This window comes from Trachurus trachurus (assembly GCF_905171665.1).
Source record: "Trachurus trachurus genome assembly, chromosome: 14".
Classification (NCBI taxonomy): Eukaryota; Metazoa; Chordata; class Actinopteri; order Carangiformes; family Carangidae; genus Trachurus; species Trachurus trachurus.
The window spans coordinates 15,254,890-15,390,533 of record NC_139903.1 but is presented as its reverse complement, the minus strand read 5'-3'; the positions used below and the strand labels follow the sequence as shown (position 1 = coordinate 15,390,533).

General features: G+C 42.7%; 2 protein-coding genes across 2 annotated transcripts; both read left to right on the top strand.

Annotated features, from left to right (window-relative positions):
• Positions 1 to 17,076: 17,076 nt before the first annotated feature.
• dlg4a (discs, large homolog 4a) lies at positions 17,077 to 85,113 on the top strand (the record flags this gene model as incomplete). The annotated part of the gene is made up of 21 exons (XM_083987239.1): positions 17,077 to 17,106; positions 54,938 to 55,099; positions 62,348 to 62,404; positions 71,612 to 71,662; positions 71,882 to 72,006; positions 73,514 to 73,683; positions 73,849 to 73,985; positions 75,557 to 75,701; positions 76,178 to 76,313; positions 76,459 to 76,615; positions 76,739 to 76,841; positions 77,993 to 78,107; positions 81,740 to 81,916; positions 82,213 to 82,255; positions 82,344 to 82,374; positions 82,906 to 82,953; positions 83,042 to 83,143; positions 83,334 to 83,506; positions 83,803 to 83,915; positions 84,031 to 84,122; positions 85,007 to 85,113. The coding sequence occupies 21 exons, from the start codon at positions 17,077 to 17,079 to the stop codon at positions 85,111 to 85,113; spliced, it is 2,274 nt and encodes a 757-aa protein (XP_083843365.1).
• A 10,942-nt stretch (positions 85,114 to 96,055) lies between these two features.
• LOC310997173 (ephrin type-B receptor 4a-like) lies at positions 96,056 to 131,706 on the top strand. The gene is made up of 17 exons (XM_083986834.1): positions 96,056 to 97,073; positions 115,335 to 115,405; positions 117,571 to 117,852; positions 118,415 to 118,805; positions 120,919 to 121,071; positions 122,806 to 123,141; positions 123,236 to 123,360; positions 123,875 to 124,040; positions 124,704 to 124,800; positions 126,158 to 126,222; positions 126,409 to 126,522; positions 126,932 to 127,179; positions 127,297 to 127,512; positions 127,929 to 128,078; positions 128,413 to 128,606; positions 129,039 to 129,197; positions 129,475 to 131,706. Exons 1-17 carry the CDS (start codon positions 96,992 to 96,994, stop codon positions 129,581 to 129,583), a joined length of 2,958 nt encoding a protein of 985 aa, XP_083842960.1. The 5' UTR covers positions 96,056 to 96,991; the 3' UTR covers positions 129,584 to 131,706.
• Positions 131,707 to 135,644: the final 3,938 nt, after the last annotated feature.

Sequence of the window (135,644 nt, the reverse complement as noted above, 5' to 3'; positions counted from 1 at the left end):
CTCATTTATTTATTTTTTAACGTCCCGAGCTGACCTCGAGTTAGCGAGCGGGGGAAAAAAATCGGTGTCGGTTCAGCTGGCCAATCATATTAGGTAAAGTGATTCCTGTTTTCTCTTGTTGTTGTTGGTTTATTTTCCTGTTTTTTATTTTTCGTTTTTTTTTTTTTTTTTTTTTTTTTTCATGATCCAGCGCCTTGAGATATACCCAGGCTGCCAGAGAATAAAGCAGTAATGGGTCATGTGGGATCCCCCCGCACCCACCGCCTTAATGCCCCCTCCCTGTCTAGACAGTGACAGGTGTGCGTGTGTGTGCGCACACGCGTGTCTGAAGTTCAGATCAGAATAATGAAGCACGCGGAGGGTAGAGTCTATCAGATACTTTCAATAAAATATTCATGTGTGTGATTGGTGTGTGTGTGCTGTGCGGGGCAGAGGATGTTCAGTGGCGGCAGCTCTGCATCTTCACCACACACTGACAAAGAGGTCAACTAAGGTTACGCTCGATCGGCTCGCCTGATAAAAAAAAAAAAAAAAAAAAAAAGTCCGAGCCTCGCGAGCTCGTGCACATAATAAAACCTGCGTGGAAACAACAATACCCCCTGCACTCTTGAACTTTGCTTCCACGGCCACACTCCGACGAGCTCTACGGGGGAGACAGAGGTGCAGCCTGCTTCAGACAAACCGCCATCTCTCAGGCATGAGGGTAGAGCTCCGTACGGAGACTGTTGTGTGAGCACCGTGGTGGTGAGCACCCAGGGCACTCGGTTGACTGTGCGCGCCATCTGCAGGACTGCGATGTGGATTAATACGGCGGGTTCAACGGAGGACACCCTTCCGTCACTGCTTTGACCTACATTAACCAAGAACACCGTAGGAACACCGCCGCCGGCCTTAATGCGCTGCTTTTGCCAATCCCGGCACCGAGGCACGTTTTTAAAACGCGTTTAATATTAATTGAAAGTCAGAATTGAGTCATATTAGGATCCTAAAGTGATCGTCCTGCACAGATCTGGGGCCGTGCACGCGTTCCCCGGTACACTTTGTTTCAGATACTTCCCTTGATTAACACGGCTCAGCCGGCAACACGTGCAGGGCGGATTCAGCGGGGATAATATTTTGTTTTAGTGGTGCCACTGAGTGCTGTGCATGCTGAACTGGATTTACCTTTATCATAGCCTACTGCAGCAACCTTGAGAATACATCTAATTAAAAAAAAAAAAAAAACCTCTGCCTTTTCCTGTTTGTTTTGGAACAAATACAAAAGCATGGGAAAATCACTGGATACAATGACATCCACTTTAGTTTCAAAAAACCTGTTACTGCCCTTGCTTATTATTATTATTATAAATAATTTATTTATTAAAACTGCAATTAAATGATAATACGTATAAAATACAAATTACAATTATACATCCATCTTTCACAAGTGCACCACATTAATGAGAAATAAAAAATGCAATAACACAAAAATAAAGATATGCTCTAAAAATAAAGTGAATAAATATATAATCATAAGGCTGAATTTCTTTGATGGAGATGATGAAGACAATGGTTCTCTGATGAAGAAGAGTCAATCAGACGTGAGAGACGACAGCTCTGAGATGAGACACATTATTACCAGCACTGGGTCAAAGCTTCTGTACGACGTATTCAGGAGATATTGACAATAAACTAGGACAGAATAAAGCTTGAACACTCTCCCTGAGGTGTCCCTGATACACATGAGGATACAGTCACATACATACGGAAGACATTAAGATCAGGAATATGGTGTTATGTGTAGTCCAAAAGTAAATAATCCATGCAATTGAAAGGGTGCCTTGTTTAAAAAAAATAGACTTTTTTTTCTACATTGAATTCAAATTGAATCAGTTCTTAGCTTGACCTTGTGCAAGCCATGACACTGCAGTCCGTTCAGGAGGGCGTCTTTTGTGATTAGTCCTTCACATGAAAACTGAAGCGCAGTCACCACTTAAATATTCTCTGTGGTAAAACAGCAACATGCTGTACCTGTCATGTCATGTCTTGTCTCCTCCACCTTCAATACAATCTACAGGGTGCAATATTATGACTTGGTGGACATCTATTCAGCATGTGCTCCCCAATGTTCAAATAGAAGTCCCCTAATTAAAAAAACAAAAAAAAACAAGCCTATACTGGTCAGCAGGTGTCTTGTATTTCAAAGTCATATTCGGTGAGATGATAATGCCTGTTTTATTATGAGTTGCTTTGCCAAATCTGAGGACACGCAGGACAACATTTCACTAAGGCTGGTTCAACGGTTTGCGAGCAGTAATTTAGCTGGCTTAAAATTGGGACATGACAAGTTATTGTCTATGATTTCTGTCTAACTGGAAATACGTCATTACAGCTTCCTTATTGGCTAAAAATATTATTGTACTGGTCCTGTCCTTGTGCTTCGAGTTGTGTTTTAATATTCCATAAAGTGAATGACCCACAGGCTACTCATTTCACAGGCAGGCCATACAATTCATTATACAGTAGGTTAGATGACAACTGACATCTAGGGCAGGTGGAATTAGTTTTCATCTAATTTTCAGTGCAATTAAAATGTTATTTCCGTTTAAAAAAATGTTCCCTCCAAAGCCCAGCTGTGTTTTTAAGCCCACGTGGTAGAAATCTGGTGATGTGTGCGAAGAAGCGTTCAGGTTTTTTCTCAGGATTGTTCTATTTATACTTTTAGCTACTCGTGATTGTTTTACGCTGATTGTTTGGTAACAGGTTTAATTTCGCAACATTATAGATATGATGAAATAACACCAACATTACATAAGTCAGAGAGAGTATGCAAATTTGTTCTCCCAGGTGAGTCGTGACCTCGCGTCAACCCGCTCTGACAAAGCCAAGCGAAGACTTTCCTTCTTCACCTGTGTGTGGACGTGCCATGCGTCTCCCATGCAAACTGTGCATTAAGAGGCCACTGTGCTCGACTCGTTGGACCGGTCCGTCCAGCGTCACCACAACTTTACCGCTTATGATATCATTGTTTTGCACTATCGAAAAGTCAGCTGAGGACACGTTTGTTTTTATTTCACTGCATGAAGGTTCTTGGTAACCGAGATGGAGGCACGGCCCATCTGTGAATTCCATTGCACCATCCATGCATGAATAAAGCGAGACACGCCTAGACGCAAAGTTGGCGCTTGTCACTCAAGTGGTATGGTTCTTCGAAAATATTCACAAGTGCAAGCATGTTACTACGCGGCCCAAAATTAATTGTTACTGTAAACCAATAAAATGCCTACTTCCTCTTCTGTACCCTGACTGACAGCGTGTACACACCCTGTACTAGAACCTGACAGGGAAACATCACGTGTTACGAGCAGCCGGTTGCTACAACACTGCCATCTTTCTAGATCCTCATACTTAACATATTTGGAGCTTTAAACAGAACAGCAGCAATAGACAACATCTTTGTCTTGTTTCCCTTGTAATGTTTCATGTATTTAGGAGATAAAATGAATGGCCGTTAAATTAAAAACCGCTAACAAGCTACCCCCAAGCTTGCAAACATTTTGTAATGCACAGTAAGTTTCCGATGCAGAGAGCTACTCGCCTCTCATCTTCAAAACTGGCTGCAGGCAGATCGTTGACAAGTACAGACAATAACACTGCTTTGTTAGTTATTATTCTCTCTTTTTGGTTTTTTGGTCTTTGGTCTTAATTTGTCAATTATTGTGGCCAAAAATAACTTTTTTTGTGTGGCTGTGCAGTATGTCAGTGACAACATTAGTATTACATGTTTCACTGAAACTCACAAGAAATGATCACAGACGAGCCAGACGTGACAGAAAATAAGACTTTTCACATACTGACAAATGTGTTGTTTTTTTTCCTTTCAGGTTGGGTCTTATCTCTGTTTCTACCTAGGTGTTGTTAGACTGTGTAGAAACTGTAAAAAAAAAAAAAAAAAAAAAAAAAACCTGTACGTATTCTATTCAGGTCGTCTTGTGTATGTGAGGTGAGACAAATGCTGTAGCTCCTGTTCTTCACAGAATAGCACCAACTGTTCCATGAGTCATGCACCGTTTCAGGTTAGAGATTTCATTGGAAAACAAAATCAAACAAAGGAAAAAAAAGAGGAATTCAAAATGAGTGGCTCGTTCAACAGGTTTAACTCTTTACCGTTTTGATTTACCTTCTCATACATGACTACCACTTGAACGTCAACTCTGTTCGGAAAGTATTCAGACCCTTTCAGTATTTGATTTAAAAAAAAAAAAAATGTATTTAACTCGGTGTGTAAATTCAGCCAACAATGACCGTGAAAAATACATTTCAGAAAATTTTGCTCATTTATTAAAAAGGGAAAACTGAAATATCACAGTGACGTAAGTTTTCAAACCCTTCACTATGACAGTTGAGGTTTAGCTCAGTGCCCTCCGGTTTCTCTCGGACATCTTTTAAAGTATATTTTTTGGCTTTTTCGCCTTTTTATTTGACAGTACATAGTGAGATAGACAGGAAAGGGGGAGGCAGAGATAGGGGGAATGACATGCAGGAAAGGTCTGCCCGGCACGGGATTCGAACCGGGGACGCCTGCGTTGAGGACTGCAGCCTCTACATGGGGCGGCCGCCTTAACCACTGCACCACGCACCGCCCCTCTCGGACATCTTTAAGATGTTTCAGCACCTTGGTTGGAGGCCACTAATGGTAAATCCAACTGTCTGGACATGATATTGAGAGGCACACACCTGTCTCACCTGTCTATACAGGGTCTTACAGCTACGCCAATCAGCAAAGACCGAACCATGAGGTAGGAGACTGAGAGCAGACTGAGAGCTCAGAGACAGGATTGTGGAAGTACAGCATCTGGGGGAAGGCTACGAAACAATTTATGGTGCTTTAAAGTTTCCCAGGAGCTCGGTGGTCTCCCTAATCCCTAAGGCGAAGGAGTTTGGAACAACCAGGGCTCCTACAAGCCACTCAAACCGGATGAGAGAAACTTCCAGAAGGACAACCGTCGCTGCAGCACTGATCTGGGCTCCATGGCAGAGTGGCGAGATGGAAGCCCTCCTCGGTGAGAGACACATGAAAGCTGCTTGGAGTTTGCTAAAAAAGCACCTAAAGGACTCCCAGATTGTGAGAAACAAGATTCTCTGGTCTGATGAATCCAAGATTGAACTGTTTGGCCTCAATCCTAAGCATCATATCTGGAGGAAACCAGGCACCGCTCCACTCTGTGAATGTCCTTGAGCGGCCCAGCCAGATCCCTGACTTGAAACCAATCCAGCATCTCTGGAGAGACCTGAAAGTGGCCGTCCACCGACAGTCCCCATCCAACCTGACAGAGCTTGAGAGGATCTGTAGAGAGGAATGGCAGAAAATCCCCAAATCCAGGCATCATACCCAAGAAGACTAATCACTTCCAAAAGGTGTTTCAACTAAGTACTGAGTAAAAGGGTTGGATACTTATGTTAATGTGATATATTAGGTTTTGCTTTTTTAAATAAATTTGGCAAAAAAAAATAATCGCTAGACATTACGAGGTGAGAAAATGAGGAAAACAAATTTTAAGGATATTAGTATAAAATGTGAAAATAAGTGAGGGGGTCTGAATACTTTTTGAATACACCGTGCATAAATTGCGCAATGTCTGATTGTGAAGCAAGACATCAAGTATTCTGTATGACCGCATTTATATTTGGATAGAAGTGAAGTGATGAGTGATAGAGTCCGGGGGAATATACATGGAGAAGAGTCAAAGGACAGTAATTCACACCTAAAGCAGAGGCATGTATCAGTAGTTACGCTAAAAGCAAATGTTCAAAATGTTGTATCTTATCTCATATGTTCTATGAATATATGAATCCATCCCACTGGAAAATATTGCAGATGAAGCGCAGAGATATCTTACGACTGAACCTGTGATAATGTCAAACGGGGACAGCGATGACGACGAGAGTCAAACCAGAAACATCGGCTTGTACTTGTCCCTTTTAGAGAGACAGTGGAGGAACCATAAATGAGTTATCACAATGCTGTCTTTTTGGGAACACGGTCCAAGCAGTATAAATGATTAATAGACTTCTTCACTTGTCTTTCAGCTCACAAGGGCCCCCGTCTATGTCAGCCTTGTAGCTGAGACAAAAAAAAAAACGTGCCACCAGTCTCCACAGATTCCTCCTCAACTCTCTGCCTTGTGATTCATTCTTCGTCTCACTTTTGTTCGCCACAAGCGCCAAAATACTGTGTTAGTTAGTGATTAGATGGTGATGACTTTAACCCCTCTATTATGCTGAAGATTTTCTCTCCCCTGATTATTTGTGAAATACATTTTGTTGTGACACTATCTTAAATTGCCTGGAGGCAGAGCACATTCCCTCTACTTTTATTTACCTGGAACAAAACAACCTCATGTTTAGTCCTGTAAAAAAAAGGCTTATTGTGCTTCATTTGTATTCATTCACAGCTGGAAATGATATGTCTTGTCCATATTAATGTTTACCAGTTGTTCCTGAGACTGTAGAAAGTCTGAAGTGCAAAGACCATAACACTATGTGCGCGAGATTTTCCACGGGGGACGCCGTTAGAGCCACCGTCTTCAGCTTTTCTATCAATATGTAAATCATGCCAGTAAGTGGAAAGCCATAAGCCCCTCTGACCATGTCGGTCTCGCAACAGCCCTCTTAGGGCTTTTCATGGATGACCTGATGATGACGACAAGTGCCCCCGGTGCAAGGCTGAAGTTGGCTCCCTCGAAGGCCAGAACGGCCTTGGGAAGATCATCAGCTCAACACGGCTGTTTTTTTCAAGAGAGCAAATTCCAGGTGTTGGCGGGAAAAAAAAAGTGTCTCAGCAATTTTGCTTCTCCCGAGGAGGCAAGGACATTCATCCTTCAATAACTACTCTTGTCAGAAGCTCGGCCAAGACCTGTCAAAGCCGTGGCAGGTGGTAGTCGGCACGAGAAAGGAGCGTCAGAGCAATTCAAAGCTCAGACTTCGACATCTTCCCATTTGTCCCGCTGTTAACTGCTAGGGGCTTCGAGAGGAAGACTGTTTTCGATTTCTGCGCAAACTCCCACCACAAGAGCTGACCGCAATTGTTTCTCATTTGCATCTTGAAATTATTTGTCCGCCTCATTCATGGTGAACAATGGTGATGCCTCCTGGACGATGGATAAACAAGATAGGAATATAAACCGCGCACCAGCACATCTTTCACCAGTGTTGCTTTTAATTTTGGTATTCATACATCAGCTAGCCTCAGTGTTTGTAAAGCTTTGGTTCTGTGGATGTAATATGAGTTTCTTTTTCCAGTAAGTGTATTATTAGACGTGCCTCCCTCCCCTTTCCGCAGAAACAGTTCAGGCCCTAATCCCTGTCAGTCATTTTGAGAGCTAAATACCTTAAAGTGTTACCTATAGCCTGAGGCAGAGTCACAGTGGCATGTGACGCAACAGCAGGTGGTGAACAAGTAAACAGACCCTCTGTAGTTAAAAGCAACAATACTGACTGCTTCTCCACACATTCGCCGAGGCTGTAGTGTAGTAGTATGTGAGTAGCTTCGCTGTTGTTCCCTTCTTCTTTTTTTAATTTACTGATATTCTTTCAATTGTTTTGTATTTTTTTTATGACTTCCAGACAAGGCAGCCACAAGGCTTTCTCTAACAACTACGATCCTGTTCACTGCCGGCAGCACCCATCTGTCATACATCAGCAGGAAATGATGTACACACACACACACACACACCAAACTAAACCCAGAACATCCCAAACCCAGTGGACTCACTGAGGAGACGACTGGGTAAAGTGGGTTTATTGATCCAGGGCCACGGGTTGACAGGGTTTGGTTCGATCAGGACGTTTTCAGAGCCGACACTTTGACTTGTTACAGTTGGAAAAGTAGAGGTGACATTATTAAGTGTCCCATAAGTCATGACAGGAAGATCAATTATGGACAGAACAAGGACCCTGAAACTGAAGTAGGTGAAATCAGCCATCATTCATTTTATCATTTGCACCCACTGAGGATTTTTTTTCTGTGAGGATTATTAATCATTGAGACCAATGTCTGCCTGTACATGTAGTATTGTATCTCAATATGAAAAACAGAAAAAAAGAAAAAGAAAAAAAATTGTAGTAAGAAATGTAGTACACAACGTGACCAGGAGATGGTGTTCAACTCCATGTAATAAGATCAGAGTTTCTGTTTCAGCCATGGCTCGCTGTTAGGTAACATCTTAAAGAGCCTTTTATCTGTTACTTTGAGTGTCAAGTCTGAGAATATTTCAATGAGTTTTATGTTTAATAACTTCAAACATCGTAATATTTCTATTATTTAGCGGAAAGTAAACTCAACAGGATCAACTGAATAAATGCAAAAGCAGTTCAGACACTAAAACACTCCTTTTATTCCACCCAACACCACAAGACTAAAAAGTGTATATAAATAAATCAGATTTAAAATTAAATATTTTTACATTAGAGGACTTGTTCATCTTTTAGATGTAGGCCTCTGGAGTAAAATCTGTAAGTCTTTGCTGTACTGTAGAAAAACTGTGGGCAGTAAAATTAGTTCTATTCATGGTCATCCTGAGCTTTTATTAAATGTTTTTCAAAGAAACCGGAAAAAAGTCTGATATTATTTCATGTATTTATTTTTATTACGGCACTATGGTCAACCTCTGTGTTTTCAACTGTGATCTGTAAGTAAAGTTGGATTGGATGACAGATGACTGTAGTGAAACTATGTATGTTGGATGGGCCACTCGTCATTAACCAGTGAGACTTTATGTTTGGCTGGGAACTGAGAGAGGCACATGATTGGTCAGGTGAATTCTGTTAGCATGACGCTGGCCGGCCGCCTTGGAGAAAGTGTCCGTCTTCCAGTCGACACTGTGGAAAAAGTACGAGGCCCTTGTAGCTGGGGTGTATCCTCTGGGAACATGATCTGATTCACACATATTTAATAAAAATAAGGACACGTCTGACCTTTTATTTAACCTTCTGTTAAATGTATGCTCTGTATGCAAAATACCATAACATAAATGCTGAGTGCATTTTACCACTCACATCAAGCTCACCTTTTGTGGGTATAATTAATGCTTTCCAGCTGCCTGCACCAACTTCAATGCATACATTTCCCCCCACAAGGTTATATAATCAGCTAAATCGCTAAATGTAGTGTATTTTCTTATTAACATGCAAACATTAAAGGCTTTAGAAGTGAACAAACAAACTCGACTCCTAGCACCAGCTCTGTTTCTCATGCTGAAGTACTAGGAGGATGAATGTGAGCTCCATCACTACATGCTGCAGTGGACAAGTGAATGCATTAGCAGCCTTGGAATTCCCTTGCTGCTTATTAATTAGCAAGCAGTGGGTTGGTGGGAATAATCAGCAAGGAAAGGTTACTGCAATTTAGAGAGCCAGGATAGTGCTAGATAGGGGAGTAGTATGTGTGTGTGTGTGTGTGTGTGTGTGTTTTTGCTTTATCAGTGCGCAAAATGCCATCTCACCTGGCTGTCAGCTAAACAGGCAGCATGCACTGACAACTGGAGGTGAGGGTGAGCTGGCTAATTATACAGTAGTGCAGTGGAGAGGTAGTTAAATGTGCAGTCTGTTTACTGAGCTGTCTCTCTGGCTGGAAACAGTGAACATCTGTATAATTGTTTTTTTTGGTCTGCTTTCTGTGTAGATATTAAGTATTTGACACAAAGATGTAATCGGCAAAAAAAAAAGTAAACTTCATTGATCCTCTCAGCGATTGTCAGCTTTACTTTTCCCGTGTATCGGCGTCGGTGTGGGCGTGTGAATAACGCCCACAACACGACACTTTGCCAGAGCTCTCTCTCTGTTGCAGTCTGGATTACTTCCACCACCCAGGGAGGGTTTGAGTTTCAGTCTCTCTCCGCCTGGTGGTATCGCGGTGCAGTCTGGCTTCACAGCAGCCTTTTAGACAGTCACACAACTTCTCTGTCTGTCTGTGCAGAGGGGAACATTATGGGGTAGCTAGCTATTTTCCATTGTATAACACGTCGCCAGAGTCAAAGCAGTGAATCCACAGCTGAGTAAATGCAACAAAAGGCGAGATGAGGTTCAGGATGCCACTCATGCCTGCCCCGCAGCAGAAGCACTACTAGCCACAATGACGAGGACTCACTCCTTCTCCTGTTGAGTGACTTAGTCAGACTCTGAACAAATGGAAAAGACGGCGTTTCATAAACCCACCTCGACACGTCTCAGCGCTGTTTTATGAGAACATGCCCTCAGAGATGTGAAGGGACGTTAATGGCCCTCTTTTTCTTTTGTAAGTACCACAACGCAATTCAAAAGAATTGAAGTATTCACGACTGACTCATCACTAATGTGCGTATGAGGCATGCTGGGACATGTAGGCAGAACAAAAGCTAGTTACACTGTCTCTTATTAGACTTAAAAGACCAATGGCACAGTTGGTGTGCTATCCACAGCAGCTATAGTTTCTTTTAATCATCAACTTTAAGGGCCCTGAAAACTCATTTTCTCATTTAGCTTCTTTTTATGACCGACAGGGAACCTATACTGAAAAAACGTACGACATGAATACAGACATTTTAAATGTATGGTCAAATGGTAAGTCAGGATATAGATGCTTTGACTTATCGTGTTGTATTTTGGTACTTTTAGTCATTGATGTTGTTTAGTTCTGTGTTTTATATGTGTTCTTGTTTTCATTTCATGTTTTTAGTGTCGATGCAAAATGTTTTATTCATTGTGCTGCTGCTGTTTAATCTTGTAAAAGAGATTTTTATTCTCACTCAGTCTTTTTTCTGGGTTAAATAAAATTTAAAATAAAAAAAATTGGTGTTTTTGTCTGAGATCTTCTCTGTGAGGAGCAGAGCGGCTTTGGTTCAGTTGGAAGACGGTGACATCTTTGTGCTTCAATCATGATCGTGCAACGTTTGAATCATAATGCGAGGACAGTTGTTGGTGTTTTTGTTGATGTTGCCAGGCCACCACCAGTCAGAGCTGATCTCCACTCACAAAGCCCCGATAAACGAGATTAGGTGAGTTTTAGAGCGTTAAAGGTACATTGTGTAGGAATTACTCCCATCTAGCGTTGCGGTTGTATATCGCAAGCAACTCGATCGTATTTTTCATGCTGCATTCACGCGAAATTGGGCAGACGGCAGACAGACGACAGCCGCTGCAGGTAACGGCATGAACAAGCCTCTATGTAAACAAGTGGTCCGTCAGCACGAGGCAAAACAATACACGTGACAATATGTTGTCATGGCGATGTCGTATTGTTTACCTGACCCACGTTTTACCAGCTTTCTCTCGACTTCTGTGACTAAAATGACAACTGGTTTGTTACCGACGGCCGTCTGTCCGACTGCACATGAATGCAGCATCAGTGTAACGCTCCATTCCCCCTCACTGCGTTACCGCGGTGACTTTTCACAGACGCCACCTCCACCTGAGCCGACAGCTCCGGTGTCTCCGCTGAGTTTCCGTGGTTTCCTACCGTCACACTGCCACTGAACGTAAAAACATGGCGACACATGTCAGCCAGCACCGAGCTTACCCGCTCGATGTATGAATGATATGAACGGCAAATTCAGAGCTTACCGGAACACTTCAGTTTGTTGATGGGGGTGATTACTGATTAATGAAAAACATACTTTTGAATGAAATAATCTATTTTCCTGAATAGATAACAGGAGAAGTTACACAATGTCCCTTTAAACTCTTAATAAACATGCTTATTTAGTTACATGTAATAAAGACTCTAAAGATTATTTTCACTGTGTACCTTCAACCACTAATGTTCTCCAAATTCACCCTCCAAATATTATTTAATATTTTCCAGCAGCAGAGGAAATGAGGGAACAGTTTGTTAAAAGACCTGTGAGCAAAGAGCGGATAGTTTAATCCACATCTTTTAAATTGTTGTGAGTGGCTAATTATACACTTAGGCTCCACTTCTCACCTCTGATGAAGCTTAGCAGGTGTACAGCTCCACTGCTGTAAGCATCCAGCAGCCCCAAAAGGCATGCCTACACACACACACACACACACACACACACACACACACACACACACACAATCTGGTGAGATATTTTCCTTCGTATCCCTCGGAAAACAAATGTTACTTGCACCAGCCAAATCAGTGAACATCTGCCTTGGGACACGTAAAAAATCCCACAAACCAAAGTGCAGCCTGTTTCCTGAGGAGCTCGCACATGGTACATCGCACTCATCACCTGCGCTGAGGATAGTTTACTTCAGGGAAGGCGCAGTAGCATCCACGCCGCAAAAGCTGAGAGCCGGCAGGCCGCGCTGTAGCAGTCGCCAAAATCCTCTCTTCACAATGATGCCCCTGAAACGACACCCAAAAAAGTGACACTTCCTAAAGCGAGTGCGTGCGCCGACACCTGTGGGTGTCTCTTGTCCTTGACAACTCAGAAAATGGTCTCTCAGGTTTTGTGCCAGCTGAGTATTTTTGGACCAGGAAGAGGTAGTTTCTGCCACAGAGAAGCCAATGAGATGTCAATAATATTTTCAATATGCACTGAAATAAAAACACTGACGGTTCTTTGCACTGCGTTTTATCGTCGATGTGTAACGAGATGTTGTAGAGAGCACCTTCAGACGTTCTTAATCAAAACGTCTTGTACTTCTGAGTTGAAATAATCTGTATCACTTCCTGTCTTATTAAAAGGTTATCACAGCCGTTACATAAATAATACAGTAATTTGAATTCAGCAGCTCAAATGAGAAACTGTGCCATTAGCTTCTGCTAAAGATAAATCTGGCTACTTTTCAGTCGGCAGCCCCATGATCTGCATGTTCTGCTCGGGTTTACCCTGCTTAGATGACCAGCCCTTGTCCTTGGCCTACTTTTTGGTCAGAGGCACATCATAGATCCCGAAGACCAGAGTGTTTAAGCACAGCAGCACAGGAGGATGGAGACAGCATATTTATGGGTGAGTTGCTTTTCAAGTCTTAGACAGGATTATTATAACGGTGGTTTGTGAATGTACATCAGTGGAAATGCTCTCAGTGTTCAAGCTTGTCCACAGGGAGAGAGGTTTTTTTCTTCTTCTCTTTGCTACTTCTAGCATGATATATTTTTAACAGCATGTGCATGTGTAAGTGTGTGCGCGCCTGGGTGCATGTGTGGGTGTTGTAGCGACGATGAAAGGTTTTTCTGCTTAAGATGTACAGTTTTACCCCATTTACATAATTATCATCAATACCGTGCTGTTATCCTGTAAGTCATTGTTGCAGCAATTAAAGCTCACACTGTTAATCACATGCATCTGCATCTTAACTTTGAAGGTGTGAGAATAGTGAAGTTCTGGTTAAGGAAATGTGAGCGCAGAGCTGGCTGCTCACTCGAGAGCAGAATTACATAATGGTGTATACAGGTCAGCCATATTAGGATGATCTAGTGAGAGAAAGTGTGTGTGTGTACATATACAGCCCATAACTCAAACTATCCCTGACACACATTAACTCCTGTATTCACCACTTCCACTATAAAATGTACATAAACAGCTGCCATATAGACGCTGGCACACACACTTACATTAATTACTAACTCATTCTCATGTACGTGATTTGCTCCCAGTTTCCCGCTAAAATATTTACGCGGACATAACATGAAACACACAGGAAACATTTCCTGCTTCATATGCAGACAACTGAATTCAGTTTTGGTTTCTGAATGTGAGAGATTTTCCAGTTCAGCAGTGGAAGAAGAGGAAGCTGCCAAAACTGTCAAAATAAGTCAGGAGCGGGTACATCAAGTGCTACTGTACAAATGGAAAAAAAAACAAAAGAAAACCCCCCCCCCCCCAGAAACTTCAAGTCGTCATGTGATGAGTGGATACGCTTAATTATCTGTGACATTTTACAGCTATTTTTGTAAACTCAGCTCTGCTTGCACCTTGTCAAGGCTGGTGCAGAGCAACGGAGCACAGGTGCATGAACAGTTCATCTATTCTGCGAGTTGATTGACTAGCTTGTTGAAATTTCGCGACAATTATTAGAGATGGTTTCACAATTCTCCAAAATAATATGCCCGTACTGTATGTGCATTCAGACAGTTTTTGCTGGCAAACGGAGGAGAACATGACGGGATCTCCTAATGTGTTTTCAGTGTGAGTGATGTGGGACAAAGTCGTCGTCGTGCCCAAAAATACACTCCAAACCCAAACTCAGGCTGCTAAACACTTATGTTAGCTCGAGATGCACTAATCAAGTGAGCATGCTCTTGTATTCAGTGTGAAATTCCCTCCTTGTCTCACGTTCCCTCGTCTGTAGCTCAGCAACTTCACACTGTCGGGGGGGGGGGGGGGACACTATGACACCTGAAGTGTAGAAGATACCCACTTGTTCTGATGAACGCTAATAATAGGCTGCTGAAGATTCACGTAGGGCTGAAATTAACTTTGGGAATAAAAAACGTCTTTGCAGCAAATGTGGGAAATGGATTTTGCCGTCAATCATCCATAGCCTGGATCTCAATTTCTTTGATTTAACACATTTCTTGTTGTTTTAATTGAAGTTCAGACACAGTGAAATAAATCAGAAGACCTCAGGCTCTCTCTATATATACATAAGGGATTTTAAAATCTGATAATAATATAACCGGCAGATGGAAATGTTTTTTGCGTAGTTTGATACGGATCCCATTTTTTGTTTTTAATAATTGTTACTGAGACACATAAGTTTGACATTTTACAGTTCTTTTTACAGTAGGTAAATGCTGCCCATGAAATAAAGCCTACACACTATTTATGAGTGTGGTATAACTGCATTATAACTCATTATAAGTATGGTTATAATGCGTTATAGAGATAGGCGTCAAATACAGTGTTACCATGAGGGTTTCTTTGTTTCAAAGTGCAAATAATTAACATTTTAAATGCTAACTTCCTGTAAGAGAAATATCATCTGTCCCATTATTATTCTGTCAATAATTGAAAACAGACAAAAGTTATCTCTCATAAAATCAATGTTCTCAGAAAAAAAAAACATAAAATATAATACTTGGTTGCAGTCCTTTAGTCTTTAAATGTATAATAAATACAGTTGTCAGAGGGCATCAAAGGCTAGTGGGAGTTATTAAATGTTATATGGTGTGAAATATTGCTTTAACTACCTCTGTGAGAATCTCTGCTGGATATCTCATTAAAGTAATGTCACATTAAGCTGCTGCCTCGCTTGTAACAAGTTAGGTTGGTAATTTATCAGCTCAATATGGCTCAAAAGATGATGATCAGGCGCCAGAAAAACTAGATAACTAAACTAACAGAGTAGCTAACAAAGGTGGACAATCTTGCCTTTAATTACAGGGCTTGACATCTGCAAAACCCTGAGTGTGGCCATCTGTGGACTGTGTTTGTTGTTTCGCGCTTTACATTTCGATCAAAAGCCCTGACTCTTCGGCCCGGGGGGGAATAAGTGTGTGTTCATCATTGAGAATTGCTTTATTGCTGCACCATTGCTCCGGCGTTGTGGGGACCAAGAAAGTGGGGATGAGGTGGGGCGAGGGGTGGATTTGTACAATTATAGCACCGATGATGCAAAAGACACTGAGGCACGTATTCCCCCTCTCATAGTCCCCGAGTGGTACGGTCCACAGTCTTAAAGGCAGAGTGTACAACTGAGATGAGTGCATATATTTTTACACCGTTTTATTAAAGCTGCACAAAAAAGTTGAACTGGATGATGAACGGCACCGGAAGTCAGAACAACTGGAAATATTCCTGTAATTTCAGAAATCCTCTGTGGTGAATCATGGGTGTTAATATTGAGGTAATAAATCCATGAGATAATTCCTGGTGATTACTTATTTAAATCCGAACGTCCTTCATGGTTCTCTGCCCTGTGTTGAAACGACACACATGGACACACACTTAAACTCGCCCACACACACGCACGCACACACACAGATTTGACACACAAGTGTGTAAATCCAATGCAGAGTTCCTCGCTCAGTCCTCAGCACTACAACGGCGACCATATGACAACAACAAGCCTCCCTATTGCCATGGCAACAACTGCACCATTGCTAAGGCAACAGCTGCAGAGTGCTACAACAAGCAGAAAAAAAAAGAAGCTCCACGCATTTTCAGTCTCATTGCTTCATCCGGTTAATGTAGACTCCTTTTTTTTTTTTTTTTTCTTAATTTTATTTCTTTTTCCCCGTCTTGGTCGTCTTTGAGTCGCGTTTGCTGAGCGTCGTGTTTCCTTTCTCTGTGATGCATATGTAATTCACACTCTCCTCCTCAACACATTTTCTTTCGGTCTAATTCCTTCTGTCTTTGCACACACACACACACACACACACACACACACACACACACACACACACACACACACACACACACACACACACACACACACACACACACACACACACACACACACACACACACACACACACACACAGACACACACACACACTCACCCACTCTCTCCTTTTCTCTCTCCTTGACTGTCCCCTCCCTCACTTCTTCCTCTCCATCCTCTGCTGTTTCACTGTCTTATTCTCTGTTTCTCTTTTTTCCCTTTCCATCCACAGTGTGGACCCCCCCTCTTTTTTTTTTTTTTTTTAATTCCCACCACCTCTGTTTTCCATCACCATCTTTCCCCTTCCTCCATTTCCTTTCATTTTCACTCCATCATTTCTCTCTCTTTTCCGTTCTGTTTCGTTATTGCCTCGGAAAGAAGAAAAAAACACACACAGATATAATCTCACCTCTCCTTTTCTCTGCTCTTTCTCTCTCATACTAAAATCCGAGACCACCCTCTCTCTCCTCTTCTCTTCTCTCCTATCCTCTCCTCTCCTCTCTCTTTTCTTTGCTCACTCTCTCTATTTCCCTGTGGCCCTCCCCCTCCCTTTTCATGTTTCCCCCTCCCTCCATCCTCGCTTTCCCTCGCTGGTTCAGTTAGTCAAAGAAGAGATTCACGGAAGGAGAGAAAAGGGGGGAAAGGCAGGACGAGAGTGAGAGCGCAGGAGTGGGGCAGGCTGGGGAGAGGGGTGTGGGGTCTCAGCCCTCTGTCGTGGGGGGTTGGGGGGGTTGAGATACACCCCAATATTTTGTTCTAAGTACCATGGACTGCCTCTGCATTGTGACAACAAAGGTAAGCCTATCTGTTGTTCATTACTCCGGCTCAGTGTGTGTGTGTGTGTGTGAGAGAGAGGAAGAGTGAGAGGTGCCACAACTGGATCTGAACACAGAGTAGAAGGAAGGAAGCACTGGTCTCTCTGCTTCCTCCTGAATCTTGTAAAGTGTACCATCTACATGACAAATTTCCGTCACGTTGAGAGCTTTGACATCTTCTTGGGATTTTGTGTATTTCTTTAAAAAAAAAAAAAAAAAGCTTGGGGTGAGCCGGGCTACCTGAGTGCTGTAGGGATGGAGCACTCTTTGATATCTCCCTCTCTGGATGACCCTCTCTCCCACTCTCTCTGCAGCTTCCACTCTGTGTCATGCTTTGTGAGTGTATAAACAGGGGCTGGCTGACCTGCGTGGATGTAGTAGGACCGGTGCTGAGGTTGCCTGTGTAGGGCTTTGTGTCATGCCGGAGCTGCAGAATATGTCAGTGAGAGACCATGGGAGGGCACTTATCTTCATCCCCCCACCCCCCTCCCCGCTCCCCGCTGCATGCTCATCCCCCCTCGTATATTTCCGCTGGATTATCTTCACCTCGACCGTAGGCACACGTTCGAGCTACCCGCCGTGCATCTGCACACATCTGCCCGCCTCACACACAGGATATGAGCGACGGGGTTATATCATACACACATGTGGCTCAGCGTCAGCGCTCAGAGCCCGCCGCCGCTCCGTGGAGGAGGCAGCCGCCGGTCGAGAAAATTGGCTAATAAAATGAAAAATAAAAGAGCTCTAACGTGGTCGGAGTCCAGACGCACTCTGGGGTCAGACCCTGTTTGTCCAGACGGCTGCAGTCTGTCCCATGCAGACCCCGGTGGACACGCTTACTCACATACAGATTAAAAAAAAAAAACAGGTGAACAATGTAACTGTAGCAGCTGCACCTGAATGCAGTTTCTGGCAGGAAGTGATGACAAAAGTGGGCAACGCAAACACACACACACACACACACACACTGACAGCTACTCTTAAAGCTGGTGATCATTTGGACATTTTCACTTGGACTCAGTGTGCAGTATGGTGCAGCTGGTCCTTTCAGATGTATTACATAAATTTGTGCTTAACTGTGGCACATTACATTAATTTGCTTATCAAGCTCTCTGTTTCCTTGGCAACAGAGATTATTGGTCAGTTAAAGATAGATAAGTAGCTGCAGTCAGATGAGCAAAAGACACCACATTTTTCACTGTGGGGGGTTTAAACTCAATACAGTTTTGTTTAATACGATATAGATAGAAATGAAAAGTGTGTGTTTGATTTCACATCTTCCTCTAATGAACCAAGTTTCGAGCTGCACGTCGTTTCTGCGAGCCTATTTTTGTTACCTAACACTGTGCAGTGTGACCAATTTTGTTGGAAAAAAAGACAAAAATGAAAATGTCAAGGTATCGCTCTGAACGCGTGGAACATCAGTCCCTCATGCATCTTATTTGCCTTGAGTGTGACTCACTCAGCTAGTCTGAAAAAAAAAAGAAAGAAATAATAAAATAAAAAACGCTGCAAGTGAAAGACCACAGTTGGTAACAGTGGATATTTCACCAAAACTTGTTCCAGACTCCTGCATCGCTATGAAAGTGAGAAAACATTTACTGTAAAGCTGGCAAAGAAAGCCTGAGTATTGCCAAGAGATTGTGAGACAGATGGTCAGTTTATAAAAAGGAAAAGTTAGTGCACAAAAGTGTGCTAAGGAATCCACTGACTGAGCGGTAAAGCAGCTCTCTGACTGACCTATGAGATGATTGGATACTTTAAATAACTACGCCGACCATTTTACCCAACGATCATCAAGCACTGGTAAAATCTTATTAAGTGTCCATCACTGTAAGGAAATAAAATTTGGACTTGATGGATTTACTTCTGCAAACCCGTCCTTGATCACGGGTCAGATTTACCAAAACTTGGTGTGTTCCTTTAAATGTGAGTTATTAAACTTTAATGGAGGCTGGCTGCATTGCAGGTGAGGAGTGTGGCTTGCCATCATGGAGCAGATGATGGGTGAGCAGCTCCCTGGGTGAGCTGTTCCTTGACACCCACGTACTGTAGAACAGGTTATGTAAACAATGTTGCTTTCCCCCGTGTGGGTCTGTGCACAAAGTTTTGTGCTGTGTGGGTGAAGCCACAGCGAGCTGGTGAGTGACAAATATCGGGTAATGCTGTGTACGCAGGCACGCAAAGTTGAAGTGAAGCAGCACAGCCGTTAATGATGCTTTTAGTTTGAGCAATGGCAGCCCGGGCAATATAACACAGCACGAGCTTCTCCCAGCTGTCTTCAGGACTTACATGGCTTCCCCAGTGAGCCACTGTGTTGAGTATTTTGTTAAAGGAAATGACTTAAATCCTGGATTTCCAGTGGAAAGTTATAAATGGGCCTCATTTGATAACAATTGGAACTAAATTGGTGCAATTCTGGGAGAGGAAGCAAAGAGCACTTGGAGCAAGCTACTTTTCACTAAAGAGGAAGTTAGTGTGATTGGAACAGGAGTTCATACCTTGAGGCTTTTGAAATCGGATGACTAATTATTTATGTTTCCTTTACACTGATGTTATCTTTACACATCTTGACCATTTCTAACCTTTGGCTTGGACAGAAGTGAGATTGCCTTATCAGCTTACTGCTCCCCAGAGACTGTGGGTACTTTCAGGCCTTGTGCACATGGAAACTGAGCTTTTCTAAAACGGTCTTGGGTCTTGTTCCTGTTCGTTCTTAAAAAGCGTTCCCTACACACGGCATTGTTTCAAGCAATGTCTGCGACACCACTGAAAATGACTCAAAACTAGATGAAGACGTGGCAAGTAGGGATGCACGATTACTGTCGGTACGATTACTGCCCGATATTGACCGATAATTACCGTCAAATACACAGATAAGCCGACACAGATAAGCCGATAATGACATTAACAGAACCAATTATAATTCGCCAACCCTACCTTGATTTTGTTCATTTTCAGTCTGTTTGACTCTTAAGTTTATTTGAAACAATTATAAATGTTGATTTTTGACGTCAGTCATAACTATTCATGCTTTTGTTGTGCTTCCAGTAGTGATGCAGGTTGCATCATTGTGTTAAGTCAGAGGCAGGGCTATAATGTTAAATTCATCTTTATTCACCTTATCCTTCTGAACTCTAGGAGGTATATCAAATTTGATTGGTTATTGGCATCGGTTATGAGAAGCAGGAAGTTATCTGTTATCAGTATTGGTGGAAAATAGAGTTATCGTAGATCGCTAGTGGAAAGCTTGTGCACTGTAAAATCTAATAGCGACTAAACAGCAGAATGCTGACTGGGTGTCCTGCCAGTGCTAATATGCCATTCATTGTGATATTATTTTTTTGATAATGGATGCATTTCAGGCCCAGTATCCAAGGGACCCGACAGTAGTCTGCTGCTTACGTGATGTCTAGCGGTGTGGCTCAAGTTACAGGTTAGGGAGGTGGGGCCATGACATCATCGTTTTACACGAAAAGGCTGGTGGCATTTTGAGATTTATTCACTCAGGGACCGGTTTCCAAAAAACGCAGAAACGATGAAAAAGAAAACTTTCGCGGATGTTGTGTGAGACTTATGTCTGTATGTTGTGAAGTCATCAGTCCTCTTGGCGTAAGCTTTTAGCAGAAAGCAACTCCCACCCATACTTATGAGGTCACGTTAAGTCACCGTCGCTGGTGTGAAGTGGAAGCTGCTCCGATGCCACCTGGAACAGCTTGTGATTTCATCTAATTTAGAAAAACAGATGACCCAGGAACACTCACGGTTTCACTTCCAACAAGTAATGGATTCACTTTTTTTACCCGCTCCTGAACATGTTAACAGCGTATGTAATTTTCTACTCCCTCCTACACTGAAATCTCAGGGGGAGAAAAAAAAGAGTAAATTGAAACATATGATGGCAATGCATCATACAGAAGTGTCATTACATAACTTTTGGAAATGGAATATTAGGCCATATCAGCTCGAAGAGACGTCACAGGATTTATATTTGGTTGCAAGCCTGACAATACCTTTGACTCTCCCTCCCTGTATGGCACTGAGTCAGAGAAGAATGGTTTTGATGTTTCAGAGGCGAGAACAAAGATGGTGTGCACAGAAGGAACAAGGACTTTAAGCTCTCGAAGCAACTCATATTAATCTAGCAAGGTGTCTGGTGGAAAATGATTGCAAGAAAGAATCGAGTGTGCATCTGTAGCTCGGTATATTTCTGCCTCTCTGCTGCTTTGCCTGTCTTACACTCCTTTGATTAGCACTCCTTTCCCTGTTGTCACCACGGTTCCACTTCTCTGCTCTAACGTTTCCAATTCTTCTATTTTTTTGTCCTCACTACCTCCTTCACCTCTGTAATCCCTCACTCACTCTTCTCCTTCCAGCCCCCCCCCCCCCTCCTCTGCTTTATCTCATTTTACACCCACCAACCCCACCCCCAACCCCCACTCCCCCGCTTACTCTCCTCTTCCCTGCTCTCCACTCTCTTAGCTTATACCTCCTGCCCTCCTCCTCAGCACTTTCAAGGCTTCCCTAGTTAGTGCTTCTTCAAATAAATTATACATTTGACAAGATGTAGACAAAGTCAGCAGCTCTGTGTGCACCAGCATTGGCTTCATGTATGGCTTCGTGGTCCAACATGAACATCCTCTCTCCTGGAATGCGTTTTCCAACTCGCATTTGTATTTATTTTGTGCTGCCAGCTGTTCTTATGGTCCAATATATATGAATATTTATATGACGTGAGTGCGTGTCTGTGTTCGTCCATACGAGGATGAGAAGCTTATGGCTGCTGCATCTTGCTCTAGTCTCAAGAGTCTTCAAAATGGAGTTAAAGCTAAACCCCTCTGCTCGTAAATCAAATCAAATCAAAACCTCTGCATTCATTCAGTTTGTCCACCTTTAACAAGTGACCATTCACCGTAATGTGGGCGATGCTTGCCTGTATGAATGTGTGACATACAGTATGCAGTGCTGTGGGTTAGGATTAGCGATCCAGCGGAGAGCTCATATGATCTCTGCTCAAGGACACGAACGTCCGTGAGGCCTTTGTATGCAGCCAGAGAGACACTGATCCTGCCAAGTTGCTCCCAGGGCACAGTGAGCGAAGCAGGGCTTGCCCCGGCACAAGACCCATGCCACCACTGCTCAGCATCGAGGTTCTCTAATATCTGATTTCGAAAAAAATAAATAAATAAATGAGATGTCATTACATAGACAGATGTTTCCCTCCACATTATCAGTGCTGCTCAAATGACAGCTGGCTCTAGTGTTCCAGAGGAAATAGAAAATTCTGTGGTCAGCCATGAAGGGTTGTGCCCATGGCCGATGATACCAATGATCGACGATAATCGGAATAATTGTCCGTAGCTCAAGCCTTTGGAAATGTCAAGACACTATAGTGGACTTTGCCTTTCCATTAATATGGTGTTACATTAACACTGAATTTGATTTGCGCCGCCACAGTTTCCCTTTACACAACAGCAACAGCATGTAATCACTGCTGCAACACACTCGGATCAGCTGATTGTAATCAAGTGCTGCTTGTTGTGTGTAGGAGCTGCACGCTGTTTAAAGAGCAGAGGAGATGGACGGACAGTTTGGTTTCTCAGTCAGGGAGAGAGAAGTATTAACTGTGATGACAAATATTGTTTTAATGTAGCGATAAAGTGTATTTTTCTTCTTGCTGTCATCGGTGAGAGAGACAGAGAGAGAGAGAGAGAGAGAGAGAGAGAGAGAGAGAAAAGCGAATGAAACCGGACACATTAGCCTTTTTTGGTTTGGCTACTCCTCTCTCTCGTCTTGCAACATAACGTAACGTAAACCCCTCCTACAGCTCAGCAGAGCGACTATCAGCCGATCGGACTGTGGTTAAGATTGTAAAACCCACAAGCTGTGGTTTTGTTTCATCTTTAAACACATATTGCACCACTCACCCACACATTCAGCTGCCTTTTGCGAAAGAAAGGCACACACCTACATGATCGGACAGAACTCACAAAAAAAAAAAAAAACTGCAGCGGCTTCTGCACCGTGAATTTGTAACTGCAGCTTTGTTCAAGTTCAGAAAGAAGGGGTGAGTTCACGTCTTAGAAAACTTAAACAGAAGGTAGAGGGAGTTGCTGTGTGGTGTTTCTCAGTGTAAAACTCAAGCAGCAGCAATGTTGTGAATGGTGTTGGTGAAGATAGTTTTTTTTTTACAACCTTAAACACTTATCTAGCACTATTCCTCGGTTCCCTCAGCTTGCATAGTTAACGCTGGCGACGGCTTACTTAACATTTGAGTTCATCTGAGCTCATCAGTTCCTCTCTATGGTAATACAGACGGGTGACAAATTTAAAATGGATAAAGGGATTCTGGGAAACGACTGTTGCTATTTGAACTCAAAAGAAAAACAAACACACCCCTCCTTTCTGTAGCTCCGCTCCCCAAATTCATGAATGTTTTTTGCCAAGGCAGAGACACAATTGCAGAAACCAGAGTCTTACATTGTGGGAGGTTGATAGTTTTTTCTCATAGCTGAAGCAAACCAAACCTTAAACAGCCTGCAGACTATGATTGTCACAACTCTCCTGCTACTATGGTTTACATCTCACCAACACTATTATCTTGGCAGACTAGAGAGTAATCCAAATGGCTGTAGGCAAGTGTAGTGGCAAGAAAAAGACAAATATGTCGTAGAATATAAGTTATTCATCATAAATTACATTACTACACAACCTTACAGTAAGTGACACACAAATGGATGTATTGAATGCACTATTCAAACATTTACAGCAGGAATAAATACAGTAAGTGAACACCTCAGCTGATGACATCAGTTAAGGGGACATATTATGGAAATATCACATTTTGAAGGCTCTTTGCCATCTGGCCCCCAAAATGTGAGAATTGACAAAAGGCTCCAGAGGTTGAAGTCCATGTGGTTTTACGAGCTGTTCCCTTGGTTGTCTGACAATGATGTCATTAGTTTTCGAATTTGCATAATACCACCCCTACCTGTGAGTACCGGTACTGGTAGAAGCGGCAGGGCCTGGTGAGCAGCGGTTCATTTGCATTTAAAGGGACAGGCACTGAAACCAGCCGTTCTGAACAGGGCTATTTTGAGCAGATTAAAAGAGCTGTGATGTTTGATCCTTGGGTTATTTTGACCGAAGCATGTCACAGACATGTCTTTAAGGTTGATTGGGGGGCTGAAAGTTGTAACATTGTTGCATTTATCACTTGTTTCGGTTCTGCTTTCTAGGGCTGTCCCGATTATCATATTTAGATAACCGGTGTCAAAAAGGAAAAAAAACAAAAAAAAACTTCGATTTTTTTGGGTGCTTTCACACTGCCATTTCTGAAGCGCACCAACCTTTCTGCATAACGTCACACAGTTGAAAAGGGCGCTCATCGATTGGAAAGATTTGCAGGGAAATCCCTCCACCCTGAACCGCAAAAACAAACAGCAAACATGGATCAGCATGTTAAATTAGCTGTTTTAGTATACATACTCCACACACCACCGTGTGAGGCGTGTTGACCGCCATTCATAGAACCACGGTTACCTCCATAATTGTTCTTTTTTTTTTTTAACTTATGAAATTTTCGTGGCGAGCCGTTTAATATGACCATCAGATCGGGCAGCTACATTTCACTCTCACGATGAAAAAAATGAAAGGAAAACAGCACCGGAGGAAAAATACAGTCGATGACGGACAACAAGGTGTTTGTGTTGCTGATGTTACAGTAAACCGTGGTGCAGTTCGTATCAGTGTGAACGCTCACCGGACCAAACACAGGCCCAAATGTGTACAGATGTGTACAGATGAACTGTGTTTTGCGACGCTTTTACATTTGGGCCTGTGTTTGGTCCGGTGAGCGTTCACACTGATACGAACTGCACCACGGTTTACTTGCAAGCGAACCGAGACCCACGTTTTCAGGCAGACCAGGGTTCGCTTTGTTTGGTCCGCTCTAGAGTTCAGATGAGCTTTCACACCTGCCCAAACAAAATGAACTATCCCAGGAAACGAACCCTGATTAAAGTGGACCCAACAGCTCTGGCGTGAAAGCGACCGAAGACACCTGGGAACTATTTTAATTTGTGGAAAAAGGGCATAATATGTCTCCTTTAAAGTCAAGAGTCAGGAGTTTCACACCAACAAAATAAAATTGGGAGTGTGCGTTAGAGTTCATGACTTTAAGACTTTTCAAAATACTCAGTAACTGTGGCAGTAAGAGAAAGAATACTTTGCATATCTATTTGTTGGGCAGGTGCGTAGGAGAGGGACGAGTAGATCCGCAAGACCGCAAATGTACTGAATATACACACTGTTCTGTACTGTACTGTATTCAAAATACTCAGTAACAAAGTCGTTGATTGACAAGTAATCTCAAAGAATTGAAATGCTCTTCAGCTCACGCTCAGTCATATGGTTGAAATGGATAATGAAATGATTTAGTTCTCTGCCTGTTCTCCAAAGGCACAGGTGTCCATGGGAGGACAACACAGAGGACGCTGTCGCCCTTCAAAGTTTGTCAAAGAGTCCAGTAAACTTTACAACACTTCAAGGAGACTGTCTTGGGGACTGGTGAAACTAAGGATGAATTGTTTTTTAAGGTGAATGCAGTGACACATGTTGTCTGAAAAAGGAAACATACAGTACGAACATGAAAATATCATCCATTGTGCATCGCACAATGGAGCTGCTGTGTCTGAGCGTATAGACAACTTGTCATCATCAAAAAGAAAAGTTCCCAAATTGATCAGGGTGTCTTATCAAATGATGTCAGGGTGGCTCCTGCTGAAGCTCAGTAGACTTTGAGTGATGCTGCAGCAATCAATGACTTTGATGAAAAACTATCTGTGTTTTAGTGTGGCCCAGTCTGAGGCAGGACTTTAAACGCAACAGAGATGCAGTGGGACAACCTCAGGAGATGATTAGCGATCTGAAGCTGCGCTGTAGGAGGAATGGACTGATATGATATTTGAACAGATGTGGTTCTGTTAGTGTTGTTGGATCACAAATTTCAGAGCTTGGGTAAACTGCAACTGAGTTTGAAGCCACTGGGACGAGGGTCAGCACCTCCTGGTTCTGTTTTGCTCAGGATTTAATGGGAGAACAACAGGAGAATCTGTGTAGTATGAGCAGTAAGGCAGATGTTGAAGATAGTGGTGAGGAGGTAGGTAATGTCAAGCGAACCTGGCCCGAAACAGCGCCTCTGATATGGTCATTGTTAAAGGGATAGTTCAACATTTTGGCAAATTGGCCCATTGCCATAATCCCTATAGTCATAGCAGTAGGTTAGTTACCTTAAATTGTCGGTGGACAGGTTGTGACCTGCACATTCACCACGCTATGAGATAATAACGGAACGTTACGAGACAGAGTTGTTTTCGAGGTTAATTCATGCAAAACCACTGATGCGCGTTCCCGTCGGGGGCAGTCTTTCGGCAAGCGGTCTCTGCATTGCCTCGAAAACAACTCTGTCTCGTAACGTTCCGTTATTATCTCATAGCATGGTGAATAAGCAGGTCACAACTTGTCCACCAGAGCATTTTGGAGTTGTTGGATTGTGTATTTGATGAGTTTGATGAAGGAAACCAAGAAATCCCATTAGCCTCCGTAGCGTAGCTCTGAGCAGCTCGCGGCTCTGCTCCGCCATTCTAAAAATAGCTTGCACCAACAATTAAAGGTATCGAACCTACTCCTAAAACTATAGGGATTATGGCAATGGGCCAATTTTCCAAAATGTTAAACTATGCCTTTAAAGAAAAAAAAGAATTCCTCTTCACAGTAACAGGCCCTCTGGACCTTGTGCTGGGGGAGTATCACCCTCCCAGTCCCCCCTGAAGCCCCGCCGCTGGCTAGGTGAGAGCATTGTGTAGACAGAAAGAACTACACTGCAAATACAAACAAGTGAAATGAGCTGCCTCTGTACGATGCCTGGGTTCATCCTTACAGATAGGTTTTAGATTAAGATAAGTTTGTTGTCCTTCACAGAAAAAAATTCTTCACTTTCCATACAGCCACGAGAAACACACGCAGGTACACAAAAACATGGAAAAGCCGGTGAATACAAGCCCTGATGTAGCAGCATATACCCACCACCACCCACACATACATTCTAACATATTATACTCTTGTCAATGTTTTGTTCTGTTCAGTTATTGCACCGGGGATGAATAACTGAAGGAACTCTGATATCTGGAAGAAGCTTCCTTCAAATCAAAAAGAACCAGTTGAGATGGTTCAGGTATCTGATTAGGATGCCCCCTGGCCTACTTACAAAAAAGAAAAAGTTCTCTTACTGATAGGTCCAACTGCTTGGGAGGAGGGGGGGCCATGTGGCCTGGGATCGCCTTGGGATCCCCTATAGAACTAGCTGCTTCTCTGATAAGGGGATGGACATCAGGACTACGTCGCTTGACCTGCTGTCACTGTGACTGGACCCCCGGATAAGTGACAGAGCATTGATGGTTTGACACAGAACAGACAGCCAGTGGATTATGAGTACATATTGACTGACTTTGACAAAAGTGTACTGGATTAGAAGAGTTCCCTTCACCTTGAACGGTAGGGTAAAACCTTGTTCCCAAACATGTTCACAGTGTGATTTTGTATCAAGAGGGTGAGAGTAAAAGCTCTGTGTGACTTTGAAAGAGTCATTGCTGGGATACAGGCTGGAGCATCAGTCAGGGAGACTGCTCCAATGCCTTGCGGTTCAACTGGAAGTTGGAACAGTAACTAAATTGACATCTGCATTTAGATCAATAGGAAATACATCAGTAAATAGACTCAGTGATTGATAGCACACATTTGATAACTGATGTGTAATGCATTGGTGTGATATGTAAGGAAAAAACAGAACAGCAATTCTTCCTCAGGTGGCTGAGGATGTGGTCGACAGTAACATTGGAATGGATATCACAGTGGGGCTGCAGTTTATAACCCCTCATTACAAAGATGAAATTGCATTTGAGAATTCAGTGGCGCAAAATCTACAGAGATGTGGGGAAAAGTGATATGGTCAGATGAGTCATGCTTCACCATATTCTCGACAAGTGGGCGATGAATGAGTGGCATGCACCAAGAGAACAGTACAGGGTTGAATGTTTGACCGTTATATCCACCAGCTCCTCATCCCCCAACATCATTCAGAGATTTGGAATCAACGCCAGGTTTTTTCAATCTCTCCACCTTTCTAAAGACATCTTCATTTTGATTTTTTCTCATCGCCATCACCCGTCTGTACATTGCCAAGGCGAAGCTAATCTCAAGTCTCTCTCAGCTACTTTATAATGCCCACCACCCCCATTGGGAGTCTTAGCCAGAAAGGAGGCTGTTAGGAGCTTCTCTTTGTCAAATGCACACAACACAATCTGTGCTCTGTTCTGTCCTCCTGGTCTCTTTGCTTCACTCTGCTCTTCAGACTGAGCGAGTGAGAGTATGAGCCATCGTTGCTTTTGAATCTTACCTCAAATGTCTAGATGTAATTGATGATATTTCAATACTGCACACACTGTGATGAGGCCACAAGCTTATTCAGTGTCATTATTCCCCCTTTTCTGTGTTTTTATGCAGCTTTGCATTTTCTGAAATGAAAATGATAATTTCTTCTCCTCAGAGTCCCTGGACGAGTAGGCTTTCACTGTGCAGGCTTTTAAATCCTTATCTCTGGTGACATTGAGAGATCGTCATTTAGTTGATGTAACATGAAGGGAATATAACATGATTAGGTACATCGTGAATGTCAATAGCCTCTTTAGTAAAAACACAAATCCTCAGATATTCAGTTTTGGTCTTGATTGTATGAAATAGAAGAAGGAAAAAAAACAGCTCAAGTGCTGTCTACCAGCAGATCCTGCTCAGAAGCTCTGCCGCTTAATTTCAGTGTTTTGGCTGTCAGTATCACTGTCCGTCCTGAAATTGTCCATATGACAGGTGACAGATTAGATCCATCATGGGTTGTTTGGGGCTGGAGACTTTGTCGTCTCACATCGAGTGAGAAGGCTAACATGGTGGAGGACTGTGGCTGACAGCTGTGCTATTCGGTCTCTCTGTAACTGCAGTATGCGCCGATTTGAACGAGAAACACAACAAATTGGTGTTGTAATTCTGTAAACAAGACCATGGGAAAAAGCAAAATCAATAGAGGTGGTTATGAAGTATATTAAAAGTGGATTCAATATGGGAGGTCCTGTGGGCCTCATTAGGCAGAAAGCTATAGGTTCAAGGTGGGCCAACATCTGACCAGGCTGCCTGTAATAACGCTATGTGGCTACACTATCGGCATTTTTGTTACTGTGGTCAACTAACTTGTATGTGTTAATGTAGCAGGAGTATGCTTGTCAATGTATGTGCGCATGCGTATCTATGTGTGTAGTGCGTTATGGCTGTGAGTGTGGACAGAGAGGAAGAAGGCAAGAAAAAAAAAGACAAAAACCAGAATGACAGGGACGGTAGTGCTGATATCATCAATATGAATAGTACTCGCATTAGCCTTGCAAATGGGATCAGGTTTCCTTGCAGTGCTGGGATCATCTTGTTGAATACAGCACACAATGACACCTTGTGGCACCATTGTTAAACTACAGCACAGGAGTCCATGACAATCTGGCCGAGGGACATTGTTAAAAAATTTCAGCTGCTGGTGTCGTCCACGCAATCAGCTGGATGCTCACAGTCACATGCTACGGTACACTACGTTAGCTCCAGCCGTACAGTAAATATGCAGCCTGCCTTCGCTGAGGTCGAGGCCTTGTGCTTTTTTTTTTCTTCTCATGATTAATAGGAAATTGCTGGATCCTGTTTCAGTTATTCATGAGCGGTCCCTTGTCATGGACCCTCGAAACGTTCTCATATGAAATTCAGGTCACGGATTCAGAGGGTTTTTAACCTGCTGTTAGGCAAACAGCACAAGACTGCCCAGAGAACCAGGCACATCTGAATTATATGCTTTCTAACTCTAATGATACACCTTGTTGCCTGAAATAATCCAGCAACATTTGAATGAGAAACATGACATGAGCTAATGACACAGTGAGAGCTCACACACACACACACACACTAACATACACGCACTCACGCTCGACACAGTAATGTACAAGCGCACATATTTTGTGTGATTTGTTTGTCTCTGGCTTTGTATCTTCATGTTCCTCTTATAGGTGATGTCAGTTGCCTAGCAACCAAGCAATCAGGGCCCGATTGTTGCTATGACAACATGGCAGGGGTATCATCATGGAGAGAATAGAGATGAAAGGAGGAAGGGAGGGAGAGAGTAGAGGGAGAGAGAGAGAGAGAGAGAGAGAGTAGAGGAAGAGAAAGAGGAAAGGGAGAGAGAGAGGAAAGGGAGAGAGAGAGAGAGAAAGAGAGAGAGACAGAGGAAAGGGAGAGAGAGAGAGAGAGAGTAGAGGAAGAGAGAGAGACAGAGAGAGAGACAGAGAGAGAGAGAGAGAGAGAGAGAGTAGAGGAAGAGAGAGAGAGAGAGAGCCCTGCCATTGAGGGGTGCTGATAATGTGAAGCCCACAGTGTGCAGGTAGGAGGATGACCTCTGTGTAGGCGGCAGCAGAGGATGCTCATGAATGCAGAGAAAAAGAAAATTAATGTTTGGTCTTATGCGGCTGCATCCGCGGGTTACGCAGCGTTTGACACTGTTCTAACAGCGCAGGCTTCATTCCAGATGGAAATGTCACGATGTGCTCCAGTTGTCTTTTGTCACAGACAGTGAAGCTGATGCAGAAGCCACCGCTCAGTGTGTCGCCGGGGTCCAGAGGGCTTTGGGCCTAACCTCTGCAGGTGTCATAACCCATCCATCACCCGACAGCGGTCCACTGTAAAGCAGTCCGATGGGGTCATGGTGCATTTACTCTGTTTATTCCCTCGCTCATCTCTGCCCTTAATACAGCTGTGAAGCAGGGGGAGAGAGAGAGAGAGCGCGAGAGAGAGAGAGAGAGAGAGAGAGAGAGAGAGAGAGAGAGCGAGAGCGAGAGAGAGGAAGTGTAGGACCTACACACAAATAAACCAATTATGATGCCAATTAAGCTGCTGTATGGACTGGAGGAAACACCGAATTACAGTCAGTATCAAGGTAGCCTACTGACGACATAGACTGGATTGATGGTTGAGTGTGTAAAAGCTAAAATGATTAGCCACCACAGCTATAAAACAGCCTACAATAATAACAATATACTTAAAAAGAAGCTTTCTGGACCATTAAAGAAAAATTACTATAATTCACCCTCGTAGTTGTAGCTACAGAATGCTAAAGTTTCTGTTTTTTGTCTATTGGCTACCACCACTGATTTTAACATGTTAAATTTGATGAAACATATTCTGATCTTTTATGATAAAAATCCATATTTGGTGATTCCATCAAATATTTGACCATTAAATTTTGCTGTGCTATTCTTTTGACACTTGCCATGAAAATTTCATGGGCAAATTGACTTTCACAGTCTAGTCAGGATCTATTTTGTTTTGCTGGAGGAGCACAGACCACAGAGGAGTGATTCAACTCAACTCCTTTAACTAAAGTGTTACCATAAAACATGGAATAAATGTCTTGTGAAAAATCATTGCTATAACTGTGGGCAGGGACCAGTGTGAATTTATGATGAAGATACAGAAATACAGTTTATTGCTGTACATTTGTTAGAATTATTTACTACATCCAGGATTATTTCATTCCTATCTGACAGAAAATGTATTACTGTATCTGCATCAGAAAAAAAAAATTGTATCTGGATAATTTCTGTGATAATATTTAGCCTAAATCAATATCACCATGTAGATGAGTTAAAACATTTATTCTCTGATATTTCAACATGTGAATAACTGTTACATAGATGTTGTAATCTTTTTATTTTCCAGTTATCACCATGTTAGGCTGATGTGAACTAGTGAAGTATTTGCACCAAATTAAATTAAAGGGTGAATTAAAAGAACACTAACATCAAATGAATAAAGCATGTGACCTTTAGTCAAGCAATAGAATTGACATCCATATAAGGATAATAGGATATAAATTTACTTTCACGTCACAGTTAAAAATGTATCACAAAACATCCACCTCTTCTATAAAGGTGAACGTGAATTAGTCACACTGAGGTAGCATAGAGTACTGCACAGATTTATCACTGCTAAAATTAGATAAGGTGACTACCAGCGTCGGAGAGTCATGTGAAGACAAAATCACCTTTTCTCGACAACAAACAAGCACGGTTGTTTGATTATTTTTGTCAATTTATACACTCAACAGAAAGGTGATGACTCTCTGCTCAAACATTTGAACGAGTGATTCATACTTTGACAGGCAGCAATGATTCACGATGATGATGATGATTCCCCAACTTCTCTGGGAACTATGTCTATTGTAAAAGCTTTGTGTTTTATTCATTTGTTTGTCTGCCTTTAAAGTTAAGGACATTTCTAAGAGGAGGTTTACAGCTGCATCATTGAATATTAAGGCAAATGTCTCTTCAGATTTGTGTTCAAAACTCAAAAAATACTACAACTACTGTGTCACAGCACCACTCTGCAGGACCAGCGCTCATCCAGTAGATCAAAGAATCATTTCTATCTATTGTCATGTTATTTAAAGAAATGGGCTTCCTCTTTCTAAACGGGCACCTGCTGCCCAACAAATACTGAATGTTAAACGTGGAAAATGTTGCTGTTTTGTTTCGAGTCGGTATATTTTTCCATTTTCTTATGAATTGACAGGCAGAGCTACAGATCGTATCCATCTGCAGATTTACTTTGATTTCAAGGAGAGGCTAAAATTATAACTAGGGCTGCAAGAAATGACTATGATTGTAGTATCTAATAAACCTTTAATCAATACAATATGAGAGTTTCCAGAGCCCATGATATTGTCTTATTTAATTTAGAATATGCAACAGAGAAAGGAAGCAAGATAATCACATTTGTAAAGCAGAAACTGATAAGATTAATTGATTATTAAAATAATTTAGATGATAAATAATTATAATAATGATCATTTTGGCATTACAAGTAATATTCGGTCAGAACCTCGATGTGCATTAAGCCCAGACATGGAGACACAAAGACAAACATGGCTGATATTTTAGCTCTTGTGAGCTCAGCTGCTGCTCTGACCAATGTCAAGGCAGACACGACGGCAATAAATGGAATTAGCACCTCAGAAATTACCATGTAGGCTACGGTACAAAAAATAAAAAAAAAACTAGCTGCACAGAGATAAATATATAATTATTCAGTGGTTACATAACAGAGATATCTGTGTCAAAAGTTTCCTCATTCAAATCTTCATCACAATATCCAGCCTTCATTTGATGCATATGTGTGTTTCATAATGTGTGTACGTGTGTGGAAAGGGTGCAAAAAAAAAAAAAAAAGGCAGTGTGGATGGCAGCGTACTGTAGCGTTTATTTCATAATGAGAGGAAAAAATAAAATAATATATGTGGTTTACTCTGTGTCGCTCCGTCTCCTTCGCTCCCCTCCCTCACTCACCGCCAGTGACAAACATATTTTATGAGTCACGGCTGGAGCAGACTGCCGGTCCTCTTCATCCAGACCCTTTCCTTTAACATCAAGATATACCCAACACCAACAACTCTGGCTTCCAGGAAAACTCTCTCTCCTCGTCTGCTACGACGCCCCCCCTTCCCCTTCCCTCTCTCCCCCTCCCTCTTTTTTTTTTTATTTCCCCATACCCTTCCCCAGCCTCCCACCTCTCTCTCTCTCTCTCTTTTTCTCCCCATCCCTCTCCTCCTCTACTGCGGGTGTCTGGGAGGCTGTTTTTCCTCTGTCTCTCGCTCATGAAGGGCCGCACTAAGCTCCCTTCTCTCTGCCCGTGTGTGGTAGGTAAATCCACCTCTCTGTTTGTGTCGTTCTTCTCCTTCTCCATCTCCATCTCTCTCTGTTGCTGCCTCTGTTTTGCATGTTAGCTTAAAGTCTAGTGCGAGTCGTTCTGGCAGGCTTGGGGGAGGTCTCTCTCTCTCCCTCTCTTTCTCTTTCTCTCTCTCTCTCTCTCTCTACATCTGTGCATATTACGTCGAACATGCTTGCAGTCTCCTCCACTGTCATTGATTCATCAGTAATATGTGTATGAAGAAATTTCACGCCATCCTTCTGCGTGTGCTCTGGGAAAGGTTTAATCGTGCACTTTGGTTATTACGTATGAATGTGGCCTGGCACATGTGGGTGTGTATGTGCCTGTGAGCATGTTTTTAGACACGCAGGAGTAAAAGTCGGCAGACTTGTTGAATGAAGAATCGCAGAATAATCATGTATGATGTGGGTTTATTCTGTCTTTTTCGGAATAGGCTTTGTCTACTCTGTACATATTGGAGTGTAATTCAAAATAAGATGCATCTTTCTCCTTGTGAGGACACTAGGACACCAGCCCTGTGTCCTCCTATGATTAGGACAATCTGACAAGGAGAAAAAAAAAATCAACCATCGTCACTTTAGAAGAAGGTCACGTCTGTTGAGGGGTTAAAGGCTTAAGACTATCAGACGTTAGGGTTAGAGGTGAGAAATTGGCTTTTACCCAGGGTAGAAGGCTACAAGTGTTTAATACAAGCAGCACATATATGCAGTCAGTCGTGTTTGTGAAAATGAAAACACTGGAGAAGTCCAGAGCTCCTCCAGTCTTAATTAGCTGAGTAGACATGATGAGTGTTACAACACAGAGATGCAATTTAATGCAATTCTACAATGTGTGTGTATGTGCGTGTGTGTGTGTTTATTCCTGTGGACTCACCGAGCTTTGCAATGGTTATTATCTATGTTAGAGTTGTTATTGCGAATGTGGACACGAGCACAAGTTGTCACTTTCAGCAGATCAAATTTACAGTACAGATTTATACTGTCAGTGGCTCTGAGGTATCACTATTGATTCTTACTGACTTCATTATTGGGACTGCAGTCAATAACCTGTAGGATATTAACACGTTTTGTTGTTTTAGGTCTGTGCACCAGAATGTCCTTACTGTCAATTTGGCTTCTGCATCCACATCAGCTCAAACATGTAGAAATGTTTTTAATTTTTGCAGACTAAATGAAAAAAAAAGAGGAGTTTCAGATCAAATGTTCTGGATTTCATTGTTGTCAATTCATTTGCATTTTTGGATTGTGAAGACCAAGGTAGCGGCAGCGTCAGTAAAGTAGGCCAACACGAGGCTGAGAGAGAAAAGAATAAATATGCCTCATCAGTGAGTTCAGTAATTGTGTGCAATCTGCTAAACGAGGGAAGACCAGTGCACAGTAATGGCTGACAGAAGAACATCTGGAAGGTTGAAGGAAAAAAAAAAACCTGTTTACAGCTGTGCAACAGATCAAGAAGATGTATGTCCAGATGTGTTAGAGACGACCATCAAGACCAGACTAAGCAAAGAAAAATGCAAATCTCAGAAAGTCTTGGTTAGAGTTTGAGCAGAGAGCAAAGCACTGCAGGAAACACGTAAACTTCAGAATCAAAGTGTTTCAGACAGATGAGACAAAGACTAACCTTTGCCGACGCCATGGAAAGATGACAGCGTGAAACAAATAAAAACAGCTCATAATCCAAAGCATACCACCACCATTATCAGGCAGACATGGTGGAGGTGATCTAATGGCTTGGCCTACCAGAGGAGTCACTTGTGTTGATTGATAATTTCACTGCTAACAACATCAACTGGATGAATGAGGCAGTATAATGACAAATCTGGACTCCTCAGATCAAAATGGGAAAAGAAAAGAGAAATAACTGAGCTGTGCTCCACAGTTCATCTGATGTAGAACCATCAGACTGCACAGGTGAGAGTCAACAGTTTAACCACCATATTGACAATGCATCCGTTGTGCCTGAATGCTCGACACCACCATCGGTAAAAGATGAAATCTAAAATCAAGCATCAATTAATAACTAAAAAAGGAAATGCAGTGAAATGTGTAATACTTCTACCTTTTAGATGATACTTTCTCTTGCTTTTCAAAATAAAGCTGAGCCACACTAGGGAACACCACTACTATGGCAACAAGATCCTCTAATACTCTTGTTAGACTAGGAGATCAGAGTAGACTATATGACGTTCATCATCATCCATATTAAAGTGATCAAACCTTCTACTTGGATGGTGATGAAATAATTAAAACTACCTTGTTTCGCTATATGATGTCACAACCCTGTATTAAAGATAAAATATATAATTTGTGCTGGACCAGTTGTCTTCATGTGAGAAGAACGGTCCAAACTATCACCTGTAAACTAAAGGGATGGAGAGCAAAGTCCTATTAAAAGCAGCTCTTACTGCTGTACTTATTTTGATATTGACATATTTTCCTCATTAACACTTGGGTCCCGATCAGCACCTCATCAAATGATAGGTTAGCTTGTCTGTCATGTCTCTGCAGAGGCCTTTTAACACATCTGCAGAAGGCTTGAGAACAGGCTTCATACCATATTGATCAGAATTTAAAGAATTGTCGTACTGTATAAGGCCATGAAATGTAATGTTGTGCAAAAAAAAACAACACACACACAACAAAGGTAGCATTTTAAAAAGAAGCTATCGCCTTCTTGTGCCTATTTATTTTTGTTTGTATGTTCTACCAGATGTTGCTTTACCAGTTAGGACACTGGGTAATTACGGTAAGCTGTAAATTACTATGTGATCTGCTTGCAGCCTACTACTGTTACTGTTAGTCCATGCCTATTAGTCCAAAACTACACCATAGTGTTGTTTATATATTGTGGTGGTGTTTTCCTCCCCACAGAGCCTTCATGCACCAGTAGGCATGTGAGGTTCTCAAAGTCAACACACTTTACAGTGAATGACACTGAATTACTGGCTTTTCTGACCACGGTGAACCGTCTCCATGAAACAGTGTTGTGTCAGAGCGGCAGAAAGTCAACTTGATGGTCTACTGGTTATTTTGTCACTGGTTGTTTCCTCTGGTTTCAAAACACCGCATAGTCACGCATGCTTGTAGTCTGTGTGTAAAACTCAAGGCAACACAACTCACTTTCAGATGGCTGCGTTGGGCAACTGGGAATAGATCCTGCCAGTCAAGCTCTACCTGTTGGCACCTGGTGACTCTGTTTGTATCAACTTGGCTAGAAGACGTGCCAGGCTGACCAGACTGATATCCTGCTGTGCTCGCTACATGCCCAGCCAAAGCTATCATTGGTAGCCTGAGCCGCTTTGTTGCATTTCATCAGAGGCGACGCCAAAAAAATATACTTTCACACTGTTAAAAGTGTGAGGCAATCTCAAAACTTCCGAGTATGCACACACACAGCGAGGTGCAGACTAGTGCAAGCTTCACTGAAAGCTGATCGAATTAAAACATGTCGCCGCTCAGGTCTTATTCCCCAAATGGTTATGAGCACATACCTTCACTAAAGAAGGACTCTATAATGACAACTGTTTATTTATAGCAGGAGGAGGAGCATATAAGTTTAATGTTATCCAAAGAAGAAACTCTTACCAGGATTCCTATGAATTACGCTAATGGAAGAAACATCATGGTTGTACAGTATATCAAGGCCGAGCGGCGCGCTCTCGTCCGCAAATATTATGTAATGAACAGCAATGCACTGGTCATTAAGTGAACTGAGTCCTGATCGTGGTCATGCCAGAAATTTTTAGACAATGCGATGCAAAATTTCATGTCTTATTATAGACAGAGCAGGAGTGACACCCTCAGGGCAAAGAAAATTAAACTTATCTCAGCCAAACTGTAGTCTGACCACCATCGTCACAACGTTTCAGCGGATGGTAGAAATGAGTCAGGCCCTGTCATGTCTGGCAAACACACACATGGTGTCTAACAACCAGGCGTCACACATCTGTCAGCATCTATTTGACACATTAGTGCTACGGTTTCACTGTTTAAATGTAAATTAAAGGACAAAAAGCGATGGACTCTTCTGCATTTCAAATGGCCCTGACTCTCAGAAATCTGAATTCTGTTTATATCATATAAAAAGCTGTTTTGCTTCTACTTATAATGTTTTATTTTGCATTTTCGTGTTTTTTTTTTCATTCAGGAGCAAAGCAGCAAACATCATTATTGTGAAGTAGCTGTGTTTATCTAAGACTGTGCTATTTGAAGCTCTATTTTCAGTTTACTCCATTGTCCACTGCATTTATAATCTAATCTAAAGGGAGCATCAAGAGTCTGATTTTAAATAAACACGACTCGAGTGCTGTTCATTACCTAGCTAACCATGGAATAAGCTCAACATAAGGACTTGTTTACAGAAACCCTATGTCTTGTGTAGTGATATACAGTGAATGTACAGTATATTCTGTCATAGACAGCAGAGACATTGTGTTAGCACGTCCATGGTCCAAGGTTAGAAATGAGTTGAGGCACATGGCGAGTGCTTTAAAGTGTGTAGACAGGCTGAGAGAAGGCTTTTCAGCTTGTGGGTGGTTCTGGTTTATAATGGACAGATTTTGGTACCAGTAGGAGCCGGAGCTGACGGGCCAAAATCATCTTTCATCCACATTTTTTCACTTCACACATGTCAAGGTCTCAGATGGAGGACAGCTGGCGGAGGGTTGTCTCAGTGCTGTGGACAGTCCACTGCTGTTGTCTTCAGTGTGGGAGGAGGAACAGCAGAACCAGACTGTGACAGAGGAAGTGAGTGGATGTAGACTTAGACGAGCGGAGCGGAAGGTGCTGCGAGAGATTCTTTGCTTCCTGTCGCAGGACGAGCATAATCTGTTTCATGATTACGGCGTAGATGTTCTCATCCCGTTTGAGGGTGGTGCTGATAATCATCACTTTAACCATTTCATATCTGTCTCCAAACATGTCTGCGGCTACCAAAGGAAGAAAAACAAGTGCGTTCCCAGGCTAATTGATTTTTTTTTCTTATTTTTTTGCCTTTCGAAGTAGGTTGAAGGTGTAACATGTACACCATACTTACCTGCATAATGCATTGCTCCAAGTCATCACTGTTGGTCATGACTCCATTCTGGCAAGCTAGATCACACAGCTGGATGGTTTTTCAAGAGTCTGAAGCAGAAACCAGGCGTGAAACATTGCTGTTCGCCTGTAGAGCGACGTTCAAGTGCTGATGTTGCATCTGGAGCTGGGCTCCACCACAGGACCAGAGGTGTCCAGGTTCTCCCTATCCCTGTGCAATATGAATGGGGCAGATGTATTTTTTTAAGAGTGACCAGTCAAACAAATCAAAGTTTTATGTTCTGGACATTTTAAAGAGTGTATTACCAAGCAGAGACGCGCTAAAAGCTAACTGACTTCCCCCTCTGATATACTTGTAATATTTTAGCCAACCGTTGCCTTTTTGAGATGAAATTAATATCAGGTAAGAACAGGGGAGGATCAGATATACAAGCACTGAGAAATGGGATACAGCAGGGTCTGTGTAGGTGTGAATACTATAATTCATACCTTGGGTGTTTTCCTAGTCAGTGGAGCTGAGGCAGTCTCAGCGCCCCAGGAGATTCTCAGTTGTGTTTGAACTTTAGACTGTTTCATTGTCAAAGCTGCTGAGTGCTGGGGGTTGTGGAGGGCTGAGGACTAGAGGCTTGTTGTGATACACCCTCCCTTCCCTCCCAATTTAGGTTGTAGCCCACTGTTGAGATTCATTTGTATACCTCACTCTCATTACACAGGCTCACCTGAATGAGGCTGAAGGATACGCAAACTGGAAATAGGGACGACTGTTCTAAAGATGCTTGAATATGCTGAACAGATGACAGGATGGAAACATCACGTTTACATCACAGCCACAGTTCCATCCATTGTTTAGAAAGTGGGTCCAGTCAGAGCAAAACAAATCAATGTAGTCATCTAATGACGTAGACTGAAACTATTCTGCTTGTTCCTTTATTTTCACAGAATAAAGCTGATTCACTCCTTTATTCTTTTATGAAAAATTGGAGGATGCAGAAAAATATGGGCTTTGTAACGATAAAAAGAAAATGCGCCACGACGACGGCTGTAACGAGCCATTTGGTAATAACCACATTTAATTTTGTGTTTCATTTAAAAGATAGGATACTAGAGACAGTCCCTATTGATGATGCACTAATTTTGGTCCTCAAAGACTTGGCATGATTTGAGAGTAATATTATTCACCCTCCTGTTCAAGCAGAGCTGACAATTCTCCAAACAGAGACTGAAATATCATGTGATTTACATATTTATAAAGGATATGTACAGTCAGATCTTACATAACGGATCAATGTGAACATGTATATTTTAAAAAACGCTCCCACTGTATTGTAATTGTGAAGGTTGTCATATATTTCTGGAGGAGTTTGATAAGAAAAGTATGGGCCCAGACCTTTTAGTGGAGCAGCAGTTACTGCCCTCACAGATATGTAAAAAATTAACCGAGCCAGTCCAATTGTTGAGCATATAGAGTCCAGTGAAACTTAATGCCGACATAAAAAGAAAAGAAAAGAGATACAAGAGTCAATCTCAGTCTGAACAGTCAAATAGATATTTTTCAGTGCTGGGCTTTTGATCAGGTGTTTGATTTCTTTCTCTGTCATTCACATTATATCTTTTTTTCCCCCTTCTTTTGTTCAAACCACTGATGACGATAACAGGATTCAAAAATAACTGCCAAGGACCATGACTGTTGAGCAGAAAAGATGGAGAATGTTAAGTGTACCTACAGTGTATTAGGCTTAGCACAATTTCTGGCACTTGCAGGCTCAGTAAGCCGCTGTAGCAGCCAGTGGTGAATAATGCCAGCACTAGCAGCCTACTTTTATAGTCACACTGATTCTTTATATTCTCTGCTGTGTTATTTGGAGGGAGAAAAAAGAAAAAGAAAAGAAAAACACTGGCATGTGTCTCACTAGTGTCACATGTAGTAGTAGCATGAGGCACCTGCTTTAAGCTACCCAATCAGCTGTGATCGCAAGCAGCAACCATGTTATACATACGCCGGTGACCAAAAAAAAAACCCACTGCTGGCTACTGGACTATTTGTTAGGGATCTGCCACCCCCTGCAGATGTTGTCATGGAAACACTCCGTCTCTTTTGGGTTTCTCTCTCTCTCCTTCACACAATGCAGCATTAAGGTGGTTAATGCTATACTCAACACTGGAACACCACAGTTCAGGTTTCCATGCGACTCCCACGCTTACATAACGCTGTAGTAGAAGAGGGAAGCCACTTACAGTATACGATCATCATCACCATAGAAATTACACTGTACCCAGCCCCGTAATGATTATACACAGTGTGAGTCATGCCCATTACGTCCATGTGAATCACACAGGCTGGGATCAAAACTAATCTACTTAGATGCATTAACAGGTGTAGATTCTGCATCTGGAGGAACATCTGTATAAAATCTAATGAGCTGGTCCCTCCTTTAGGCTGGTTACACACACACAAAGGCCTTTACATGACATGTCAGTGTAAACTGAGGGGGAAGCCCTGACATGACATAACATGACTTCCCTCCTGCTGTTCCTCAACATGTCAGAGCTTGATAGAGTGAGGAATGAAAAGTCTTTTTTTTCCTTCTTCTACTGACGGTTGTTTCTAGACACAACAGAAACATGGATGCGAAATATAAGATTTTGATTATTTTTAGTTATATTTGCAGTGCGGCGGATTGTTAATCAGATGATTCGTCTTACTTACTTCGAAAAAAAGAGCAACTCGTATAAAGAGCTCAGTCAGTTACTTTCAGATTGGCCTGTGATGTAAGAGAAACTGTGTGGATGCACTTTAAAAGAGGAGCAGAGGGAAGTGTGTGGAGCCACCTTTGTGTAGTTTTGAGGAGGTGGCCTATTGCACGTCTGTTACTCACTGCTGCAGCCTTGTTCGGCGTACAGTCAATGCCAGAGTCCCATATTAAAATCCATTCAGTGCTGCAATCAAGGACACACAGCTTTCTTTTTTAGAAAGCAATATCCATGGAAACAGTTGTGGGTTTTGAAAAGTCTCCTCTGTGTTATGTGATCAGAGGGATGAGAGTCAAAGTATGAAGTTAGACGAACAGTGAGGAGACACGTCATACATCTAGAGTACTAAGAAAACAATGCGAAGGCTATGCCCACACACTCACACACACAATATCTAAACTGTGATATGATCAAGACTGAACACTTTACACTGTAGACCGAGCTCTCTGGGAGAATTAGCAGTACAGAATATTTCTTCCAAAGAGTGTAGTAACACTAGTCTAACTTCACACTGTGTTGAAATTCATGACCTCCCTCTGTAGGCCTCTGATAAACCTGCTGATGTCTTTAGCACATTGCAGATTTCCCAGGATATCCCCAACTCCCTGAGAGGGTGATAAGGTTTGAAAAAGAGAGAGAGAGAGAAGAGAAAAACCCATCAGCTGCTGCCGGTGTATTTGGAACGGTCTCTGTGTTCGATTTAACGCTGACGTCACCCGGGAGCGTTGAGCCCTGCGCTGCAGTCGGTCCTGAGATGAATGCACAATATTTAAATCTATCCTACCTGGTTCTCTCGCTCCACCCTGTGGGCTCACCGTGTCAGCACAATCACACGCAGCAGTGGAGAGCTACAGAACACAAATGAACACTAGATGAGACGTTCATCATGGAAGAGATGTAAAGCCTGACAGCATGTTAACTGTTTATGAGTAGAAATAAAAAAAAAAGGAAGATTGTTATTGACTTTGCTGATTATCTTGAGTACATTACTTTAAAAAAAAAATAAAGGAAAAAAAAGCAAACACCGCTTTAGAATTCCTTCTATTTCTATTTTTAGATACTGATCATAATACAAGGTGAGGTGTTATATTAACTGCAGTTGTGGAGCACATTAATGTTTTTCACTAAGACCAAACATATAGGCTACTGTACCATTCAGTCTTAATTTGGGCAGCTGTTACTGTACATAATAAGCCGCCCTGTATTTACCTGGGTCACCTGTGTAAGACCATACAAAAGCTGTGCAGAGTGACATGGGAAGATTAGTGAATATTTAGAAAAACTGGTATTTTTCAGTGCAACAACAGCGAGACTCTCTAAATGTGTCTGTTTGATATTTATTCACTTCATTTCACTGTGTCAGACGGAGATGCGCGTCGCTCACACGTCATTATCCCTGAGTATTATTGTGAATGAATTCTGCATTTATGTGAAAGGAGGCACTTGTGGTATCTATTCATAAAACGCTGCAAAGTAACAGAGACACACAGTGGAAATAACCTTGTGCGATGATGCTGTTGATAAACGACACTCGGTTTTGGCTCAACAAGCAGAGACAGATAAACGAAGAGCATTTTGTTGCCTTCAAGTGCGGCGCCATCTGATCTGAACCATTTCAGCACGTTGGACAGCTCCTGTGAACTTCTCCATATGATCCAACAGGGGGCGCAGTAGCGACACTGGAACATGTGGTGGTGGTGATCCAGGCCATTTGATGTGGCACCATGAATATTTCCCAGCTTCCACTGCTCTGAGGAGAATATCCTGGCGTTTTTTTTTCTTCTTTTTCTTAAATGCTTCCTATTGAAAGATATTATTATTCTAACAATAATATTATTTTCATGCAGCCTCAGGGCATTAGTGATGAGTGGCGCTCTCTCTCCAGACCTATGTTGCCTTATAGTTCCAGATGCGCATTGAGTAGAAACTTTACGGTCAATCAAGTAGGGAGGGGGAGAGAGAGAGAGAGAGAGAGAGAGAGAGAGAGAGAGAGAGAGAGAGAGAGAGACTAATGGTAAATGATGAATGGCACTGTCAGTATTTAAACCTTTAGACAACATGGTAATGCATAGCGACACACTGACGCTTTAAGACGTGACAAACATGCAAGATCCTTATGTTACTTTTTTTTTTTTTTTAAATACACGTGTGCTGGACCCAAGTAGTGTAGCGTTACGGTCACATTTCAACCGGGCAGCCCCCCTCCCTCCCTCCCCACACACACACACACACACACACACACACACACACACACACACACACACACACACACACACACACACACACACACACACACACACACACACACACTCCCCCCCACCCCCTACCCCCCCCTCTCAGCTTCCGCGGATCTCCTCTAATTGTACCGTGGCTCAGAGTGAGTGGCGGCGGACCGACGAGCTGTGGCTGGGTCTGTGCTGGTCTGTCTTGGTGTGGGGCTCTGGACTGATGTCTCTGCCTGTTAGGAATTTAAAGTGTCTCTCGCCGGTCATGTGCCAGTGTAAGGTCATCTGCAGCAACCGGACCCTGTCCCTCATGTTCGGGTGCAAGGTAAGCCCGGGGGCGCCAGCGGCAGCGGCGGCGGCGGCTCCTCTCTCTCTCTGTCTACTGTATGTATACGTGCACAGACTGTAGGCTACTGTTAGTTTGGACAAAGTGTGTGACAAAATGTTCAAACCGAGGCCTGTGTGTGAGGAATAAAAGCGCGGTTGTGTTGAGATCGCTTTGCCTTCATTGTGGTGTTGTGTTGTGTAGCCCCCCTCCTCCTCTTCCTCCTTTCGCTCATTTGAACCGCTCTTCTCCCACTGCACAGCCACTATAGGAGTTATTAGCACAGTGATCACACTCACCTACGGTTTCCTCTCGAGTCCATATGCTAAAGTATACCTGCTTGTTCACAGCGACTTTAATGCCTTTACATCGGGGTTTTTTCCATGTGTATGTGGCCGATTTCCACGCACACAGAGCCAGCGACAGCATCCTTGGCAGGCACGGTTGTGTTTGGTGACATCCAGCGTTTTACCATAAATGGTTACTGGTATTTTAATGAATGAAACATCAATCACTATCAGACGTCCTCCTCCTTTATCTATGGGAGCAGGTCACGTCAGGAGCTGACCATATCATTCAGCATGCCGATTGGTTCACATTTTTTTTTGCTTTTCATGCCAGCAATGCAAACAGCCTGGTATGCTTTTGACCTTGGGAAATGCTACTTTATTGCTCAGGGCCACTTAAATATCATCCATCAGAGAAAACAGTGCAGGCTACTGCAAGGCTGGCTTAATCCCGGCTTGAAGTCAGGTAACAGGAGCGGTGGCTGTAGGCTGCTTCCTGTGGGGAATCATGAAGCAGGCAGTTGTGCTCTGATGCTTAGTATCAGGGGTACAAAAAAAACAACTGATATTATGTTGAGCTGTATGTTTGCAGTACGGGTTTGGGTTTTTGTCACAATGAGAAAGTGTGATCCAAAGAGAGAGTGAGCGTAGCCACTCATTCATTCATTCATTCATTCAGTGATTGTCCATCACATCCCACGTCCTCCCTCCCTCCCTCCCTCCCGGCTTCAGGTGTTTCCAGTACGGCAGCCAGCTCCGTAGTTCCCCTCCACATGGCATTATAGTCTGTTATACCTTTACAAAGCCAAAATCTGACTACACCGGTCGGCTCGAGCCAGGGTTTGTTCCTACACTTGCCAAAGTGGTGTGTACATGTGTACAAAGCTTGCAGATGATTTGTTTGTTGATTCAGTTGTGACGTTCTGGTTTTTGCACTCTTGTCTTGTTGGTGGAATCTATTCCACGTCGATTAGTTTCATCAAACATGAAATAGATGGATTATTCTTGTTAGATTTCACTTATCGTGATTACTTTCACATTTCATCTACTAGACAAGACCTATTTCAATATTTGAGAGATACCGCTGGTAAAATTAATGAGGCTGTTTGCTTTCTGCGTTTCTGAAGGGGTGGTCCTGCTGTGCTCAATGTTGAGTATAGTATCACAGATAATCCCCTGTGTCCCCTCACCACGCTCCCTCCTGCCTCGTAGCTTGCTCCACATCTGCATCCGAGACACCTTCCTCGTGGAAAACGTATTAAAACTCTCCTCCCACAGACTTAAGTTGTCTACAGTCAACATGACCGACCCCGTGAAATGTATCTCCTCGGCAAACATTTACTCTGTAATAAGAGCAGATTTCAAAATGGGATTAAAAGCTCAATTAAAATGAATTGTGCTTGGTTTGCATTATGTAATGCTGTTAAGAACAGAACAGGGCTTATAATAATGGGGTTCAGCTCATCTCAAGCACATACTAAAGGCAGATGCTTTGTTTCTGAGCACCTAAGTATTCACTATTGATGAATTTGCATCCTCAGCTGTGCCACAGTTCATAATGTCCAGAGCCTCCTGTCTTTTGAAACGTGATCATCACCTCCAGTGTTCGAGCTCTGTCTCTATATAGGTCTTTAATGCCTCAATACCTTGTCTGTTCACATATGTCCAGCAGGTTGAGTAGCCCATAAACAGCTTGTGTTCAGTCTGTTGCAGTCTCATGGTGGGTTGCTATCGGTGATATCCTTTTTCTTTTTTGGCCAGGTCTTTTAGGCTGCACAGTATATTGCAGGGTTATTATGTTTTTTCTATTCTTCCCCAAATCCCATATATGTTTTTTTTTCTTTGCTCTTTTTTTTTTTGCACTTTTATCCCCTGCCTTGTCCTGCACCACCTGATGTCTGATAAACATCTGACTGGTCATTTCCAAGGTTATTTGTTTGCATAACCTTTGTTCTCACACAAAGCTCACAACACAGAGCTTCTCCGTCATCTTAAATTCAGGGCCTTAATTAAAATAGTCTTTATGTGGTTGGAAGCCTTCAGCAGTGCTTTAATGTGCTCTTCTATGCTTAATGCTCATCGATGGCCTCACAACATCTAATCAGGACAGACTGCCTCGCTGAAGTTTGGAGTTTTATATTCCAGTGTGGTGCCCATGTTGAAGGCCATGCAATGTAAACTAGCCACAGCATCGAGTTCAAGTGGAAAATGACTATTAATGTAATGAATGATTTACGACTCAGGGGTCTGCGTGCCTTCATCTCGATATCGAGATCGATGATCGCTTCACCCCGAGGATCGATTCTCAGACGTCTTTACTGGAAAATGGACGGGAAAACGACCTGCTGTCACTCATTACCTGCCAACCAATCAGACAATCGAGTGTAATGATGTAGAAAATATCAGAGGGTGATATCAAAGCGGAGGTGGTTTGCTTTGCTAATGTGCAGTCTGCGTTCCTGTGTGTGAGGCACTGGTTTTACATTTCACATCCTTACTGTAAGCGCTTTTATTCGTTCCTATAGATTTGACCCATTTTACCTCTCTGTTTATGTCATCCTCCTTAATAAAGAGCAGTGAGCCTCAGCTCTGACGGCGAGGTCGCAGAAATGCAGCAACAACAATGTGCAGCTGCAGATATTTACTAATGCTCTGTTCAGGTCTTAGATTGAACCGTTCTGTGCTGCCTCCACCTTGCTAACTTGCTCTTCCCCGGCTTATCTGTTATCAAATACTGCAGCTGGTGTTGTGTGAGCAGCGGATGTGTAGGCTGCACGAGTAAGAAGCACACTCGCAGTGTAAAAAAACTACTGTACGGAAATGGCCCTTATCCATCTGTAAAAGCTGCATAAAAGCGGCCGGGCGCATACCTGAAGATGTTGCTCTTACTGTGTCTTGATGGGATGACAGTGCAGAATATATGGGTTTTCTGCTAGAGACTCAGGGGCTTATTTGAAAGAACTCAAACTTGTGAACGTGATCCTTTACAAAAAAGTGAAAGCCACCAGAATTAAATCTGCATATTACTGCAAGACGGGTTGCCTAGTTACATGGTTTGCCACTAAAAACCTGGAGGTGAGCACACCACATGGTCAACATGGTATACTTTAATTCTATCTTGATTGTCAGACACTGAACAGACACCAACATAATATATTTCTCAAAAAAAAAAAACACCCACTTCACTGAGCATCTGGCACAGATATGCATCATCGACCTTTAAAATTAAATTCAGTCTCAGTTTAGTGCACAGACAGAATCAAAGTAACTTACCCTTCAGGTCATGAGTGTTCATAGAAAAACAAAACACATAAACAAACTCAAAGACTGCGTTTCTCTCCGAAAAACATAAAAGCACCACTACAAACCGCGGATAAAACATCTCATCTCAGTTTTTACATTTGAGTCATGAAATGAGCCCCGTATTTTGTGTAGATGTTGTTTTTGTCTTGTTATGTTGAATCTGGGTGTGACGAGTGAGCTGTATTATCTTTATCTAATGCTTGAGATAATCATCTGACTCCTCTTTTTACTGCATTGATGGCCAATGAGAAACAAAAGCTTTTTTTCCCCTTTTTTTCCTAACAGCAGTGAGAGGCGATACTGCATCAAAGAGCTGGGTTAGACCTATTTTTGTAAGCAATGTTGGTGATCATAGGATAAAAAGGAAATACCCACTGCTGCTATTATTGCATGTTTGCTTCCAGTGAAACCATTAAAACAGTCTCACAGTGCCGTGTTCAAATGGCCTCCACTCCAACGCTTGTGGACCAAACACAAGGCGGGAGGGGGGGGGGTTAACAAAACGATTCCCCCACTACAAGTGCAACATACATAAAAATGTATGTACTCAGCATAAAAAATGGTCTGTGCATGCTTGTGTTAACAGAGGGGGAGGGGAAGAAAATCATCAAGACGGTTGAGCAGCGTGTGAGGGGAATAAGGTTGCAACTGACCTCTAATAAAATAGCTTTGAATTGATTTTTAATTTCACGGTTGTGTTTCGATCCAGTGTTAAAGGGTGTGAGTCAAGATAAATTATTTTTGCAAGGTCGGGGTAAGACGCTTTCATCTGGTTTCATGTAAAAACTGAGAAATACGAGGTCCATGTGATCCACGACGTATTTCCATAGGCATCACGTGAACACTGTTCCTCTCTGGTCTTACAAATAAGCATTTAGTTCCTGTGAAAACAGACAGACGAGATAGCAACCACCCCCACCCCACCACACACCCCCTTAACCAGAAGGACCACGGCCAAGCACACGCTGTGGCACAATTTACTGTATCTATGACTTGAATCTGATTATTAAATTTCAGGATGATACATTTGTGTGGGTCTTATCGATGATGATTCATCCCACAGAGATGATTATGCAGAATCTCATTAATTTGGGTTAGATGAACATAAATTAAGTGAATATATGAGGCAGTGATGTAAAAGGAGACCAAATGTTTAGTCTCTAAAACATCGCTGTGCCTGGGATCCCTGGGCGTAAAAGGGAAAAAACATAAAGTTTTCTTTATTTATTTTTTATGACTTTTCCTGTTTCACTGTAGTAACATAAGCCTTCTGGTGGTGAAAAAAGCCCAACAGCACTTTGGGGATTTTATTTTTAGAGAACGACTTGGACAGTAATGAGCTTCAAAACATGCACCACAGAGAGTTTTTTTTTTTTTTTTACATGTTTGGTCAAAGTTTCAGTCGGATATCCTAAAACTGTGCCGTTTGACTGAGTAGCCTACCTAGATTATCTCCCAGTGGGACAATGCACTGAAGTAGTCGAGGTTCAGCTTAATTTGAAGCACCGTCCCTCCGCAGCACACACGCACAGAGCTGTTCTACACCGCTTTAACACAAACAGGGGTAGTGTCTTGTGCAGCTGAATTAATAAATACATCATGAATCATAGATGAGTAAATACATTTCCTGGCAGAAGCGTAATATTTTACTCTGGATTTTCAACATCACAAACACACCGAAGTGACCAAACCCAATGGCATACTTAAAACTGGGTGAAGGGGGTGAATGTAGAGCGCTTCCATGGGAGGAGAAGAAGCTTTTTCTATGTTGTAGCTCCACTTTTTGATGTAGGCAGGACGGATTCTTCCATTAAGATCCTGTGCGGTGCAGCTTTAAGCATTGTGCCCCATGGTAAATGTAAAGTCTGTTGTTGTTGCAGCTATAGCTACAGGACACTAACACTTGTCAGTGCGGTGCTGAAACACCTTGGAGGATAGTCTGAAGTTGGAGCTGGCAGTAGATGAGTTCATTTCCTATTTTCTGAGGCTTGTACTGTATACATGAAAAAAAAAAAACAGTAGTAGTGGTACTGTAGGTGTCGGCTGGCAGCAGCTATTGTGATCATGCAAATGAGATGAAGGCTGTGTTTGGGGTTTGGCACTTGAGAATGAAAATCAACTCGGTAGGCAACAATGACTGTATTTTGATGGATCGTAATGGAGAAGAGAAAGTTCATATGACCACGAGAGACAAACATTGTTCTCTCATCAGGCTCTATCGAAGTGACAATGAGTGATGATGCTGTGCAGCATGGGCACTATTTTTTCTCGCAAATTGGCCGATTTATTTATTTGTTTCAAGATGCTGAAAGTATTCGGCTTAGGAGGCGGCTGGTTTACGGCTTAGTTGGTGGATGTGAGGGTTTGCTCCACTATCATCCTGCAGGCGTTCTGGATTATGTGTAGGGAGGTAAATTAATTTGTAAAACTAAAGCTGAAAAGGTGGACAAAGGAGATATACTGCACATTTAAAAAATATGTCTTTTTATCCCAGAAGATGTCACTTTGTCTGCTGACTGCAACATATTACAAAGTAAGTAAGAATCAATCAAAAGACTGGCTGTGTAGGGATAGTTAAGTGGTAGTAGTAAGTAAAAGTACAGTATTTGAGGACACTTAGGGTAAATGGTAATGATATATTGTCTCAAACCTCATTTAAATATTTGTCCAGAATAACTCTAACAGGAGAAACGAAGCTGGTCTTTGTGTGTTGTGTTTAATTTCAACAAACACTTTATGAGACAGGTTCAAATTTGGTTTTATTCAAGCACATTTACCTGTCCAGATTTATGTCACCCAGATATACTGTGCTGTATTCAACTAAATTCCTGCATGTTGTTCTTTCTTACAGCACACAGGCACACAAATTTAGCACCCAGCATGAAATCTCACCCCCCGAGTTCAACTGAGAGGGAAATGTTAAAATTAATCCAAATATGGGAGAGGATTCATTATCATTAAAGAAAATGCAAATGGGAGAACTTGACAAAGCTTAAATTCCGTGAAGATGCAGTGGGGATTTGCCACCTTTAATTTACGCTCCAAGAGCTGCTCGTGGTTCATGTAACACCTTGCACGTCAAGTGCATTTGCAGTCGGGGTATCTCTGAAATTATATGCCTGAGAGGTGAGGTTAGCTTTCATTCCATTACCTAATGCACAGTAATTTAAAAGCTCAAGCTTGGTCCTTGAATTTCAAACTGAGATGACGGTAGATAGCATTTGACATTTGCTCTACATTAAGTTAACTCATTTAACCATTAAAGAAACAGCTTATTCAGCCACACAGTGTAGTTCCTATTACAGTACAGGAAAACAGTAGGACGGTGCAGGTTCGTTCTGTTGACCTTTACAACAGAGCAAGTCCTTAAACATGTACCAGGACCCTTCTATGATGATATAGTGATATAATAAAGGTCTGGGAAACCCAAAGGTATTTGGTTGCAGAGGTAATTTAGGTGGGGGATGTACAGTTATGGGCAGATTTTAATTACTCTAGGCTCCTATAAACCCCCTGCTTGTGAGCAAAGGACCTCGAGAAAATACATTTCCAATTGGACTAACATGCAATGATGTTTATTAAAACAGATGATATCATATTGTGCCAGCTTTAAATGTATTTATCCAGTGCTTTGTTGTGGACAAAGGAGAGTATAGAAAGTATTACAACATTAAGGAAATATATTATTTTCCCTTTAAAAATTTTTTTTTAAAATAAATATATCTACTTATTAAAAATGTTCAGCCAGGCACAAGTCGCATAAAAATGTATTTTTAAAAATTGAAATCTCTCATTTAAGTATAAAGGAAATGGACCTGTGAATGCAACTCGCCACCTAGATTGAATACACATAAATTGAAGTTTCCAGAGGCCCATTAGTAGAACTAATAATAACTAATAACAGGGTTGCAATTAATTGCAATGTACAAAATTCAAACAGCCAAGAGCAATATCAAAATCGCACCATGAATGTTGTGTTGCTACAGTAACGCCCTGGCCAAGACATCTAAAGATGTAAAGGGACATTTTGTTTTGTTTGTTTGGTACAAGACCTAACGGAAAGAGAAAAATGCTTTCACACTGAAATCGCAATATCTTCACATATAATAGTAATTGTATAAGTTCTTTGCCTGTTGTGTGGTCCTGCTTATAAACGCAATAAATGAACCAGGTCATGGTCCACATCCTTCCGCTGAGATGCTATACAGTCTGATGGCAGAGTGGACACTTCTCTGACCTGTGTGAATCTCACACTGCATGCATCTCTCCACAACACAACAGTCCTGAATGAGTCCACACTCCCACTACCCCTCATTTACAGTCCTGTAAATGAAATATCGCATACCTTATACCAACTATTAGCTCCTGTGCAACGAAGCCATTTCTGTTTGTTTGTCCTACACTAATGGAAATGTTGCGAGTTGTAAAATAAATATGATCTCCTGTGTGTACTTGTCAGCAGAGAGGTGTAACGGTAACAGGCAGGTAAATGCTCAAACAGAGCTGTTTTGTGCTACGTGTTATTCCACCGCATCTGAAACCACCAAGTGTTTATAGTAATTCCCAACGGTCACACTCAAAGGCGGAGTAAAAAGCTATCATAGAGAGTGAGGAGATGTAATATCATTTAAACGTGGGTATGTTTTCAGAGAGTCTCTCCTTGACAAGATTCATAGTGTTGCACTGAGGTGTTTGCGTCAAAAGTGACAGAAATGGTTGTGAAAGGATAAAAACACACGGGCTGGAGAGAAAACCTCTCACCTCCACACATCTGGCCAACCACTGCATTAAGAGTAGTTGGAATGATTGTTGCCCAGTGAAACACAAGGGGCAAAACCTTTAATGTTCAAAAATACAGAGAGCCATATACGTTTTGTAAAGAAATGGTTGGACACAAGAGGTCGGTATACTCTGTCCAAAGTGCTTTTTGAATGGTTTGATTATAGGCGTCCTACCACCCAGCCCACAGACTCCCCTTAGTCACGACTGGAAAGGTGTGGAAATTCACTGTTTTAAGTCTGAGGACTGAGAGCTGCCTGAATCAGAAACATGAAACACCACAGATGTGTCTGAAATCGCTCACTGCTCCCTGAGTGATCCTCTATATCACTGGAGGAGATTTTGCCATTTTGCAACGATGTCCAAATGCATGGTGGCAATTATTATACTCAATGGGGGCTCATAGTATCACTCACTCAGCATCGTGCTCATGCTGAAAGAAAGAAAGAAAGAAAGAAAGAAAGAAAGAAAGAAAGAAAGAAAGAAAGAAAGAAAGAAAGAAAGAAAGATGGCGCAGAAAAAATTAGTTTCTATTTTCTCATTTCACCAATGAGCTCGGCGTGCAGTCCTCTATACAGAGAACTCCCCAGACGGCGAGTGGAGAGGAATGAAAGAGTGAGCGATTTTGGACATAACCCAGGTGAATACAATGACGACTAATTAACCGACTGGGAGCCTGTAATGAACGATGACGATACCCATGAGTTCACTGTCCATTCTACTGACCGACCAGAATCCAACTCGCTTAGAAAAACTCATTTAAAAAATCACATTAATCCACAGTAGCACGTGTCATAATTCAGCTCCTATATCCATATCCAAGTTTTCATAAAGACACTTTTTAGTTAGAATTAACGTTTGACTCTCTGAAGCTGTATTACATTGAACTTTTGAGAAGACAGTGGACTGAAAGGACTTTTCAGCAGAGACTGTCACGTCCTCCTCCAGCAGGACAGAAGGCAACGTAGCTGCATGAACGCTGAGGAGGCAGTGGAGAACAAAAAGCTCAGGTTACTTTGAACTGGAAGCATGTTATTGAGTATTCTTTCCCAGGTTTAGGCTAATACATGCTGAGTTTTACTTTCTGGAGTTTCCAGATGTAATAAAATAAAATGAAGCCACAACAGTGAAGCAGCAGTTGTCCAGTTCTCTGCTATCAACTGTTCATTCTCTCCGGTTCACCCCTGTGCTCCTGCTCCCTGCTTCCTTTTATTGACAGCCTCACTTTTTTTTTTTTTTCATTTTTACCCATCCCCCTGACTTTCTCCTCTATCTTCTTCTCTATTTCACTCCTTCTCTTTCTTGCTGTCTCAGTGTAATATGATCCAGGACCGATGCTGGCAGCCCCAACTGTGGCACTGCAATCTCTGCTCTGCTCTGGTTGCTAGGCAGCCTGTCTGAGACGGGGCTCAGCGATGCACCTCCCTCTCCGTCTGCCTCCAAAAAAAAAAAAAAAGACAGAGAGAGAGAGGCGAGAGTGGCAGGGCCGGCCATCCGGCCATCAGCCAAAAATTCAGATGATCCCACCAAATTTCTCCGTTTTCAGAACGGACTGCTTCACATCTGCAATGCAGCAGGGCATATTGTGAGCCTGAGGGGCTTTAGGGGGGAGCACAGGTTTGTGGCAAAAGAAAAAAAAAAAAATCAGGAGCGCAAACCCACAGGACAGTGTGGCAGGCAGATCTCCACTGTGATGCTGCCCACCTTCTGATGTATTTGTGATGGAAAATGCTGTGTGCAGATTTTGTGTCATCACGCCTAGAATGAAACCTACCATGTGTGGCCGACACAGTGGGCCGCTGGCAGGCTGCCTAGGTGTGGGATATCGGTAGGGGAGTAAGGTTACTAGAGAAGAAGCTGCATGATCTGCTACAGTGGAGCTGCTATGACTCACAGCTCTAGTTGCTCCATGTGGTTGTGGAGGACGACCACTTTGGTCAATGCACAATGGCAACATTTTGAGGCTGTGTTTCCACCGTGCCCTCACTTTGGCGCTTGTAGGCGTCACACATGTTATGTGATAATAGCAGATATGCATATAGATTGTCCACATTTGGCCGGTGATTCATGTGTGATGGAAACCGAGGCAACGATAATGACGCTCGTTGACAGTCGTTTCTGTGTTTCATGCAAATATTATCAACCCTTGACATAATAGTGACTATTTTTTAATTAAAAACACACACATCTGTGTGTTACGCAAGCTTCATCTGAATCTGTTTGTGTGTTTGTTTGTGTGTATGTGTAGAAGTACAGGTACCAGGATGAGGAGACGCCCCCCTTGGAGCACAGTCCAGCACATCTGGCTCCTGGGAAAAGTGCTGAGATGCTTCATATGAGTGACAAGAACCTCGCTGCCATGGAGGCCATACATGGCTACACACCACACACACATATCTCTCCTGTCAAGGTATGACACACACATACACACACTTATGTACACTGCTGCTGATCGATACCGAACACTAATACAACAGCACAATACACTCAGCTGTCAATGGTCACATTGGTCATCTGAGCCGCTCTGTAAAGCTACAGCAGAAGTGGGTAATTGAACAGATCACAGATATAAAGCCAATAATATTTCTAATTAAAGGGAACTCAAATTATAAATTATAACCCTAATTATTTACAGTGCTACTGAAAAACAATAAATCTCAATATTCCCAGTTCAATCAGTGAAACAGATTTATAGTCACTGTGATGTGGTTTTCTTGATTCATGGCCGTCACGTGCTCTGAGCTTGTTAAATTTAATTTTCAGTTGAGTCATAACACAATGTTCAATCACAACAATCTTTTATCTGTTGTAGTCGATGCGCTGTCTGTTTTGAAATCCCATCAATTCCTCAACATACGACATCAATCTATTTATGAAGAAATCTGAGCCTCCACTTCTCTAAGTGTCGGATCAACCTCTGCACAAACATATAGAGTGGGTAATTTGATACGAGAGCTTAACAGCATGAAAACACAGGGTGTAGTCGGGGCTGAGTAACATCACCTGAGCCATGGAGAGGATGTGGCCAGAGAGCAGTTAATGACAGATGTCAGTGTGTAATATGAATAAGCATTATCTCTGGGCAACAATTGAATCGAAGGAAAGAAACTGGACTGTTTGTTTAGGAAGATGTTTCGCCTTTTATCCAAGGGGCTTCATCAGCTCGTAATGCATCAGTCTGACTAGTCCTCACTAGTCTGACAAAACGGTGGAGAAAGATCCAAGTATTTAACCACTGTTTTCTCCACTGTTTTGTCAGATGTGAGGACTAGTCAGACTGATGCGTTACGAACTGATGAAGCCCCTTGGATAAGAGGCGAAACATCTTCCTAATATAAGCCCAGTTGCTTTCGATTCAATTGTTGCCCAGAGATAACGATGATCTGGATGAATGAGAATATCCACAGACTGAATAAGCATGTTAATTCAACCAATAGAATCCCATATGGTAATATTTGCACATGCAGGACCATTAAAGTAGCAGATACCTGCCTGACTGTACATGTAGCTGCAAGTGAAGCACTAATAGCTGACTGAGGCATGTGGTATGACTTAGTTTAGAAGGAAAGAAATATGACTGTGTGAGAGTGGGGGTGCTTGGGTGTGTCTTACTGTAATGTGTTGTATTGTTGTTACTTATTCTTTGTGTCTGGGCCCCTCTCAAAAAGCTCTTCAGCTTCCTAAATAAAGGAATGAATGAATGATTTATATTGCAGTCAAATGAGAAAAACGAAAATTAACGATTAGCTTATAGAGAGTGTAGACACTCACGCAACATACAGCTGTAGCAGCTCTAACACAGAGACCTCACTGCCTCTTCGCAGTAACGCCTATTTACCTGCATCTCCGGTCGGTCCGTTATAAAGGAGGAGGCGTCGACACAGACAACATACGCGCTGCTGGTCACAGTCAACAGATACAGCTGACATCAGTGGGAACATGAGCACAGTCACTTTGCCTGGAGAGCAGCACCAATTACATACTGTAGCTACAAATGCGAGCAGGTGTAAGAGATAGTCCTCATTAAACAACGATCCCTCTCGCACATCCACACGTTATTAACAACATCACTGGCTATGAGACTTACAGTACAGGAGACGCTGGATTTATTTGCTTTGAGGGGGAGAAGTGTTTCTATGTTTCTGGTATGGGAGTAAACCGAAGTCCCAGAAGAGCAGATATGTCTGTTTAAATGCCTTTTTTTTTTTAATGAGCACAGAGGAGAGGTTGTGTTATAGCGCTTTACAGCTGCTATTTAAAAACATACAGAGCCTGTTCAGCATGAGCTGTGGTGGCTAAGGACATTTTTTTCTTGATAATGCTGAGAGGGTGCTGGTTTATGTAGCACTGCCAGAGACCTCATTCTCAGTGGTCATCTGCTTTTTAACTCATTGAGTGCCGCGCTCCTTTCCAAAGTTTTAGTCAAGTGTACCGGCAATTTAGACCATTTTTGAAGATTTTTGTAGAGCCTCAGTGTATTCTATATTATTGCCACCAACACATACTGTGGCTCATTTGAAAGGTGAAACTTTATGCTTCAAATGGCCACAAACCGTTTGTTTCTACGTGCCTCCGTTCCTGAGAAAACTCAAGCTAAACATAGCTGGGTTTCACCAAAATCCCTGCTTTTTTTCTAGAAAAGGAGATACAGCGTATTTTATGAAAGGTGCTCTGTTTGTGCCTGTCGCTCTTCTGACACTCGCATTTCTGGATCAAAGGGCTCGTGCCTCGTGTAAGATAAATATATACAACAATTGTTGTTCTATTCACAAATCCACCATCGGGGGCAGGGGGGGCGCCACTAAACAACAATAACACAGACGCACCGTGCCGTGTCACAGCCTCTCGCCGCGGAATGTGATGGTCTCTGGGCCACAGCAGGTCAGGAACACCGGTCCCACCGGTGGTCGCGGTCCTTCTGTGGTACGGGTCAGTGCCGGCGGCCTGCTTTGACCCAGAGACCATCACATTTTACCGCGGGAGGACCTTGGGGAGGACACGGTGTTGCTCGAGATGAAGACCGGGCGGGACTGTCGGCTGAGAGCTTCCTGTTTCTGCTCCGAGCTGCTGGAGCCTCGCGGGTGAGAGCGGAGCAGCTGCTGCATCCACATGCAGAACTCCGTTTGCAAAAGCCGAGTTATGATGAAAACTTCCAGATCATGAGCTGTCATGAGTTTTTGATCGTCATCTATTTCAGTTCTGCTCGTCGTAGAGTCCCCAAATTTACACATAAGGTGTGTTAAAGTGTGTAGTTTCATAATAATAAAAAAAAGCAAAAAACGATAAATTACGTGGTTGGCACTCAATGAGTTAACAGGAGACAAGCAAACTACATCTTGAGCAAATACAGGGACGCTGTGATCAGTCACCATCGTCAACTGTAAAAAATAAACGTCAAAGAGTCGACAAATTGTTTCTGATACATTGATTCATTTGTGGCGGCCAGTCGCTATTAACCAACATATACTTATCTTCAATTTGTTGCACTGCTCTCTGGGATAGGGAGGGCTGCACTTAGTACACTCAACCACACACACACACACACACACACACAGAGTGAACAGCAGAGCAGAGTCTGCACTAGACTCAGAACCAGGTGACGTAACGATAACCCAAAGTTTCCAACAACTAGGCTATTACTGAACTTCACTGTGAGTGTGATAAATAAAATCCTAACGATGAGTTATACAGCAGGTTATTGTCGATCAGTTCAAATCCCTTCACTATTACTCTCTTGATTAAGCAGTGTTATTTTGTGATTGTTAGTTTCTTTACAGTGCACAGTGGAGGGATTACATTTCTAAGTGTTGTCTGTTCATTATAGGAGGAGTTTTTAATGGCTTCGGTTCTTGTGGCTGATAAATACTCTCATAAAGATATGTAGGTTTAGGGGCCATGTAAGAGTCATTTAGATTTTTTGGAGGAAATTGAATCATTTGGATAAAGAGACAATTCAATAAAATGGTCAATAACAGTATTAATTCTTAGAAAAAATGTTGTTACTGACAGTATTAAACAAATACTTCAAGTTAAGGTAACTTATTGCTATTTAGGAACATTATCCATACATACCTGTACAGTAAAGGACAGAGCATACAACATTTGATGTAATACAGCCTGAGCCTAATGTGTCATAAAAGTTAATCTATTAAATGTTTCCAGGGTAATATGAGTTCAGTCAAGTTACACACAGAATACAAAGAGTAACGCTCCTCAGCTTTAACCTGGTTGTGGTTGTTTTGTCTGTCAGTGTCCATATGTCTCTGCCTGACTGTTGGACTGTGAGCTGCTTTGTCAAGTCTAAGTGTCAATCCAGCAGCTGCTGCAGCCGGAGGAGGGTGACAACAGAAAGGTGGCACATGTCACTCCTGCTCTAATGTTTGATGCAAGTGCTAGAGTTTTTTTTGAGGGGGATAATTTAGGGGTGATGTACTGTAGCCGTCATACTTTAACGTAATTAATCATGCATCTTATGGTGTAAGAACATGAAACAGCTTAGACAATGTGCTGTCCCTCTCTGACCTTTCTTTCTTGCTAGTTTGATTAATTCCCTTTGTCCCAGTGGAGTTTGTTATCCAGCACATACCAGGGGACCAGTAATTATTCAGAGATGATGGGTGCACCATTTACTATAGCGATGTGAAGGGAGACTTACTCCTTTCCCTAAAATACACCATTATGAGGTAATTTAAGTCTGTTTCAGAGAACATTTAAAATGTGATGTGTGCCCTCCAGTGCTTCAGATCCATTATATGACTGTTTCAGTCATTTCTCAAAGACTCGTGGGATCATAAATTCTGACTAGTTACTCCACCACTAAATCTGTAGGTTCACATACAGGGAATATCTTATACAGTTAATAATATCTCTAACAAGACACTAGTTACATTTCATGATAAGATGGGTTGTATTTTATATTTCTCATATTGGCAAATCCCATGAAAACTGTAATTTTCACCAATGTGACTGTGAACAGAGTCTGACTTAATCCTTAATGAGTATCCTGTGATGTGCCCCTTGTTATCGTGATCATAGATCATTGAGTTTATTTGAGGGCATAAATCATTAGTGCACCAATGTGTAGAAATCTGCGCTCTGGTTCAAGATGCATTCTGATTTATTAATATATCACCATGGTCTGATTGGTAAATGTGTAGCTCTATTCTGATTGGTTGCTCTGTAGCCTGAAGTGTGATTGGTTTATGGATGGATTATCTAATTTAGTCATGATATCATATTTGCATCGACCTGCAGTGTTGATAATAAAAGCGAAGGCAGTCTGCACATCAGCATCAAAGTCTGCAGCTTGGAGGTAAACACTTGAGTCAAGGACCTCCATTAGGCATCACAAGTAAAAAAGATTTCTCCGTACGCACAGGATCCAAGCTCCCCCATATTTTGTTAACGCCACGTCTTTGCACAGCCAAATCATTTTACTGGCGGTACTTATCTGTGATATCTTTACGAGTCTTGATTGTTGATTATTCTGACTGTTTGTGCTGGATGGCTGCTTTTATACAAGTGATCAATGATAACAGAAGGAGCAGAAACATACAAGGTAGCCAAGCTGGAGAGTGGATTTTCCAATCAGCAACAGGCAAAAATAAAAAAAAATACATTAGATCGATCAAAAGACTGCAGATAAAATAATTATACACCGTGGTTTAAAACTAGGCACTTTAATTCACCATTTTTATGAAACTAAACCTTAACTTGGAGCTGCAACAGAGAGGGGCGTCCCATCCCACAAAGGCAAAGCCTCCAAACAAAGACTTTGGAGATTTCCTCTATTTGCAAAAACGAAATTGTGCTGCTTAGTATGCTCACCGAATTAAAAACTAAAAGATGCAAAACTGTAACGATGGGGAAAGCAACTGGAATTAAAACTACAGCAGCGACAACAACAGCGTTATCAAGACACCTACACTGCAGCGAAATTCCATCTTGAGGATATTATTTTCCCTATCACATAAAAGGCAGCATGTTGATGTTGTGCACTATGTTTTGGGAACCAGGATTGGCCCTGTTTCTATTTCTGGAATACTGCCATTATTTATGAAGTCTTGTGTTTCTCTTCAGGGAGAACCGAATGCACTACCAAGTATAAAGGTCTGGACTCACTTAGCTTGGTGGATGGTTTGCATCATCTTATGTATGTCAGTGGTCCACATCTTTGAATCATTATATACACGATCATAAAGAAAAGTAACTCGGTCCCAGATTTGTGTGACTGAGGACAAAGACTGGTGGAGCCATTTTGTTTCTTATTAACCCACTCAGGCTCATGATCATACTGCGTTCTGCTGGTACATGCGAGTATCGACATTTTAAGCCTGACGAATTCTAATTACATAAGTGTGACAAAATGATTAGGTCTGAGGATGATAGTGATGATGAAGATAATACAGGATGTTTTTTTTCCCTTTGTTGATGAGGGTTTTGATAAAGAGCTGTTGACAATGATGATGATGATGATTGCGACAATGAGAGTATGGTTGATGATGATGATGATGATGATGATGATGCTGATGGCAATGATGATAATGATGGTGATGGCTGTTTTATCTGCACTTAGTGTTGCCCCGTGCACTAATATTGCTTCCTCACACAGCGACATAATAACTTCACTTTTGACATTTTGATTTTGTGATCCTGTTCATTACCTTGTGACATGATGTAACCTACCTTCAGTGAATACTTTGTCCTGGTTCTCTTCTATTTTTCCCCTCACTTTACTTTCTTTCCCCCCTCCTCACGTTACACTCAGTCCCCCTCCTGCATCCCTCTCCCTGCCTGTGACCTTCCTGCTCCCTGCTGGCAGGAGGAAGGTGAAGAAAGTTGACATGAAAGCACAATGTTGCCTGTTTGAATCGCTTTACTCGCTAGTAAAGTCTTGTTGGGAGTAGTGTGATATAATAACTTAGTGGTGCTCTAGTGATGTGACAGCAACTGCTGATGTGCAGTGCAATGATGTCTTCACTGCTTAACTGATTATGAATGAGCTGTTTATCATTAGCCCATCAATAATCTATCAATGACAGGAACAGACGCCTCCTAATGATGCACAATTTATGTTATGTATTTTCATTTTCAAATGAATTTCCCTTTGGGGATTAATAAAGTAATTTGTATTTATGTTTTACTATGTAACAAGTCAGTGCACAATGTGATCAGATCAGTAAATAAAGGCAAGCAGCTCGTTTGTGTAATTGAGGGTTTAGTGTTTTATTTTGGATAAAGTTTATAATCTTTTAGGATATCTATAGGCTATTAGCTGTACAAAATTTATATATTTTGTAACTATATGTTTATGCACTCAGCATATGCGATGCTTCTATAGCACACTGCCATTTTAACCTTTATCATTGACTACGGTACAGTTCAATACGGGGTGATGACCTACCGTATGCAAAGCATAAAACTTGAGCTTATTATAGATTTTACTAATAATACTCAGTATCAATTGTTTCACTAGACATGGTTCTTGTATTAGTTTCAGTGACCTGGTTTCGGTCTCTGCTGATGTAAATGTATGTGAGCGTGTCATAGATGAACTCACCAGCGTCTCCTCTTAAAACAAAGCGGTACCCACTGTTCTTCCCCTGTGCCCGTCTGCATGCCCCGCACAATTACCCTCTTTCCTTCTGTTGTTTTGCAGCCTGTGTTGATGTCTACGGGACACACTCCAATGTACACCTCCGCTGTTTCCACACTGGTAAGAGCACAGCGATCCGCACCGCTCCGTCACTCTAAAAAAAAAAAAAAAGTGACCAGTATCATCATCAGCCATCAACATCAGTGTGATTTGTATCCTCATTTCTTGCCTTTGCTGGAATTGGTGTCACTCATCGTTTGGCTGTCTGATTGAAAACAGACAGCTGCCCATTCAACGCCATTTTATCTGTGCTGCCAAAGAGTATGAGGTCATCTGTTTTCTGATGGTATCAGTGTGTTCATACTCATTGTCATTCAAATCTCCTCTGTCTGACAGATTTATTCTGCCTGCACTCTGATTATTTTTGGGGGCCTGAAATCACAAGACTGCAAGAAAAAGTTTTTAAATGTCTTCCATCACAGCACAATATCTCTGAGTTATATTCATATCTCTGTTCCTATGTTCTAAAGCAGAAAGTGACACTATCGCATTCCTGCGCACAAGCATCTGTGAAAAAAAAGCAATGTGGATCCTATTTTGGTGTAAAGATGTGGTTTTGAAAGATTTCTGATTTATTCAGAATCAAATTTCTAACACACATGCACACCACAGTATATATAAATAAAAACCAATACAGAAATGTTTATATTAACAGAAAAGTGGCCATGATGCTGTGAAGCCGGATTTAAGTTGAAACTAATCCTACTGTGCATCTCTATGATGCTGGTGTCATGTAACATGAGGCTTTGACGGACAGATAGATGTAATCTCTCTGCAGGACAGGCTGAAACCTGCAGGTGTCAGTGTGAGACTGTGCAGTGACTTTCATAACCTTGAAAAGACGGCTCTGCTGCTTTGGCCATAAAACATTTTTATGATCAGACAGGTTGTATTAGCCTTATGTGCCATGAATTGCTCACATGATTTGGTCTGGCATGGAAGGCAAAAAAGTCACATTCAGTCAAATTTAGACATATACTTTAGTACGAGTGGCTGTTCCACTCTTTCTAAAAAGAAACAACTTAATTATAATTTCGAAACATATGTATGTAAGGACGGAAAATCTGACAGCAAGTTTGAAGTTTACATGATGACTTTTGAAAAGGGCACCGCGATATCTTTGGAAGGATTAGACTATATTAAATCTGGTTTTCTGTGGAACAAGTAGTTACTCCCGTCACTAAACATAATTTCTTGTCTTTTTCTACCCGCACTGACCTTGAACACATCCTGTATCATAGTGCCTTGCTTATAATTAAACCCTTTAACATATGGGATATTCAACTGCACCCTTCAGCATAAAGTCATCAGTGAGAAAAATGTGTTCGTATACATTCAATCCCATATATACAGAAGTACTTCCGTGTGCATATGCATGCATTCAATTTCCCCACACGGGTTGGCTTTGTTCATGCTGTCTCCGAGATGCACTGCAGTAACACTGGTGTGGTGCCCGTACGCTTGTCATTGATGTGTAGGTGGTGTCGTCAGTCTGTCTCTTTATTGCTTTAATGGTGTGGGGTTTGCCAGTACCACTCCAGGCCCCATTGATTTATGGGTAGGATTGTCTCTGGAAGCACTGCAATGGTTTGGCAAAGTAAGACAAGGTCTCTGGGTTATGTACATGATTTAGCGAAGAGGTGCTTTAGCTTCAAATGACATCTATTTTTTTCAAACTTAGGACATAATGTAATTAGAAATGTGTTTTTTTCACACTGAAAACAACTTTTGATATTGATCTGCTCTCATATTAATGAATCCTCCTGCCTCTTACACTATATAACTCCCAAGTCTGCTGTGTGCCATGTCGTCCTCTTATTATGGGGCTACATAAAATGTGACATGATGTGTTGGGCGTTCCTCCTGCTGCGATTAAACTGAATGTCATTTTCTATCTCACAGAAAAGACGAGCTACATGTTTTTACCAAATTTTTTATACAAAAAGTCTCGTTGAGTTGCTTTGAAAAATGAAGACTGGGTTAGGGAGCAAAGAGTCTTACATTTCCAGTGTTGCAAGAAGTGGTATTTCCCTGCCTTTGCAGTGAATTTCATCGGCATCTTTACTTTACACACACAACCTAGAGTGAGGGTATCCCTGGTCGTATCAAACTCTGAAGAAGCAGGAAGACAGTTTGTGTCTTTATAGTTACATTTCCTTATCTATTTTTTGAATAAAGTTTACTGACATACTGAGTTACCTAAAGGCAGCGCTGCAGCTTTTACCTTTGACTTCAGGCACTTGTTCCAGAGATGTTCTTAGGGAAAAGTTTTGCATAAAGTAGAGAGTATGTGGACAGACAGAGTGAGAAAACATAACACAACAATGCATTTATCCTCTCCATAAAGAGATGGGAGTGAGACCCAGCAGGCGCAAAGTGCTCACTGAAGACCCCCACCACCCAGTTAATGTTACACTCTGTCTTTGCTAATGAGAAACAATGCATATCACTTTCTCTCCTCTTATGCCACAGAACTGTTTCCATACACAACACTTTGCACAGAAATCCTCCTCGACCCCTCTAAGATGTGTTTGACTCTCAGCGTAAAGACAATCATTTTTTAACGTACAGCTCCAATTACTGTTTTCTGTAGTGTTTCCCCAAGAGCTCTCCATTATATCCTCCTCCTTTCTGCTCTGCACTCTTGTCTGGTCCGTATCTGGTTTCTATCTTCATTTTCTCCGTCCTCCTTAGTTTTCTTTAATAAATGTTTAAATATGTCCCTGCAGCTTCGGTGTAATTACTGTGCAGTAGCAGCTCAGGTCCTTTGGGAGGGAGAGGGGAGCAAGGCAAAGAGGAAAAAAAATATATGCATGCAGAAAGAGAAGGGGGGAGCTGCTGGTGTTGAATGGTGGAGTAAGACAGATAGAGAGGGCCTTGCAAGTAGAAGGGTGAGAAAATTAGATAGGTAGACCGAGGGATTTTATTTAACAAAATGAGAACGTCAGCTGACAGCTTGTCCTTCGGCATGTCCTTACATAAGTCGGTTCAGTGTGCACGCCCCTGTGTGTTTGTGTGCATATTACACACCTGCTAATCCATCTGTCTTTCAGAAGGAGGAAAAAAAAAACTAAAACAAAATAACAGTGAAATCTACTTTTTTTCATATGTATTTTGCTGTGTCGAGGTTTCACTGTTCTGACTGACTGGCTGACTGACTGGCTGGCTGTAGCACTGGGGCTTACAGGCCCGCAATCCCCTCTCAGTTTCAAGTGCTCCCTATAGGACGAGTCAGGCCAGTTTGAGCTGCTTGTCCTTCTACGTCGAGCCAAAGTATTATTCCTCCCCCTCTCACATCACCAGCGTCGACATTATACGGGGAGACAGCTAAGTAATTGCCATCAAACTTTCCTGCTCGCTCCTCTTTTCCCTCAGCAGCAGGAATGGGAGGGGTACAGTACAGTAGCAGCAGAAAATATGAACTGCATTCTCGCTGAGCACAGACCAGGAGCAGGGAGGCACCGCTATCGCAGTCCACTGCCACAGATGACGAAGAATGGAAGGATTGTTTGTAGAGGCGCTTTTTTTTTTACTCTGGATGTGTGATTTTCTGAAGATAGGACGAGTGCATCTCAGATAATAGCGAGCTTCAGTCTGGTGATGAATAATTTTTATAACTCGAGCCTGGGATTGGTTGGAGGATACTGGGCTCCCTCAAATGAAGGCTCCAGCACCTACTCAGCAAGAGGAAGATGCTAATTGGGCTGTGCTATTTCTGCCATTCTGGATTTAACATTGTGTAAAAGGTGTATTCTGTGTCTACAGCATGCTATCTTTAGTGTTATTTTTCATTCTGTATATTTGAGTGAAAACCAAAACTTGCACAGCATGTGTTAAGTTAAATATATCTTTTTTAATTTAAGCAATTCTGTGGTCCCTGACCAACTGTTATGGCAGGGCCTGGAGCTGATGTCTCACTTTGTAATGATGCTTTTGTGATATTTCTGAAAGGAGACACTTCTGGAGCTTACTCTAAGTCTCGCGGCCACGCTCTCAGTGGGTGTGTTTGTCATTTTAAGAGGTGAGCACGATTCGCTCCCCAGTAACAACAACAATTGCAGTTTTGGCACTTGAGGCAGAATGTTTATGTCCGTGTGGTACGCCAAAAAGATGGGCAGCCGGTTCCTCAACAATGTGCGGAAAGCCAAGAAACATCGGCATCATAAGATGGTAGGCATGTTTTAAATATGTTCAGTGTTATATTTGGGAAGTCTTAATGAAATGTGTTTATGCTCAGTGGCTCAAAGGTGGTGCTGATAGATTATTATCATTGCTGCTGTTATTATTACTCTGTGCTCGGTAGGTGCTACTATTATCATTATTATCAGTGTGGTACCAAAGTAACAAGGCTCTGTTTGGAGTTACCTGTTCAGGTGAAAGCTGTGGCTCCACTTAAAGCAGATGACATATTCAAATCACAGTGGGCCTGGGTAATCAAACGGGGAAACACTAATCAAATCCAACTCTGCACCTCCACAACACACACCCACAGACGCATGCTACCACCTTTTCCTGCACTCAACACATGTGCGTGGGATTTAAAAAGGAGCCAAAAAGGTGAGCAACGTGCATGATGTGACAACTAAATTAACTTCTGTCCCATCCTCTACTAAAACCCACACACAAGCACAGAAGTATAGCAGAACTCCAACCTGCACATTGCACAACACTTCGCAGAAGTCGTGTCTCATTTCCATTTCATTAACAGCCGTGCACAGCCTTAAGGTAAGGGTCAGTCTGGAGTCGGTGGTGCTCTCATCCATCTGTACCTCTTTCTCCTTTTTAACAGAGGAGCGGTGCTTTAGTTACAGACTCAAATTGTGCAGTACCCGTAACGCTTGCCAGTTTAATCGTTACTGCATACTACAGCTTTTTCTCCCCCTCCGACACATTCTTATTCATAGTTTGACATTGCGTTTTTTCCCGGAGATGACTCTTATGCTTATTGACCGGGTGGCTTTTACCTGCTAAAGGCTTTCCAGCTGCTGCAAGGTGTGCAGGACATGCAGCATTAATGTCTCTCTAATGCAGCCCTTGGTTAGTGTTCAGAGCCCACTCACATGTGACATCGTCCCCTCCGGTAATATTGAAATAGTCGTCGTATGCTCGGCCCCGACAGGAAAAGCAAAGACAGCAAGTGATGTTTTTAAATATTCCTGGGCTCAACTGAACGGGGGCCAGTTATACTTTGACCTCCTCGGCTAAAAATATCCAGCAGGCTGAAAGCAGCCAGCGGTGTGAGCGTGCACAGAAACGGTCAGACAGATGTGCATGTTCTCGGGTGCACGTGCACAGAGCAGGAGGGATTGAATAGATTACCTATGTGTCCTTTGGATCCTGTAGCAGGAGGGAAACATGGACAGTACAGCATGCAGCTACAGTAGCTACAGCCTTAACAGAGTCTGCAATCTATGGTTTCTAGCTGCCAATACTAACTCTATTTATTCAATTCTTAATGGAGAAAAGAAATTGATTTAAACACGCGGCTTCACTCTTTTGCTGCTCTGTTTCTTGCGCTGGTATGGTGCGTGGTCCAATATTGGTATATAATCTTTTATTTGGAAATAACCTCACAGCGTGCCACTAAACACTGTAAAATGTGGGAATCATTAACTAGAAAAATCTGAATAAATCCGTCTTTGCCCTTGCACTTCTCTTTTTATTTTGGCTATTCGTACGCAGTTATGAATTCATCAAGGGCTAAAGGCCTGGGTGTGGATGGATGCTGGTGCTGCCTGTAGAGACATGGCAGAGGACAGGTTAGCTGAATAGGTGGTGCTAAAATATAGGTGGGCAAGAGCAGCCAAACACTGTAAATCCTAACAACCCTGATGTCGAAAGGCTTGACAGAGCAAAGAGAGGGAGAGAGAGAGGGCTCTGTCAAAATCCCTGCAGGGAAACTGCCTGCACTGGGCTTAGATTTCTGCTGGCTATACTCATTATTTCTGTTTCTAGATAAGGATGAATTTGACGTAATGTTCAGCAGCACGGCCCGTTGGACACAGCTACATGGCGAAGCCCTGCACAGGCGACTGTTATGATGGAGCAGTGTGCAGCTGAAGCCCGGGCTGTGGCGTTTTTATGGGGGGCTTGGGGAGAGCTGTATGTCTTCACCTTATGTGGATGAGTGTTTTCCTCTTGAAGATGGGAGACACAGTGGCGTTCGACGGTGATAATGATGATTTTTCTAACGAGGAAAGGGGCTTGGAGTGCGAGGAGGATGGTGGTGTAGTGCGGAGAGCCGGCGTTTTACAGCACTTTCGGGGGCCATGCTATAGCAGGAAAAGCACAGGTGTAATTAATAACCTTAATTACATCATTGTTATTGTGCATGCTGGCACGCTGAGGCACCGACTGAAACGGAGCCATTGTTAATGTCATTAGCTAAACCTGAGCCTGTTCTGCAGTGACACGCCTGCCATGAAAAAGGGGCCGAGCCCTTTGCTCCGGCTCTGAACGGAGCTGAGCCAATGTTGATGAAACGCGTGTCACCTGTGCACAATTTACAGCTCTGACAAGTGAAAAGAGATATTCAGCGTTATGCGTGACATGAATATGACTACGCATGTCCAGATGAAAACTCAAATAGTTGAAAAACTAATGTTAATGGTATTAAATTGGTGTAATTTCAGATTTTACTATTGTTGTTGGGGATTTAAGAGCAAGAAAAATGTTTGATAGTGGCCTCTTCATTAGCTACTACAGTCCACTCTGTAATTTAACACTACTTCTAATTATAATTTTCCATTTTTGTTGTCACCAATGAAAATGTGTGAATTTTAATCACAGAGGCCATAGGTGGTCATGGACCGGTGAACTGGACTTCATTATACTGGGAGGTGTTTCATTTTATTACAAAATATCACAGGCTTCGCACCTCATAGCAGAGCAATTGCACTGGATTGCATTATTCTGCCCACGTGCACCTTATGAAGTTGTAAAATAGTGCAAAGAATGCAGTTTGTGAGTTTTCAAAGAAAATACTAACCAGTGTAATAATGTATGCAAAACAGTGAGCATCTCTGTGAGTTCCCATGACAACTCTTTCAGAGAGCGTAACAGCCTGAGTGGAGAGAAATAGCTTAACCCCTTGCATCACATAAAGATCACTGCGAGTAAAGAGTGTGGAAATGTTTTTCTTAAAAACTAAGAAAGTGAGCTCAGTTACTGTAGTTGTGTGTCGCTGTCTGTGTGTGTCAGAGCTGTCAGGTCTGTGAAGGTCAGCAGGCTGAGTTTATGCTGCCGTTTGCTGTTCTGGCAGCACTTTGGACACACACACCCTCTTCCCCATGCTAATCAGTGTGGTGCAGGACAATGACATTTATAAATAAATACATAAGCTTGGATAAAGGGTCAGGCTGTGTTCTCTCAAGACTTTTGTGCATGATGTAATTACATCTTCCAACATCAGAGACCCTGAAGATGAGAGTGAATCGGGAAGAAAGAATGAAAGAAGCAGGATTAGATTAAAAAGGAAAGAAACAATGATCGCATTGAGGTGAACTGTCACACTTCAAATGAGCTGACAAAAATGTTGCAGCAGGTAAATCCAAACCATATCAAGGCCAAAAATCCTTTTCCTCTCATTGACTCGCTGCCTTCCTTTCCTCACAGTGTCACTTTATTCCTGCTTTGCACTTCACACACAGACAGTAATGGATGCAGTATGATTCTGGACAATTTTGAGAAGGATAACTGAGCATCAAGCCAGTCGACATTATACTCATTGAGAATAATCTGAGTAACTGTGCTGTCTGTCACTGCCTTGTTACCAAGTTACTGTTTCTTCATCATCATTCCCCATGTGTGCTGGTAGATTGCCACCATGTGCTGTCAGCGGGGCTGCACATGAATCACTGAGAGGTTTGTTTTGAAAGGACTGGTGGGCGGGAGGCGGATGTCCATGTCCACACTATTCACTTGATAGCCGTTTACAACATCGGTAACACAAGTCATACTGTAATTCAACCAGGAGCCAAGATGAACCCAAGACGGAGAGTTTTGGGGGGGACAAAACAGCAAACAACATGGGGGCTTGCATGAATTATTTCTGTGTCCATCACGGGTGGATAGTAACAAACGTTTTTTTGTGCAGTGCTCTCCATCCTTTAGCAGAGTGACAACCATAGCAGAGTGAGAATAGTGTTATCACAGCTAAGAGCTAAAATGGCTATCAGTCTTGGCTGTGACTGTAGGTTTCAGGGATATACTGAGAGCACATCCAGGAGCTGCATCATCTTTGAGTTTCTGCCATTATTTCTTAATAATGTTTCTTCTCTCTGCCTCCAGGGAAACACTCCTCCAGTGGTGGTGAACACTGACACGCTTGATGGCTCCCCATATGTAAGGATTATGTTTAATCTTTGCTTTACTGTATTATTATGTTAGCTTCACACGACTAACTTCACTGCCTTCACATTCAGTCTATATTATCAATAATTCAATTCCTTTCCCGGCACCCAGGTAGGTTTTACTCATTGTTTTAATCTGAATGATAACGGTAATTAATTTGACTCCATTTTTTAATTAAAATAAGGTTCCTCTGTTTGATACACATTTGACAGAGGAGAAACATTGCTTCATTTGATTCAAGGTTCTTTAATGAAGCCGTCTCTAAAATGGAAAGCAGTGAACATATTATCATGAGTTGTAAGGGATTAGAGAGAGAGGCTACTCGGAGACAAAGCCTGCCATCACAGACCAGTGTTCCTTCACCACTACAGCACTAAGAAAAGTTGTTTTCTAGGTCAGACACCAAAACAGTGAAGTCTGAAGTTGTTCAAATTCACTCTTCCTCGGGGACTTGCTTAATTGCAGGGGTAAAGCTGATGTGTAGCTAAGCTGTTCAGCCAGAAGGTGAATTAGACTGAAAGAACAGCACTGATGTTATCATGCAGGTACCACACTCGTCCACACATAAACTGTGTCAAAGAGGAGAGAATTTTTTTTTATTTATTTATTTTTTTTTTGGATGAAACGCAATGAACAGAACATCTGGTCAAGGGATGCTATAATTAGGTTTTGATGATGATGCGTTCAGGAGCTGATGGGAAAATCCCTCATCCAGGACTTCCGACTCAGTTAATGAATAGCAACAAATGAAGCCCAGAGGGCAACTGCTGAACCAACATAAGCTGACTTTAGGATTTGGATTCTTAGTTTTGCTTATACCTCATTTGCACAACAGTTATCTTAAATAATATCATAAATAACTGTTAAAAAAATTAAACCTTCCTGATACTGTGAACTAACTTGTTTTTCCGACAGGTGAATGGGACAGAAGGGGAAATCGAGTATGAAGAAATCACACTGGAGAGAGTGAGTCTGAGAAAATCTTTTTAAACTATAATTTCCGGCATATTTACAGTGGATATTTGCAGAGCTAGTACCACCATATTGATTTGCGGTGGCTTTAGTCTTGAGGATGGAAAAGGAAACATGAGAGATCCAGCTATGCATGATTGCTCCCGCTAAATGCCACTGATGTGAATAATAATCACTGTGTGTGTGTGTGTTTGTTTGTATCTGCTACTGCAGGGCAACTCAGGCCTGGGCTTCAGCATTGCAGGGGGAACAGACAATCCCCATGTGGGCGACGACCCCAGCATTTTCATCACCAAAATCATACCGGGAGGAGCCGCAGCTCAGGACGGACGGCTGAGGTGAAACCATGTAGACAGAGCTACAATACGCACAAATCCAGTGCTGAAAGCAAAGCAGCCATTCATGTTCCCACATCCAAGACATCCAGCAGTCAGAAGCAGATGGGTATAGACCAGGCTAGACTGACTTGGGGTTTCAGATGAGTGAAATGCTGCTGTGTGCCGTCCCTGCATTTGTGCACATTTGCTTTTCACTGAATCCCCAGGACAAAGCAATCACAACTCAGAGAAGAAGGGACCTAAGTAGAGCCGCTCTTCTTCTCTTTAAGTCACCACAGTTACATCAGAGACGACCTGCCAGTTTAGTTCAAAATCTCATGCTTCAACCAAACCAACATCTCCCACTGCAGGATCTTAAATGTGGTGTAGCGCCCCGAGTAAATAAACTGTGGAAAATGGCTCATTCTAAAAAAAATGAGCTTATTACACAAATGTGCAACAATATCACATTTGTTTTCCCGCTTTTCTCAGAAGATAAAGTGCGCAGTCGGTCTCCCTGCGTTTTATGAGCTGATTGCAGTGCGGTATAGCAGACATGTATGGAGGCATTCTCCTCATCCTCGTCTTTACAGTTGACCTATAAACGTCCATCTGGAATGACTTCAGTCTTTAAAGCGGGCCTCGAGAAAATGCTCACATTTGCCTGAATGCAGATTTTTTTTTTTTCCTCGGCTGCTACTGGCTGCTTTGAGCGATACATCTCAAATATCTTGAGGGAAATACTATGAACCTCATGTTGCTTTCATTTGTCTGCTGTCTCTGTTGGTCAGGAAATTCTTCCACAAGGAATGACTGCAGTGGCCCAGAAGATTTATGTGAAGAGGCCTTGAAAATCAGATTTCCATTAGGTTTATAAAAGCATATATAGTTTTATTCTGCACATTGTGCTTCATAGTTTAATAAAGGTTTGTGTAGTCTAGTCAGTGTAAAATCCTTTGGACAGAGATGTCAGCAGCCCTTGGTTCCCTTTAGAGTTGGCTTCAGTGATATAGTGGTTAAACTTCTTGCAGGCCTTGGGAATTATTTCAGTCTCACAAAATTTTACACAGTATAATTTGCATGGCCATAAAATCAGTTTTAAACACATGAGTGGAATGGTGATCAGTGGAGTTTTTAGGCCCTTGGAGGAAGAGTGTGTACTTCTGAAATAGCTGTTTCATCAGATTGTTGCTTGAAAATCAGCCTCTCTTGTGCACACAGTCTGTCATTCCAAATACCAACTCCTCATAACTGTCAAGAAAGGTTAACACAAAGAGAGCTATACTACAGCAAACACGATCACTAGATCCAACAGAAATCTTAAACATTGAATACTGAGCAGTGGGGCAGAAGCCCAGATGTCTGTGGTGAAACTGGATCCCCAGCGCAGCACTAGCTGGAGTCTGGCTGCTCCTGACCTCGTCTGGTGGAGGATTACAGACGATTTCTTCACCAACACAAAAACTCATCCTGCATTTTCACTCTCCCTCCCACTGTCTCTCTATCCGTTGCTCTCTCCATTTCTTAGTGTGAACGACTGCATCTTATTTGTGAATGATGTTGATGTGAGGGAGGTGACACACAGCCAAGCTGTGGAGGCTCTTAAGGAGGCAGGTGCTATCGTCCGCCTCTATGTTCTCCGCAGAAAACCAGCAGCTGAGAAAGTCACTGAAATCAAACTCATCAAAGGGCCTAAAGGTACGTGGAAGTGTGGACTCGTGTACAGCATCAACGCTTTTGTGTGGGCTTAAGGATGCTTTATTCCCAGCTAAGCTGTGCCCTCTGGATTTAACAAATCTGCTCTGTGTCAACCCATACCTCCTTTGCTCACTCCCTGCCTCTCTTTTCACTTGCTTTTCTCAGGATTGGGTTTCAGCATTGCTGGAGGGCTGGGAAACCAGCATATACCAGGAGATAACAGTATCTACGTCACCAAGATCATTGAAGGCGGGGCGGCTCATAAAGATGGGCGTCTGCAGATCGGGGACAAGATCTTAATGGTCAGTCACTCATATGTAATCACTGCTAACGTGCCCAGTTGCCCACACACACACACACACACACACACACACACATCACTAATAGCCTCACACTCTTAGCTATTAAGGACAAGGACACATATTCACACACATGCATGCTCACACATTTGTGTAAATTAGCAGAGTGTAAGTATGAGAAGCCAGGATAAATTACAGCCGTTATGTTCATGTACATAGATGTGTAGGATGTAATAAACGTGGAACAGTCCTCACACCACAATGAGACACAAGCTGCATGGCTGCCATCTGCTGGAGGACAGGGAGACTGCAACACAGCAGCTGTTGGCAAGCTCAACACCAGCACCTTCAAAATGGTGCTTGGGTTTTGCTAAATGGTGCCTGGGCTCGTTCTTTACCTCCAAACAGGTTATGGCAACAAGCTCCTGCTCATTATGAAGGTGGTCACACATACAATTACAATCAGGGGCTTCATTATTTCAGAAGTAATAATGTTCTTTTCATGTAACCTTAACACACTGTGAGCAGGTGTAATACTGCGATTGAGACTGTGATACAGTCTTTGCAGTTTCTTAAGTAATTTCTAGGGTAAGTGAATGCAATACATCTGCTGACCGCTCTTGTTAAGAGTGACTGTCACAAAGACCATGTTTCCATCCACACGTTTTTATTCGCATTAAGCAATATCAAATAAAAAATGTCTTATGGGAAAAAAAAAAAAAGATTAAATATCATGAATATCAATAAAAAGTTAATATCTCATCAGATTTTCTCTTGATCGATACAAAGTTACTGTGACAAATGCTGATGGAAACCGGATAAATGTAAGTTGCGATTGTGTTTTATGTCAATTCTGCTACGTATTCCCAGCTGTTCAAAGACACGGCAAGAGTAAACAAAGAAATATGCAGGTGTACAGGCTTCATGTGAAGTGTCACGATCTCCCAGAACTGTTTTTTTTAAGCGCTGCCGATCACAAACCACAGGTGACAGGTCCCTCCGGTGTCTGTAGAATTTAACACGCGGTGCATCTGCATCAGAACGGTGTTGACACGCCGCTGTCTTCTGATGGCAGGCATGTTGCATTATAAGCACCAGCCTGTAGCCTAATTTATAACTGTTAGTTAGTATAACGTATAACTAGTATAACTATATTTATTTATATTGGCCGGCGTGCGCATGGCTCAGTGGTTTCCAGGCAACAACTCCAGCAGCTTGTCACACTTGGCCTGTGTGCAGCCCGACCTCTGATAATCGGTTAAGATGAAGGATGGAAACACCTTAAATTGCAAGAAAACAATTTGGCACACCAATATGATCGCAAAACAGCACATGACGTCATTACGCACTGCTTTTTATTCGATTTAAAGGTCTCCGATGGAAACGCACTTGAACCGGCATTATTCGCATTTATATTTTTATCGATATTTAGACAATTCGATAGCCAAGTGAATGGAAATATGGTGATAGAAGTCTAAAAGTGTCAGTATGAGGGATCCAGTGTCTTGCCACAGCTCCTTTTCACACAGAGCTTTGTGATGCTAACTGTGTCTCTGCTTGTTGTGAATGACCAGGTGAACGCCGTGTGTCTGGAGGACGTGATGCATGAGGACGCAGTAGGGGCTCTGAAGAACACAGCCGAGGTGGTGTACCTCAGGGTGGCCAAGCCCAACAACCTGTTCCTGACCAACTCCTACAACCCTCCAGACCTCACCAGCAGTAAGCTGCACTTGTCGTGGCTCACCAAACTAAGACTAGAAAACGCTTTCACCAAAAGTCCCGTCCTTAAATAGATTTATTTCTAGGATTTTTTTTTTTTGTCAGGGTCAAAAATAGAGTAGAGGGCGTAAGTAGTTATTTCTAAATCACTACAGATATCTATGGGTATTCTGTTAACATGAAAAGCTAGCGTACAGTTCAGAGGTGTGCTTTCTCAAAGGGAAACATTTGCCTTGACCTGAATCTGCCTCTTGATGAAAGTCCATAATAGGCTTTCGTGAGGCGATGAAAACATTTTTTTCATACTACACATAAAGAAAATATCAGATCACACAAATGCTTTGAATCATGGAAAAAAAACAACAGCCAGAGGTTTGCTCTTTCAGCTGAGATTGCATTTCTGTGTAATATAGTACCCAACTGGTATATTATACATCTTTTGTTTTTGGCTTTTTTTGTCGTGTGTATTTCCCCAGCATATTCCCACATGGACACTGAACTCAGCCACCCCAACTATCTTGGGTCAGATTACCCACAAGCCCTTACTCCCACCTCACCTAGTCGGTTTTCTCCCGTTCTGCACGGCATGATGGGAGATGATGACATCCCAAGGTGAGCAGTGATCCTTTAGTTTTGAATAGAAGCATTAGCGGTATTAGTCGGTGTTATTGTTCATGTTTGATTTTGCACTGCAGCGCTAAATATTACTAATAACATGACTGTCTACACCTCTCTCTCTTCGCCATCTGTTTTGAAGGGAGCCTCGCAGAGTTTTGATCCACCGAGGCTCCACAGGCCTGGGATTCAACATTGTTGGAGGCGAGGATGGAGAGGGAATCTTTATCTCTTTCATCCTGGCAGGAGGGCCAGCTGACCTCAGCGGAGAGCTGCACAAGGGCGATCAGATCCTCAGCGTAAAAGACACTTTTATCTTCATAAAATTGTCACACACACACATATTCATACTGTACTGTATCCTACAATGGGACTAGGTGATATTTTTCAGCTGTATAACGGTCATGCTGTGTGTCTATCAGGTGAACGGCGTGGACCTGCGTATGGCAACGCACGAACAGGCAGCTGCGGCATTGAAGAACGCAGGCCAGACGGTGACCATCATCGCTCAGTACAGACCCGATGGTACGGCCATATAAAACACCACACAGTCCTATCGAGACTTTATCATTTCTACTTTCAAGTTGCCCGATCGAGTAGCGAATGTTACCATTTTCAGTGTGCTTCAACAACAACATAATGTCAAACCAGATCCCTCATGTACTTGTTCCAAGAGTCATCCAGTAGAGTGATGCGCCTGTGTTTTTCCACTCTTTGTTGCCTCTGGTAACAAGTGCCTGAGTGTTGGTTGTTAGTTGGCAAACTATCTCAAAAACAGATTACAAAAAGAAATGAGGTGGAAATGTATGCAATGGGCAAAAGAATAAGCAATAATAGACCTTGCTGGCACACGTGACTTTGACAGCACAAAGCGCAACGCATGCTGGGTATATACAGGCGACAACACCCACAACACCAACGGCACTACAGCGTTTAGCGACAAGAACACCAACCAACATGTGCTTGGCAAAATAATCTCACCCGGGACACAATTTGTCCCGTTTTTTGGGGAAAATGTAAAGAACCTCATGTGGTTTTTAGCATGTCACCATGAAACTCCTCCAAAGCAGAGAGATCGTAGTATTGTCTATACAGAACACATCCTATCCATGGCTGTTCTACGCTTTTGCAGGGACGCATCAGTTTTTTTTCTCCTCAGCCAGATCCCACTAGTCCGCTTCATGCAGTACTACAGACACGGTGATCAACAGACTAGTGCTGCGGATTTCTCGGCCCACCTGTTTGATTCAGAGTGTAACGAGATGATGAATGAACGGGCAACATGAAGAAAGATAAAACTCCGCTCGTATCCTTGAAGCAGCAGCTCTATATCGCGCACTGGGCTGATTTTATATTATTATAGCCTATTATCATTATCACATATCATTGAGGTTCCAACTTGTCCAATCAGACTGACCGTATGTATCCAACCACGACCAAACTCAATGTAATTTTGCGTTCACACCAAGTGTCACAATCCCCCAAAGTCGCACAACCCCATAATGCATTGCGCTGCATTAGGCTGTTTATGTCACAGTAGCAAGCTCTATTAGTTAGTATTCAAATATCAGAAACAAAAGTAACTCTACAGACATGGTTACTGGTGTCACACCAGTGCAATCAACTTAATTAGTTAAAGAGTAAACCTTTCATGTGTTTGTATTTCCCTGTTTCAGAGTACAGTCGTTTTGAGGCCAAGATCCATGACTTGAGGGAACAGCTGATGAACAGTAGCATGGGCTCTGGGACCACGACGCTAAGGAGCAACCCAAAGAGAGGCTTCTACATCAGGTCTCGCACTTTAAGTAGCTTTGGTAAAAGATGACACAGGTGAAACGGTGGCTACAGGACAAGACTAGTGTGGTTAATACACAGGCCACAGCTGTTGGGCAGCAGCAATCATTATGTCTCTTAGTTTCACTTCATGTGTTATTAATGGGAAAGTGACATAGTGATTGATTTTCTAGAGAGTCTTTGATGTGCTGTTTGTAAACACATAGCCAACAGTCAATGAGAAGGTTTAGTCATCTCTTGTAGCATTGTTGTCACAAATTTAGTCATAATTTCAACAAAACAGAGTCAGTCACTAAAGCACTGTTCTGGCGCCAGCTGTCATTTTAAACGTATAAATGAAATGCAAAACCTTTCCAGAGCTAAGATGCTGAGTTGTGAATGTGAGAGTATGATTCAGACATCAGGGGGAATTTGATTTATAAAAAAATGTATTAAGTTAAATAACCTCGCACAAGCAGGTTGTTAAAGAAGTGGTGTATGCTCCTGTTGAGGCTTCGTGACAGGCTGGTTTTCAACTTTGATTTCAGAAATACTGTTTATCCTTGAATTAGCATTACTGCACTGCAGATAAGACTAAGATGCACTAGCCAGAGAGGCTCTGATGTTATGCAACTTGAAGCCAGAACAGGGAGACTGAAGGACAAATACACACCACTGTAAGAACATGCAATCACAAAGCACCACAACACCGCAACACGTCACCTATGTATGTGAGGACAACGGGTCCAAAAGAGTCAAAATGTTTTATGAGTTGAGTCGTTCATTCCACTCTTTTAAAAGCCAATAAGTGCAGGTTTGTTGTTTTGTAGTTTTATCTTTTAACACCTCAACACATGATCATCATGTTCCACATCATTCACTTTTATGAGAGCACCTTTAAAGGGGACCTATTATGCTTTTCCAGCTTTTCAGACTTTTATATATGTTTAAAATGTTGGATAATCGTTCTAGAGGCCGTGGAAGTGTCATATCCTGAGGTTAATGCATTTGGAGGTAAACCCTGCTAGATGATTGGGATTTCTCTTGGATTTCTCTGCACACCTGTTACACTCAGTTGCACTGACTAGTCCGGCACGCCATGACGTCATGGCGTGCCGGACTCCCCTACATGGTCATGCTGAGGTCTCTGCTCCAGCCGGCCCCGCCTCCTCCCATGCTGCTCTGTTGTGGCTGGGGTCACAGCGGAGAGCGGAGCGGACTTCCTGCTTTTTCCCTGCATGTTTTAGCGCCGTAGCGTCACTTTACTAAGTTTTATTTAGAAGTTTACGCCGACGTTTCATGTAAGTGAAGCTGTACCTGTGTGAGAAGCGACATACCGCCAGGGCGACGTTGTTCGTCGGACCGACGTAACGCTGGACCGACGGAGCTCCGGAGCTCCGGAGCTGCAGCGGCTCCTCACACAGGCAGAGCCCGTCTGCAGGCCTCCTCGGCCGGGCAGACGTCCGTGCTCATCGCGGTAGAGAAAACCATCGCTAATAAACATACTGCAGGTTTTTTAGGCGTTTACCACCGTGTGGTTATTCTTTTTAGGAGATAAATGTTGGTCTCATTGATGAAATCTTACAATTGTGGCAGTTGAATTAGTTTGAATGAAAAGTGAAGCTGTGAGAAGGAGGATAGAGAGGAGCAGTGCTGCGGAGCTCTGTAGTCTATGTGCACAAATCACCACATTTACATCAATAAATAACTGTTTTACAATGAACTGACCAGTCTGCATATATTTTTAATTTATTTTATATATTTATTTTTGCATTTTTATATTACATGTTACATGGTTACAGTAGCCTACATGGCAAAGACTACTCTATACCATCTTTGGTTAGGGTGAGACTAGGTCATAGGCACATTTCATTACACAATGTAGACTGGTCAGATGCATACTGGAGATACTGGCAATTTGCCTACTGCAGATTTAGCTTTTGTTTGCATACTACATTTTGGCCAAATCAGTATAGGTACTAGTAGTAGACATCGTCATGGTAACGCAATGCTGAGGGAGTGGTTCATTTGCATTTAAAGGGAGGGGCCACTAAAACAGACCGTTTTGCAGAGCCCTGTTTTTGAGAGTGCTGTGATGTTTGATCTTTGGGGTATTTTGACCGAAGCACGTCACAGACATGTCTTTAAGACACCCAGGATTATTATATAAAATATACTATTTTAGTTTGTGCAAAAAGGAGCATAATAGGTCCCCTTTAAAATCACAGAACAAACACCATACGTCAACACTTAAAACTTTGTGTGCTAAACTTGATAGGCTAACTTATGTAGAAAAACATAAAGAGATCACTGAGAGTAAAACATTGTAGGCTACATTATCAACACCATAAGACAATGCTGGTTGAAAATCCAAATTACTGAAAAGATCGTTCTCATATCGTTACCATAGACCATTCACAAAAAACACACATACTGCACATCTGTTCACACACATGTTCCCCACACACATCTCTCAGTTGCAGAAATGTAAATTTACTAGCAAAGCAAACTGTGACTATCAACTCACCACTGTCCCTTGAACAACAACAACAACAACAACAACACTCCTACTCAATGCTACAGTCAGAGAAAGAGCACATCAACCAAACCAAACCAACCAGCAGTGCCATCACAATATGGTTGTTGGCAGTGAAGCTCATAAAAGCCACAAGAAAACTAATTTGGACTAGAAAAATTATAATCAAAACCATCAACATAATCTGTGCAACCATCTGAAACGCATAGCCTACTCTCTGACAAACCACATCTCACCAGACAGAGACAGCATGGGAATAAGCGCCTTATCGTTAAAAAAAAACTTCATACCTGATTTCCCTGTTAATTGGTCAGTCCTCTCTGGTCCAGGTGTGCCTCCGGTCACAGGATAATTCATTCAATTCGTGTCATTCGTCCAGGATGAGTCTCAGGCCACTTTGTAAGTTTTATAACATCCATCCGATGGTACCGGCGACAGCAACAGGAGCTCCAAAGTAACCCAGAAAGTGAAGAACTGTGCTGTTGTTGTTAGCCGCCGTTCCTCACCACCATGAAGAACTGTTAGCTTCCTTTAGCAGCTAACGTTACATAGCTAACGTTACACAGCTTCGTGTCGTCGTCTCTACCAGCGTTCACGGGTAAAAATACACAAATAAGTTACCGAACAGACTAAGACTGAGATACAAACAACCTAAGAAGCTAATCAGCGCTTTGGTGAACGTTTAGCAAAATCCACGACAGAAACGAGGAAAGGACGGAAATACCAATTTATCTAATGACGTTTGCGATTCCAAGATGGCGTCGAGGCAACGGAAGATATTTCTTCTCCGGAAGTGCTTGTTCGTACCAGACTGTTAAGAAAAGCTTATTCCTTTTCTGTTTTGCAGTGTTTAGTTTGTCTTTTACATTAAATTGTAGGGTTATTGGTTACAGTTGTTGTGCGTGTCCATAAACAAACAGCAACAAGTTGAATTTGGATTTTTTTTTTTTTTTTTTTTTTTTAAAGCCATCATACACCTTATACCGTGGGAATATCACAATTAGTCACTCTTTAGAGTCTAAATTCATGCCAGACGACTTACAATTAAACAATATTGGTGTTCAACAGGTCAAATCAATATTTGGTGGCTGATTTAAAATGTTTCTTCACTCAGGGCTCTTTTTGACTATGACAAGACTGCGGACTGTGGCTTCCTCAGTCAAGCTCTGGGCTTCAGGTTCGGAGACGTGCTGCACGTGTTGGACTGTGGAGATGAGGAGTGGTGGCAGGCCCGAAAGGTCAGCCCCCAGAACGAGGCTGAGGAGGTCGGCTTCATCCCCAGCAAGCACAGGTAAGACATGACTCACCCTGAGTCAGAGTGGGAGGGATGGCTGATCTTTTATCATTAACAGTGTGTGACAACAACTAGCGAATGCTGGTGTGATTCATTTTGATAGTAAACTAGCTGTTTATCAAAAAGCTTTGTAGTGTGTTGTTTATTATGTTTAGTTTTACTATTTAGTTTCAAACATTTATTAACAACAATTGGTGCATAAAGGTAGGCCTATTAGAACCATGGTTATTATCCCCACCTCTTTCTTGTTCTTCCCAACGTCATGCTTGAATTTTTTGTCCTCATCTCAACAGGGTGGAAAGAAAAGAGTGGTCTCGTGTTAACACCAAAGAGAGGGTAAGTTAATTCACCGCCACCTATTTGAATGAGACCTCTGAGGTTCTGTCCTACTGTGTGTTGATTTCGGCTCTTGTTTCTGTTACAGGACCATGGTCGAGACACCTTGAGCACTCAAGGTAATTACTGTCAAGCACAAAATGTGTATTGTTACACTTACACTTAACGCTGTTGAAGTGCTCAGGATCCTACCGTTCCATAGCCTACACTTAATGTGCTTGTTCATACTCTGTGGGATACTGCTTTGTGTATCCATTAAAAGAGTAATACCTCAATTGAAGGCAGCAGTTTTTTAGCATCAATAACTGCAGACACAGATAAGGCCTTTCCTCAGCTCTCCGGTATTGCTGTCATCTTTAAATGCATCACTATCACTTTGTGGACATTACCCAGACTGTCAAATATAAAGCCAAGCAGTCTTCACATTCTCCCCCAGACTGTGATCCAGGGTCGTCTTCACCTCTAACACAGTCATGCTCTTGACAGCTTCTGATGTCATTGGAAAATGCATCACCTTCATTACACACGAGTACACACACACACACACACACACACACACACACACACACACACATGGAGCCATAAACCTAAATGTGGTATCATAAAGGTGAAAAGGAATGTGGCTGAATGCTTTTGTCTTCTGTCTCCAGGGAGAGATAAACCAACACACAGTTATGAGACAGTCACACAAGTGGAAGGTAAGATCCTTAAGAAGAAACATTTTTCAAAACCTGTTATATAAAATTTTTAAAATGCTCCTGCTCTCTCTCTCTCTCTCCCTCTAAGTTCATTATGCGAGGCCCATCATCATTCTGGGTCCTGTGAAGGACAGGATAAATGATGACCTGTTGTCTGAGTTTCCTGATAAGTTTGGATCTTGTGTGCCACGTAAGTAATTACACTGTCAATCATAGAAACTCTGGTTATAATATGACACCAGTGCCGACTCCTGCAGACATTTTAGAGTGGTGTCTGCATAATGCATGCTCTCTCACAGAAGTCATTGCTTTCACTGTGATATTTGAATAAGTGGTATGAGTGCATTCACGGATCTTATTGTTGATCTTTGCCTTGATAGACACCACGCGGCCCAAGAGGGAATATGAGGTGGATGGACGGGACTATCACTTTGTGTCGTCACGGGAACAGATGGAGAAGGACATCCAGAGCCATCGGTTCATCGAGGCGGGCCAATACAACAGTCACCTGTATGGCACCAGTGTTCAGAGTGTCCGCGAGGTGGCTGAGCAGGTGCGCAGCAACATCTTGTACTGCAAAAATGGAGATACAGCCTAATAATGTTGTTTGTTTTCCAACCCATTGTTGCAATTGGCTGAATTGCTTTTCTCAAGTGATGAATAATCATTTTTTACTAAATCTGTAAGAGCAAGCACTGACATGTTTTTCTTAAAATATGATGAATTCATTGGTGATTAGTTTCATTTCTATTGACTGTACAAAATGTTTTACAAAAGTAATGCTCCATACAACACAATTTTTGAGTAATAAGCCACAACATCTCTTCACTTGTTTGTGTGTATGAGCAGCAGGGGAAACACTGCATCCTGGATGTATCGGCCAACGCTGTGCGCAGATTACAAGCAGCTCAGCTTCATCCTATCGCCATCTTCGTCCGACCCAAGTCCCTGGAGAATGTCCTGTACGTAAATGCAGAAAGCTCTTTATGTATTTTTGAAATATTTGGTCGACAGAAGCTGCATGTTGTGCACGTCACAAACGTATATGTGACAACATTTTGTACATGGTGTTAACAGAGAGATCAACACCCGCCTGACAGAGGAGCAGGCCAGGAAAGGAATGGACCGAGCCCTCAAACTAGAACAAGACTTCCTAGAGTGTTTCTCAGGTAAGCAAACACACACTCACAGATGATGTGTACGCACCGTGACAACACAGAACCGGTGATTTCTGTGGTGTCCTACACTGTCTACACACTACATATTTGGATTTGCAATGTGGCAGCACTCGATAATAAACATGAGCTAATACACTAGTGCTTGTGTTCCACACGGTATGCTTACTCATCATCCACTCAATGGAAGTGGTGATCATAAAAATCCTTCATTTTATGACTTTATAAACAACAGGTTGTCCATATTTTCAGTTCAGTGCTGGTGCTTATGTGAGAATATATATGTTTGGCTTATTTTACTGTTTATACCAACAGCACAATATGTCTCCTTACATAAAGATGAGCTTCACATTTTCATGTTGCTGAATGAGTTAAGGCATTGAACATTTTATTGTAGGAATCAGTGATTTATTTTTTTTATTTTTTTGAACATTTAAGAGACACATTTGGGGCAAATCACAGCGGTGGACTGAATACGATTGTGCTGTCTGCAGTTTACAATAAATCATGTACAGCTGTCATGTGCAGCATCCTGTCAGCCACTGAAACAGTGTGTGACACTGACTAAATATGTAGGAGGCCTACAGTACATACATCATGTAAATGTACATAGTTAAACATTGTGATTTCACACATGTACACAGATTATTCACAATGCATATATTAATTGAATATTCCTCGCAAATACCTTTCGAACACATTTAATAAACGTCCATCTTTTTCTGCTTCTCTTTTCTTCCCCCCTCCCGATGTTTTCATTTGTCCTGCATCCTGTTGTTTTTCTTTTCTGTTTAATTTTGCCACTGCCCGTGTCATTTCTGTCTCCATCCCTCGTCGTTCTCTCTCCTTCCCTCACGCACCCCCGTGTCCTGCCGTAGCTGTCGTGGAAGGGGACAGCTTTGAAGAGGTCTATCACAAAGTAAAGACAGTGATCGAGGAGCAATCAGGGCCTTACATCTGGATCCCCACTCGGGAGAGGCTGTGATGCTGCACCCACCCAACCGCCCCTCCCTCACAACCACCAACCCACACCACCCTTCACCCTCACAGCCAAGCCAGCCTCGCCTGTGTGTCTGTCCTCCAGCAAAGTCAGTGCTTAGGCAATCACTGAGAATGACACAGAGAGACAAATGCATACTAAGACAAACACAGAAACAGAGACAAACACAGCAAGTGACACGGCAAGACAAAGATTGATACCAAAAAAGAGACTCTGAGACAGATGTGAACACAGAGATGTGTAATTAGACTGAAAGAGACGGAGAGAAAAGACTTAATCAGTATTCCACTTTAATGAGGCAGGACCGAGTATTGAAGCCCTGATCACACTTAGCATTAAAATGCATCTTTGCCGCAAGTAGACAGCTCTAAATACAGCTGTGGCTGCTCCCAAAACTGGGGGATGTAAATGTCCTAAACACGGTTGATTTAGTGAGGCCAAACAACTTAGTGTGTAATGTGTGTTTTTTCTCTTTAGATGCACTTGCAGCTTCTCAACAGATAAACAAATCAACTCAAATGTGAAACAGAATCCAATCATAGGTGATTGGATTCCTGAAAGATTTCTGATGCATTTTCATGCCAGGTGTGAAGTACAGTACAGTCTATGTCATCTGGATTCGGACACAGTCTGGCAGGGCTTGAAAGAGAGTAGAGGGTGACCCAGCAGGGATGGACCCCGAGGTAGTATTAAGACCACCTCACCCTCCCCGTCCTACGGAAGTGTCACAGCCCCACTGAATGCCTCCATGCGCCTATGTCTAAGATGGAGGTGCCCAAAAAGGACACTGACCCCACTTTTTATATCACCTCCAGGCTTTCTCTCCTCCTCCTCCTCCTGTCAGCTCTGCCTTGTTTCAGGCAGGAAAGGGGGAAGACTGAGAACAGGGGGCCCAGATCCTGCTGAGTCCCTCTTGAACCAGGAGTCCTTTCATGGCAAAGAGTCCTTTTTTTGTGAATCTCCTCTTGGTTCTGGGTGTGAACTCAGAATTACACCTCAGCGACCAAGACTGACATTTGCTCAATCACCCATGTTGAATATTGCGAGGCATTATTTAAAGGCAGTTCAAATAATTATAATGATAAAAACTCATATGCTGAATTTGTGCATGCATCCTCAAAGACAATGGAGACAGGAGATGAAAACAATGGAAAAATCTGACTAAAAAAAAACACAAAACAGAGAAATATATAATAAAAAGAAAGGTGAGTAAGTAGGGTGTGTTCTCCTCCGCCACCTCCTGATTATGGAGGAGTTTTTTAGCATGTCTCGTGAAGGAAGAGGAGAAGAGAGACAAGGTCATGAGACACGGTCACGAGAGGCCAGTCCTGAGGTCCTGAGTACAGTCGATGCTCTGACATCTAGTTTAGCCTCTGCTCTCTTATACACACACATTCACTCACCAACACACATATATATATACACACACACACACACATACACACACGTAGAGTTGTAACCTCAGCTGTAACCTAGCACACTCCTCTACAGGGGGACTGGCTGTTCTGACCTGCTAGTCAGAATCCAGGATGAATGTTATCTCTCTAGGCACAAACAGCAGAGCTGTTAGCTTCATCGCACCACAGCCAACTCACCGATCACTCTTCCAAAAGAAACCCCTCAGCCGCAGACGTACACACTGTTTCCAGTGGCCGCAGTAAAAGCCATGGCATGTGTGTGTGTCTGTGTGAGCTTGTGTAAGTGTGTGTGTGTGTGTGTGTGTGTGCTTGTATGTGTGCTTGTTTGTGTGTGCGCGTGTATGTGCGTGTGTGTCTCCGTGCGTGCACTTTTGTGCACATCAATGTGTGGGAGGAATAGGTCTTCTTTTTTCTCTCTCTTCCACTTTTTCTCTGCTTCTTTCTCCCTCTTGTGTCCACACAAATTAAATCTAAGTCATGTTTAACAAATAAATGGCCTATATATATAAATATAAATATGAATATAAATATAAATATATATATCTTTTTTATGACAATTTCTAACGGGACTAAGTCTGTAAAAATCAACATCTACAAACAATATTCCATTGATTTCTTTGGGTAATATTGCTGTTTGGTTGTTGAATTTACTCACGCTCCCATTTTATCGTTGTAAGACGCAGCAAAAAGAACTAACTGAACCGTTCCAGTCAACATAAAGCAGACCTCACACTAGAGCTTTGAACTGACAGATTTGACGTGTTCGTGAATAAGAATTGAGACACATGTACAATGCAGCTGTGTGTGTGTGTGTGTATGTATGTGTGGCGGTGTGCGTGCACCTATGTGTGTTTGCTGCTTGTGTGTGCGGGTGACAAGAAAGTGTGTGTCATAAATACAATATATATATATATATATATATAAGATACTGTATGAGAATCCTTTATAACATCCACTGGTGGTTATAATGTATAATACATAAATGGTGTGGTGTGCGTGTGTGTGTGCGTGCATGTGTGTGTGTGTGCCAGAGTGAGAGAGTGAGACACGCACATGAAGATGTGCAATACTGATATGATGTTATGCAATGAAGATGGTTTAACATGTGTCTAAGATATAGAAAAGATTATTTATAAAGTTTGCACTGATGGCATTACATGCTTCAGGTATCAGCAGGAAAAGAAGATGAGCGAAAGAAAAAGGACTCCAAGATTTTATGAGCATGTGTTTGTATTTACTTATAATTTGTTCTGAATTATAAGAGTGAAGGTGGAAGTATTGATGGAAGTGACCATTCATATTTATGGTTTTGTTTATTTTTTGCTTACTTGCCTCTTACAGCTCATGGTGGAACAGCTGAAGCCTGTGAACGACAAGTATCAATTTCTGTTTTCGTTTATGGTTTATTATTTATTATTTATTTAGAACTGTCACTGGTTCCATCTCAAGTCTGTATATTTTTGTATTCTTTGTTTTTTTCTTTTCCACATTGAGAGAGCTTTTGGGTTTTGGCCAGAAATGCTGTAAATATAATAGAGATGTTGGCGTGCCGTGTGGCTTTAGATTTAGCCGTGCACACTGCTGATCTAAGTCCATGAGAGCCACAGCCCAGTTTAAATGCTCAAACAGAAACAACAACATCTGCACACTGCGAGTGGGCAACACACACACACAAACACATACACACACTAAGATATCAGCACGTCCACACATCCATTTACATTTACACATTGAGAGAATCACAGAAACAACAACACATGGCAACACATCCATGAATGGAATAATATGTTTTCAATTTCTTTATTTGAGGGTTCAATGTATTTCTTAATATCTCTCTCAGCCATCCGTATCATAGTGTGATATTCCTTATAAAATATATGAATTTTTACAGAAAAGACTGATTACAAACTTGCAACAAAGTCAACTGATGCAGAAAAATATATTTAACAATGACAATATCAAGCAAAATAAAATGTTCCAGTTCAGTGAAGCGCTTGTTGTAAATTAGCTATAAAATAATAAAATGAATTTAAAAATGCTTTCTGAAAATGGACTCCGAGGCCTTGTTTTTTTTTGTTTTGTGTTTCTCTTGTTGATGAGTTCATGTCTTGCAGTTCTACAGGTGACAACAGCAAGCAAACATGAGTGCAACCAGGAGAGGGCGCTCACTCCCTGCAGTCTCCAGCTGCTTACACAAGCTCCTCTCAGCTGCATTTGCACATATTTGCTCTGTTTGCTGGTCGGACCCCCACCTCTCCCCCTCGCATCAGGGGAACCATTTTCTCTTTAGAAAAACACACAAGCAGGATCCTTTCATTCGATTTCATGTTATGCTATAGTGTGTGTATATGTGTGTGTGAGAGCATGAAGACACTCTGGCTGTGTGCATGGCTGCCATAATCCTGTATCCCTGTGCTTGCCTCCGGCTTGCAGCATATTTGTATCGTCTGTGCAGTTTGTAAAGGAACGATATGTGATTCAAATGGAAAAACGAAGGTTGATACAAGTACGAGGCAAAGGTGTGAGATCTGACTTGTTGTTTCATGCCCAGACACCTGCAAGGGATTTTCTCTGGAGCACTTTGGTCCTGTTTTCCTCATATCCCTATTACGCAAAACAAAGATTATTGTGAAGCATGATTTGAGGGACTCACAGTTCATGCAGTCAGAGAATCCTTTAGATTTTTCAATTAACAAAGGCCATTGAGGGGAAAAACAACTCGTGCTTTATGGCAAATGCAAATGCACAGAGCTTTATTCACAATACTGGTGTGAATTCCAACTTCTCCTAAGATGCCAAATGTGTCAACTTTTTTGGCAAACTTGCAAATAGCATGTAGAAAAGGTATGGAGCAGACTTAAAATGGGGTCTTTGTTCACATCACAAAGCTTTGATGAAGGAATCTTGAGCAAGCTCAGAGTGTGAGATTATTCAGTCATGAGATTATCTTCCCTCTTTAAACCTGCTTTGGGGTAAAATAGAAAATTTGTAGTCTATGTTAAGGTTTTTTTTTCATGGCTGAGGTCAAATATTAATCCACTCATTCTTATCTCTACTCATCCCGTTCAGGGTCACGGTGAGGCTGAATGTATTTCACTCCTAAAGTTCAAAACATCAATCACCTGGTTGACCACAGCCTGATCTCTGCTCTTTTATGCCAGCTGAAAGTGATATAGTGGATCAGTCAGAGAGAGGGGAGAACATCCATCAAAGGTCATAAACAGGACTTAAATCTGCAAACTGGAAAGGCTTTGCAACCATAAGGTTACCCTCATCCACATGTTTCTGTTATCCTCCTGTCAGCCATTAACAAATGTCTGCATTCCCATACAACAGAGCGTATAATGCATCTACCCACAAGCTGGGGGAAGAATGCACAGTTTGGATCTGAGACCGAGACAGACGCCTGACAGATGGATTATTGAAAAATTTGCCAAATTAGTGTGGTTTCTTCGAAATTAGAACTTCAAGTTTCCTCCTGATTAAGTCAATGACTCACTGGTTAAACCCACTCTTTAATCATTAAACTGCGTTGGAAATCTTAGGACCCAGATGTACCCACAATCCATTGCAAACAACCTGTTTCCCTGCCAGTCATTTGAAGCTGAGGAGGGATGAGAAATGAAAGCTTCCAAATGGAATAATTAAATCAATTAAACCAAATTTCTCTTACAAACACAGAGGAATGAGAAAGCTAACAGAGTGAAATTAGCAGGATAATTGTCAAACAGTTCTGTCTCGCAACACATGGAGGGATGAAGATGATAGTCATTACGCATCACAAGCCTGTCCCAGTACTGTACCACCGGCGACTGTTCACAGCCTCTTTCACAATAGGCTGATGGTGGAGTAATACCTCTTTATGCCTGCTGCCGGGGTCCAGAGCTGCAGTGACAGGGTGGGATTTGGATCAAAGAACAGCTGACATGTGTGTCTGGTGAGCGTTGGAGGGAAGAATCAACTGAGAATTATCTCAAAGCGTTCACAGAAAAACCGCAGAACTGCTCGTAGACCTCTGCAAGATAAACCAAAGAAGTATTTTTTTCACCACAGCACAACATGGTGTATCATCAGCGGGCCTGAAGGCTCCCCAGCTGAGGTGTCTCCAGTGTTGTGAGTCGTCCCCGAAAACCTTCACATTTGGGGTTTGACGCTCAAGAGTTCATGCAGGATTATCAAGTTAAAGTGCTGAGGCCTTCTGAAATGTGACTGAGAGTTTTCAGGCATACCTTTCAGTTCATTACAGCTACAATATTGCATGAGCTATCAGATGGTTTTATCCTTCTGCACAGATTCAATTCTTTGGCCAAGGTAATCCTAAAGATGATTACCCAGCAGGCATGTTTCTATCGAGGAGTTAACAGATATCGTTACCTAGACATTTCAATCAGTCTACGAAATACTTTGGCTCCACACGGGAGGTTGTCAGCATCATTTGTTACCTTCATTACTACATGACAGCTGTAGCCTGGGGTGGAGGATCAAACACAGATCCCTTCCATGTTCATATTTTATTATTCATTTCAGCCTGCTGCGTCTTCTCCTCGCAGATTCTTCGTCCCCTCCTTTCGCTCTTCCACCCATGTGGTCCTAACTGGAACCCGTCAAGCTGTTTGTTCAGGACAAGTCCAGTTTTCTTGCTTCTGTTTATATTGTGCGTGGATGTGTGCATGTGTGTGTGTATGTGTTAGTGAATCCAAATGATGTCACTTGGCAACTTTGATGCTCTTTTTGTTCACATATCACACTGACTGCACGAAGATTAGATGATTCATCTTCAGACTGGTGCATGGCAGGGTGTGGTACAGGGTTTTGCTGTTAAGATGTTGCTTTATGCCGGTTTGAAAGGAGCTGCCTCCTTGAGTGTATCCACCAAGATAATATGGGCTCCTGTGGCTTTTATACCAGGACTGACGCTGGATTAGTCTAAACCTAATGGATTCTTATTAGAAATGATTAAAAACACCACATTGCAGTGGCAACTCCACCACAGAACTTATTTGTTTACCAAAATAAAATGAGAATAAATGAAAGAGATCATGATAAGCGCTTTGACATATTTATTTTGTGGGAAAAATGTCAACTTGGTGCCCATTCCACTCATTAAAACATGGCGTGCTGGCTTCAAAGCCAATGTTACCTTCAGTGAATAACATTTAACAACCTTGAAATTAATTGAAAATGACAAAGATTTTGGTTTTGCACTGTTTCACCAGGCAGTAGTGTGACAGCAATATTAAAATGCAGCCTTCTGGTGTCACTTTGTAAGCTGCAGGGGCAGAGCTTAACCCATGAAGGCTTATAATGTCACCAAGGCCACATGCACACTTTCATTTTGGTGCAGAAATGATAGCATATGATCCCGAAATTAGAATGAGAGCACACAGAAATACGCCAGTGTGGGAATTTTTAAATGATTTCGTTAATGTACAAAACATCAAAAAGAAATTTAAGGAAGGAATAAACTGCGCTAACCAGAGAGTGATGCTGGAGGAGAGGAGATAATGCCAACATACAGTCTTTGGAGGCAGTGCTGCTGTTCTGAAAGTGACAGAACAGAAAAAAACCTGGTTAGTCTGTAATGAGTCAAGAAAGGAGCTGCTACAGAAACTGTAATTTCTTTCTAGTGGTTTAACACATTGTACCATTAGGCTTTGTTATTGTTGTTATGGGTCCATTGTGTTACTACATTAAGGGAGTCGCCTTTTATGGTTATAAATATATATTGAATAAGAGGACAAATATGGTTAACGTTGCAGGTGAAGGCTGTGGGCCGGTGATTTCATGGAAGCTGATGGTTCACTTTATAGCTCCAGTGCAGCACAGCTTTACAAAATGTGTTCATATGGAGAAACAAGGCCGTGTCAGCAGCCATGCTAGCAGGCTGAACATACACAATGCTTTGAGCTGATGTCAGGCTAACATGCTGATGTTTAGTTTCTAATCAAACGCAATGTGCAGCCGAGGTTGGTGGGGAGTGTACCAGTTTGGTTTCTTTCAAAAGCAAACCTGTTTCTCATAGTGAAGCTGTGCAAAATGAAAACCTTCTCTTATTTTTTCAAGGTTTAAAAAATAGGCAGACGATCCTGTGTTGACTATAAATGACAATGGACAGAATGACATTACCGTCCCTCCAGCTGCTAGAAATTGAAGTGTCTTTTGTCTGCGGAAATAAAAAACCTGTCTCTGCTCCTTGTCCTCATTCGATGTCTTGTTCCTCTAATCAGAAAGCGCCTCTCAGAGTAGACAGACCAGTCTACAGACCTTCAACAGTTTGCGATGGTCAAGAAAACTGTGATGACATTCAGGTGCCTGATGACACCGCCTCGGCAAAAATAAGCACATTGTGAACGAACAGCTGACAAATGGCCTTGTTTTCTCCTGTTGGTAGGTCACTCTGATCCCAAACCTCTCCTGCCTTACCCTCAAGAGGTTCTTCAAATTATAGACCACAGTTTGACGAAGAAAAATGGAACCTCCCAAGGCAATCTCTCAGTGCCGTTTGTTTTACAATTATACCCTGCTGAAGCTCCCAGTGCTGGAAATGAGTGAGTGCCTGATTAAAGCTTATGAAGAAGAATATCATGCACTGCATACAGCAAACGTGACAGCTTTGCTGAATTGAAAAGCCCTAAGCATCCCTATGATAGCATTTAGAGTTTCTATCCACTTATCTAACATGCGATCTAAAAAAGACAAGTGTTACAGAAGAGTGCAACAGGAAATGTCTCAATGAGCTTTTTATATGTTTTGTATTGATTATATAACCAGAATATTTCTACATTGATTGTCATGTGTGTATATTCAGTGTTTCCAGTGCAGTTGAGACAAAAAAAGTACAGCAAGAAAACTAAGGTATCTTGTTAAAAAAATAACTACCTGTGTTGTTTCTATAATTAATACCAGTAAACTAAGATAGAGAAGTGTTGGTGCAGAAAAGCAGAAATGTAAGAATGAAACTTTTCCCCTTTATCTCACTATTCAGCATGATGATTGAACATGTTCCTATTCCTTATTTGAGGTTTTGTTTATCACTTGGATGTGGAAGATTTTATAGGTTTACACCATGTGTAAGCATGTGGTTACATCAATGAATAAATTGAATGTTTCACCCAATTATTCTGACATTAAACACCAGAAAAAAGCACAAAAAAAACAAGTTGAGCCCGCAGAACAAGAAATATTGGTGTTGCCTTGCCACAATTAAACATTGGTCTGGCCTTGTTAGTGTGCTTGAATTGCTAATGTCTTGTTTACATTTTGTCATTTAAACTTAAAATTTGCATTTCCTCTTATTTATGCTGCTGTCGTTCCCAGATCTTCTTCAAAAAGTGATCCCATTCAGTTCCCCTTGAGGAAAAACACCCATTAATTAAATAAGAAAATAGGCTGTGCACTGCAATACTGATGTAATGAATCAGTAATGTTATGACTCTCATTAAAATATGCTGTGTACAGAATGGGTATAGTTGCAAGAGAAAGACAAACATTTCAGAGGGAGATGTCACAGAACGCACAAGTCTCAAAATGGCCTGTGAAGTGGCACAAATGCTAATGCTTTCTAATGCTGCAAAGGCTAATTATGCAGAATCTATATATATTTCCAGCATACAGCTAGACAGTGGATATCTGCTAAAAGAAATATTGCAGCAGGGTAACGTCACAAGTCAAATGACACACTAATTTAGTCTTATCTGTGTTTTGCAGATTACAGCTTCTGTGACCTTTTCTGGAGAGCGTTCATTGCAGACTGGTCAGAGGTTATCAGCCCTGTCCTTGAAGGTCTTTAATCTTCAGCTATGTGTCCAGCCTCTTGCTTGGGAGTCATTCTGTGTTGTATCAGACATGATTTAGTAACAGTGCAGTTGTTATTTGACCAGCTTAAGGAGCAGATACACAATCTGCTTTCCAGTGGATCAATATTGACACATAGTAATCAACCTGCAGGTTTCATCTGTAGGACAGTTTACTGGAAGGGCATGTCAGTAGCCTACTTGTAGATAGGCTCGATTTAATTGTTATTTTGGAGTAAGGACAATCATAATCTGTGGAATTACCACCGGACGTTGTGTGAATCTGTTTTCAAAATAAAAGCATACTATATACATAGGAAGGCTTTCTTCAGCGTGAGAAAGCTGAAGAAAGCCAAGGGTCAGGCACTGCTGTGCGTTAAATAAATGTTTCAAGTTTATTTTGTGAGCGCTGCCATTTCAGTTTTTTCAGTGTTTCTTTTGTTGAACGACACAGAATGAAGCACAATGAGAACTTGATACTAGAGCAATATATTTATACTATCACCTCTGTATACTGTCTATGAAGAGTTGCTCTTTTATTTTTTTGTAACTTTTTTCCATTTCTGGTCATATTCATGCCACTTATTTATGGTTTTGAATCTATTTGTGATTATTTTGTGGCTCATTTTGACATATTTTGTTGTCAAAGACCAGAGGCTGAATAACATCTCAGGGCTTGGTGGGCCCATTCAAAAACCAATCCATGAGTACACATGCAAGGGTTTAGCATGAGCAGCATATATAACTACTGTATGCAAAAAGGGGAAAATAAATCAGAATCTGACAACAATAATGATTTCTTTATTTATATAGCACATTTAAAAGCACATCTGAAAACACAGATGAACAAAAGAAGAAACTAGAGACAACAGCATCTTTCTATGAACCCCAACCTGCCAGTGGGACAGGAGATGGATATTAGTCTTGGCTACAATCTCACACATATTTATATGGAAATGTTCATTAATATGTATGTCCCATTTTTTAAGAAATAAATCTCAACCACAGTAGGATGCATGGTGATGTATGCAAGTAAATGGGATTGGCTTCAGCTACCCTTTACACTGCATGTATAAGTTGTATCTAGACAGTAGATCAGTGGTCCCCAACCTTTTTTGGCTTGTGACTCCATTTTGACATCATACATTTCTGGCGACCCCTGTCATCAATCAAGATATTTTTATATGCATTTTATTTGAACTCGATTTATGTTTGAGAAAGTGAAAGTATTGTTTAAGATTGTGTGTGGTGTTATAATTAGTTAAAAAATATTTTTATCAGTCATTTATTTGTTATCAATTAGGCCTACTAGACATTTCAGGCGACCCCATTTGAATTCCAGGTGACCTCAAGTGGGGTCCCAACCATAGAGGTCCCAACCCCAGTGTTGAAAAACACTGTAGATTGTTGGATGGATAGATACAAGAAACAGTTAAAAGCACCTGAATAAAGTAGCGATGGCAGGAAATAAACCCAATAGAGACTTATAAAAACACAGATAAAATAGCCAAGAGATGAGCTGCTGTTCAGTAATACAGTATATTAATCTAGGTTTTATTTTGAAGGCGTCCCCAGGAAACGCCTGTATCGCACCGCTTCCTCTTGACGCTGCTGTTATGGAAACGGGAGTGGGCGGAGCTACGCCGCTGCCATTCGACTCCGGGTTTGATGCGGTGGTGAAATCCTCGGTGACCAGCTCACAGTAGTCCTCCTCCCTGCGAGCCACTCACTCCACAGCCACAACTTTTAATACCCGCTCCGCGTCCAGCCTGCTCGCTCCCCCGGGGGGGAAACCAGACCGGAGACACTCTGCTCCTGTTCCCGTCTCATTTCTCCTCTAAAACCAGGCCAGTCGAGACCTGTCGCGCAAAAAAAATCTCACCACCTTTTTCTCCTCCTCACCGTAGCCAAAATAGTCTGGTGCTTGGAGCTGAAGAGGGAGAAGCAGGAGGAGGAGGGGGAATAAAAGAAAACAAAAACATACTTTATCGGATAGCTTTGCCGAACATGACGAGAAGATGTGGAAGAAGATATGATGATGAGGATTATCTCTGCAACTAACAGATGTGCAGCAGCAGAAGCAGCAGAAGCAGCAGCAGTGAGGTGCCCTGGTTGCGGATTCAACCTGCTCGCCCATCATCGAGCTGAGGGGGGCAAACTGGGAGAAGTGGAGCGGAGCACAAAGAGCTTATTAAAGCCGAGGAGGACACAACAAGTTTCGGCCATGCACCGCCCGTGCTGCTGACAGAGGAGCCAGCGAGGTGTTGGAGGAGCTGCGACACTCGTGCGTTTTTTTTTTGTTTCTCTCGGTTGTTTTCTGCACAAACACTCCTCCGCAGCACAAAGTTGGACAATACTGAGAAGTTTCCAGTGTGTGTGTTTTCTTTTTTTGGAGGAGCAGATCGAGCTTCACGTTCACAGCCCAGTGACAGCTGCTCTCAGCCGGAGTGTGTGTGTTTTTACCGCAGTGTTGTTGTGACCACAGACAAGAAGAGTGTGTGTGAGGCTCTCTGAACTGAAGAACACTTTAAATGCGGACTGGTTTGCGGTCAGTGAGTGCACAGCAGAGCTGCCGGTGACACTTGTTTTTTTTAATTCAAGTCAAGCCACAACAGTTTTTAAGTGTAGCCTATATAAAAAAATAACACCACTATGGAGCTGACATACTGGAGCGTCGTCCTGCAGCTCGGGTACATCCTCCTCCACTGGGCTTATCTGGCTTCTGCAGAGGAAGGTGAGTCTGGGTTTTTATTTATTTATTTATTTATTTATTTCCCCCCCAATTGCTGCCAAGACTTGTTTTCTGTGGTTACATGGCTGAGTGAGATGACCAATTAGTATTACATCCTGTTCCTAACCATTTTCTTTTTAAAAGCATGCTCCCCACGCATCAGACTAGAAGTTGGCCTAAAGCTCAGGAGAGTAATCATGGAAATATTATGACTGCAACCTCACTGATTAGCAACACTGCATGTTCCAGGCCTAATATGAATGTCAATGTGGAAATGCTCAGATGAAATGTGTGTTTTTCTTCTTCTTCTTCCTCCTCCTCTGCATCTTCCTCGTGCAGTTGGGTGACATGGGTTAATTTAGAAAGACATATGAAGAGATGAGAAATAACCAATATTGATTTTATTCTGCTGTTATCTGCAGTCACTATTAGTTTCCACTTAAAAGCCATCAAAAGGTTACTAGGCTGCTTCCTGGGGGGCCCCTTAACCAGCTTACCCTAAAATCAATACTAAAACATTGAGTGCATGCAGGCTTATATGGCTCTGGATTGAGTTTTGAGGGAGGTGATGTAGACATCTACATGATCCAATTTGCCTGTTTTTTATATGTCCAACTCGAAGAAAATCCTCTAATGCTTTGTATCAAATCTGGATCATAGTAGGCTAATTGTTATTCTCTGACATCAGATTTGACATTAATGGACTAACTGGCCTGGATCAGCTTTGCAGACCCTGGAACGACAAATAAGTCCTGAAAGACTGAAAATCATCTGTCACAATGTTAAAAAGAAAAACGATGCTTTCAGATGGTCTGGGTTTTACAGGCGAGCACAGTGCGGCATCGTAACAACGGGGGCCAACGTCTGGATGATTTGCTTATTGCAGGGGAGAGAGGCTGAGTTTGAGCTGGGTGTTTATTCGTCTTTAATCTCCTGCCTCGTCTCTGTCTTTTTGTGACATTAATGGAGAAGTTTCAGTTTCATGGAGTGAACTTGGAAAGTGATTTTGAGTTTGCTGTGAATGTTGCTGAGACAACTTTTCTGTAAAAACCTTTGATGGAAAATGGTCTTTGGAAATAATAGGCTTGTGTTTACTGAGGATCAAAGGATCACAACTGGGTTTCTTTAAGAGCTGTTACACCTCAGGTTTTTTTTTTTGTAAGTACCTTACTGCTGTGTAGGCTGCATGCTGTTCCTGTGAAGGCTATGCTTTATTCTCCATCATGCTTTTTTTTTATGGTTGCTACTGTTTGTGTGCTTTGGACACAGCTGCTCCAGGTGATCACTGTGGCATGATCGGCTTGTTTCCTAGTGATTTCCTATCAATAGTTGGGCTCTCCAATTGAAAAACAATGGACACATAGCCTATAAAGCGCAAACATTAACATGAAAGTGTCAATTCCTCTGGAAAATTTCCAGCCTGTTCTGCTGCGTGAGGAGGAAGCAACTTTGTGACCCTAAAAACAAATAAAATGTTCATGGAAACAAAACAAAAAAAGCACTTCAACCTTTTCCCCAAAGTTGGCTCATTCCAGTCGGGACTTAACACAAAACAGGAACGCCATGAACACGCATGACTTCACCTACACTGAGTGGCAGGAACACAAATCTGTCAGCTGCCTCTGGTTTGAGGCCGGGAGCTAAATATCCGCTATACTTTCTTCAAACAGGGGGGCACTTACAGCACGGCTTCGACTATAGACTGTGCAGCCAACCACACGGGTATGTGACATCACCCGTGAATGGGGGAGTTTTCAAACTCGGATTTACCAATTGTACAAACACACCCATCCGAAGAAGATGTTGAAGCACCGCAGCTGCTGAGAGTCTAAATTCTTGCGGGAAAAAACATTGTTGACTTTGTATCTGCGGAGAAAAGTCTGGGATTTTCCCAGACACTTAATTTTGGTCAGAGTTTTCTTGGGAGCCAGAGATCAGGCCATTTGTGGAGCTGCGGCTTCTTCAGCACCTGATGACTGATTTAACTCTGAGTTTTGGTTTTATTTTACTCTCAGTGACATATAGAAGTTATTTAAGCTCAGATCACTGTGTAGGAAGTGATGTCCTGCAGGTTTCTGCTGGCAGTCTCAGTTGACTCGCCTTTGTTTCGCCCCTTCCTGATGTTTACAAGATTCAGGATGCGAAAAGGTGCCGCACTGGCACAATGTGGAGAACGGGGGGGTGGCAGAGATGGAGAGGAGCTGTGGGGTCGCAGCGCCTCTGTCGACCGACTCCAGAACATCTGTGCCTCGCCAAGTGTGAACAAGATGTCTGGTTTTCATGTCTTGGGTAATGGCCCGCTCCTCTCTCCGCACACTCTGGATCATCCTCCCCCTTGTTCTCCACCGAGCAGGGAATCCTGTAATGAACTGATGGGAGGGCAGATGAAGCTTGCAGCTGCCAAATCTCTCCTCCTTTTCCAACTAAAGGATAAATGACTCACTTACACACACCACTTGCCCGTTCAGCGCGTGGATCTCTCTTCCCTCCGTCTGCATGAAGATTAAAACACAGACCTCTTGATCAGATAATTACTTTGGCTGGAAATTAATAACAACCTTTGGGTGGAAATTAGTAAGGAGAAAACACACTTATTGTCTCTCTCTCTCACACACACACACACACACACACACACACACACACACACACACACACACACACACACACACACACACACACACACACACACACACACACACACACACACACACACACACACACACACAGTAGATATACACAGAGACACTTGCAGAGAAAAACAAACTCCTACACTGCCGCGCCTTGCGTATAAAATATGTATCATGTACTGAAAAGTATAACCAAGGCCTTAAACAGAAAAGGCAGGAACGTTTTATCCAGTATTAATAAGTCTGACTAATGTAGCCCTACTACAGTTTTAAAACATATTTGAATGTATAAATGCGAGCTATAAAGATTCCCTATCCTCCCACACACAGGCTCAGCCTATAAAATACCCATTTTGTTTTTCTCTCTACCCCTCTTTATTCCTTGCACACACTCTTTCCTTCTCTTACCAATGGCAAGATGCACCCAGCAACAAAGCACTGCAGTCTCCTCCACCTGTTCAGGTCCAGAGCTTTAATGATCACAAACACTGTCAGAAATGATGTTGCATCTAACATCAATGTTGGCTTGTTTTTTATTTTAGAGAGGCTGGTGCAACTCAACAACAACAACCTGTGTGATCGTCTCAGGTCTTAACAAGTTAATATCATCAAGTGTCAATCCAAAGTTTCACAAGAATTGGCAAAAGGAAATGTTTATGTGCATTTCACTCCACTGCTGTGGTTTACCGCATGATAAACAGCAGGTGAGGTGGCATGAAAAAGTCTTGCAGGAGAAGAGGGTGAAGCAAGATGATGTAATTACAGAGCAGCAGTACAACCCCAGACGAATGGAAACACTGTGGAAAACATGATGGGGATATGGCATTTATGAGTCTCCTTAATGCATTCATTTGAGGGTGACAGTCCCCTCATTGGTCCATGCAGATAACTGCTATTTCTTTTCTCACATTTCAGTTTTTCGTCCCTTCAGAGCAGCAGAAGTGTCAGTGACAAATGAGTCTCATGCTTCATATAAACTACACAATAATTCATTTGCTAAGTCTGTTATTGCTGCACTTTGTCACTTTTTTCTTTTTTTTTAGTCAATAGAGCAGTTTCTCCACCTCTGCCAAATGTAAAAAGACATGTTTTTTGGCGGAGAAATATTTCACCACCAATCTTTTCCTTTTTTCTTTTTTTTTTGTATCGCACTGTGTTTTTTTTCTGCGTGCAAATTGAAAATGCACACAGCAAAAGGTGCACAAACACACTTTGAAAGGCACAAAGGGCTCTTGATACGTGTGTTCATGCCACTTGACCGCAGATCAGTGGTGGCAGAGAAGGAGCCGAGATTCTTGATGTTGATGTGCGATTGTCTGCTGAGCTGTGCTGTCAAGATAAAGCAGTGACTCCTCAGCAAATTTGTTCATGTTTTGGCTTGCACTCAGAGCGTATAGTTTAGAACAGCTTTGGAAATCCATCTCTCTTTGCACTAGCAGTGGAGGGGAGGGCCTCTTCTCTTCCAGTATGGTACGTTACAGCTGTTACCTCCTGTGTTTTTTTTTTTTTTTAAGTCGTTGTTCGCAGTGCAACAAGAGAAAGCAGCTGCCAGTGTAAATTGTTTAGCATGGTCATGCCTCATTGTTGGATTGGAAAAACACCGACAGCACTTTTTTTTATAAGCTTGTGCTGATGGAAAGACGGGGTCGAGGTGTCACCCTGTGTCTCTCTGACTTTCACATACAGCCTGGCTGGTTTTTTCGTTGTATCGCTCGCTCGCCTCTCTCTCAAACCGAGGCAACACTTTACCGAAGAGGTGACGTTAATCTTCTGCTCGGCACTTGAAATGATCCATGTGCCGCCTCCGTTCTGAACAATGAGCTCACACAGCAAAGTAGATGGACCCGGGGCAAAGTGGGAGTAATGAGATAACAGGGTTATAAATTCACGTCTCCATTAGAGTCACATGATTTAAAACATATGCTAAGAGGAAAAACCTATAGTCCATAATTGCCGTAATAAAAAGCTGATGTATCGTTTACAGAGGTTCCCAAATTTTTCCCATAGGCGCAGGTGGACTGGAAGTCTTTGTAGAGTTGCTACAGCTTTAAGTGGATTGAAGCAGCATAGGATCTGTAGCTCTCCTTGAACGAGTACTGCAACACTCTCACTCACCAGTTGCTTATTTCCAACCTGCTGCGTAACAGGCCTCTGCATGTGTTTGTTATCTCTTGATAGTCGACGTTGCTTTTCGGTGGAGGACGAGATTAGGATCCACCTTCAAGAAAACTTTCCACATTTAACGCTCGGTCTGCTGTTTATTCTATCACCCCCTGACTCCTCCATGGCATAACTAGCATGATGAATAGCGTAATGCCCTGCAATCTAAACTAAAACTCACTAAGTGTCTCAAATTCAGAAAGGATGTTTTTATCTCAGAGGCCTCACTTGAGCCTCAATCCCTTCTTTCACAGACATGTAGCCTTTTCTTTTGCTACTCTTTCCACGTCCTCTGTCTCCTTGATGTTTGACTGGTGCTATGCTGTTTTCTCTTGCTGACTGTCTCCCCTGCCGTGGAAATGTGGATCGTTTCCCAGAAATCCTTTTAAACGGAACCGATTTTTATAAGAAAGGGATTTGCATTTAAAGCAACCCCCCCCCCCCCCTCTCTGAAAGCCTGTAGCCCATCATCCTCAGCACCTCAATCCCATGATTAGTTTCCTCAAGAGTTAAACAGGCATCCGAGTGCCACAAGTACTCTCAGTCCCTGTCGATCTCTTCCTCCTCAGAGAAGGATGCATATGGCAGCTGGGAATTGCAGGTGGATGATAGTTTAGCTTCGGCGAGAGGAGACAACCCCCAGCAACCCTCCCATACATCCATGTCAGGCATTCACTTTGGAGAGCCGGTCTGTCCTCCACCCACACGCTACTCTGTGAGAGTGGGACACAATGGGGACAGGCTGCAGCGGAGAGGGAATGAGGCCACAGCCTATCAGCCATAAGCACCAAGGAGAATGGCACTTTTAGAGGGATGGGGGTTCTCTTTGAAGTGAGTCAAGGAGAGATTGGGAGACCGGCATGAGTCAACGAAACCGAAACAGCCAAGTGCAGCAAGGGCAAGGAGGAGGGTGCAAGTATGTGCATGCATGTCTGCTCCCTCTATAATGAGCAAAGTGTGTGTGTTGCCTATTTGCATTTTGCAATCATACACACCTGCGGCGAGATGTGTGAGATACTGTATACGTGTGATAGGCTGAGTATGTGATTATAATGAAGGGATTAAAAAGGCCTTTAATTAGAGGACAACAACAGAGGAGGGTTTTTTATTATCTCAGGTCCATCTCTCATTTATCTTGCAGACTAATCACAGCCATTATTTGAGGCATACTGAGTATTGTAGTGGGAATTTTCTCTTATTTTTTCTTCAAGCATTTCTACGTGCCGTTGTTGTCTTCTTCTGATGTTTTTGTTGTTGCATTCGAAAATAGAAGAAAATCTTGAAGGGGTGTGGGGTGGGGGGGCAGTGTGAGCACGAGGCTAGAGAGACGTCTGAGGCTGGGATGTGCAAGAATTGATTAAAAAAAGCAACCTAGATGTTAAAAATTTTCCCTGCTGGAAGCGTGCACCATCAAGTCGACGTGCTTCCATTGGAGTCTGGGATATTTTTCTCCCTGCGTCACAGGTTGACCTACATCTTGTGTTTGATATGCCGGTTTTTTAAGTTGAAATGCAACTCACTCGGCTCGACGTCAGCCTGGAGAACATGTGCACGTTTTTTTGCCTCCACCTTCATGCGTGCACGCAGCTTCGACATGTCTCCCAGGGCCTGCTTTCACATACTGCACCGAAACCAAGAGGGGCTCTGCTATATACGGCACAACAGAGACATTCTTGTGCAGAGCTAGCTGCCCTCCTACAGCTTGCACACAGCTAAGAGCTTTGAGAGGGAGTCATGCTCCGAAAAGGAACGGGTCAGTTCAGTTAAAGAAGCTTTAAACACCTCTTTTTTTTTTGGCAGAACACTGTCTTTATTTTGAAGAAGGGCTGCTGTGCACAAAATGTTGTTGTTTCTTTCTTTTTTTTTGCTTTTTTCCGTCATATCTCCCTCGCTTCCGTTGTGAGTGATTGCCATCTTCGCTGAACCCCATCCAATCTCTGAAGAAGAGTCGTTATATTACATAAGTGCGGTTGTGGAATTCAAACAGTTTGTAAACTACTGATTTCACCCCCCGCTGAAAGCACAAAATGGCTGAGAGGGGAAAATGATGTTCTTTGTACTCTAACAAATGGCTCCACATCCGAAGATGAGTAGTGTTTTTCTTTTCCTCCCTTTTTTTTCTCTATCATTATCACATGTGTAGATATGGCTTCTTTGTATTCGTGGTGACCATATATATTGGCCACCACGAATACAAAGACCCCGTCGCCAGGCTGTTGGGAGCGATGCATGGACTGATGAGGAGAATTAGCTCTCAGCGTGTCTGTTGTTGGCTGAATATGAAAAAGGATGATGTGTCTGAATAAAAGAGAAAATTCTCACAGAGTGTCTGTTCTCTTGTATCTCTACTCAGATGTGTCAATCCTTAGATGGTTTATTTAGCTGGAGTCTGCACTGCTAGCTTCATGCTGTCCACCTCCCACAGCAGATTAGTCACTGAAATCTGTGTGTGTGCATGCGTGTGTGTGTGTGTTTGCCTTTTTCTTTGGCAAAATAGCTTTTTTTTTTCTCCCCACAATGAATTGTAGACTCGGCTTGAGTAAAGGCTTTGATAAAAACTCTGTTTTAAGTACAGCAGCAGACATTTTTGGGGCTCATGCAGAATTCGTTAGATGCGTCGAAGCAGTCGTCGGAGCTCTGTGGGTTTTTCATCAAGCCACATTTGAATAAGATAGGTCACCTGTTAAATATTGTTTTGGAGAAGGCGACACATCCGCGTATTTTCCACTCTAACAAATGGGGAAGTTCATTATCCTGTATAGTTTGAGATGAAAATGGCAACACGTTGGAGTGGATCCCAGGCCTTTGATTGAAGGACACAAGAGACAAACGCGCTAATAATTAATCTATAGTTATCTAACTGACAAACTCTCTGGGCTAATTATTGAAAGACAGGGCAAACCTGGGGGAGGGGGCGCTGAGAGTCATCACAGAGACCCCCCCCCCAAAAGCCTCCCCTGCTGGTTAGGAAGATCATCCCAGATTTCAGCGCTGTGTGGTTCCTGACTGTTCGTGCTGCAGGGGCATCAGCCCGCGACTGACCTCTGACCTCGGCCTCTCTGTGGACAGTATAAGACGGTGGAGGGTGAATTATCCTCTTTAAGAAGAGATTGAGGAAAGTGTTTGAAAACAAGCGCATAACCTGCACTTTCCCATAGTGCCCCCCCACTCCACCCCCACCCAGTGATGACACAGAGCTCAGCTTAGCTCTCTGGCTCTCACAGACAATCAGCTGCCCTCGAGCCTTCTTTAAAGGAGATAGCTTAACTTCAGGCGAGTCGGTTCTGACCACAGTGTGATAGATAATGTGTGATCGCTCCCAGGCGCACAGCAGTGAAGTGTCTGTATTAGGTTGTCAGGCCTGAATTTGCTTCACGTGGTGTTGTGAAAAGAAACTCACATATGAACAGTTTTCTATCAAGTCGTATCGATGCGAGGAGCCCTTCAGAGATAGGTGTTTATTTCTGCTACGTAACAAACTGAAAATGTCACTGTGTGCAGCCTGACATTGAAATGTGTTGTCTCCTGCCAACTCCGAGCACACATGTAAACTGTCTCCGTGTCATTTTCCTAATGTAAGAAAAACATTTCCTAGATGAGTTTTTGTTTACCTCATTTTCTCTTCTCATCTGCAGTTGTTCACACCTCAGCCTTTTGACAGCAGCTAGCAAAGTCCAACCTTTTACCAGAAATTGTGCCTCTAAAGAACAGAAAAGTAATTGTGCTGAAATATACGGTGCACTATCTGTTTACCAAGGCACTTGCCTTTCAATCTTGTGCCATCAAGGCTTTTGAAAAGAAATTATGTTTTTATTTCTATTTTAAGCTGAAAAGAGGCAAAAGCACCAGTTCAAAGATTAGAGGAATGTGTTCACCTCAAAACAAGATATTCTTTGTCTCAACATGTTTTCATGTTGTTTTGCCAGTAAATGATAATGTAATAAAATTGCAGAATTACATTATAACTTAGTTCAACTCTGGCAGGATTGTTGTGCACAAACAGTGTTAAATATACTTTTGGATACTGATCAATAACTGTGACCCACATTTTAAGGAAACTTCCTCCTCCCAACTGCAGCAGAAATAAGAGGTAGCTCTAACACAAATCTGGTGGGATAATATCTTTGTTCAGATTGTTTTACACTCATAAATGTAATAAATATAATATTGTTTGACTCATAAAAAGTTCCTGAGACCTGGAATTCAAAGTAAAGAAATAAAAGAAGTGAAAATGTGCAGAAACAATGAGGAAGGGATGATAAATGTATGAGAGAAGTTTTGTATAGAAGAGGTAGAAGTGTTGTAAATGAAGCTGTAGTGACACAGGATTAATTTCTTTCTGGTCCATTTGGAGATTTCAACCATTTATAAGTGAAAAGTTACATTTTCTGTTTGCTGCATGTGTCTGTGATGTGACACTTCTCCGTGTGGATTGTATATATACAGTAGGTGGAAAAGAATAGAAGACATTGAAGACATCATGTTCGGCTGTGGCAAATTATCAAGGCAATTTACCCATCTCCTTGATAATTGCCCAAGTGACATTTCTGAACAAAACAATGAATCGATAATAGAAAATAACTGGAAGTTGTTGCTTGAGTCATGGATTTATTAGCCTGTGGATTACAGTGAACAGTTACAGTAAATGGTAAATCCAGTGTCCAACCTCAGACACCGAAAGATCACACACCACTAGCTTGTCTGCTTTTTAATCATCTCATCTCATCTTTCTTTTTTTTTTTTTTACCTTACAGTTCTCTTTATTTCAAGGCAGCATTGCTTGTGGGAATGCCGACGTGCTGAAAAGTGCAGTATACCCTCTCAAAATTTAATGACTTTTTAAAAAAGAGGTCTTTTTAAGTTTCCTTTGTAATTCATTCCTCCTCTTATAGGATTCAGTATCAGGAAGCCACCAGGGAGTTGGTGTAGCCCGCAACACTGTTCTCAAGCAGCCAGTCAGTGGGGTTATTTTTAAAAGAGGGCTTGAGAAAGCACTGTCCCTAATTGGAAGAAGCAGGAGGTGAATTCACTCGGTGGCAGATCAATACTCCAAAAAACCCAACTGAAATATGCTGTTTAATGCAAGTAATGTTATTCAGTCATGCTTTATGAGAGAAAACGCAGCAAAGTGTGTGTTCTAAGTGTGAATTTCTTTTAATATATCTAATTACAATCTAATTCAGGACGATCCAGAGAAATGAATGAATTCTTTCTTCTTAATCCTGTTTGGGATTAGATGTGAAAATCTATTGATTTTACAGTACTTCTCCAGCCGGTTTCTTTTTGTACACAAGTGTCCAACAGGAAACACTTCTGAGAACGACAGTGTGATCTATAGTCAGACAGTTCCTACATGTCACATATTTCTATACATAACGGCCATTATTCATGTGGCGCGGTCTCTTTGGGAGCATATTTCACCTCCGGAGGCTCTGGGCTTTTTGTTTTGTCTGAGGAGCCGTTAATGGCCCGAGATGCTTGGCGTGCTGTTGAGCAGTTGACACCACGGGTCAAAACTCACAACTCGTAGGCGGTAATATAAAAAGACCAAATCGATGTCTCCCATCCTCTTAACCTTCACCTCCCATTTCATGCGGAGGTGAAAACTTTTTATACCACCACAAGGAAATATTCTCTGCGAATGTGTGTGATTGGAATAATGCAACAGTTTCTCCTTCTCCTTAACCACAATTAATTAAAAGGGAATAACAATGAATCATAGATGCGCCCGTCCGTATCAATAAACATTTGTTTTGTGCTCCAACACTGGGGAGCACGGTCTTGTAAAAGCCAATCTGCTGTTGTGATGCACAGGTGTGTTTGTATTTAACACAGAGGAAGAATTAGAAAAGATTTTTTTTTAAAAGACAACAGAGACAACAACAACAGAGTGGAAATTGAAAAACTTTCCCTCGTACTGAATTTATTATTAGCCGAGGAGGGAGGAGAGGTCACCTGATCTCAGTGGAGTGGAGAGAGAGAGAGAGAGAGAGAGAGAGAAAGAAAACACATCTTCAGCTGGGAATGATTAATGTAATGGTTCTGTCTGTGCCGAGCCGTGTAAACCTAATCCAAAACATTCAGAGGTCAGGTATCGTAGACCTGCGCTTAATCCTCGTTGGTTCGGGTCAGTCAGTTTGATTCACAGCAGTGTTGATCCTCCCCAGTAGCATCTTTGGTTTCTGTCCAGTGCGAGGCTTCCTCCTCCCTAACTGGGTCACATCCTGTCCCAGGACGGGGACCAACCACAACACAACACTTACTGATATCCGTCCCCCGCAGACAAGACAGAGGAGAAGTGTCGGGAGATGAACACACTTTATTCATCTCACCTTTGCTCCTTTCATCTCCTCACTACATGACACGCTGAAAAGTAGCCGAGGCTTTTGTTTTACAGTAGAGCGCGGTCGGCCTTCGCCAGAACAGGAGACGGGAAGGGGACGGGAACCACAGGAAGCTGAGGTCTAATCTCGCCAGACACAACTCTTGTCAAACACACAAAAGCACTTCTAAACATTTATGTTCGCACACACACATGAACCTACGCTGGGAAGCTGACACGTGAAGGAAAATAATATTTTCTTTTCATTTGCATGCTTCACGTGCACTATGGCAGATAACCTGAGAGCCAAGGACATACAGAATTAGCATTTTTAAAGATTAATCAACGATGTTGTTGTAGCTTTTGGTCAGTTATACAGAATACTGAAGGTGATGAATTAGTAAGGGAATTGTTTGAATAGAAAAAACAACAACTTTACTTTTGGAGTAGCAGCTATAATCCAAGAAATATGTCCGCACTATAAACACAAAGCTGCAGGCGGCAGCTGTTTAGCTAAGCCCTGCACAAAGAGTGGAAACGAGGCAAACAGCCCCATTCTGTCCAATAGTAACAAACATCTTCTACCAGCGCGGATGTTTGGATTTAACCAGCGAGATAAACCATGTTAGTTGGTGAGCGTCAGAACCGCTGCCAGGTGATTTGGACTGACCCAGGCTAGCTGTTTCCCCTCTGTGTGTAGCCGTTGTGCTATGCTACGCTACGCTAACCATCCAGACACGGGGATGGTATCGATATTCTCCTGTAATTCTTGGCACGGGACCAGATGATCTTATTTCCCAGAATGCAGAAGGATCCCTGTAATTTTAAATGTGAAACACGCGGGATATCAAATTGCCTGAGGCACCAGAACATCCCATAAGCATGTCTGATTTCAGGGTACTGGCTTTGCAAAATTTAAAACATGTGGTGGCTTTATCCCTGCTACCCCTCCCAACCCCCTACCCCCGAAAACACGGGAGGCTCTGAGCGAAACCTGGAGGACATTAAGTCTCCTGTAAAGGAGTTATTTCAGTTCTACGAGGAACAGGTCGGAGCAGCTTCAAGTCCCAAGACCCCAAACAAATGCCATCGAACCAAACGGGAATCCTTCGATTAACAATTTATGAATTATTCCATCTTTCTCTGACTTGTCGTTACCCCGGTTAACATGAAAAGGTGTCAAGGTTGGAAAGATATGATATAAAGGGAAATGATGGAGCATACAGAAATAAATCCAACCATGAATACAAACTGAGAGCAAGTCGCCTAATGAATGTAGCTGTAATTTCACCAGATACCTACATCGATAAGGAAGTCTCTTTTTGAAGCACGTCATCAGTACATCTCAAACCACCAACACCTCTTCCTCCTCTCACATGTCTCGTTTTCATTATCCCCGTTATTCCCCTCTGTCTCCATTTCTCTAGGTGTATGAGGGTAATTGGCACTCTGTTTCTTTAATTAAAATGAGGTCTAATTGTAGCCGAAGCAGGGCAAACGTTCGTACGCCTATAATTTCCCTATCACACTCCAGAGCCTTGGAGAAGTGGAAAATGGGGAGGGAAAAGGCACGCAATGTGGAAATTAACACAAAAGTGAAGTTGCATTAATAAAAAAAAAAACAGAACAGAAAACAGCTGTAGAGAAAATGAGGATGTAGCATTTGCTGTAGTTCCCTTTTGTCAAAAATACAAAGTCAGGTTTTACATTTCAAAAGAAAACCCTGTACAACACCCTCCATTGTTATCTGCTTTTCATACAGAAAACTTAATACCTCCCCCCTCTGCTGTGCTTTTCCCAGCATGGTGTGATGAAGGAAATACAACTGTACTATGTTGGCACCGATAGCTTAACCCAACTTCTTCAGCCTTAGGTCTTAAACTGACAACGAAAAGTGGCTCCTAAATATATATTTATTTTACAATCTCAGATGATCAGGCCTGCCCCTCTTGCCAGCGCCAGTATCAGTTTAGACTCCTCTGGTGTCTCCTAATGTGGACAATTGTAGTGTAATTACTGTACAATGGTTTGTTTTGGGATTTAAATATGGCCAGATGACGAAATTTTCATTGTTCCTACATTTCTCTAACACTCGGGGCAATTTTCCGGCAGTGGGTGGCCGCCGCTTCTGAAAGAATGTAGGGGAAACGCTGGTTTCCTTTAACAGGGCTTAAGCCTGAATCTACATGGGTGAAAGGCAAGGCCATGCATGTACATAATAGAAACACTCACGCTCACGCATCCTGTCTCATAAACCGTAATGATAGAGCAGCGATAAACAGTGATTACCGAGCCAGGGGCGTGGCGTTTCTTTCTCCACTCCTTTAACTAAAAACAAAAAATATATATACACATGAAGACGAGGCAGGTGTTCGTATGAAAGGTGGAGACAAGACGAGACCTTCTCCACGTCGGAGCCTGGGTATTTTGAAGGTGTTTTAAATTATGCTGAAGTGAACTCGAGGCAGACTAAACGCAGGGAAAGCACCGGCCTGAATATTGCCACCCAATTATCCTCCTCATCCACATCTCTCCTCTCTCTCGCAAGACTTTCTTCTCCTCCTCTTTATTGCCTCAGATTGTTGTCATAAGGCTGGTGGGCTTCTGCGGTTTTGAAGTGGAAGAGAGGAGCGAGAGAGGCATGTTTGTGTTTCTTCACAGGGAGTTTGCACAGAGACGGTGAAACGAGTAGAGGGCGAGAGCGAGAGAGAGAAACCGAGAAATTTTCATAAGGGGGAGAAGTCGATGATTAAAGTTACATTCGCCATCTACCGCCCGGTGTGATATAATGACAGACCTGCTGCATATGCACAACTGATGATTAGTGATGTCATGTCATCGCTTCCATACGCTGCTGCACAAGGTCAGGTCACCAAGACGATGGGAAGGAGGAAATGACACTGGGGTGAAACGCTGAGAAGATTTTAAGTGATTTGGCTTCATGACAGAGAGAGTGTGTGTGTGTGTGCATATATGTCTGTGTGCATGTGTGTGTGGGTTGTTCGAAGAGGAATTGTATTAAATTAGCAGGAGCTAAGATGTGAGCAGCTGTGGGCGTGATTGAGTGATCATTGAAATCATTATGGGATGTAACGACCTGGATATTAATAGACAACACCAGATATCGTCCTATCACAACACTTCTTCGTCTTTTATGGGGTTTTATATGAAAAAGTTTACGTGTTCCCGTTAAACCGTGTTTTATTCTGAAGGAGGAATAGCTTTGTTTTACATGCTCAGTGAATACACCACACAGTATCTGATCTCTACCCAACAATTAAACGTCCGTCAGCATTTGAGCGCTGACGTCTGGCTCTGGGCGGCTGCAGCTGTAACATTTGTCTCGGTACAGGAAGCGCCAGTCAGATTCTGTTTTATCTCTGAGATTTGTTCTAATTTTTTTTTTTTTTTTTTGCGGCTTCATGTGTATCTCATTGGGGTGTGGGTTGGTAAGTGGTAAATGTGATTGCCTCTCATTTCCACAGGATCACAGAGATTAGAAACTGTAGGCGTTGCGGTTATTTTTGTAAAATACTACAAGTGTTGGTGTTGGAACAGTGTGTTGTGCAGAAATATATTCATAGAGCACATAGAGCCTTTGACAGCTTTTCGTATCTTTGTACTGTTCTGTGTAAATGTTTTTTTTTCCTCACAGCATCTTCTTATCATGCGTGCATGCCTCTGTACAGTGCACACGAAACTCACTGTAACCATTAGGATTATTTTTTTACTGAGCAGGCCTGAGACGTAACATGCCTACTGATGTAACGATTTCACCGTGAGGTCGTTCAGGATGAATCACACTGACCATAGAAATCATCAATGAACATGAACAGCTAGCATATGAGCTGCACTGCAGGATTTTTTCTTTACTGTAGGCTCAGCTTTTTAATCATTAATTAAGCTTTTTTTTTTTTTTCAACCAAAGTTGGAAAGCTGGAACCAGCCTGTCTGATCCTCTGGTCAACTTTTATGTCAGTCAACCAATCAATGGACCAATCACTTAAAGGAGATATCAGTGAAATGTTTTTGTTAATATAAGTCCTAATTAGTCATATTTTCCGTCAGCAATCACTTACATAGAGTGTTTCGACCGGAACACGAGTCTCTCCGTCACTCTGCTCTGCTGTAACCCGAGGAGAAAACATTTCTTCTGGGATACAAGTGTTATCCAATGAGGAGAGAGAACGGCATGAAGGGCTGTGTGTGCAGCCAAGGGATGCGCGTGAATGTGGTGACGTAGCACGAGGACCAATTGATGCCTGACAAGGGCGGGGGCTGCTAACTCATGGTGCGTTCAAGGAAACTCGTACTTTGTGTTTTTCCTTCCTGTGAAGTCATACCAGTTCGATCTGGTACGAGTTCACGGGTCAGAAGTTACGAGTGGCCGTTATAGGGAACTTTCACAGACAACAGGATGGTAAAAACACGAGCTACGGGTTACCTGGAACGCTACCAAGTCGTAGTTGTGACTTGAAGCTGTAACTTACGGTTTCAAAAGCCTGCCTTGAACGCAGCATTAGCCGAAACGGCCGTGAAGCTGATATTTGCTTTAACTCTCACTCGGGTTTTGGCTTAAATTGAATTTCCACACGGTAGGAAACATATCTAGCTGAGGTGTCGGAGGCTGTGTACTGCGCGTTGCATTTCAATTTCCAGCAGGGAGATAGCCTCGGATAATAATTACAAATTTTATCTCTCAAAATATAAACCAGTGTGACTGCAACTTGATAAATGCCAGACGCCGTTATAAAAGCAAAGGAAGAGGTAGACGGCCGTCTAGTCGCACATTGGGGTGAACACAGATGGAAACAGTGAATCTGTGTTTTGTAATGTGACACTTAAATGTGACACATGTGTTCAGAGTAAATATTCTTTGGAAGATAAAGCGACATGTCAAAACAAGTAGGAAGTGGAAACAACATGTCCATGAGAGAAAGCAACAGTTCGGCCTTGTCCGGAAATGAGAGTGAAGCATTTCTCCAATTGTTTTTTTAATAATGAATGTAAAAAAAAAACGATTATTGTGCAGATAACAGTTAAATAAACAGGCAACAATAGGAGGAGCTGAGTCTTACTCTAAAGTGTAGATATCAGTGGATTTCAGGTTGTGTAACATTATTTATGTGAAGTGTTTTCACAGAAATCAATGATGTGTGATGAAAAAATACAAACCTTTAGAGAGAGACCACAGTTTGAGGAAAATAAAACCATAAAAGAAACTGGGGAAACAGATGCCGTTTTTTCTCTTTTTTTTTTCCAGCAGGTGTAGTGTTGTTTGTGTGTGTGTGTGTTTGTCTGGGTGTGTATAAGTGGGGTTATGGGATGCTGATTTTACTGCCGAACCTTATATTGGTAGCCTAATTCAACAAAACATCTTAATAACCCCAATGATAAACTCTCGTTGAAACCTCCATTTCCTCCAGGATCCATTTCCATGCAGGCGCTCTCCTTGATCACGGCACACAGGAGAGTTGCATTAAATCCTGTTTATTGGTAAAACCGAACTGCCTGACCTCTGAGATGAGCTTCTGCGGGGAACACGAAGTGCTCTAAAAGCCGGTCGGTGACAGGAACCTCACCCCATCAGGAAGAATATGAGTCATAATTTAACAGAGACAATCTAGAAAGAGAGAGGGAAGAAGAATTCTGGAAGGGCTTCAATCGAGAAAACTTGTGTCGTGAATCAGAGCTGTATGAATAAAAATTGATTTGACGCGACTAAATCCAGAAAGTATTCAGATCCCTTCAATTTTCTCACTTCTTGTTATGCTGCGGCCTCCGGGTAAAATAGTTTAAATTAATTTTGCCCCTCATCCATCTACATTCAGTAGCTCATAATAACAAAGCCCAAACAATTGTAGAAATTGGTACAAGTTAATTAAAAAGGGGGGAAAAAACCTATTATATCACAATAGCATCAGTATTCACAGCCTTTGCTCAGTTCGTGGTGGAAGCACGTTTGGCAGACTCCGGTCGTCTTGTGTACGATGTGACCGGCTCTGCACATCTGGATTTAGGGATTTTCTGCCACTCCTCTCCGCAGATCCTCTCAGGCTGTGTCAGGTTGGACGTGGACAGACACTCTCGCGTCCCTCCAGGGATGTTTGATTGGTTTCAAGGACACACACACACACACGGTTGTCCTGAAGCTACTTTTTTGTTTTACATTGTCCTCATCCTTTAAAGGTCCTGGGTTCAGGATGTCTCTGTACCTAGATCTGTTTCCCTTGGTCCCGTCTCTCTGTCCCCGCTGCAGAAAAACACCCCCCACATCACAATGCGGCCGATGTCACCGCGTGTCACAGTGGTACCGGGCAGATGAAGAGCGATGCCCGGTTTCCTCCAGACTTGATGCGTAGAATTCAATCTGGGTTTCATGCTGTCAGTCGTGTCTCTGAGCTCCGCAGGCAGCTCCTTCCACCTCGTGGCCTGGTCTTTGCTCTGATGTGCTTTGTCAGCTGTGAGACCTTATACAGACAGTTGTGTACTGTCCAATCAACTGAACTCGCCACAGGTTTTCCTCCGGTCAAGGTGTGGAAACATCTCGGAGATGATCAGGAGGCCTGGGAGCTAATTAATTGTCATAGGAAAGAGTCTGGATAATAACAGAAATGTGATATTTTATTTTTTATCTATTTAATAATTTAAAAAAAATCGTTTTTACTTTGTCGTTGAGTCTAAATCAATTTAAATGGTATTAGCATAAGACAACAACATAGTTAAATAATAAAAAAGTGAAGCTGTCTGAACATTTTGTGAATCTAAAATGTAGAAGTGTGTGTGTGTGTGTCTCGTTCCCAGTACTTGTTCCCACTCTCTGTGGACAAAAGCCGGCTCTTTTCAGCAGGTTGAGTGTGGCCACAGGCATGGTGTGTGTCTCTGGGAGCAGAGGGGACATGAGGGGGTTGAATAAAAACAAACATGAGAGGAAAAACAATTTCAGGGTGCTGGAAATGTTCCTGTAGTCGTAGTAGTTGTGAGACGGGTGAAACTCCATCTTCTTCCCTAATCCCAGTATAAGCGAGAGAGCTGGAGACTGGAAACAGGCGCAGTCTGTGATGTGAAATTCATCTGGGTGTTTCTGTGAATGTAAATGAGTCGTTTTCACGTGTCCTGCTGTGAGTGACATTATGTTTCTGATCTTTTTCACAGAGGTCCTGATGAACACTAAGACGGAGACTTCTGATCTCAAATGGACCATCTTTTCTCATGCCAAACCCGAGGTATGTAACCGCAGCCTCACTATGTTATCTGTATTCCTAACACAGGCCTTGTGGTGACGGGGGATTTTTGGCTTCCAGCTGTTCCTTTGTTACTCTGGCTATAAAAGAGTTCCTTATATGGCAGGTAACTGACAGAATAAAGGAGATGCCAGAGTGAATGTGGGATTCAAAGTAGATTGGAAGCAGATGCTTTGATATATCCCATCAACCTTGGAGTTGGAGTCACTGTCTGCCCACAGTTTTGAATAGCGCAGCCAGAAAAAGACATATTTGTAATTTGATCGACTGAGGAGTGGTTGCTGGGATGTTTCTGCCAGCGTCAGTGACCAAAACTGCTCGACTTTGTGATGTCTCCGAGGGAAAATGGTTACAGTGCTGCTGGCAGGGACATTTCTGGAACTGGACACAAATGCTCAACAAATGTGTCCGTGCTTTTGATTAAGATGCAAAGCGAAGCAGACTGACAGTCTGTAAGGAGTTTCATTCATTTGAAGTAGCTTATCAAACGCTTCACGTTGTCAAAAGCCTAGATGGATTGTTTGTCTGTAGCACTATAGAGAATAAAACTGTGAGGTACTTAATGATGGCGTGCCACGAGCTGTCTGCATCAGAAATTACAGATATTAAAGGATTACTATATGGTTATTTTTAGGATTAAAGGATTGTCACAGCTTCGTGGTGGATATTTGTGGCTTTGTAAGAAAACCAAATAAAGCAATATGAAATAATGTACTCATTTCGTCGCCCCATGGGTTTAAGAATTGGGGATCGAGGCAGTTTGGCGGAAAAACCTTGACATAATGAGCGACATGTGTTGGTTGAAATGCTTTGTCGACCCTTCAGCCTCAGTTCATTGTAATGGTAATGCCGTCAGAACAAGAGCAGCCACAGTTGGAAATAGCCATCGGGCGTAGCAGGAGAAATCCCCGCAGGCCGACGTGGACTGGTCCCAGTTCAGAAATCCAGCTGCCAGGTGAACATGAAATAAAATGTAACTGAGCATTTAGCATCAGGCGTTTGCCGCAGGTGTGTTTATGTCTGCCAGATGTGCAGACAAACTTCTGCATACAGCTACAGTGTAAAACCATACTTTCCTTCTCGATATGAGGACACTTTTGCGATGCATTATTATTAATACTATACAATATCCATATTGAAATGACCTGTCATATACATAATATAAAAAGAAATAGCATTATTACCATGTACAATATTGAAATGTGCATAATATAAACTTTTGCCGAGTGAACAACAAAGACAAGTGTCACATGCAGGTGAGCCCTGTGGGATGTTTGGTTAATCTTCATCACTGAAAACATTTTGTTCACACAAATATGCGCTGCCATAGTATTTATTTTTCTGGGATTAGAAGGGAAATTCTTCCTCTGAGTGATTCAGACCTGGCTCTCAGTGCTTTGCTGCACTGTAATTCATTCAGACCAGTATTCTGCCTCACTCAACACATCATCTGCAAATGGATTTTTAAAGATTTACATATTTACATAACTGAATTTCTGAGCCTCAAGTTCAGCAAATCTGCTAAATTCTGCCCTGAGTATGTTAATTTCTTGCTTGTTTCCCGCTCTTGGGAACATAGTGGTGGAGAACATGTTTGCTGTTGACTCAGAAGTCAGACATGAAAGCAATTTTCACTTGTATTTTACTCCCCAACAAATGTAGATTTCAGTGGAAGGGAGTCTTTAGTGCAGAAATATTTGCAATATCCTCTCCCCTGTTCTTGCATTTTCAGTCTAAAAGTGTGTTTAAGGGGTGTAAGTGGTGTGTGTCTTGGACGCTGTGTTGCAGCACTGTGCTCTGTTTGACAATTGAGCCCCGGATTCCCACTGGCTGAGCTGTGGCTCAGCAGGAGGAATGATTTAACAACCCGGATTCAAATTCGGCTGGATCGTAATCCGCACCAAGTCCGGAGCCGTCCCACAGGCCTCAGACAGGTGCCTTACAGCAGAGGGCCAACAAATAACCGCAACATTATTATGATGAATAGCACTTTTAATGATACCAATTATAAAAAGACACTAGGGGAAGTCTTTACGGGACAATTAAATATTCTGTCTGGGCTCACAAAAGACGTTCTTGAGATTTCGGGCTCATGTGTCACTTTAACGTCCAAGCTGACAGCGCTCTGTTTTCCTCTTCGCTCTCAGTGGGAGGAGGTGAGCGGCTTAGACGAGGAGAACAACAGCGTGAGGACGTATCAGATCTGTCAGACCGACAGCGCGTCCAGCCACTGGCTGCGGAGCGGCTTCATCCAGCGACAAGGAGCCTCTCAGGTTTACGTGGAGCTGCGCTTCACCATGATGGAGTGTTCCTCCAGGAGCACGCACCACCGCAGCTGCAAGGAGACCTTTAACCTCTACTACTACCAGGCCGACTCCAACGAGGCCACGGGCTCTTACCCCCCCTGGATGGAGAACCCCTACACCAAGGTACGTCCACGAATAGCAGCCTCATTATTACAGAAAGTTATTATTATTATTTGATGACTTTTTCAAAAAATAATATTCAAATTCATCTCTAATAAAACTGAATATCTGGATTTTAAGATCTCTCCGGCTGTGAGACATGACTTTTTCAGCAGCAGATCCTCAGACCTCTGATGTCAGAGCGTCCTTGAACACACCGCCGGAGAGGTTTCGTAACAGTGCCTGCTCCGCAACTTCATTACCACTTAATAATGTAACTTTGGCAGGAAAAATAAAAGAGATGAAATGTTGACTGTGATGAATTATGTTTCTATTGAGCAAGTCCCTGCAAGTCGAAGTGTTCTGTGACAAATGGGAAACAGTGGGAACCAGGAAGGTAGTCGATCTGAATCGCAGAGCAATGCTTTGGAAAGTGTCCAGTAATGAAAAGCATGTGCGATGTTGAGTTAATAGGTCAGAGTGGATAAATGCAAAACCACCAGTCACGTCCCCTTTTCTTCAACTGAACCCTGTGCTGGAATCTGGCCATTACATAAGACCCTTTCTCTTTCTTTTCCTGCCTTAGGTGGACACAGTGGCTGCGGACTTTCTGCTGAGGAAGGGCGGGGAACGGAAATTTAATGTGAAGACCTTAAGACTCGGGCCTCTATCTAAGAGAGGCTTCTACTTGGCTTTCCAGGCTCAGGGCGCATGCATGGCCCTGTTGTCTGTCAGGGTGTTCTTCAAAAAGTGTCCTCCCCTGGTCAGCGCTCTGTCCTCTTTCCCCGAGACTGTCCCCAGATCTTTAGTGCAAGAGGCACAGGGAGTGTGCGTGGACCACGCCGCCCAGCAGGGGCCCCGACCTCGGCCTCCTAAGCTCTTCTGCGGGGAAGACGGCCAGTGGGTCGGCCAGCCCACCACATCCTGCGCCTGCCTTGCAGGGTACGAGCCGGCTGAGGCATCCACTAGATGCACAGGTGAGACAGGGGCAAGGTTATGCCACGTATATAAGTGTGTAAGTATGTATTTATATAGACTCCACCCACATAGGCAGCAGAGCAGCCAGACTAAACAAGAAAACAATGGTAAGCGAGGGTGGGTTTCCACTGAGAGAGAGCGTTGCAGAGGAAATGAGAAACCAAGGAAGTTAATGAGGGAGGGGGACATCTTTGACACAGAGGGGACAAAGGGAGGTCAGGTGGAGCAGCGCTTATCTCAGAAAGGAAGAGCCGGGTCAAAGGCTCACGGCCACGACGGCTCATGGTATGGCTAAGATAGAAGCAGCACAGGAGGTGGAGGTAGCAGAGAGGGACAGGAGGTGGGGGAGGCTCGGGGTGAAGATCATATCGGTTTGAGAACATCAAAGCAAAGCAGACAAAAAAAAAAGACAGAGGGAAGAAGCAGGATGATTCTCTCAGGAGCCGTGCAGCAGCTCTGTTTAATGAGACCAATTAACAAGCCTCGTGCAAGAACACCCCCCACACGCACAATCACACACACACACACACACCACATCGCGCCGACATGGGAAATCGTTGAGCGCTAAACACAGAGACGCGAGGAGAAACGCTACGTTTTCTCAGGAAAATGTGTGGCGTTTCCATAGTGGGATTCAGTTTGATCTCTGTGGGAGGTATAATGATTTTTCATAACACAAAATAATTTCTGACATTTTGCTTTTGGTGAAGCGGGGTTGGCATTTCCAGCGTTCTGTCACCGAGGAGAGTGAGGCTGTGAAGGGAAAAAAAAAAAAAAAAAACACTCACCACCAGACCATAAAGGGGAAATTGCCTCCGTAGCAAGATTGAACAGTTAATTTGCTCCGTAGGCCGAGTATTTCATCAGGTTTAAAATTAAATTAATTTTTGTGCTAATGTCATTATCTCCCATAGACAACACATAGATTTTCTGGGTCAATCACAAAGCTCGAATGCAAAACGTATTAATCCATTCCAGTCAAGGTTTGGTAGTTTTCCACCTGAGGTCGATTAAAAGGTTTAAACTCAGAAAAAAGTCTCAGGATAACAGGAGAAAAACAACATCAGATGTGAAACACTGGTCAGTAGTGACTGTTTCTGTAAACCAGTTGTTGTTCTGCATCATCTGCCAATGTTAAAATTAGAGCTAGAAAACACCCAGGTTTTTTTTTTTTTCATGTCTAAAAACAGTCATTAAAACACACACATTCACCAAACTCCGCTATGTTGTTTTTTTTTTTTTTTTTTTTCACATCTGGGAAATTCCTGCGGAAAGATGTCGGCCGCAGTGTGTCGACCCTGCGAAACAGAAGCCAACAATGCTCCGCTCGGTGTGAAAGTTTATTGTTTTATTCCTCCCGCTCAGCAGCTGAGGTGGCGTCTCAGCAGTCGCACCGAGCGCAGAATAGTAAACACTGCACAGTGTCAGTGAGTGTGTGTGTGTGTGCGTGTGACAAGGTGACAGCGTATTACACACTCACACGTAGGACGGTGTCAGTGTGTTGGATCTGGTGTGTTTTGTGTTCATGTAGTCGATGCTAAGAGGAGAACGGGTTCAGACAAGGGCAACTAATCAAAATAATCATTATCAGTTAATTTATGTATTGGCATTATTTTAATCAATGGAACAAAATTTGCAAGTCTGCTTTTTTTTTGCATTATGGGTTTATAAACTGATCCACTGACTTAACTTATCGATGAATCAACTAAGCCTGTTTGTTTATATCTTGAGCATGATACTGCTGTTTTCGGTTTTATTGATGAGACAATATTAGGCTCAATAAGCGAAGGCACTTCTTTGTAAGACTCCCACACGTGCTGTCTTTCATTCAGACATAATTAGCTTCAATGATAAGCAGCATGTCAATGGTGTGTGTTCACTGAATACACCATTACTATGAGATTTATTACTGTGATTGTCTTCAGCTAAGAGGCCTCATTACACAGCTCTGTCTGTCAATCTGCAGCCATCTGGCATCTAAGTACCCACAGAAAAAAAACTCAACAAATGTGTTTGCAAATTCACTTTGACCCACGACTGTGTGTGGCTCTCAGTGTGTGGAGATTTTATTGACTGTATAATTTGCTCTCTCTCTCTCCTCTCTCCTCTCAGCCTGTCCTGTGGGTCACTTCAAGTCAGGCGCAGAGGGACAGTGCACGAGCTGCCCGGGATACAGCCACGCCACCGACAGGGGGAAGAAGGAGTGTGCGTGTCGCTCTGGATACCTACGCGCAGAATCCGACAGTCCAGACGCCCCGTGCACTAGTAAGTATGCATACAAAGGTGCTTGGGCACAATCCACATGCAAATATGGAGGTGCTAAGCAACACAGGCATCCTCTGGTTTGTTCTCGCTCTGCACCTTTCCTTGTTCTTCTTCACTTTGTCTCTGGTGCTGTTTCTCTTTTCCTCTGGTGTCATTTATCCCGGCTCCTCTAATCTGCTTTGTGTCCTTTCTCCCACGGCCGGCCATTGAGATGCATGTCTTTTGTGACAGGTTGTTGGGGGCAGGGCTTTCTCTCCAAAAGTGAAGTAGGCATTGATGGTCCCGAGTGACACCTCCATGCGGATTCAGGAATTTCAATTCAGCCACACTATAGAGGTGTGAAACAGAGGGACTTCTCAATTCGGCACATTCTCTTGAAACAGCCCCAAAGAGGAAGTGAAACAATGTGAAACTCAGCATTGTTGACATTTTCTGTTCTCTGCAGGTGTGATATCAATGCCAACTAGAATTCACATCCACCAATTTTATTATTGCTGATAAGTTTAATTACAAAGGCTTTATCTTAATTATTAATCACGTAATGAGGCCATTTCTATTACATATTCTGTTTTTTTTCTACTGGCTGTGCGTGTGTGCACTTCAGCACGTCACCTGCATTTTTCAATTTGTATGCAAAATTGTGAAGCAGCCGTGCCATCTGTAGATCAGCCGGCTCCCCCCCCCCCCCCCCCCCCCCCCTGAAAATACGTGTTTTTACTTTGCTGTGACAGCCTCCGTGATTTTAATAAAGTGGATTCTGATTGTTAAGTCACAAAATGTATCACCTCTAAAAATCCCTCCACCTCCAAACGTTGAATTCAGAATTCATGCGCGCTCAGATTGTCTGTGATGTTGCCCCACTTGGGTTTCCAATGAGAGCACTTATTAGCACTTAAGTTGGCTGCAGGCTCACTGACAAAGCTCCGTCTCCTTGGCAGGAACAGAAACTTATTCACAGCAGCAGAGTGGTATTGCTGTTAAGTTTCGCATGCCTTGAGGCAATAGCTATCTTCTTACAATTTTCAGACAGTGATCATTATCATCCAGTTTCAGACAAACTGTTAAATGCTGCAACACATATGCTCCCGTCATGACGCACGGCTTCTGCAGAAGCGTCGTTCTGCTCCGTGACCACATGTGCAGTGTCCTCACAGTGGAAATGCATGAATAAATGGTCTGTGTGGGTCAGGGGAAGGTAAAGCAACAGTAAAATGGCACAGAGGAGATTATAATTTGATTTGATAGAAGGATTTTATACAGTGTGATTGCATCAGGAGGACGCGACAACTGGAAAATCAAATATGATGACATTTTTGACCGAATAACGCGACAATATTTGAGGGATGGCTACTGGTGCTTTCTGAGGGCTTTTAAAAGCTGGAAATGTATCATATGTAGTGTTGCTGTAATGACTCCACTGAGTCAGTTTAATAAGTTTAGAAAATTGCAACACCTGAGTCTGACATCCGTGACAACATTAAAGGGAATAGTTTGACATTTTGTGAAATATGGTTATTCTCTTTCTTTAGAATTGAAGATTGAGACGACCACTCGCTCTTGTCTGTATGTTAAATAAGAAGAAGTGCATTTTCTATTCTGTCAAGCAGAATGATTTTGCTATTACAGGAGCTTGAAGGATGATTTTTCTGTTCATTTCCAATATTTATAACATTGGGATTATTGCTATGGCAATCTAATTTTGCCTTCTTTGTTTTTTTCCTCCATTATTTGCAGAACCCCCATCGGCGCCGCGCAGCATCAGCACCAAGATCAACGACACCACGCTCAGCCTGGAGTGGAACGAGCCTCTGGACAACGGCGGCAGAACAGACATAGCCTACGCCGTCAGGTGCTCGGTGTGCCGCACGCCCAAGGGGCCGTGCCTCTCCTGCGGAGACAGCGTCAGCTACCGGCCAGAGCAGGTGGGCCTGCTGGGGCGCAGGGTGGAGGTGTGGGGGCTGCTGCCGCACACGACCTACAGCTTCACCATCCAGGCGCTCAACGGGGTTTCCCAGCTCAGCGGCAAGGACCCCGCCAGCGACAGTGTCAACATCACCACGAGCCATGACGGTGAGAGGGTGCAAAAGGGGAAAAAAAAGAGGTGGAGAGGTAAAAATAGTCTGAATTTCATGTGGTATTTATAATTCTTCTGCCATCTGTGCAGTTCCATCGCTGGTGCCGGTGATTCACAAGAACGACTCCACAGAGAGCAGCCTGACTCTGCACTGGTCTATCCCGGCTCAGCAGCACTACGCCATCCTGCAGTATCAGCTACGCTACTGTGAGAAGGTGAGAGCTTCCCGGCGACACCTCTCCACTCAGTGGCTGTTCGCATTTCATTGTTTCCTAGTCACGCATACTCACAGCTCAGGGTTAGAATACACTGGAAGACAAAGTGAAGATGTGGGAAACAGGGAGTGGCAGTAATTAATGTGGATTTTCTCACACAGTCCCAAATCTTGCAGGTGAAACCAAAATGTCCTATAATCCCGTGAATCATCCAAACAAATTGAGGGAGCTTCAAATATTTGACAATGTTAATGAAATATTTCAGAATATCGGCTCAAAACGTGGTTGTCTGATTTCTGAGACTAAGACTTTGACACAAGAAATTAATTTCACAATCAATGCAAACTTCTGACGTGTTAATTAACAAGAGATGAAATTAGTGTGAATCATCTTGGGAGGATTTTTTAAAACTCCTATAAATGACTTTAGTGCATTTTTGGTGGAGTTTGTTGAGAGTGTTTCTTCACATTCGTTCCCTCAAGTATTCCTGCTTTATGCTTCGCTTTTCATCCAGGAGCGACGTAGCGAGGAACAGTGCCACTACACGGAGAGCAGCAGGAACCAGGCCGTGCTGACAGACCTCCGTAGGGCCACTCAGTACGAGGTGCAGGTCCGGGCACGCACCATGGCTGGTTATGGCAGTTTCGGCCCTGCAACCATCTTCCGCACCCTGCCTGATGGTGAGAAAACGCCCTGATCCCAGTTGAAAACAGACTTTCTCACACCTAAATGTTGTTTTTCAAATTCTTCTCTGTCCAGTCAGACTCGGTTGGTTCTTGTTATTAATGCATTGCTCATGTCCTTCTATATAAAGAGGATCTATGCAAGTCCGGGCGCTTTTCCGTTGTTTTGCTAATCCTCCTCCCGGCCATGTGCATTTGTTTTCAAAGAAGCCGACGAGAAAGCAATCCACGGAGCGGTGGATAACGTTATAAATCATATGTTGCAATGTGTGAATTTGTGTAGTCTTACCTGTCATAAACAAGTCTCAGCTGTGCTGCTGAGACAAGAGCTGGGACACCGGGTCGGCAGCTCTGATCTGGAGAGGTTGGTTTTCAGCCAACAGACGCCAGGTGGAAGGCAGACAGCTTTGTAACAAGATACAGTTGTTTATTTAACCATCACAATTACTCCAAAGCTGTTTAATTAAGGTAAATATGTAGCATAGTTGAGGTGAAAAGTCCTGCATAGTTCCTCTTTAACCTTTTCAACATTATAAATTCCTGTTCTTGTTCTCTTTGCTCTCTTTTACCACCGATGTAAACTTCCTGTCACAATTTCTGTCCTTACATTCTAACTCTGCCTGTGTCTCATTTTCTTTCTCTCTCTCTTATTTGTCTCAGGCTCTGATTCCTCCCAGTTCTTGATACCTGGCATCCTTATCGCTGTTGGGATGCTGCTGCTTGTCATTTTCGCCTTGGTGACTGCTTACTGCATACGGTGAGAACAAGGGAAGGGGAAAAGAAGCCAAAACAAAAAGAAGAAAAGCTGACAGAATAACAGGAAACAGGGAGAAAAAAAATGGGGGAAATCGAAAACCAATAACAACCACGACCCCAATTTTACAGTTTTACACCACTTTGTTCTTTTGTTTATACAAAATATATCTTATCAACAGCGGATTTGCACTCTGTTACCCACACCGTTTTTTTTCCCCTCTGTGCGGCGGTTCAGACACAAAGCAATGCTCATGGTGTCTTTTGCTTGCACAGCTAAAAGTTATCCTGCTCATTAGAACATTTTCCTTAGGCTTCATTGTTTGAGTAAATAGTGTTGGATGCCATCAGAGGTAGAAACTGCGTGTGTCTGTGCATATGTGTTTGTGTGTGTGTGTGTGTGTGTGAGTGAGAGTGAGAGAGAGACACAGACTCAGAGGGATGACGATAGAGGTAGAGGGCAGGGAGAGACAGGATGCAGGCGTCCCAACCCTGTTTCCACAGGACAAGAGAACAATAGCTGTGACCTTGTGACACACACACACACACACACACACACACACACACACACACACACACACACACACATACAGTTACACACACACACACACACAAACCAGTGGCTGAGGCCCAGATCTGCCACTAACCGAGGGTGGTGCATTATTGCTATTTTAGGCTTATGAGGTGGGAGAGGGAGAGAAATGGAGGAAGGCAGGGATCCAGTAGCTACGGGGCTGTTACAGTCTTAAAGTGGATGAGCTTTTGCCAGCAGAATTATAATGGAGCCACTTGTGTCAAAGAGCGGGACCATAGGCGTTGGCTCAGGTATTCGTCATGACCCGCCGTGGTACATCGTGCTCGTGTGGAGAAGACTTGCAGGTTGTGCAAGGCCTTTAACAAAAATGCTTCTCACAACACAGCGGCTTTTTATTATTGTTATGTTGAACAATAATGAAAATGAATGGTGGTGTTTTTGGAGCGGAGAGCGTCCTTCTGGAGTCTGGATCCCTGTCAACTCGAGGGTTATTGGTCTGTAGCTGAACTCGGCTCTGACCTCTGCACATGGGCCTCTCAGTTATTCCCAAAGGAGGTCAATAAATTATCATATTTTGCTCCGCTCTACTGGCATCCCAGAGTTTCTATCATCAAATAAAAATAATCACACAGTGTTTTTTTTTTATTTTGAGATGATCATTTTTTCAACAAGACATATTTTCATTGTTTTCTTTTGTTTTTGCATCTGATTGTTGCAGCATGGTTTGGCTTCACATTGAGAAGAGCTGGTTGAACATTCATTTTTCAGAAAACTGTGCTGCCATCCTAATCTTACTTTATTTATTCCCATCTCACTGTGCCTGCAGCCGACACAACCGAATAAAGGACCCAGAACTGAGCGACAAAAACAGCCAGTACCTCGTTGGCCAAGGTAACAGATCAAGGACACGCACACAGACACACACACACACACACAGACACAACAAAACCTTGGCTGTTTCCAACTCGTTCTCATAGAGAAATTCATATTTAATGTGCCGGGCTCATTGCGGCTTATATCTCACTAAACATTTCTTCTTTTCCTTTCCCACGACTCCGTTTGTCTTTCTCTCGCAAGGGATCAAGGTTTATATCGACCCCTTCACCTACGAGGACCCGAACGAGGCAGTGCGAGAGTTTGCCAAGGAAATCGATGTTTCCTTTGTCAAGATTGAGGAGGTTATTGGTGCTGGTAAGTCCCAGCCGTCTGCCTCTCCCAGTATTCACAAATGAGTGAACTCTGCACTGGTCGTCCCTCGGTGTGAACTCCCAGACTAAATGTATTTTTAAAGCGCTGCTGATTGTTCTCTTTTAAAAATAACATCATTAGCAATAATTCTAATTTAATGTTAAACTGATTCTGTGACATTTAAAGTCATTTCCTGTCTTGTCTTTTATCAGACAAAATTCAATATATGTGTGCAAATAAAGCAATTAACTGATAAATATGTTAGCAATGTTAGTAGCCTTCATTTAAACTAAAGGGCACCAGTAGCTGCGAGCGAGCTGTAGGTTTGCTCATGATAATAGTCGTCCTCCTAATGCGCTGAACGCTGCTAAAGCAAACAGCTCTAATGGCTGTTTATGTGTCTGTGCTGCAGGAGAGTTCGGCGAGGTGTGTCGAGGACGGCTGCGAGTCCCCGGGAAGAAAGAAAACTACGTCGCCATAAAGACGCTGAAGGGAGGCTACACGGAAAAGCAGAGACGGGACTTCCTGTCCGAGGCGTCCATCATGGGCCAGTTCCAGCATCCCAACATCATCCACCTGGAGGGGATCATCACGGCCAGCTGCCCCGTCATGATCCTCACAGAGTTCATGGAGAACGGCGCCCTGGACTCGTTCCTGCGGGTCAGTGATGGAGAGGAAAGAGGAGACGCGACTAAAAAAACAAAACAAAACAAAACAAAAAAAACGCCACCATCTCTTCCCTCACTCCTCCAACTCAAGTGTTTCTCTCCCCCACAGCTGAACGACAGCCAGTTCACGCCCATCCAGCTGGTGGGCATGCTGCGCGGAATCGCCTCGGGCATGAAGTACCTGGCAGAGATGAGCTACGTCCACCGAGACCTGGCTGCCCGCAACATCCTGATCAACAGTAACCTGGTGTGCAAGGTGTCTGACTTCGGCTTGTCACGCTTCCTGCAGGAGAACTCGTCCGACCCGACCTACACCAGCTCTCTGGTGAGATGACGACAGCCCCTCCTCAGTTACTGCCATAAGAAACTCTTCCATAAATTCATCCGCATTTTTATTCGCTTGCAGGAAATGAATTAAAATCTTCCTCAAATTTTTAATTTTAAAGCTGCAGCTCATGAGCAGGAGACCAGGATGCTGTTAACGACAAATAAACCAGCGTGTCACTGATAATGACATTATTATACGACTTGCTTTGTTTTGTTTGATCTTGAATCTACAGGACTGATGCAGATATTGTCTAATTCAATAAAAAAAAACACATTGCGGAAATATAAAGTGCCTGTAGTCACATTATTATTTTGAGGAAGTAGCTTTCAAGATGTTTTTCATGTTTGTCAGAGCCCTGTCTGACCACGTTTATGTGAAGTCTTGCGGTGTTGACTGTTTTCCTCTCTGTGCAGGGAGGTAAAATCCCAATCCGCTGGACAGCACCGGAGGCTATAGCCTTCAGAAAGTTTACCTCAGCCTCAGATGTGTGGAGCTATGGCATCGTCATGTGGGAGGTCATGTCTTTTGGAGAGAGACCCTACTGGGACATGAGCAACCAGGATGTAAGTTTGAGCAAAAAAAAAAACACGTGGGCAGTTCTTGACAGTGATGGTGAAGGTTTTGTTAGGCGCAGCACGAAGCCGAGCTTTTCCTAATTAAAAGTTTGCGTAATAACTTTTCCATTTGCATTCTGAGAAAAAAAAAACTTTTCACATAATCAATTTGTCTTAAGTCTTAGTGCTTGAATAGTAGCTGAATCATGAGATTGCCTCTTTCCTCCTTTGTAATGTTTATTTTTTCCTCTTGTTTGTACCTTTGCTAATCTTTTAGGCCCCGGAGCAGCTCAGTATTGATTTAAATACCATTCAGCTAATGAATTGGTTTCCCTCCTATTAGGTAATCAATGCCATAGAACAGGACTACAGGCTGCCCCCTCCCCCCGACTGCCCCACCCACCTGCACCAGCTGATGTTGGACTGCTGGCAGAAGGACCGCTCGGCGCGCCCCCGATTCACGGACCTCGTCAGCGCCCTGGACAAGCTCATCCGCAACCCCGCCTCGCTGAAGATCGTCGCTCAAGAAGGAGCGGGGTGAGAATGCAGAATGCGTTTGTGGTGATTGACGGACAATGAGGCAACAGTGACAGTAAATATGCAGCGTGAGAATGAACTGCAGCCTGTCCTGTCACATTGTCCATTTAAAGTTCTGACGTTTACCCTCCTGCTGCCCAATCTTATGTACCACCTTAATGTCCCGCTGTGACCTGTCAGCCGCTTGCTGAGCCCATTTCCCTTCCTCCGCATTCTGCCTGTCGGCCGCTTGCATACACGGCGGCCGCCCCACCCCTGACAAATCCCATTGTTTGTCCCTGTCAGTCACTCTTGAGTCAGATTATACCTCTGGGTGTCGGCAGGAATGTTGCTGCAGGACATATGGTCGACATAAGATCCTTACTGGGTTTTTTTTTTTGGCGGTGACGGTGTGTGTAAGTCCTTTCTTTGTTTCTCCGCTCTGTCCCCCAGGCCGTCCTACCCCCTGCTGGACCAGCGTGCCCCTTTAGCCCTCTCGGCGTGTGCTTCGGTGGGGGAATGGCTGAGGGCCATCAAGATGGAGCGTTATGAAGACAGTTTCCTGCAGGCTGGCTTCAACTCAGTGGACCAGCTGGCCCAGATCACCACGCAGTCAGTTCCAATTGCCAGCTTTTCTCTCCAAACTGATACTTATCTGTGGAGGAACAATTTCACTTTTTAATTCACACCTCCTGGCCACAGGGTCAGAGCGCCAGACTCGCTTTTAGTAATGACAGTTGCTAACTAGATTCCCTGAAGTTCATTTTCAATTTAAATCTGAAAGTCCCAGAGAGTAAAAAAATTAATGACTGAAATATCAGTTTCATGTCCTTCAATTTCTTTTTACTTCCTCCTGTCTAATTATTGATTTATTTTCATCTTTATTTAGGGATCTTCTGCACATGGGAGTGACTTTGGCCGGGCATCAGAGGAAAATCCTCTCCAGCATCCAGACCATGACCTTTCGGAACAAGAGCACTGCAACCGTGACCTTCTAGCTCACCTGTCCGCTGACCTGGAGGTGAACAGCAGCACACAGGCGCAGCCATGAACCGAGAGCACTCTGCATCCTCTCCTGTGACCCACTTTGAACACAGACTCCCAGAGAGATTGGCAGAATTTTATTCATGACCAGGAGGAAGAGGAAAAAAAAAAAAAAGATCAAAAATCAGCAGCTGAAGATGACTTTCCCCCTAAAAGGATGAGAGGAAGTTGTCCAGAGAGTGGCGAGTCCTCGTCACCCGCAGTGACCAGGGAGTGAAGCTGATGATGTGCAGACGACTGACTCTGCCTCGTTTCTACAGTTTGTGCTCAGTGTTTTTATATCTAATAAATGTGCTAAATCAAGAGGAGAGACAGATCAGAGTTTACATAGTTTCCGTGGTGTCATGTCATTTTGAAAACTGGCAGTTGACGGGTTGCTGACCCAATAAATCGTTGCTTCACCAAAGGAGACTCATAAAAAAGAAAAAGAAAATGCCAGTGCCAATTCATGGACTCCGTTTTAATATATTGTTGTCTAACTATGAATGAGAACTGCTTTCACACCGGGTGTCTTGCATCAAATCCATGTGGATTAAATCACTAACAGGCACCTTTCACATCGAGACTGAACATTTTAATGTTGATTTTACTTTTTTTTTTCCCTATTTGATTTTAACATTACCTCCTCTTTACTCAGGTGTGATGTGTAATGCAGAGTTTGGAGAGCGTCGTACTCGTTCTAATCATGCTTCTCTCATCTTACTCGGTCTCTCCCCTCAGCAGCTCAGCTACGTGCGAGCCCGAGGAGAGACACGGAGACATATCAGCACTTTTGGCATTTCAGAGTGAATTGTAATCTTCAGTCACTCCATGTGTTTCTGTTGGAGTGTGGTTGATTATTTCCACTGCCCGTGTTTCTGCTGGCAGCTCAGTTTTATTATAATCAGACTGAACAAGGACCAAGTCGACTCAGAGACCAGACAACACTGTAGAATTGGTTTTTTTCTTTGTAGAAATTACCAAGGAAGCAATCTGGTGTGTTTTTCTTGATATCACTGATAGAATTTTTAACTCAGTATTCTTCATCTTCCAGTGCCATTCAGTCATCTTTGTGGACGTAAATGCCAATTTTATAGAACAGAAATCTGTCATGGGTGATTGAATTTGTCTCATTTAAATGTACCTTAAAGGAGGTTACTTTGACATTTTGAGGTTCACTGTATTTTTTTTCCTTCATCAGATGTTGTGTAGTCGACATCATGTCTCTGCTTTAGCCCCAGCTAGCTCTATGGAAATGGTTTCCTAGCACATCCTAACAACGGGCTAGCTCGTCGTTGCCGGTATCCACTGGTTTCAAGGTGGAATGCTAACGACATTGTGGGAGCTCCTGTTTGATTAGCAGAGTCGCCCCCCAGCCCCTCCTCACCTCACATTATTACATGTTCCTTTTGAAGAGGAATAATGGACCAGAGTTCAAAATGTCAAAGTATTTCTCAAAGACTTTGCATCTCTTCACAGATAATACCAGGCTTCTTGACATGTGGGTCATGTATAATTTTCCCAGGTAGCTCACAGACCTGCAGTGAATCGGAAAAATGGAGCTACAAAAACAACTCCATTTATGTTGGATATAAAATGTATAGTATCTTTCTTTTTTTAATGGCTTCCTCTGTATGTATCTCCTTTGTAGTAGGGGTTTTGATTTATTATTCAGCTGAAGATTCTTTTTATTTTGTTCAGAATAGTTCCTTTTGGACGTTTATATTTCATTTCTATCATATGTTATAATTTTCTAAGGATTAAAGAGGTTTAAAGTGCAGTTAACACACATTTAATCCATTGAAATATGATGAATAAAATAAATTCAGTCCCCTTAATGCACACCAGAGGTTGTGTGCGGCGGTGGTCTTGTGCCATGTGGTCACAATCATCTATTTTTCATCTCCAACATAAACGTATGTCGGGCCTCAGTCAGAAACACTGGTATTGTCGTGCAAGAGTCTGAGACATTTCTGTAAGGATTGTGGGAGAGGTGGTCTTCATATTGAAGATCTCAATAAAATCAACTTTGAAATGATGAATAGATAAAAGTATGTTTTGATTACTGTCCTGTGTGTAGGCTAATCTGTATTCAGTAATAAAGATGCACAGCAGTGTTTACCATCAAAGACTCATTTTTCTGAGCAAATCACAAGTGAAAACTGTACAAATGTACGTGGATGTCACTGTACGCAGACATAACAGGAAGCTCACTGTGTGACCTGAACAGTGCAACACATAATTTACCTGTCTCCGGTCTGATGAGAGGTTGATCTGTCCCGCTGACCCCGTTAACCTATGTCCTAAATTTGAAGCGAATGGAGAATCACAACAAAGCAGCGCCGCCACTGCCAAGACACTTTTATTTCTAGCTTTTCTCAAACCTTTATTCCCTAATTGAGTTTTACATCAGTGCACAAAGATTACAACAAAAAATAAGTGGTTCTTGGTCGTCTTGTTTTTTCTTTATCTGTGGTTAGATAAGCCCTCGAAGGATCATAGCACAAATGTGGAAATAAAACATCTGGGGCGGCGGGGGTGTTTTTTTTATTTCAATTTTTTTTTTTTTTTTTTTAGTTCTCCCTTTTGTCACAAACAGGCCTCTCATCTCTCCCGTCGGCCCTTTTTTAATAATGAGAGAGAGAAACAGGAGACTTGCACGGGTGAGGAATGAGTCTCGCTCCCCCCAACGTCTCCCAGTCTGGCCATCTCGCAGCCGCTTCCTTTTGCCTTCTGTTTCTCCAGAGAGCCCTCGGCCCCGAGGGTTCGAAGCTTGTCCTCTCCTATGTTTCCCTTCCTGGTCCTCAGCCCTTTTAATCATGAGGAGATGTTCTTTTCTTCTCCTGTGCCTCGGGCTGAGAGCAGCTTATAGCGCAGCATAAGCTTAAACTCTTTCTGTCTCTGTCTCACACAGACACACACACACTTTTTTTCCTCTTCTCCTCCTATCTCCAAAGCCACCATAGTCAGGCTAAGCTGCCAGGGCTTTGAGAAGTGTTTAGATTCATTGATTAATGTACTTTGATTATCTCTGTGTTACGGCCTCATCCCCCTCGTGCTGTTGCTCTCGTGTGGCCCACAACGCTCAGACCTGCACATTTGGAGATAAAAACAACAACTGTTCTTGTGAGCATTTTTTCTTTCTTTAATCCCACAGTGTGTTTTGGCCGGGGTGGTGCAGTGTTTGAAAGAGAGAGAGAAAGAGAGGGTGAGAGGCATTCACTTCTGGTTTCTGCTATGTGCGGCCTTTGACCCCGCCGTATATTACAAATCTAGCCTGAGCTTTGTCTGTGTATGTGAATGGGCATTCATTAGGTGCTGCTGCCGAGCCGAGAGCGGAGCAGGCCCGCCAGGTTTTAGCATGTGGTGGATTGTGTCATTCCCCTCTCATTCCTGTGTGCATTCAAGTGTGGAGAGAGGGGTATGTCTGTCTGTGTGGGTGGGTGGGTGGGTGGTGGAGGTTGGGGGTTAACCCGTGAGACAGGTACATGTGTGTTTGACAGCAAAAAAAGGGGGGGGAAGGGGGCAGGAAGGGGTCTGATCTGACATGGTTTCACCCTGTCTGGAGTAGTAAACAGAGCAGAAAGTCAAAGTGTGAGCCTGCATCTAATGTGTATTGTTAACAATGTGCTGCAGCGACGGAGCTGAAGTAGGGTGGGTGGGTGGTGGGGGTGAAAGGCGTTTTTTTTTTTTAAGAAAAAAAAAAAAGTTCAAATTTGAAACAGCTGAGGCCACATATCCTGAGTTTGAGTCAGACTCACTTGATCCAGACTCCTACATTTCAATAATGCAGGTTTATGTCTCGAGACTAAATGGAGGAAACTCTGTTATCTTCAGCATCAGGGTTTCTAACTGCAATGTATCAGAAACCTGACATGTCTCTGCTAAAGATCATGACAGCTGGTGATTCATGCTTCTTTTTGAGAACAACCAGAAACACAGAGAGGTGAGGTGAGGGAGAGGACAAGGTTTTTGGACGTCTGTCTGTCTGTCGGTTTCGTACAACTGTTTGTTCCCAACAGACTGAACTGTCTGAAGCAGCGCTCACTCTGGATGTGAATGATCGTTGTATCTTCTCACCACCTTGCATTGAGTACGGTCGTTAGGAACAGCGAGCAGCACACTCATTCCCAGCAAACTACCTCTTTTTGTGACAAGTCGCCCCGAGCTTCCAGTGTCAAAATGGCGGAGTGGCCCTTTAACGTGTAAAATTAGATCATTTTTTTTGGAGACTGCTGACTGATTTAATCCGTCTTTTTGAATCTGCAGAATTGCTTTGATTTTCCTCGGCAGCAGTGGCTTGAAGATGGAAAGTCAGATTCGAGATTGTCATTCCTGTGCAGCTCTCTCTGTCTCTCTCCGCTTCAGGTGCCGGATTTCCTCTCTGAGATGACTTGCAGACAATTTGATCGAAATGGGCCCAATATTTCTGAGCAAATCCACCGAAGCGGCCGGCTAAGATTATTTTTTCACCTGTGTACGCCGCTTGATTGTGGAGAAAGATAGGAGGCACATTGCTCAGGTGGAGCGTTTCCACTCCACTGTTTCATATTAAATCTGATCACCGGGAAAGTTGTCGCTGCCTGCTGTTCTACAGAGGATCATGTTGGCTTTGCTGCAGCTTCTGTCAGACCATCACTGTAAATAAGAATTTTTTCTTAGCTGACCCACCTGGTCAAACAAAGGTTGTGAGGATTTAATCATCCTCTGTGCTGCAGTAAAGTTTGAAGTAGAATTAGTCTTGTACTTTTCATCTTGAACCTAATCCAGTTAATCAATGTAATCCTTCAGCTGACAGGCCCCTGCTGTCCCCTCTGTTATTATTGTTATTATTTCTTGCAGCAGGATATTCAAACATTGTTTTATTATCCACTTCTCAACAGTCATCTTCGTAATCTATTTATTTTTGTGATGTCTTAATTTATTTGAATTTTCCTGAATTACAAATGAAGAACATATTTGGCCTCGGCTACAGTTATAGATCCACATTCAGCCGGCTGCTCTCTGCATCTGTTGGCTCATTAAAATTGATTATGCATAAAGCCAAATAGTTTGCCGATATGGCCTACATTATGACTGCAACCACAGTGAGTCGTAAGTCTCTCCTTCATCCCACTTCAAAGAGCATCTCGTGTTTTTTCGGCGGCGCCGGCGTTATAGTGGGATGAGGAATGTGAATATGGACGTTAGCACCTTGAGGACCCCTCCAGAGGTGTTTGCATGTTCCTGCTCTGTCTCGGCTTTCAGTGAGCACACAGCAGCCATCCATCCATCTCCCCTGTGGCACCCTTTTGTTTTCCACCCCTCTAAGATGTGCTCGTTGCCTTCTGTGAGGAAATGAAAGGAGTGTGACCTTCTCGCTTCTTATCCTCTCCATGTGAATTATATTATTCTGAAACTCAATCCACATGGACCACAATGCAGTTTGGGGTGGGGGTGGGGGTAGAAGTAGGAGAAAACTATCAAATTGCTCTAAAAGCCCAAAGACAGAAAACAGAACAGGGGGGTGGGGAGGGGGGTTGTGTCACAAAAAAGGGGAGAATGTGATAAAAAGCCCACGATGAGAAATGATCTCATGCTAAAGATGTTTCTGATCTGATTGATCGCCATTTTGAACTCTGGTTACTGAACTCTGATTGATGGGTTTACGCCGCCGTCTGGTGCTTAACCTCTCACACAGGCCTCACCTTCATGTCCTAACTCACCCCAACTCCTCCTCAACCCCTTGGACCTCACAAGTATAAATCTTCACCCTAAGTTGGAAAATGTGCATCCAATAAAAGTCATCTTGTCACAAACACAGATGCGGAGCCGTCGAACGCCGACCACCGGGCGTTTCTGAGGTTCATTTTCAATCAGACCAAGTTTGTAGGACTTTGAAGATTTGGGAGAAACTACCACATGACATCCTGCTCCGTAGTGAAGCACTCAGCTTTGTCTGTTTGTTCTTTTCGTGGGTTCCAGTCAAGCCTGGTCGTCGTATATTTGCACTGTGGTCATAGCTGTTTACTTTTGCTGGATGTTGCCGCTTCTTTT

What these genes read in the sequence shown, in the direction of transcription:
- LOC310997173 (XM_083986834.1), top strand. Translation starts at nt 96,992, where the DNA reads ATGGAGCTGACATACTGGAGCGTCGTCCTGCAGCTCGGGTACATCCTC. An exon ending in TCTGGCTTCTGCAGAGGAAG is followed by an intron (nt 97,074 to 115,334) that starts GTGAGTCTGGGT and finishes TCTTTTTCACAG; the next exon opens with AGGTCCTGATGAACACTAAG. An exon ending in TCCAGACGCCCCGTGCACTA is followed by an intron (nt 121,072 to 122,805) that starts GTAAGTATGCAT and finishes CATTATTTGCAG; the next exon opens with AACCCCCATCGGCGCCGCGC.